Source organism: Ovis aries, chromosome 8 (assembly GCF_016772045.2).
Source record: "Ovis aries strain OAR_USU_Benz2616 breed Rambouillet chromosome 8, ARS-UI_Ramb_v3.0, whole genome shotgun sequence".
NCBI lineage: Eukaryota > Metazoa > Chordata > Mammalia > Artiodactyla > Bovidae > Ovis > Ovis aries.
Window position 1 is genome coordinate 90,112,801 of NC_056061.1, and position 138,736 is coordinate 90,251,536.

At 58.8% G+C, this 138,736-nt stretch overlaps 2 protein-coding genes and 2 long non-coding RNA genes across 10 annotated transcripts; 2 read left to right on the forward strand and 2 right to left on the reverse strand.

Moving 5' to 3' along the window:
• Nucleotides 1-18,389: 18,389 nt before the first annotated feature.
• On the reverse strand, nucleotides 18,390-43,768 carry FRMD1 (FERM domain containing 1). Of its 7 annotated transcripts, none has more exons than XM_042253741.2 (14): nucleotides 43,315-43,768; nucleotides 42,991-43,173; nucleotides 29,951-30,053; nucleotides 29,701-29,816; nucleotides 26,264-26,354; nucleotides 25,742-25,821; nucleotides 25,379-25,461; nucleotides 24,421-24,607; nucleotides 23,811-23,966; nucleotides 23,506-23,571; nucleotides 23,334-23,402; nucleotides 22,559-22,733; nucleotides 21,892-22,191; nucleotides 18,390-20,308 (listed from the first exon to the last, which is right to left on the reverse strand). In XM_042253741.2, the coding sequence occupies exons 4-14, from the start codon at nucleotides 29,767-29,769 to the stop codon at nucleotides 19,923-19,925; spliced, it is 1,662 nt and encodes a 553-aa protein (XP_042109675.1). In that variant the 5' UTR covers nucleotides 29,770-29,816; nucleotides 29,951-30,053; nucleotides 42,991-43,173; nucleotides 43,315-43,768; the 3' UTR covers nucleotides 18,390-19,922. The 7 variants fall into 7 exon arrangements, 6 of the variants coding, with proteins under 6 accessions (XP_042109675.1, XP_042109673.1, XP_042109674.2 ...); XM_042253739.2 differs by having other exon boundaries at nucleotides 25,379-25,482; XM_042253742.2 differs by lacking the exons at nucleotides 26,264-26,354; nucleotides 29,701-29,816; nucleotides 29,951-30,053; nucleotides 42,991-43,173; nucleotides 43,315-43,768 and adding an exon at nucleotides 20,572-20,654 and having other exon boundaries at nucleotides 19,991-20,308; nucleotides 24,425-24,607; nucleotides 25,379-25,482; nucleotides 25,742-26,256.
• On the forward strand, nucleotides 41,162-45,517 carry LOC132660221 (uncharacterized). The gene is made up of 3 exons (XR_009601578.1): nucleotides 41,162-41,887; nucleotides 42,235-42,494; nucleotides 43,983-45,517. It is a non-coding gene; the product is annotated as an uncharacterized LOC132660221 (long non-coding RNA).
• A 19,960-nt stretch (nucleotides 45,518-65,477) lies between these two features.
• LOC121820223 (uncharacterized) lies at nucleotides 65,478-72,557 on the forward strand. Its single transcript, XR_006060708.2, has 2 exons — nucleotides 65,478-65,884; nucleotides 66,171-72,557. It is a non-coding gene; the product is annotated as an uncharacterized LOC121820223 (long non-coding RNA).
• A 43,350-nt stretch (nucleotides 72,558-115,907) lies between these two features.
• DACT2 (dishevelled binding antagonist of beta catenin 2) lies at nucleotides 115,908-126,398 on the reverse strand. The gene is made up of 4 exons (XM_027972680.1): nucleotides 126,162-126,398; nucleotides 120,204-120,336; nucleotides 118,825-119,088; nucleotides 115,908-118,033 (listed from the first exon to the last, which is right to left on the reverse strand). The coding sequence occupies exons 1-4, from the start codon at nucleotides 126,396-126,398 to the stop codon at nucleotides 116,511-116,513; spliced, it is 2,157 nt and encodes a 718-aa protein (XP_027828481.1). The 3' UTR covers nucleotides 115,908-116,510.
• Nucleotides 126,399-138,736: the final 12,338 nt, after the last annotated feature.

Here is a 138,736-nt window from a genome sequence, read left to right on the forward strand (position 1 = left end):
TTGTCATAGCCAGCATTCCAGTCCCATTTTGTGTCCTAACATTTGGCTGAACCAACCTGAGGCCTAGGAAAACATTTTTAAGGGCGTGAACATAAAAATTAAGCATTACATATCAAATATTGCCATAGTATGATTTTTACATCCTTATTGTTGGACCCACTTAAGTGGAACTAATTTAGTTTGGGAATAATTATGTGATACCCTTTGTTTCCTGCTTGCCTTTTCTTTCTGCTTTGCAAGCATTTATAACTTTGTTTATGTTCATTACATTTTTATAACAGAGGAAGCAATTTTCATTCTTTAACCTCTGTTAGCTTGAAAAGTAATATAATTAATCTTTTGTTGCTAAAAAAAAAAAAAAAAGACTGTTGACTGTGTTGGGATTCCTATGAGAAGTATGCAAGGATATTTTTCTCAAGTTTCTGCATTTGGACAATAAAGTAAAGCTCAGGGCTTCCCTAGTGGCTCAGATGGTAAAGAATCCGCCTGCAATGCAGGAGACCCAGGTTCGATCCCTGGGTTGGGAAGATCCCTGGAGAAGGAAATGGCAACTGACTCCAGGATTCTTGCCTGGAGAATCCCACGGACAGAGGAGCCTGGTGGGCTACAGTCCACGGGGTCATAAAGAGTCGGGCGTGACTGACTGACTCACCCTTACTTTTTATATTTTCTCCCAATAATGCATCGTGTTCCCTTTGCCTCTCAGAGTTTACGGCCCAGCAGAATCTCAGAGAGCAGTGTTTGAGGATGTGTGTCCCCTTCTTACAGCCTTCTTGGATGGGTGAGTGCAGACATTTCCGAGGTCGACTATCGCAGTGGGAGGTCAATGGAAGTAGATTTCATCCCTGCTACAGATGAGGCTATGGCGTTAGTGTCCGAGTATTTTGTGCGCATAAAGCAGACCCATGGCCTGGCGACCACGGCCCTTTCCCGGGAGGAGGCTGAGACGTGATTTGAGGAGTGACTGGTAAAGGAACACGGGTGCCTTGGGTCCCGATGATCATCCCGCTATGTCGCGTGCAGAGCGTGCCTGCTCGTTCAGGTCCCGCTCTTTGAGACCCTGTGCCCCGTGGTCCGCCAGGCTCCTCTGCCCACGGGACCCTCCAGGCAGGAACACTGACGATCCTCCCCTCAAGTCACGTGTCGTCTTCAGACTGAGAGGGCAGCTGCCTTCTCTCCGGGATTCGTTGCACATTTCAGCCCTGTAAAGTCTGTTAAGGAGTCTGACGCCAGATCAAGGGGCTTGTCCCGGTGGAAGGAGCCTCTCCCCGTGGGCTCCGCCGCTAGCTCCCAAGGCAGTAGCCATGACCTGGGGACAAAGGTCGCTTTCCAGCAGCGCCATGGGCGGCTCTGCCGGCTTAGCTGAGACGAGCACGTAGAGCGAGACTCCCCACTTCGGGGCATTTTGAAGAATCTGGGCTTGATGTGGAAGTTGACATCAAGCACCCAGAAGAAGGCATATTTGCGCTTGCCCAGCACCAGTGAAAGGGGACTGTAATGGCAGGGTTGGACCCAGCCACAGTGCAGCCGCCTCTGACCTCAGGGGGTGTGGGGAGCCGTGACCCCAAGAGTCAGGTCAGCGCAGAAGCCACGTGTCGCCCACTGCTCACGCCTCCCTGGCCCACCCGCTGGAGCACTGGGATTTTTCTGTCCCTCTAACAAAAAGAGCTCTTCCCTTGAAAACAATAGGAGAATCTTTCTCTCTCTCTTTTTTTCCCCTAAGTAGGCATCTTTCAAGTAAGCAGATTCCAGAAATAATGTCATCGTGGTTAACATGGTCTCTGCCTGTTGTAAATATGAAATAGATGTGCACGTTGAGTCTTGGGCTGTGTCTCCCCTCTCTCTATTCCCCAGTGGCCTGGAAGGTCCCTGCAGATGCCCATTTGTCCCGGCAAAGGCACTCCCCTCCCCACCCCACCCCCAAACACGTGCATCTCTCGGGGAAGGTGTGAGAGGTGGGATGCCAGGGGGTTTGTTACAAATGCCTGGAGTTGTCTCGGTTCTGGGAGAAGAGAAAGGCAGGGTGATGGTGGAGAGGCCCTCGATGGGTTTTCGCCCTTGCATTTGGTTGCCGTCGTCTTTTCGATTGAGGGAACAGTTGCCCTTGGAGGAAGAGGGCTTCCTGGATCACTGTTCAAGGCGTGGACCTGTCAGAACACTCTTCAGCATCCCTTGACCGGAGCCACGGCCCTTGTCTGGCTGGAGGAGGGGAGGGCTCTGAGCAGAGTTGAGCGAGGGATCAGAACCTCTGAGCGTGGGGCCTGCCTTTGGGGTCTCCTCCCCCGGGAGGCAGATGGGAGTCTGGGCTCAGCTTCAGCCAGGCCAGGCCCCCCGCACCTCCGCAGCCACGCGTGTAAAGCTACACCACAGACCTAGTTCAAATATTCCTTCAGATGCTTCCCCTCTTCTCACTGACCTTCTGGGCTGACCACACAGGCGGAAGAAGCTGTTGAGCTCCCTCAGTGGTCCTCGTCTCCTGTGCAGCAAGCCGCATGAAAGTAGCCCGAACCAGGACTGCGGGGCAGGCCGGCTGGGCCCCGAGCGGCTCGGCACAGTCTGGCTAAGAGAACCCCAAGGTGTGAGAACACTTCACGAGCTTGCTCAGCTGGAGGCAGCCTTGTGAGGAGCCCTACGTGACTGGGGGCTGCCCTGCTGGCTCGGTGATAAAGGGTCCGCCTGCCGATGCAGGGGACACAGGTTCAATTCCTGCTCTGAGAAGGTCCCAGGAGCCTCGGAGCAACTAAGCGCAGGGCCACAAGTACTGAAGCCCACGCGCCCTGAGCCCGCGCTCCGCTGCTCAAGAATCTGCCCCAGGAGCAGCCAGGGCTCCGCACCCAGGGGGAGGCCCCTGCTCGCCGCCACCCCCCCCAACAGAGAAGAGCCCGAGCGGCACTGCAGACCCGGCAGGGCCGAAAACAGACAAAATCATCTTTAAAAGCGTAACGGGGAAAACATTTCTAAGACATTAAAGGCAAATATGCAGACTTCCGCGTGCGCTCTAGCTAGGCTGACTCTACGACGATGACCTTGCTTCAGGCGGCTCCGGACGCTGGGGTGGGTGGACTCTGGGAGGAGGGCCCGGCTCAGGAAGGACTCCTCGGGCCGGCTATGGTCTCCTCGTGGTCTCCCGTGAGGGACTGCAGAGCTGCCTACGAGACACAGGTGTCCCGAGACGTATGTGTGTGTGAACTCGGATATGCCCATCCGTGTGCACCCAGACAGCCACGGGGCGGGTCATGCCGAAGACAGGTGTGGTTAGACGCAGGGCGGGCTTTTCGGGGAGCAGGACTCAGAGGGAATCACTCACGCGAACACTCTGCTCAGAGTCCGGTCACGGCGCCAGGCCCTCCGCGTGTCTTTCTGCCCTGAAGTCCGGCTTGCCTTTCAGGTACAATGTCTGCATCATGGCTTACGGGCAGACGGGAAGCGGGAAGAGCTTCACCATGCTGGGCCCGCATTGCCAGGAGGAGCCCGCCCTGCTGTCGGAACCCCGCGGCGACACGGGCATCATCCCCAGGGCGGCTGCAGAGCTCTTCAGGTACCGGGCAGGTGGCGAGGACCAGGGCGGGGTGCGGCAGACCTGGGCCTAAGATGGGAGGCCACGCCCGTCCTCCCTTAGGACACGGTCAGAACCGGGCGTTTCCACCACAGACGCTGCGAATCTATCCATAATGCTGACATGCTGACTATTCCAAGTAAGGCAACGCTTCTCAAAGGGCTCCCCAGTTGGACAGCTTCTTGTGTCAGGGGCTGGGGGCAGAGGTGGGGCTCCCGTTCTGCAGCTGAGGGGGCAGAGGGAGCCCCATGGTCTCGCCTTGCCCCCTGGCCGGGGAGGCAGACACTCCGATCCTCTTCGCGGGCGACTGAAGAGGCTCCCGTCCCACTAGGGCCCAGGGGTCCCGGAGCCGCATCCTCCGCACTGTCACGGGGTTGCCCCGACAGTTGCTGCGAGGAGAAACCAGGAATGCTGGCCCCAGCAGCCCAGGGGGCAGGGCTCCGGAGCTGAGACCGTGCCCCGACGTCTCGTCCTGCACATCGTGACCTCCTGCCCCGGGAGCCCCGTGCGCGCCGCCGGCCTGGCTTCCGTGCGCTCTGTCTGAGCTGCAGGTGCGCTCTGCGCGTGCGCCCTAAGTTTCCGGGGAAGCCGTCAGTCCCGGGAGGAAGGCGTCTCCCGCAGCAGGGAGCCACGTGCCCGGGTGCCCTCTGAGCTCCCGACCCCTGGAACTCAGGTTTTGTCTCCGTATCTGCTTGAGTCATCCTTCAGTGTCTGAAAATCAGGGCGAAACGTGACTCCCACAAAAGCCTGATGTTTTGGTGCCTCTTGGAACCAATATCCTTTCATTATTCGTGCACAGAAGAGACGCATTTGTTAACTCGCTTCTACTAACCCTTTCTGAAAATGAACCTTGGTGAAACATCTCCCAGTTTTTGGTTGTTGTCTTTCTCCACTTGTCCCTTGTGATTTTCAGGATGAGACCATTTCCTAGGAGGTCAGACTGTCAGCACTGGGGAGCCGCAGCCATCACAAGCGTCCTGCAGGTCTCCGTGGGATGTAGCCCTCGAGGGCGGTGCTCAGGCGACCGTCAGAACGCACAGGGAAGCCTGGGGACCCAGGCCAGCTCAGGGGCCCTGAGCTGTTTCATAGGCCCGGGCAGGCAACGGCCAGGCCTGAGCTCCACGGGCGGGACGTCTGTGAACGGCAGAGCTGCTCTCGCAGACACAGGGCTCACTGTTCAAGGGCAAAGGCCTCCTTCTGGGGACGCAGACCACGTGAAGTGTTTCTTTCTAGTTCAAGAGCCGGAGGCCTCGGTGCTGCCCGGGGAGTCTCCTGGTCCCTCCCCAGGGACCCGCAGCGGGCAGCTGGCTGGAAGCCGGGTGTCACCATGTGAGAGCCAGGCAGGACCACGCGGCTCTCCTGGGCGTCCTGGGACAGGGACTCGGAGATGTGGGGAGTGGGTGGGAGGGCGGGCCGACCGGCAGCCTCTAGGGGAGAAGCCCCCGACTCCCCCACCCACATCTGAAGCGGCTGCACCCTTGCTGCTAAGACAACCGTCCAGACCCGTGGAGACAGCGTGGCTGCAGCAGGCCTCAAGCCATCGACCGGCGACGCCTCCCTGCCCAGCCTGCCTTCAAGGCCCAGAAACAGAGGAGGCGATTGAATGAGCTCAGGCCAGAGACGGGGCCGGAAGAGGGGGAGCCTCGCGCCCCCGCTGTCCTCTCGTGCAGGGCCCCAGAGGGCTGGGAAAGCCCTGACCGGCGGGGACACGGGCCAACGGCATTCCCCTGAGTTTTCCTTCACTGAATCCTGGTGTGAGCCACGTGCCTGCTCGCAGGTCCGGTCCAGGCCGAAGCTGGACTTGCAGACACATGATGACCCGCAAGACCAACGTAGGTAGTGCTCCCTTGGCAAGTCGAGGAGCTCGTTCCCGAGGGTGGCAAGCAGAGGCCGAGGCCCAGGGCAGGATGGCAGCCCCCGGAAACGCCGGAGCGAGGCTGTTCAGACAACGCTTGGACAGTCAGTGTCTCCAGAGACAGGACACACGGCTTCGCCTCGTGGTGGCCTCCCGGCGACGAGCATTTAAATCACCTGCTTCTAGAGCGGGATTTTCACGTTTTGAGTCTTGGGAGTGAAATGAGTTAGAGCCTTCCTATTCAGCGCTAACTCTTCTTCCTAGCGGCAGCCGTGGGCGCAGCTCACCACCCCGGCACCCCCCCCCCCGAGGGCTCACTGCCATCGCTCGCAAAAATAGGACTAATGGTCCAGACGTGGAAGGTTTCTACCTCTTCGATTTCTGATCAGAAGTGGGCAAACCCTGGGAAGGAACCCGTGCAGCCGTGTTGGCGGGTGAGTCTGGGCCTGAGGCCAAACCCAGCATAAAACCACCACAACCTCAGGCGTCGGTGTCAGAGGGCGTTTACATGACCTCTTGCCCTAAAATGATTACTCTGGAACTGCAGACCGGACCAAAGGAGGCTGTCCCTGGCATTTTCAATGAAGTCCAGGGTGGATTCTTTCTTCCTTCGATGCCGCCCCCCGACCCCGCTTCTTGGGAACCAGCTGCGGCCCCCACACCCTCCACATTGAGCTCAGCCGCCTTCTCGGCAAAGGCATTTGCAAGGCTTTTCTAGCTGCTGGGCTTCCCTGGGGGCTCAGCTGGCAAGGAATCTGCCTGCAGTGTGGGAGACCTGGGTGCGATCCCTGGGTGGGGAAGATCCCCTGGAGAAGGGAAAGGCTGCCCACTCCAGTGTTCTGGCCTGGAGAATTCCAGGGACTGTATAATCCACGGGGTCGCAAAGAGTCGGACACACGTGAGTGACCTTCACGTCCACCTTTCTACCTGCTGGGCGCCGTGGCGGCTTCCCTCGTGGCTTGGTGGAAAAGAATCTGCCTGCAATGAAGGAGACACAGGTTCCATCCCAGGGTCGGGAAGATCCGCCGGAGGATGGAATGGCAACCCACTGTAGTATTCTTGCCTGGAGAATCCCATGGACAGAAGAGCCTGGCAGGCTACAGTCCATGGGGTCACAAACAGGCAGACACGACTGGGCAGCTAACACCCACAGTCACTGCTGGGGCCACAGGGAATACTAACCGTGCATGTGAGCGCATTCAGCCCGCAACGGAATGGAAGCGGTCAGGACCCGGGGCACACGTGCAGGAACCGCCGCCGGGGATACAGAGCCAGCAGGCCTGGAGGGCCGCTTGTGGGCCGGGTCGCCGCCTCTCTCCACCGCCTCTGGGCCCTGCGACTGCCCCGCGGTGCCATCTCAGGAAGCCTATGTGTATTTTATATAAAGCATATCACGCTCTGTGGTCATTTGCCTACTGAGCACTTTGTTTCTTCAAAGCCAAGACTGAGGACTACCTGTTGACATTGTTTGCAGAAATTTGCCACCAATTGAGCAATTCTTGTGGGACAAGTGAATCAATGGATTAAAGAAATCAAATAATCAAACAGAAGAAAATCGTTTCCGTGAGCTCCCGGGTACTGTAGAGATGAGACGTCTCATTCCGGTTTGGGGCCCCTCGGAGAGATGGAGCCAAGTGCGTTTTTCCTGACGTGTCGGGAGGGACGCACAGTCTCTAGCTTAGCTCCCCTTGGTTTTTCACTTTTCAGACTTTCGCTTAGAGTTTTCTCAGGAAAACCCAGTGCTGAGAGCTATCCAGATATCTAGAACTCCTTGCCAGCGATTACTTTCACGAGACAGCTTACCTCACGTTCTTCTTTTTGATCTCCGTAGCTGTTTGTCTTTAGACGAGGCTATGCCTGGCTAGACGTCTCATGGATGCGGATGCACAGCCCCCCGAACAGTGCTTATGTGGGACTTGCCCAGGCCGGGGCTCAGAGTGTCTTTACAACAAGAGAAGCACGGTCAGAATCAGACTGGCTTTCCCGGGCCAGCGCCAAGGACACGGTCATGCCTCAAGGAGACGGCCTGGTCCTTGGTGACCAGGTGGTGTGGGGCGTGAGGTCAGAGGGACGGAGCAGGGACGCTGTGCGGCAGGGAGGGGGCCGGGCTCAGCGGCCACTGCTTCTGGGGCGGGACCGTGAGGTTTTGCTCTAAGCGTGTGTTGTCTTTGCTTTTAAAGTCATCTGCAGTCTGCATGTAGTACTTTAAAGCTTGAAACAAAATAGGATGTTTGGTGGTTTTCTTTAGCATCTTGGTGGGTTTTAGAAAGGTTGTGGGGAAGGCTTAGTTGAAAGGCACTGTAGGAGGGGGATTCACTCTACACCATGGACTCAAGCTTCCTGAAATGGAACAGATTTTAAAATAAACAAGCCTGGTTGCTGGACCAGAGCTCAAAGCCTGCTTTGGCCTTCTGTGTGGGACTCAGCTTGGGCGTGGTGACTTCTGGGTCAAGACTGTGGGCTCTTCAAGCGTCTTTACAGTGTATTTAGAGTTTGAGGGCAGAAAGCATTGATTTAGATACAACTCAGACAAAATAACTGTGTTCCCAAGACAGTCATTTTCTCTGCAGTTTAAAGAGGATGTTCTCTTCTTCCTGCGTGGCCAGCGAGACGCCGCCCAGGGCTCCTGAATCCTGAGTTTGGCAGCGCGTTGCTCGGCCTCTGGCTGCGGCATGTTGGAAGTCTCTCTGTAACCCCTGTCTCCCCGGCGTTCTCTACGCTCCTCTGACGGCTTCGTATCTTGTGTGCCTCACCCCTCCTCCAGGCTTATTTCAGAAGATGCGTCAAGGAGCCCGGAGCTGGACGTTTCCATAGTGGAAGTTTATAACAATGACATTTTTGACCTTCTGGCTAACGACAGCTGTCGAGTGGCATCTGGGGTGAAGCGACAGGTGCTGCCGACCCAGCAAGGAAGGAAGGTGGTCTGCGGGCTGACCTACCAGTGAGTGACCCGGCGCTGAGCTCTGCGAGCGGCAGCAGCTTCAAGGGGAAGAACCAGGCGGGCCGTTGGACTCGGCGCTCCGCCTGAGAGAGGGCTCACTGTGTTTATTTGCCCAGGGTGCAGTTCTCCGCTTTCAATTTGCTTTAGAAATGATCTTTTAAAGTCATAATGAAGACAAATTAGATGGTGCTTTAAAATATCTTCTTTAAGGACAGGCGTTATCCCCGAGGCTCAGCTGAGGGACAGGCGTGCAGAAGCCCCAGGACCCTCCGGAGGCCCCTCGGTTAGGCACCGGTGTCCTTGGGTCCCTTGGCATATCAGAATTTTACCGAATACACCAAGGAATCAGCTTCTCCTCCAGAGCTCCGTGTTCTTAAACTCACATTCAGGAATCAGGTTTGCTCCGGGCAGGGTTCACCTGACTGACCCACATGGAGGAGAAGGCACGAAGGGTCAAGGTCATGCCACCCATTCTGGGGTCTCAAAGTCAGTGGAGGAAGGGTCTTCAGACTATTTCTTTTTTTAAAAAAAGCTATTTTGTTAACAGTGTTGTGATTGTTTCAAGTGGACAGCAGAGGGACTCGGCCACACACATATATGTGCTGTGAGTCATTTCTAACATTTGAAAAAGCCTAAAGGAAGTCGCGCCTCTGACCATAAGTTTACGCGAGCTAACCCAAACTGCCAGCTTTTAACTGATGTCATGACCAGTTACGACAGGACAACTGAGACGATCAGTTAGATGTCATGAGCAGAACGTTTTCTCCTGCAGACCAGGAGTTCTGCTTATCTCATCAATTAAGAGAAGACAGCAAATTAACTTTGCATTTCATAAATTTGATGAAGTTTGGTTTGATAGAGAAAATATTTTAAAATCTCGGAGTCCTTGAGGGCACCATAAATTCAAGTAGGCTTGACGTTGAGAAGATTGGGAAGCTCCATTTGGTTCAGAACCAGCTGATTACTTCAGGGAAAAGCAATGAGAGGCGCGATAAGTCAACAGACCTCGTAAAGTGAAACGCTGGATTTCTTGTTTACTTCTGTCTAAGACGAGCTGCTCTCCTGAGCTGGGTACACGTGGCTCGTGTCAGAGGCGTCCGTGCAGGCGGGCCCTCCCCGACCACCCCCCGCCCCTCAGAGCCCGCTCGTGCCCCCGCAGGTCGGTCCGCAGTGCCGCGCAGTTCCTGACGCTCGTGGGCGGGGGTCTGCAGCTGCGGGCGAAGCAGCCCACCGCGGTGCATGCCGAGTCCTCGCGATCTCACCTGGTGATAACTGTGACCCTGGCCACAGCCACCTCCCCCCGCGCACGCAGCGGGCGGCCGTCCTCGCCAGGTCAGTGCCCGCGGGAGAAATGCGCGTAGGGTGGGAGGAGCCCGCCTGCTGCAGGCTCTGAGCACGCCCAGAGCCCGGGGAGGGTCTGCAGGAGCCGGACTCCAGGAGCCGGGGGACCCAGGCTGAGAACGAGGGGGCAGGATACAGACTGCGCGTCTTCCCGGGAAACGCGACGTGTGCATCACGAACGACACTCTGACTGTGACTTGGGTTTAAGAAGGCACACACTAGTGTAGAGGCGCGCGCCGGTATAGAGGCACACGCCCCGGTACAGAGGCGCACGCCCGGGTATAGAGGCGCACGCGCCGGTATAGAGGCGCACGCGCCGGTACAGAGGCGCACGCCCGGGTATAGAGGCGCACGCCCCGGTATAGAGGCGAGCGCCGGTATAGAGGCATAGAGGCGCGCGTGCGCCAGTATACAAAGGATTCCAGCCGTGTAAGAAGATAACGCACGTGTTGCCAGGTCCTCGTTGGCCGGAAGGTCCAGGGCACTGCACTGGCATCACTTGCGGGGCTGGTGGGAGCGCGGATCCTCTCCTGCCCCCGCCCCCCCCCCCCCCCCCCCCCCCCCCCCCCCCCGCCTCAGGACCCCGGGGCGGGGCTGCAGCCCTGAATACACGTGTCTTCAAGTTCAGCGAGCCAGCACCCTGTGGAGGACCACCCGTCCAGGGGGAGGGCTGACCATATGCTCAGTAACGAAGACCACGGAGAAGCCCCGGGCCCAGGGGCTAACCCCAAAAGGGCGTTCACACTCCAAACTCAGGCCAGGGAGGCGGAAACCGGCCTGACCTAGCTTGTCCCGAGACCACTCGAAGCTCAGGGCATTACCAAGTCTTTCTAAGAAAGCTTGTTTAGTTTCCTCGGGACTGAGTAGGCATTGCTCCCTGGGTGGCTGAGTGGTAAAGGATCCTTCTGCCAGTGCGGGATTCCCTGGGTCAGGACATGGCAACCCACTCCAGTGCTCTTGCCTGGAGAATCCCGTGGACGGAGGAGCCCGGTGGGCTGCAGTCCACGGGGTCACAAAGAGTCGGACGTGACTTAGCGACTGAGCACGCACACAGTTAGACTTTAATTCGCGTTTTGACCCCTTCAGCGTCTCTGGGCCCTTTTCCCGTCCGTGTTCAAGAGGAAGGGTCTCACTTCTTGTGAGGTGCGGGCCTGCAGGGCGGAGCTGGGGGGCGCTCCCGCCTCGGGGGTAGACCCAGGGAGCTTGGGCACCGTCTCTCATCTCTTCTCACACCCCTGCTGCAGCTCTGCAGTCAGATCGGTCAGTGTCCACAGAGCCCCGCCGGCCTGGATCTCGGTTGCCAGCCACCGGGAGGAGGCAGAGCCCGCCCGTGCCCCCAAGGACCTGTGGGCACAGACTCCGGCGGGCAGCCCCGGACCCCCTGGGGCAAGTGCATGCCACCCTGCAGCTTGTGGACCTGGCGGGCAGCGAGTGTGCGGGTGAGTGCGGGGAGCCTGCCCCTGGGTGGCTGGGCCTCGGGGCTCCCACAGGTGGCATCCCCCAATGCCCTCTGAGTCTCGCCCCTCCCTTCTGGCACTGTCTCAGCACCGAGGCCCAGAGTGTTAGTTCCCACGCTGCCCCGCGGGCTCCCGACAGGGAGGGGAGCCTGGCTCCCCCAGGGCTTTCCCCGCCGGTGCCACAGGTCATCACGAGGGGATGTCCAGTGACAGGGTCTCCTCCACGCAGCTCTGCAGAGTGCAGTCTTCCCACACCACCTGTTTTGCTTTTCTGATGCCTCTTGATGTTAGCAAGGATTCATGCGAATCTTGTATGAGGGGTCTCTGTATCCCCCAGGTGTGTCTGGAGTGACGGGGCCAGCCCTGAGGGAGACTTCCTGCATAAACCGGAGTCTCGCAGCCCTCTCAGATGTCCTGGGGGCGCTGGCGGAGGGCAGAGGCCACATCCCCTACCGGAACAGCCGGCTCACCCATCTGCTGCAGGACGCACTCGGTACTGCTGCGACGTGGCTGCCCGGGGTGGGGGGGCCGCTCTCCCCTGCCCCTGCCCCTGCCCGCTGCCCCTGCCCCGTCCCCTGCCCGCTGCCGCCTGCCCCTGCTGCTGCCCCTGCCCCTGCCGCTGCCCCTGCCCGCTGCCGCCTGCCCCTGCCCGCTGCCCCTGCCCCTGCCACTGCCACTGCCACTGCCCCTGCCCCGTCCCCTGCCCGCTGCCCCTGCCGCTGCCCCTGCCCCGTCCCCTGCCCGCTGCCGCCTGCCCCTGCCACTGCCCCTGCCACTGCCCCTGCCCCGTCCCCTGCCTACTGCCCCCTGCCCCCTGCTCTGCCCCTTGCCATTGCCCCCTTCCGCTGCCCCCTGCCCCTGCCCCTGTCCCTTGACCCCTGCTCTGCCCCCTGCCCCTGTTCCCTGCCCCCGTCCCTGCTCTGCCCCCTGCCCCTGCCTCCTGCTGCTGTCCCCTGCCGCTGCCTCTGTCCCCTGCCCCTGTCCCCAGGCCTGCTCCTCTTGGCCACACTGCCCAGGGGGCTGGCTGGCTCTGGGGTCTCTGCCTCCCTCCCTCAGGATTTGCAGCTCTTGTTATCATGGTGGCTGCCTCAAGGGTTGTCTGACCCGGGTGGCTGTGGAGCGTGGGTACCACCAGCCCCTCCGGCTGGGTCCCACGTTCCCTGGGTGTGGCACCTGCAGGGCTTCTCTGAGCCGAGGGACCTTGCAGCTCCGCCTCTGGTCTCAGCGTCTCCTCTCGCTCCATCCACAGGATGAGGAAGGGGCCACTCCCAGCTCTGCTGCTGCCCCTAATCTATGCTGACCGGGGCCGGGGCTCTGCGGGGCACGTGGGGCGGGGTTGGGGGTGGGCACCCGCACCCCACGCTCGCATTCCCACGGCTGAGCTGCGGTTCCCTCCTTCCTCTGCCTTGCTGCTGTTCTTCCCCGTCTCAGGTCTTTTTCCAAACTGCCTCCCCTACTGCTGGGCCTTCAGGCAACACGAGAGGGGGCTTCCACTTCGGGCAGAAGCCCAGGTGCCCCTTCCCAAGGGCCTGGAGGGGGCCCAGGGCCCGCAGAGCACCAGAGCCCGCCTCCCCGGGAGCACCCAGGCCTCTGTCTCTGCGCCCGTGTGGAGGCCGCTGGGGGCCGGGCCGACTCCTCCGGAGCTGGGCTTCAGAGATGCTCTTCTTTCACTGGGCCTCTTCCCAACTGCACGTTGTCACTTCTTTCTCCAAGGAGGTGACGCAAAATTACAGGTGATCGTGTGCGTGTCCCCAGGCCAGAGGCACGTGGCTGAGACGCTGCAGAGCCTGGGGTTTGGTGCCCGAGCGAGGCAAGTGGAGCGAGGCCGTCCAGCCCCCAGAAAACTCAGGTGAAGGGGAGGTGACGCGCTCAGGGCTTTTGTCCCTTAAATGTGCTCCTGGCTTTTCCTTATAATGTATGTGCTATAAAAATAAATGTGTTGAATGTGCTTGTGAAGCTGAGCCAAGTGTGGACAAAACATCGAGGCAGCTGGAGTCTGGGCAGGGGAGGGAGGAGGGGGAGGGGAAGGAGGGTGTGATGGGAGGAGGGGGAGGGGGAAGGAGGAGGGTGTGGAGGGAAGAGGGTGATGGAGGAGAGAGGGGGGAGAGGGGAGCGTGTGATGGGAGGAGGGGGAGGAGGAGGGAAGAGGGGGGGGGGAGGGGGAGGGGAGCGCAGGTGGGAAGAAACCCCTCCCCACAAGGGCTGCCAGGCTTGGGACAGAGGGATCTGAGAGCCGGATGGAGTCCCATTCTGGTTCAGATCTGCGCCCTTTTCTTTACGGGAAAGTGATGGAGTGAAACACTGACGGCCGGGCAGAGACGCTGCAGCTGCTCGGGGGTGGGTTGATGTGGGCCCAGGTCGGCGCCTGGCACAGCCAGCACCTCTGGAAGGGAGCACATGCTGGCCCAGTCCGAGGGGCTCCTCTCCACAGTGACCCCCAGTGTCTCAGGCTGGACCCCACTGGGGCTCCCATGATGGGAGGGTGGCAGCTGCTGGAGGGGACAGCCAGGGGCTGCTTCCTGCATGTCTCGGCCGCCAGGACACGGCTCCTTGGGGACCGGAGGGGCAGCGCTGGGGGCAGAAGGGGGCTGCCCGGGGGAATCGCAGGCACCACCAGCCTGGGCCTGCAGTGGGTTCTGGCATGGACGTGAGGCCCAAACAGGCTTGGAGCCATCATGGCCGATGGTGGTCCTGGTGGCCCAAATGGCTTCAGTGCGTCCTGGTTCCAGCCTGTCCCCACTGAGCGTCGGGGGAGGCATTTCAGTCTGAGACTGTCTGGGTGCGGGTGTGCCCAGCGGGGCCCTGATGGAAGCTACCAGCCCGAGACAGCCGGGCTCGACGGGCTGGGCCCAGGGCGAGGTCACTGGCCAGTCTCCCAGCCCTCCTGCTGCCGTTCCAAGCTGTGCTTTTGCCCAGCTGGCGGCCAGCAGGCCAGGCCCACTCAGGGCAGCGCACCGGGACAGAGGGAGCCGGGGTGGGGCCCCAGTGGACAGAGGGAGCCGGGGTGGCGGCCCCAGTGGACAGAGGGAGCCGGGGTGGGGCCCCAGTGGACAGAGGGAGCCGGGGTGGCGGCCCCAGTGGACAGAGGGAGCCGGGGTGGGGGCCCAGTGGACAGAGGGAGCCGGGGTGGGGGCCCCAGTGGACAGAGGGAGCCGGGGTGGGGGCCCCAGTGGACAGAGGGAGCCGGGGTGGGGGCCCCAGTGGACAGAGGGAGCCGGGGTGGGGCCCCAGTGGACAGAGGGAGCCGGGGTGGGGCCCCAGTGGACAGAGGGAGCCGGGGTGGGGCCCCAGTGGACAGAGGGAGCCGGGGTGGGGGCACCGGGACAGAGGGAGCCGGGGTGGGGCCCCAGTGGCGGGGCAGGGCTGGAACTGAAGGGACCAGTCTGCACTCGCGGTTTTTAATACAGACAACCAGCTCGATGGGAGGTGGATCAGTGAGACGGACCATTTACACGGAAGGGCCACGGGGACGTGCTTCTGTGTGCGGCATCGCCACAAACGTGGCTGTGAAAGCAGAGCAGCGCAGGAGAGTTTCGTGTCCACAACTCAGGCATCGTGAGCAGTGCAGCCACGGAGACAGTTTCCTACAACGGTGAAAACTCGGCAACGTGGCGAGTAAACTGGCCTCCACTTCCCTCGATTCACATGACAGTGGCCTTCCTGCCCAGAATGGCGTTGAAACGGCGGGCGTGATCCTGCCTGACTTCCTGCAGGGCGGTGACCCGGGCTCAGCGCCTGCATGGTCCACGCCCAGGAGTGTCCGGTGGGGTGCGAGCAGCGGGTGAGAGGCGGGGGGCTTGAGGAACAGGCCTTCCTGGCACTGCAGATCCTAGGACCCCAGCTCCGCCGCGGTACCAGCCTGAGACTCGCCCGCAGCTCTGAGACGTGCCCTGAGGGCTTCAAGGCTCGGCCCTAAGCAGGTGGAAGTGACTCCAGGGAGCCCGGTTCTCACGCAGCTTCCGGCCAAGGCTTGGGATCCCACTAGTGGGCCCGGGCGTTGGAGGCGGATCAGAAGCCTTCCCAGGCAGGACTGCTGCCGGTCCTGCATTTGCTGTGGAGGGGGAGCTGGGGCTGCAGGTGCCCGGAGATGGGGACAGGCCCCCTCAGACCCCGCAGGGCCAAGAAGCTGCCCACGGAACACGCTCGGGGCTGGGCTGCCGAGGAGGTCTGTGCCCCTGGGGGATAGCGTGGCCCTGGGCCAGGCTCTGAGTGACCCTCCCAGTGCACCTCCATGGGGACACAGCACAGAGAACCCCCAGGGCAGGAGTGTCCACCGAACCTCCCGTTAGGCCCAGGTGCCCCCGTCCTGCCGTCCCGGGAGGGTCTGATGCAGGGACAGCTGAGGGAGGAGCTGCCCGCCCTCAGGTTGCTGCTGCCTGCTTCCGGGCCTTTTCATCATCATTCTGGGGAACCTGCCTCCTGGACACGCTCCCCCAGCGCCAGGCAGAGCTGCCCGCCTGGCGCCCAAGTCCTGTGACGCACCCCACCCCACGCCACCTCCCCGAGCCCCTACCTCCAGCGGCGCCCGTGATCTTCCTAAGGCGCCGTGGCCGTTCCCAGTGGCCGAGGTCTATGAATGGTGGGTATGTTGGAGGAAAGTGGGGTTTGTGTTAATGGGAATCCAGTCCCATGGGGGAAGCAGGAAGCAGAGGGTGCTGAGACCCACCCCGTCTGAGAACTGGGGTCCTGGTGGGTCCCGGGGTCTGGGCCTGCCGCCTGACCTCACGTGAGTAAACAGAGGGTGACGGCCTCCTGCGGGAAGAGAACCGGCTACGCAGACACAGAAGACCTCGACACCATCAGGTCACAGTGTCAAAGCTTCTAAAAAGCCTTCGAGTAGCACAAATAAGCACAGCATCCCACCACTTTGTTCGACCACACCTCTACCCTTTCTGGTGTGTCCTTGATGAGTCCTTGACCCAGGAAAACACTCTTTCTCCGAGTCTCCTGATGCTGAGGTTTGGGCCGGCCCCTTTCACCCCCATGGGAGGGCCTGCCTTCCTGCCATTCCAGCCCAGCACTGGAGGTCAAGGTCCTCATGAGACATGACCCAGGTCCCCTGGCCAAGCCTGTGGCCAGGGCGTCCTCTTGGCGGTCACTGTGAACCCTGCGGGTATTTTCTGCCAAACCGTGGCCATGGGGAGGGTCGTGGAATGCAAGCTAGGTGGAGACACAGCCGGCCTAGTCACTTACTGGTTAGAAAAGTCCTGGTTCTGCAAATTTTTCCAAATGGCGTGACCACAGGAACATGCCAGCGGGGCCCAAGGCCCAGCCCTGCCGGCCTGGCAGTCAGCCCGCCTGCCCCGCCTGCTGGCCCTGGGGAGTCTGCCCCGCAGGAGCCCTGGGTGGGTGGTGGCTGCCCCCAGAGCCCCCTGAGCACAGCTGGGGGACGCCTCCCGGTTCTCCCCTGGGGCGGCACCTTGGGGAGCCGAGTCCCCTGGGGAAATGGGCGGGAATCGTCAGCATGCAGGTTCCCCGGCCCCAGCAGCTGGTGGCTGGCCCGGGAGTGAGCCCTGAGCAAGCCCTAGGGTTTCTCGTGATGACCCACTATTGTGCCCTCTGCCTCCATCAGAAGCAAGCTGGCAGTGCTGGGGGAGCTGCGGTCACGTCCAGCCTGTACTTGCTGAGCCATCTGCCCAGGCTTCAGGGTCCAGAGGGAACCTGGGGGCTTCCCTGTCCCTCCTGACAAGTGTGGAGGGAGGCATGTGAGGGAGGGCCCTCGCCACAGCCCTGGGGCCCGCACAGCCCTCGGGTGGCAGTGTCGGCCCACCCGCAGCCCTGATGGCTTTCTGGGAAGACCACAGCCCGTCCACCACTCACAGCTGTCTTCCTGGGTCTCTCCAGTACCTGCTTTGCCTGAAAGGCCTTTGCTCTAATTTAGGCAAAATGAAAGGACGATTTTTCTGATGTCCTAAAGAACCCTCCTCCTCCTGCTCCAGCCCTGGCCTTCTGCTGCCCCCTCGTGGGCAGAGACGGAGGGAGGCCGCCGGGGGAGGGGCTGGCGACCACAGCGAGGCCCCTCCCTGCCTTCAGCCATCCTGTATTTGCCCAACCACCACTCAGCCTGCTGCTGAGTGGACATTGGGCAGTTTTCTGCGTCTCCACAAGGCCCAGAGGGAGCACAGAAATAGGAACGGAGCTCTGGTGGTTTCCGGGTCAGCAGCGGTGCCTCCGTCTGCGAGGGCACAGGGTGCTGGGCCGGCCTCCCTGGGCCCTGGAGCCGGCCACCCTGCGCCAGGCTGGGTTGGGTCAGGGTAACAGAAGGGCAGGCTGGATGCGCTGTCCCCCAACAGGCCCCGCCCCTCCGCCCAGACACGCCCCCTACAAGGCAGCCCCGCCCCCAGGGCCACCGCGCCCTGTGCTGGCCACCCCACTCCACGCGCCAGGGCGGGAGCTCTAAAGGGGCGTCCCTCCTCTGCTCCGTGTCCACTCATCACATGTGCTTGCGTTCGTGTGCACACGCGGGCACACCTAGGGGTGTGTGTGGATCCCGGCCCCAACCTGACGCTCAGCCCTGCCCGAGAGCAAAGCAGTTCATCGGGCTGGCTCTCGCTCCCAGGAGCTCCTTTAAAGGAAATAAGATAATCGTGCCCTGGATCAGGGCAGACGTGGCCTCGTGTCCTACCATAAGGACCGTCCCAGTGTGACCTCGGGAATTCTCAGAGAAGCGGGGCTGTGCCCCCACCTGAGGGCTCTGGGTGCCCCGCCCCATCCTCCAGGCCCTGCCTCACCGGCCTCGTCACCTGCTCGTGTGGCCACAGGCTGGGTGTCCTTGGGAGCCCTGTTTGCAGGAGCCCAGCCAGGCATGTGGGCACCTGCTGCTCCCAGGACTGACGGGCAGCCCCGGAGGTCCAGCTCCACCATAGTGGACCCTGACCGTGCTGCGCGCTGGGAGGGCTGCCCCTGTGTGCCACCTCCCCGGGGTGCACCTGACCTCCTGGGTGACCCTGGCCTAGGGGAGAGGCTGCCCTGACTGGCCCAGCCATCCTGCTGGCCAGCCCCTTCAGCAACCACAGACCACAGGTGAGGGTGGGTTTCTTGTCACACTTCTTCAAAAAAGGAAATAGATCAACGTGAGCTCCAATGTCGAGGGCTGGCCTTCCTGCCAAGCTCCTCCCGCCACACAGAGTCGGTTCCTCACAGGGTGAAGACCAGGAACCTTCACCAGGGCAACTGGGCACTGGTGTGGCCGCGCCTCCCTGCCCACCCAGCACGGGCCGTCCAGGTGCAGACACGGGCCAGCATCCAGCTCTTTATTTGTGCCCGGTGTGTGCGCAAACAAGACCCTTTTCACAGAAAGGACCCAGAGGCCCAGTTAAGACTGGGCTGCACCCTCTGCCCCCTGGGCTCAGGTTCCATCCTGACTTGGGGGGACGGTGCCATCTCGGGCACAGCGCTTGGAACCGCACGGGTCAGTGCAACCAAAGAGGGCGGAGGGTGCAAGGGGGAGGCCGGAGGACCTGCAGTGGGTTAAGCCACACTGCCCGCACCCAGGTGCCTGTCACCTGCCTCAGGCTGGCATTGCCGTGGAGTCCCACCTGTCCACAGCGGCACCCCCAGAGCCTCTGGAAGGGAGGCAGGGGCCCATCTGGGGTCAGGAGGCAGGTAAGACGTGCTCCAGAACGTCTGGGAAGATAGAACGGCAGCGCGAGGCCGGCCCCTGCCCCAGCTGGGCCTTCAGGTGGATGGCTTCACGAAGGGCCCACACACGCAGGGCCCTCGGGGTGGAATGGCGGGGGCCGTGTCTCAGCCCGGGGGCAGCGCCCTGACTCTGACGGGGACAGCACACCTACAGCCTGCCTTCCCGGCGCCCCTCACCCGGTGGGCCCAACCAGGCAGGGCCCTGGGCTTCACCCACCTCTCAGTCACCCACAGTGAGCCTCCAGCGAGGGTCAGGCTCTCAGCGTGCTTTTCCAGAAATCCCTGTGAAACTCTACTCAGCATTCAGCCACCGGTGGATGCCAAGTGAAGAGGTGGTGAAGCTCAGAGAGGTCTCGCTCCATCTCCCCCCACCTCCCGTCCGGCCTCCTGATGCAGGGAGGGGGCGGTGGCCACAAACGGGCCCTGGGGTGGTGGTAACCGGGGCTGACCCGACCAGACACCAGGGCTGCCTGACATCCAGATGGCCTGGGGCTGGACGGACACTGGGGCTGGAGGTGGTGGTGGGGGAGCTCCTTCAGAGCCTGACTTGTGACGCGAAAGGAGAACACTCAAGGCTTCCTTCTGGAACATTCCTTCCACACCCTCAGAGGGGACCGTGGCTGAGCCTGCCCCTCCCACTTCCCGTCACCAGACTCACGAGCTCCCGGGACCAGTGTCCACGCAGCCCCACGGTTCCAGGCCCAGTGACTCCTGTGTACACATGGCGGACAGGGTGCGGTCCGCCGGGGGTCTGGGCCGATGCAGCTGGGCCCACGCCTCCCCCATGGGCCTCTGTCCAGCGGGCCCAGGACTGTGAGTGGCAGGCGCTGCAGACAGGGTGGGCTGGGGAGCCTGTGGCCAGTGGGGCCATGACAGTGACCCTGAGCTCCAGGCTCCTGGGAAGCTTGCTAAGACCCCTTCCCTGCAGGGTGGAGTCAGCGCACACCCCACTGAGCAGGGACCGGACCCCCAAGCTTTGGCTTCTGCCTCCTGGAGGCGCGGATAGCAGGAGCTCAGACTGGCCGTGGTCCCCACGGCAGGGCAGGTGAGGCCTGCTGGGCACCTCCAGGCCTGGCGGTCAGAGCTGGCCCACACCTCTGCAGGTGAAAGGGGCAGCGCCAGAGGCTGCGTTCAGTGCCGCTGGGGAGGTGGGGGCGTTGGGGGAGGGGTGGCTTGGACGGACAAAGGTACTGAGCCAGGGGGTGGGCGGAGCCCTGAGTGGACAGAACCGTGCTGCAGGGACAGAGCCCCAGGCGGATGGAGTGGGTGGCGTGGACCAAGCCCTGCGGTGTTGAAGCAGCCCCCGGAGGTGTCTACACCACAAACTCCTCCAGGAGCTGGTCCTTCTGGAGCTGGCTGGGCAACAGGGACTTCACGGAGCCCCTCAGCCCAGGGTGCAGCGCTCGGCCGAGGGCACGGCTGCGGGGTGCCGGGCGCGGGGCGGGCTCGGGGCGTGTGTGGTCCAGGCTTCGGCTGTGCTGGCCTGTGTGTCCAGCTGCCGCCTCGGCTTCCAGGATCTGCAGGCAGAGACCACGAGGCTGTCCTGTAGCTGCCCCATCGCGGTCCGGCTCCCTTCCCCTTCCCGCCCCCCTTAACTAATGCACACAGCCAGGGAGACCCCCATACTCCAGGCCAAGCTCTCAGTCCCCCACCTGCCTTGTGGCCCAAAGCCTCACCTGCCTTCCACTGCCCACCAAGTCTCCCGTAGGCCCTCGGGGGGCCCTTGGCCTGACTGGAGAGCAGGGAGAGAGCCGGCTGCCCGGCCCACAGGGGGACTGACCTGGTGCAGGGTGGCCTCCGCGCTCGGGGCCCTCATGCTGACCAGCGTGACCTGCACCACAGCCAGTGGCTGCTGCGGGGAGGCTACGGGGGAAGAGGGTGTGAGCAGGGCCTGGGGACACCCCCGTGCTCCCGGCAGAGGGGGGCCCACCCCTGGACCCACCTCGGAGATCAGACTGGGCACGTCTGTGGCTCACACGCCCCCCACCCCCCAGGCCTGGGGTCGCAGAGCGGTGGTATGTGACCTCGGACCCTTGCCTGCAGGTCACCTACAACCCCAAAGACTATCACACGTGTTCCCCATGCGAGGGGTCAGAGCCCCTTTAAGAAACGGTGGTTTCTGCGGGCGACCTGGGCTCCTCCCCTCAGACGGTCCCCCAGGAGACCCCCACCCCTACCTCCGCCTGCCAGTTCCCGCTGCCCATCCTTTCACACTGGCTGCTGAGGTTGTCCAAGCTCTGACATCCAGGAAGACGCCACGCTACTATTACTAACATTACTGCTCACGCTGGATCACCGACCACACGCTCGGACGCCTTGGGGATGGAGGCCAGTCTGTCCTTTACCGGAGGACCAGACACTCAGAAGGTGAAGTGGACAGGGTGGCTTGACCCAAACCCGCTGTGTGACCCTGGTTGGCCCTGGGTAGCACTGGGTGATCCTGAATGATTCTGGGTGACCCTAGATGACCTGAGTGACTCTGGGTGGCGCCGGGTGCCCCTGCCTAACCTTGGGTGACTCTAGGTGGACCTGGGTGGCCGGGCCCTTGCACCTATCACGTCCACTCTCCAAGGTGCTACAGGTGCCCAGGAACTGGCAGAGTCTGTGTAACCTTCCTGGGGTGACCCCTTCAGGGCCCCCACTCCCAGACCTGCTGCGGAAGCATCTGAGGACCAGGACCACACTAAGCTGGGTGGCAGTACAATGGCGGAGCTCCATCAGCAGCCTCCCCTGACGTGGCTTCTGCTAACCCTGGGGGCAGCGAGAGAGAGCTGGCCGAACGCCTTCCCGCGGTGGGGCCTGTAACGAGGGGCGCTGGCCGGGCCGGGGTCCCTAGGAGGGACCGGCTGCAGAAGGGCAGGGGCCGCCCGCCGTGGCTGCAGGGAGCCCGGCCCTCCATGCCCCTCCCTATCTGCCCCCTGGTGCAGGGATCCCATGTAACCGAGTGCCCAGGCACCAGGGTCACGCACGCCCTGGCCTCCAGGAGCGCCCACAGCGGTGGTCCAGCCGGGGTTTAGCCGGGCGGCAGACTCCGCGTCCCCTGGCCCCGGGTGTCCCCGGGTGTCCCCCGTGCGCCCCCGGGTGTCCCCCGTGCGCCCACCTCTGCTGCTACCAACTGTGCCAGGGCTGCTCCGGCTGGTGCTCGGGCTGTAGGGGGGCTCCTCTGTGGGGAGCTCCGCGACCCCCTCGGGCTCGTCCACCGACATCTCCCCGGGCTCCGCGGGCCCTGCCCGCTGGGGGCCGACCTTGAAGGCCGGTGCGTGGGAGCTGCAGCGGCTGCCAGCCCAGAGGAGCGAGCGGAGGCTCGGGGGATGTCGGTCTGCCCCCGTGTGGTCCCCGCTGCCCGCCGCCTCCGGGTCCCGCGCGTCGCTGACGTAGGACTCCCGGTAGCTCTGCTTCTCTGTGCGGGGAGGGGCAGCGGCCGTGAGAACAGCGCGGGAGGCGGAAGGGCCGCACGCTGGAGGGAGGCCCTGCGCGCGGTCCAGCCGGCTGCCAGGCCCTGCGAGCCTAGGCCTCCCCGGAGGTGTGTGGGGCGGGGAGGGAAGTGCCACCCGAGACCAGGGCCCCCCGTGTCCACTGGCACCGCCCAGGACCAGAGACCAGGGGCCCCGTGTCCGCCGTCACCGCCCGGAACCCAGGCGGAAGCTGTCAACAGGCCTTGTCCTCTCTGCCCCAGGGCGCTCGCGTCTCAGCCTGGGCGCACGCACACAGGCGCACCGCGCACGCTCGTGCGCAGGGCCTGCGGGCTGGGCGGGGACGGCACCCACCTTCCGCCTCCTCGAGCTGCTGCAGCTGCTGGCGCGCCTGCTGCAGGCCCAGGTGCAGCTGGTGGCTGGTACGGAGCAGGCGCAGCAGGTGGCGGGAGCGCCAGGCGCAGCCCGTGTGGTACACGAGTCTCCGGGCCGCGGGCTGCCCATGAGGCCAGAGCTCAAACCTCTCGCCCTGAGCAGAGAGGAATCCCAGCTGTGACTTCAGAAGGAAACCAGGCGGGGGATCACCAGGCCTGGGGCTGGGAGGCTCCCTCCCGGGTCTCTGTCTCGCTCCCCGATTTCCCTTGGCGGGAGGGTGCCGGGGGAGGGGGGGGCGCTGAGAGCAGCTGTAACGTGGGGCCCTCTGCATTGGGCTGGGGGAGTCCGGACCCCTGGGCCCACGGCGTGTGGGGCGCCTGAGGCCTGAGAAGGAGCCGATGGCCAGCCTGCCCCCAGCGCCCACCCTCCACCCCAACCGGGTGCCAGGCCCAGCCGTGATGTCTAGAAGTGGAGCCCCTGGTGCGGGGTGTCCATGGGCCCCTCCTGACTGCTTTATTGTCCCCACCCAGGAGGCAGAAGTTCTCCTGGTGACAAGAACTGGGCAGCTGGCCCCTCAGGAGGGTGCTTCCAGGGCAGGGCCGTCTCCAAGACCTCCCTCCCAGACACAGACCTCAGGCTGGGCCTGCACTCGTGGGCAATGGCGTGCCTGGTCAACACCCTTTAGGACAAGCATCTGCCAGCTCCCCTGGGGGTGAAGGTCCACCTCCTAACCTTAACCCCCTCGGACACGCACCAGAAAGGCCAGCTTCTCAACGTGGGGCCAGGGGAAGTCATAGAGCAGTTGTGGGGTGCGGTTCACCTCCTGCAAGACAGCAGGGTCGGCCACGTCCACAGTCAGCCAGGGGACGGGCATGGCCAGCGCTTGGGGCGGGGTGGGGGCAGGGCGAGAGGGCCCCTGCAGTCACCTGGAAGACCTGCACCCCTCTGAGCGTCAGGCCCAGGACGACGGTGGGTCGGTCCTCCTTCTTATCCTAAAGGCACACGGCTGTCAGTGAGGTCCAGGCCCGTGGACCTCCCCACCGACCCTCACTGGTGGATCGGGGAGTCTGCAGGCTGAGGTGGGGCCCTCCCGCTTCCCCCCTGGCCTGAGTCAGGGTCATGGCCCCAGGACGGCTGTGGGGACACTGGCACCCCCTCCTCCACCCTGGTGGGTCCCGGTGGCTCAGCCTGTCCTGGCCCTGGGGAGGCGTGACCCCCATCCTGCAGGGACCTTGTAGAGCCTGAAGAAGTGCACGGGGACGTCCTCCAGCCGGCAGGCCTCCCGGATGAAGCGCAGCTCGGCCTCCCGGGGGCTCAGGCCACGCTGCTCGCGGTGCAGGGCGGGCGTGTGTCTGAGGACGTAGGCACTGCCCCTCTTGGCGATGATCTGTGGGGGGACCGCAGCCTGGTCCAGCCTGCGCCCACCCCTCTCCGATGAACCCCCTCGCCCCTGGTGGACTCCACCCCCTTGGACTCCTCCTGCTCTCCCCCCCCCCCCCCCGCCCCCGCCGCCCCTGTGGATACCCCGCCCCCAGTGGCTACCCTCACCTACGTGGACTCCACCCCCAGCCACCCGGTGGACTCCCCCCATCGCCCCTACCCCTCGTGACCCCCCATCCCCGGTGGACGCCACGCCCCCACCCCCGTGGACTCGCTGACCCCAGTGGACCCCGCCCCCCATGGACTCCGCCCCGCTGTGGATGCCCCCAACCTCCCCGGCCCCCAGTGGACTCTCCCCGCTCCGTGAACTTCCCCCGGCCCCGCCCCCCACCCGCTCCCCTGCCCTTCACCCCCACTACCCCCAGTGGACCCCCGACCCCGGGAGGGAGAGAGACCCTCACCCACTGCGGGACGTAGGCCTGAGGCTGGAAGTAGCGGCCGGTGTGCGCCAGCCGGCGGTGGTTGCCCAGGTCGGCCTGCAGCCCGTAGGCGGCCAGCAGGAAGTAGGCCCCCTCGCGGTGGACGCACCGCGAGCGCAGCACGCGCTCCTTCAGGTGGTGGTAGTACAGATGCCGGGCCGCGCGGTCCCTGCGGGCGGGCGGGCGAGGGGCCGCGCTCAGGGGGCCACCCCCTGCGTCCCTCGGCCTCCTGGACCCCGACCTGTCACCCCCGGGCCCTCGGGGCCTGGCGGCGGGGCAGGCACAGGTGGGCGTGCGGCTCCGGAGACTCCAGGTGAGCAGGGCCCAGGGACCGGCCTGCAGACGGGTTTGCAGCCGCCCACGCCCCAGGGAGGGCCCCTTTCCTCTGCTCACTCCCCGCACCGCGGGGGGCGGGCACCCAGGGCCAAGTCCACTTCTAACACCCCTGGCGCACCTGGCCCCATGGCACAGGGCCACCCTCCCTCCCCCCAACCTGCCTGATCGCCCCCTGAGACTCTTCCAGAACCTTGCACACCTGGGCAGGCTCGTGGGGGCCCAGCTCACACGCTGGGGGGTGGTTCCTGGACCCAGACCCTGCTCACCCCCAGGCCTGGGCTGGGTTCCAGGGCCCCTGTTACCTCACACAGGCTGCAGGGGTTTCTCAGGAAAGCAGCTCAGGAGGAGCCTGCAGTGTGCCCGCCCGGCGGGGCACCGGCAGGAGGGCGGCCCCCCACTTGCACAGGAACCCTCAGACCCTGCCCCACCCGCTGCGGAAAAGCCCCACCCCAGGGCATAAAGACGCCTGCGCTTGAAATGCGCTGGTTCCTACCCGTCCTCCCAGGCAGCTGGTTGGAAACACCAGCTGCCCCCACCCTCCGCTCCAGCCTGGCGGCCGGGCCTGAGCTCGCCACCTTCGGGCGTGAGAACAGCAAGCACCTACCTGATGAGCCTCCCGCTTTCCACGTAGTACTGCACCCCGAGGAAGGCCACGAAGGGGGCGCCTGGCCTGCCGCAGCCCTGGGGCTGGAAGCGTGGGGGCGCAGGCTGCAGAGAGGCCTTGGTGGGGGCTAACCGCCGGCTGGTGCGCCGCCGGAGCCACCACCCTGCTCCCAGCAGACCAGCCCAAGCCCACGTGCGTCCTGCGGGCTGCTCGTGGCTTTATGTTGCGTTGTTAGAAGGGAAAGCAAGCGTCCAGAACAGTCGGGCACTCGCCTCACCCTCAGGGCCGACTCCATGCCACGACCCGGGGGACGGGCCCCTCGAGGGCCAGCAGCCCGGCCTCCCGCCCGGCGTGCTGACTTACTCCGCGTGTCTCTCTCTTCCAGTCCTTGGAGAAGTATTTGCTGAGCTTCTGCTCCAGATCCATGAAGATGTGCTCGTTGTCTACGAAGAGAGGCAGGGCCTGGGCAGAGCGTGCACGAGTGTGTGTGCCTGTGTGCACCACTGCGAGTGTGTAAACACGTGAGTGTGTGCACGTGAGTGTGTGCATGTAAGTATAATGTGAGTGTGTGTGTGGTGCATGGATGTGAGTGTAGAAACATGTAAACGTGTGAGGTGGTGTGCATGAGTGTGATCGTGTGTGTGCACGTGGATACTTGAGTATGTGTGTGACTGTATGAGTGTGCGTGTGACTGTACGAGTGTGCGTGTGACTGCCTATGTGACCACGTGTGTGCTCTGATGCGGTGAGGAGGGATCGCCCCATGCCCCTGGAGCACGGCACGGCGGGGCACCAGGCAGAGGCCTGGGATCGTCTGCCCCGAGCACCTGCCACCCCTGCAGGGAAGGGGTCGGGGTCCCGGGGTCGCTGGGCGGTGCTTGCTTACTTCTGACCACGCTGAGGCCAAAGAAGTGGGCTTCCCTGATGCCGGTCAGGTCGCACACCTGCTGGAAGAGCTCACGCCCGGTGGCCTGCACCTGTGGGCGGGGCAGGAGGCCCTCAGGGCGCAGAGCAGGGCAGCCCCCGGGAGGGGCGGGGGTGCAGAGGAGGGGCTCCACTGAGCAGAGCTGGTGCACAGGGGCCCAGTGCAGGGGGCTTCCCACCCAGCGGGGTCAGCGCTCAGGGCCCCCAGAGGCTCCCGGGCTGACGATGAGGTGTCCCTGCATGCAGTGGGCCTCCTGTGAAAGAGGGTGGGGGTGCCCGACCCCAGAGAGGGCCTGCCCCCTCCAGGGACGGAGGCTGGGTGCCCCCACGCCTCCTGACCCCAGAGAGAGCCCGCCCCCTCCAGGGACGGAGGCTGGGGGCCCCCACGCCTCCTGACCCCAGAGAGAGCCTGCCCCCTCCAGGGACGGAGGCTGGGTGCCCCCCACGCCTCCTGACCCCAGAGAGAGCCCGCCCCCTCCAGGGACAGAGGCTGGGTGCCCCCCACGCCTCCTGACCCCAGAGAGAGCCCGCCCCCTCCAGGGACAGAGGCTGGGTGCCCCCACGCCTCCCCACCCTAGGCCAACGTCACTAGGCCACTCCTGGAAGTGGGGCTGGGGTCTGGGCACCCCTGAAAGGAGCTGCTGGTTGGGGGGGTGGTCTGTGGCTCCCCCGCCGCACTCCTGCTGCAGGCACCTCCTGCTGGGCTCCAGGCCCAGGCCAAGCGCCTAGCCCTGCGCCTTCCTACCCCTCCCAGCCCTGCGCGGCCTGTCCCGGGTGTGCGTCCACCTTGCACCATCAGAAGCCAAGCGGCCCTTTCACCCACGTGTGCCCAGAGGACGGCTTGCACTCGCTCAGTCCAAAAACGCTTCAATCCGCCTAAAAAGTTCATTATACCAAACATCCCACAGGTTTAAATTTCCAGTGGTCTCATGAATGTCAGCATTTTTCTGCTTTGCTGGTTGGACAGAGCTCAAGGCCTTGACTTCGGGGCACCCGGATGCTGTGCCCCGTGGCCGACACGTCTCCCGGGTGCCTCTGGGCCTCCATACTCTGCGTTTCCTGGGCTGGCGGTTCGGCCGGACAGACAGAAGCTCCTGTGCAGCGCCGCCGAGTCCGTGTGTGGGAGGCTGGCTATGGAGGCCGCAAGTCGTGGACCCTTTCACCCCGGAGCGGCCGCGGGGCTGGAGAGCGGTGGCCCCGGGTGCTGGGCGTGGGGCCTGGCCCAGGGTGTCCGAGGACGCTGCTGCAGGCTTCCGGGGAGGCCGTGGCTCCTGGGGAAGCTCTGTCATCAGAGCACCCACACCGCCTTCAGTCAGAGGCGCGTCCCGCTTCTTAGCGGTCAGTTCCCGGGGGCCGGCCTTGCCACTGTCCATCTGACTTGTTGAGGGTCGGTCCCTCAGCCTGCCAGGATGGTGATTCACCATCTGGGTCTTCCCAGCCATTGTCTCCTGACGCTCGGTGTGAAGCCGCGGTGCAGGTAAACAAGGGGTCCGCCCGAGCGCTCAGCCCAGCGTGCACAGGCCTGGAACTAAGCTGGCCCCAGGTTGCAGGGCCCGGCGGGGAGCCTGTAGGGCCCGCCACAGCCGAGCTCCACGTCTGCATCGACAGGCTCACCTTCCTTCTAGACACCTGTCCTTCAGGGAACCTGCCCGCCCCCCCACCCAAGGTCCCTGCGGCTCGCGTGGGCGGAGCCAGGCTCCCGTGGGCGGAGCCAGGCTCCCGTGGGCGGAGCCAGGCTCCCGTGGGCGGGGCCAGGCTCCCGTGGGCGGGGCCAGGCTCCCGAGGGCTCCCTGCCCACTGCCGGTGGCCGCTCTAAGGACACAGTGATCCCCCTGAAGACCCACGGCCAGCTCGGCCAGCTCGCTGGATGCGGACACAGGGCTTGGGGCCTCGGCTCCAAGCCGGAAGTCTGTCCCTGAGCAGAGAAGCCAGGGGGCACTGCGGTCCCTCCTGCCCCGCCCCAAGGGCTGCCCTCAGAGAGCCAGCTCTTCGCCAGGCCCCTCCCACAGTAAGTTCTGCTTTTTCACAAACCACAGCTATCCTTCAGTGCCATCACCTCAGGACAGATAGGTGGGGAAACAGTGGAAACAGTGTCAGCCTTTATTTCTGGGGGCTCCAAAATCACTGTGGATGGTGACTGCAGCCATGAAATTCAAAGACGCTTGCTCCTTGGAAGGAAAGCTATGACAAACCCAGACAGTGTATTAAAAAGCAGAGACATTGTTTTAACGACTAAGGTCCGTCTGGTCAAAGTTATGGGTTTTCCAGTGGTCATGTATGGATGTGAGACTTGGACTATAAAGAAAGCTGAGCACCAAAGAATTGATGCTTTTGAACTGTGGTGTTGGAGAAGACTCTTGAGAGTCCCTTGGACTGCAAGGAGATCCAAGCAGTCCATCCTAAAGGAGATCAGTCCTGGGTGTTCATTGTAAGGACTGATGCTAAAGCTGAAACTCCAATACTTTGGTCACCTCATGTGAAGAGCTGATTCATTTCAAAAGACCCTGATGCTGGGAGGGATTGGGGGCAGGAGGAGAAGGGGACGACAGAGGATGAGATGGCTGGATGGCATCACCGACTCGATGGACACGGGTTTGGCTGGACTCTGGGAGTTGGTGATGGACAGGGAGGCCTGGCGTGCTGCGGTTCCTGGGGTTGCAGAGTCAGCCATGACTGAGCGACTGAACCCCAGCAGCGCCACAGACCCTTCCATGAGGACGCCCCCCAGGAGCAGCGATCGCCCTAGGCATGTCTGCGCCTCTAAACTCAACTGAGACAGGCCGGCGAGGGGAGCAGGGGGAGAGGGCAGGACTCGGGGTGCCGCAGAGGGAGAGGGCAGCCCTAGGCCCCAAGACATGGCCTGACATGGGCTCCAGGCTGTGTTCAGCCTCAGCCACAGCCGGGGGCCACAGAGCAAGAGGGACATGCCCCATGAAGGCAGCCGGAGCCAGAGTCCATTTCTCCAGGGGGTGGGGTGGCCAGAGGTGTAGGTCGAACCCATGCTGTCCCCAGGCAGAACCCTGCCTGCTCCCCTCCACACTCAACCCCGACCCCTGCTGACCCCAGGCCCTGCTCCCCTCCACGCTCACCCCCGGCCCCCCTGTCCCCAGGCCCTGCTCCCCTCCATGCTCACCCCCGGCCCCCCTGTCCCCAGGCCCTGCTCCCCTCCACGCTCGCCCCTGGCACCCGCTGACCCCAGGCCCTGCTCCCTTCCACGCTCACCCCCGGCCCCCCTGTCCCCAAGCCCTGCTCCCCTCCACGCTCACCCCTGGCACCCGCTGACCCCAGGCCCTGCTCTCCTCCACACTCACCCCCACGGCCCCCGTCCCCAAGCCCTGCTCCCCTCCACGCTCACCACCATACCCCCCGCCCCCAGGCCCTGCTCCCCTCCACACTCACCCCCACGGCCAGCCGCAGCCGCTCCCGCGTGGGCAGCAGCACCAGGACGTCCCGGAGCTCCGCTGTCATCCCGCCGGCCGCTCGCAGTTCTCAGGACCAGCGTCCTCTGTCTGCTTCTGTGGGGAGGACTCGTTAGGGCCGGGAAGCGGCGGCAGCCGGTGTGCCCCCAGAGGGACAGGGCCGCATGTCCCCATGCACGGGGCCCTCTTCTGCCGTCTGGCCACAGGCGGGGCGCTGCACCCAGACTCACCTAGCTGCCGGCTTCCGGGGACGGGTGCCCTGTGAGCTTCTGGCTGGGAAAATGCTGGCACTGGGGCCAGGCCAAGGTCCAGGCTCCTAAGTAGCCGCGATGCCTGGAATGCAAATACATGCGGCTGGCTCCACCCTGCTCCTGCTGACCCCTCCCCCCAGCAGACCACTGCCTCCTCCAGGTCTGGGGCTGGGCATAGCCCCATCATGGCCCAAGGGCCCCGACGTGGACCGCAGACCCAGGGCCACCGCAAGGGAGCCTGGAGGAGCTGGAGGGGCGTCCTGAGGAGCAGGTGCCCCAGGTCTGCACGGCTCCCTGCCTGCCTTCACACCTGGAGGGAGGTGAACCCAGAGATGTCCAGGCCAGTCCCCAGACAAGGTCTCCCCGGAGGCTCCTGACCTCTCAGCTGCTGGGAGCGCGGGCCCACAAGTGGGTTCCACCCCTGCCACCGGCCAGCATGCTGGGTGAGCCCTGGGGCCCCTGAGCTGCCCCCTCTGAGAGGGTCTGGGAGAGGCTTCCAGGCCACAGACAGGAGGCCCCTGGAGGGCGGCTGGCCGGCCCGGGAACTCGGTTCCCGCTATCCTTTCGTCCCACCCTGCAGGGCTTGGAAGGCGTGGGCCGTGGGCTGGGAGATGTAAAGCCCTTCTGGGCTCCGTGTGCCCCTCGCTGCCCACCCTGCCCCCGCCCGCTGTGGGGGTCACGGGGAATCTGAACAGGTTGCCGCCCTGCCTTTTGTCTCCAGGGACAGTGCAGCCCTGCTCACCTCCAAGATGTGCGCATCCCTTTAACCTGCGACTTGGTGTTTCAAATGGCTCAAGAGCCGGAAAGCAGATGCTAACCCCTGACCCCTGCACGTGCACCTGGTTGCCCGACTCACCGCCTGTGATGACCTGTGAGCCACAGACGGTCCTGCCATGAGGAAGAATGGACGCGGGCATGGCCCCGTTCCACGAGTGTCCGAGCGGCGGCAGTCACGCACCCGGACACACACACACACACGGGAACCCCGTGGGGGTGCAGGCAGGGACACAGAGTGGGGCTTCTCCCAGGGAAGGCGCCAGGAACGGACGCCAGCCCCCACCGGGCAGCTAATGAGCATGGCACAGGGGCTCTGCCCCGCGTTCTGGATCCTGGTCTTTGTTCTCTGCCACAAGATGGGCCTGCCAAGACTGTTTCAGAAATTAAGCGTCCAAAACATAGGCCCATAAAGTACAGGTTTCACAGAACGACATAGGAAAACCATTCAGCAGTAAGTAGGAGCAAAGTACTGGTTTGTGGACAAATGTCAAAAAATCATGCCAAGCGGAGAACAGGATTTATACGAGTCCACGACACGTGCAGAGAGGCCACACCGGAGGCAGAAAGCAGGTCCGTGCTGCCTGGCTGGAGGCGGCCGCAGGTGGGGGACGCGCTGCGGTCAGACAGCGGGGGCGCGGTCGTGTTTACCACTCACTCTATTGCTCATTTGAATGTATTTTTAACATGTAATCATACTTCAATAACGCCGTTAAAATACGCTATAAAATGGTAGAAGACCACAAGAAGTCATCCACAGACGGCACAGAATACAAAGCAATCGTCTGCCAGGAAAGCTGCTTCTGGCAGGCATGTGTGCCTGGGTGTGCCCTGTGTGCGCAAGTGTGACAGAGTGTGTGCGTGTGTGCCCTGCATGTGCGTGCCCTGTGTGCAGGAGTGTGACAGTGTGTGTGTGTGTGCCCTGACAAGTCAGCGCCGCCTGTGGCCAGCGCCTCACCTGCCCCTCAGGGAGCCGGTTCTGATGGTCGAAACGGCTTGCTTTAGGAACAAGGAACCTGAGTCTGGAGGAGGAGCTGCTGGCTTAGTAGCCGTGACAGCCCCGCCCGCCCCCCCCCCCCACCCCACCCGTCCACTGCACTTTGCCCCCGCCGAGGGTCACCTGCCTGACCCACCCCGTGTCCAGTGAGCAGCCGGGGCCAGCCCCTGCTGCTTCTTAAGGGGCTGCTGTTATTCCCACTTTTCCTGGAGGGGCAGCTGGCCAGAGGCAACGCAGCTTGCTGGCTTTATCCATGGGGAGACTGAGGCAGAGAGGCCCCTGCTCCAGTGCCTCTGAGACCCCTGCTGCAGACCCCGCTGGACTCAGGGACGTATGCTAGCTCTCACTGCACGTCCAGGGCGGCTCTGAATTCCAAGCGGCAGACTCAGCCTGGTGGGAAGTGCAGGGGTCTCATTGCCGCTGGGTGGGGGGCGTGCAGAGTGCTGTGGCCTCCCCGATGTATCCCCGCTGGGAACCCGACCCTGCAGCCCCGACCTGGTGATGAGATGTGGGCGGGATGCCCCGAGAGTGCCTAGGCCTGTCTGCGTTTGCAGCTGAGGAGAGGAGGAGAGCCGGCCAGAGGGAGGGAAGGGCAGGGACGGGGCGCTCTCCCCGCTGCCTGCGTGCCTCCGGACCTCAGTGAGAGCCCAGCGCCTCAGCGGGGGTGAGGGCAGAGCACCCGCTGTCCACAAGCCGCCTCTCGTCCTGCTGACCTGCCCAGACACCACCGCAGGCCCTGCAGGGAGGAACGCGCTGGAGTTCCTCAGTCTCAGCATCAGCGCTGCACACTGGGGGCCGCTCCCTGCTCCTGCAGGTGGAGATGAGCCCTGGGCTCACCCCGCCACCCCGCACAGCATGTCACAGGGCACCTCTGGGTGCAACTCTCAGGCTGAGATCCAGGGTCACCATGGTGACAGGCATGGGCCCGGGGGACCCACGGAGCCAGAGGCACCGCGACAGTGTACACCCTGGGCCGAGGGCCATGTCCATCACAGCGGCAGCGATGGCCCTGGACACGGCAGGGACCGCTGCCCACGACACGGCAGGGGCCGCTGTCCAAGACACCCGACGCTCCGCCACCCCAGTAACCCGCCCGGCCCCCGCAGCTCCTCCCTGGCCCCACCAGCCCCGTCTGGGAGCGGCCGTGAGTGAAGGGACCTGGGCCCGGTTGGACACACTCCTGGACCTTCCCTGGCCGGGCTGGGTGACAGAGCTCCTGGGTTGAGGGCCCGTGATGGGGGCGCATGCCTTTTCCAGTCCACACAGCCCTCAGGAACGGCGGCCCAGAACCGAGGGCAGAACAAACAGGGGCTCGGGCGGTGGGGGCAGAGGTGACCTGAGAGGCAGCGCCTGGGTCAGAGCGTCGCTCTCCTGGCTGAGGGGGCAGGGCCCCTAACAGGCGGGGCCCCTGAGGTCTGGGCGAGCTCACCCCACCAAGGGCCTGGGCCCACGTCCGGGATGGAGCCCCTGGGCGTGATCACTGCCCCCTGCTGCCTCCTCCCCACAGCACCCCCCGCCCCGGCTCAGCCTGGCTGTGCTGCTTCCGGAGGCTCCTGGGAGCCTGTAGGTCCTGGCCCCTCCCACGCCCCGGCCGCTGTCCCCCAAGCAGCCCTTGCACCCCCACCCCCACCTCCCGTCTTACTGCGGGTTTGGCAGGAGCGCGGCCGGGGTGGGTGTGGTGGGGAAACAGGGCGGAGACCCTAAGCCAGACCCCCCGAGGCTGAGAAAGGGGCACAGGGCGCACAGGGGTGGGGGGCCAGGGCTGCAGGGGGGTCCCCGAGGCCCTCAGGTACTCCCCACCCGTGTCAGCCCGACCCCCCGAGGCTGAGAAAGGGGAGCTGGGGGCGCGGGGCATGGGGGATCAGGGCAGCGGTGGGGTCCCCGAGGCCCTCAGTTATTCCCCACCCATGTCAGCCCGACCCCGGAGGCTGAGAAAGGGGCATGGGGGGGGTACGGGGGGTGGGGGGACAGGGTAGTGGGGGGGTCCCCGAGGCCCTCAGGTACTCCCCACCCATGTCAGCCCGACTCCTTGAGGTTGAGAATGGGGGAGCTGGGAGCACCGGGGTCCAGGCAGCGGTGGGGGTTCCCTGAAGCTCTCAGTTACTCCCCACCCGTGTCAGCCCGACCCCCCGAGGCTGAGAAAGGGGAGCTGGGGGCGCGGGGCATGGGGGATCAGGGCAGCAGGGGGGTCCCCGAGGCCCTCAGTTACTCCCTCATGTCAGCCCGACCCCCTGAGGCTGAGAAAGGGGCGCGGAGGGCATGGGGGGGGAGAGGGGGAGAAGGGTGGTCAGGGCAGCGGTGGGGTCCCCGAGGCCCTCAGTTACTCCCTCACGTCAGCACAACCCCCCGAGGCTGAGAAAGGGGAGCTGGGGGCGCGGGGGTGGGGGGCCAGGGTGGCAGGGGTTCCCCAAGGCCCTCAGTTATTCCCCCTTCATGTCAGCCCAACCCCCTGAGGATGAGAAAGGGGAGCTGGGGGCGCTGGGCCAGGGCGGCAGGGCCCCCCACCCCGTGTCGGCTCTCCTGGGGTCACGTCACGAGGGGCGGGAACACTGTGCTTTTCCCCCATCTTTGGGGTCTCCCCTGTGGAAGGGGGCCTGTCGTCCTCTGGGGCAGGGGTTTAAATGATGCACCAGAGCACAGACGTGGGACTCGGGAGCCAGGGCTGGGGGGGTGGTCACAGCACAGGGGGTCGGCAGAGGGCAGGATGTGGGGTCTGCTGGAACTGCCCCCGAAGGATGGCAGGGCTGGGGGCCCTGGGGAGAGCGGGCTGAGCCACCCTGACCGGCTCCTCACTCCACGACAGGTGGGGGGCAAGGACAGCCAGACGGCAGAGGCCGGCGCTTGTCTGAAGCCTGTGGCCGTCACTCGGGGGGCGGGTGGGGGGCAAACCGGGGTGTGCTCAGGCTTGCCACCGCTCCAGTCACCCCCTCATCACCCTCACCAGCCCCGTGAGGATGGCGGAGGACCCTGGGACTGCCCGCCCCCCCGTCAACCCTCAGCCCTCCCCGGGGCAGCGCAGCCTGGGGGCAGGGAGGTGCTGAAAGGACATGAGTCAGCGATCCTCACCAAGCGGTGGCCGGGCCCACCCGCAGCTCCAGCTGCCCTTCAGCTGGGAGAGCAGATTCTTAGAATTCCCTCTGGGAGCCTCCTCTCTGCTGACCCAGCCAGGACCGTGAACTTAGGATTTAGAGGCACGATGACCCCACCCAGAGAAAGAAGCCAGCTGTGCGCAGTGGGCAGTTTGCCCAACCGCACGGAGCTGGAGCTGGGGGCGAGGGACTTCGGGGGCAGGTCAGCCAGGCCCGTGGTCTGCGGGCGTCTGGCACACCCTCCGCTCGGAAGCACCTGCCTTCCCCCGCGTTCAGCTAGGCTTGGCAGCAGTTAGTCGCTCAGTTGTGTCCGACTCTTTGCAACCCCACGGCCTGTAGCCTCCTCTGTCCATGGGACTCTCCAGGCAAGAATACTGGAGTGGGTTGCCATTCCCTTCTCCAGGGCATCTTCCCAACCCAGGGATGGAACCCAGGTCTCTTGCAATAAAAGCAGATTCTTTACCGTCTGAGCTACAGGGAAGGTCAGCGAAGATTAGCGAAGCTTAGAGTTTCCAAGTAGCAAGTTATCCAAATAAATGGGCCGTGAGGCACCTACGTCTGCCGGCTGGGCGCCTCTCTCCAGCTGGAGGTGCCGCCCAGCTCTCCGGAGTAAACCCCTGCCCCCACTGGGGCCCCCTGCCCTCGGCATAGAGTGCCCTGGGTTTTGGCAAAAGGCTGCCAGGTGCCAGGGCCTCACGCTGGGGCCTTGTCTGGTCTCAGAGGCTGCACTGGGCATGGAGCTGGCACTTGGCTGCTGGTTCAGAGCCAGACTGGTCACCAGCAAGAATGGGAGGGGGTCTCTGGGTCCCGGAGGCCCCGCAGGTCCTGGGCTAAGTGACCCCGGTCGGTGTGGGGCAGAGGGGTGAGGCGGGGAGGGGTGTGTGGTTCACTCTGTGCAGGGCGAACGGAAAGCTGATGGGCGTAGCATGGTATTTTGCTGGTTCTGAACCTTCTGGGTGCTGTAGGGCACTTCTCAGCAGTGCCCGGCAGGCGCAGCCCTGCTCTCGGGACCCGTGAAGCCTTGGGGAGTCCCACACAGAAGGACAAGGGCAGAGCCGGCCACAGCAGGCCTGCTCATCTGAAGGCAGGACTCTGCCCCGAAACCGGTGTGAGGGTCTCGGCGAAGAAGTCAAGTCTCGGGACACGCGGTGCCCGCCGGGGAGGAGTTACGAGCCGCCCCACGCCTGGCGGGTCCTTCCTTCATCCTCTCGGGAGGCCTCTGCGAAGCCCAAAGGGCCATCCATCGCTGGGAAACAAGACGAGCCCCTCCGCCTGGGCGCCCTGCCCTCCTCCCAGGACAGCAGCCTCAGGAGGTCACCTGGGCGCCCCGCCCCCCTGCCCTCGGCTCAGGATAGCAGCCTCAGGGGTTGCCTGGGGTCTTTCTCCCACCCCAAGTCCAGAGGGCAGCAAATGCTCAGGGCTTCACCTCAGGCCACACACCCCCACACACCTCCAGTGTGAACTTCCGGGGGGGGGCCTCCCAGATCCCCCTGTCTCAGCTCCCCCACCCCAGGACTCTCGACACCTCAGCCCTGAATTCTTGCAGAAATGGGGCGTATCACACACTCTAGCCGAGAAAGGCTCCCACCTCCCGCCGAGGAGATGCGGGGTCCTTGGCCTTCGAGCCTCTCCGAGGGCCAGCCCTGTCTGTTCTCTGCCCCTGGACCTCTGCGTGTGTGCCCCCCAGGGCTCAAGGTCACGGCCGTCTGGTCATTTTCCGTGTCCCTTTCTCCCGGCTGAAGGGAAGCCCTATCAAAGGCGGGGGACCAACGCGCTCGGCATCACACTCCACCATGCCCCGAGCAGAGTGTCCTGTAGACCCTGACCAGGGTCCTTCTGAGTTTGTGGTTTCTCAACTTCTACGAGGCGCCTTGGATTTCCTGGGCTGACCCACGGTTTCCACTTGCTCGAGGTCACAGCAGGCCACGAGAGACACAAACCACGCAGACTCAGAGCCACTTCGCAGACCCTCCAGGGGGTCTGTGGGTCTCTGGAGCAGGCACAGCAGAGGCCACGAGCTGTCTGGGACCCTGTTGACTGCGTGCGCTGGGAGCAGAGACCACGGAGTCATCTGGGCCCGCCCTCGTGAGGAGCCTTTCAGAACGGCCGCGCGGATGGACGCTCTTCCCGCGCTTTCTGCTTCTCCACCGGAGAAGCCGAGTTCTGGTGTGGGTGGACCCCACAGACGCGCCCCTCTGGTGGGCGGGTGGTGTGAAAGGAGGCTGCAGTCCCCTGTGCCATGTGCAGTGACCCCAGGGCCCCTCGTTCCACGTGGGACCCTCGACACACCAGGTTGCCCCCCACTTGCTGGCAGGGGCCTCCGGCGAGCTAGGTGACTCCTTCCGACTGGCCCATGTGCCCCGAGGACATGCCTGGACCCCATGGGGCAGGCCTGATGCCGTGTGGAGCCCAAGGCAGGGACTAGGAGGGTAGCATCCCTGGGGGAGGGTGAGGGGGCCCCCGGGGGGGGGGGGTCCCCAGGACGGGGACGGGAGTGACTGTTGCCTTCAAGGTTCCCAGGCTTCCTGGAGGAACCCTGCCAGGCCTTCCAAAGGCCTGAACTAGACCCTGTAAAACATCCTTCCTGCCTGCCTTCCTCCATCAGTGATGGTGGTGCCGGGGAAGGGGGGCGCCCTGACGTGCTGAGGGAGTATTCTGCCCCTGAGCCCTCTGCCCGCACGGTGGACACCGGGGCTTCTATCCTGACATGCTGTTACAGAGAGAATCTGAGGGTCAGTGCAGGACACAGAGGTCCCCAGGCAGGGGAGGGCTCAGGGCCCAAGCTGCACAGAACCTCACCCCCGCAGCTTCAGTCGTGCCTAGCTCTTTGTGAGCCTGTGGACTGTAGCCCGCCAGGCGCCTCTGTCCCTGGGATTCTCCAGGCAGGAATCCTGGAGCGGGCTGCTGCGCCCTCTGCCAAAGGGCCTCTGTTACCGTTTATTTGGCATCTATCAGGAGGCCCTGCAAGGTTATGGGAGGGGCCCCTCCCTTGAGTCCCAGCCTGGCCCTGCCTGGCGACCCTCAGGGCTGTGCCAGCCTGTCAGTCATGGCCCTCGGAAGAACACCCTTTATTCCATGATCCAGGTCACGCACATGCGTGTGGGCAGTCAGGGAGTGCGAGGCTTCCAGCGGGCCTCCCGTGGTGGAGGGCGTGACTGCCGGCTGACCACCGGCTGGACCCAGACCATCCATGCCCGTGTCCTCGGAATGCAGCCTCTGCCCACCGTTTGCACAACAGGGACCATGTTAGGGAGGTGGCCTTGCGGCAGCTCTGCGGGACTGAGATGGCCAGGAGGTGACCTCGATGGAGCCCTTTACGGCCTCTGTGTATACCTGAGCCTGCGGGCAGTGGGCTGGTCCTGCCTGGTGCTGCCCATGGTGAGCGCAGCATCTGAGTCCCCCGCTTATCAACTGAGCCTGCCGTCTGGGACTCTCTGAGCCCTCTGTGTACCGAGGTGGTCCAAGTCTCACCCAGCAAACTCCCGAGACTGTGAACCAACCAAGCAAAGCTCCCCTCATCGCTGTTCCCGATCTGTGGGTGTGTGCTGGGGGCGGTGGGAACCTCATCGGGGCCCAATCACAAACGTTAGCTGGCCACTCTGCAACCCCAGGGCTCAGCACCCTGCAGGGGCCGACAGGGCTCAGGACCACACACGGCTGCCTGTGTCCTCCTGGCTGGCCCACGTGCCCGGTGCAGGGTGTTGCTGTGACGGGATTCTCAGTTGTTGCGATCAGTTGGCCTTAGGTAAAGCTGATGACCCTCTACGGCGCGGGTGGGCTGCCCCCTAGGAGGTGAAGGCTGGGAAAGACCCGGCCCCTGGAGGGAGCGGACGCCCCTCCCCAGACGGCCTCCGACTTGGGCCGCAGTGCCTGCCCCGTGGGGTCCAGACCTGCCAGCCCCGCGGCCATGTGGGCCAGCTCAAGAAGCGTCTGTCTGTCTGTTTCTCCGGTTGGTTCTCTCTCCCCAGAGGACCCTGCCTACTGCCCGCCCACTGCACACCTACTGTGTGCGTCTCAGGACACTCCCTGCTCCCTAGTGATGCCAGGAACAGCACGGGGCGGGTGGGTGCCTTGCCCTCCTCCCTTCTGCCTCCTGGGCCCAGAGCCTGCCTGGTGCAGGGGACGGGGTGGGGGGTGCTGCCCTCCTTCCTCCTGGGCCCAGAGCCTGCCTGGTGCAGGGGACGGGGTGGGGGGTGCTGCCCTCCTTCCTCCTGGGCCCAGAGCCTGCCTGGTTCAGGGGACGGGTGGGGGGTGCTGCCCTCCTTCCTCCTGGGCCCAGAGCCCGCCTGGTCCAGGGAGCAGACCCCCCCTCCTCCCCTCAGCCGCTTCCTCCCGCTCTCTCCCCCACCAGCCCGCCCTCCCCACACAGCCCTCGCTGACTCAGCTCCCGCCGCCCTGGCCTGTGCCCCCTACTCGGGTCACCAAAGCGGCGCTCCCCGACACCCCTCCCTCCTCACCGCACCCCGGACGTCTGAGAACAGATGAGGAGTCACTTCCAGGCAAACCCTCCTAACACCCCCTGCCCCCCAGGGCCTCTAACGCTGACCGTGTCTCCGTCACCTCACCTTCCCTCTCTCCTGCCCAGTCCCTCCTCATCCAGAAATCTACCGGGACCCCCACCTCAGGGGCCCCACCTCTGCGCCTTCCCCAGCACCATCCCCTCAGCCTGGGACACGCTACCTCGGGCTCCAGCCCTTCCCACCGTCCACTGGCCTCTACCAGGCTGGCCAGACCCCGTGCCTTGCAGACACTGGGGCTCGACCGTGTCCCAGACCCTGTGTCTCCCGTGTCCCGGGGCGGGTCTCCTGGCTAGCGCCCCACACTCCCTGCGCAGGTCCGTGCCCCATTGCTTCAGTGGCCCTGGGCCCAGCTGCTCAGTGGACATGCATGAGGCCCAAGGGGCCATGTCACTCTCTGGGTGGGGGGGGAGGAACAAACTGTACCGTCACCAACTACCCGTGGCTTCCTTCACCAGAGCTGCGTCCGCTCCCCCCATTCCTGGCACAAGGCGCGCACCCCGGAGATCCCCTCAAAGAAAGCACCGACTGGTAACATCCACTGTGCCCTTCACCTGCCCCGGACCGTTCTGGCCGCTGGGTCTGGAGGGCGGTGCCTCCAGGGGGTCTTGGCGGAGGCCTGGGGGACAAGAAGGAAACAGCCTCAGCGGGGTCCGGAGGTTTGGGGGCGCGCCGCGCAGACGCCGTGGGGGCGGGCCTGGGGGCGCGTCCTTGCAGATGCTCGGCCTCCCTCCCGTGTGTGCCTCGCGGTCTCAGTTACTGTCTCAGTCCTGCTCTCTGTGTCCCGACAGTTGGATCTGGGGGCCCAGTGCCCACGGGCACCCTGCAAACCTCTGCTCCTTTCCCCTCCTTACGTTATCGGGTGAAATAACCCCAAGAACAGCCCCCTTGGTGATGCCAGCTCCCACGAGGCCAGTCCAGAGGGGACGCCGGCCGCGGCCACCGCGTGTCCCTCTAAGGACTCTTGGGAGGGGCAGCTGGGGGGCTGGGGTGCCCCATGGCAGGGCAGTGAGCAGGACCACCTGGCCGCTTCCGGGTCGTGTGGCGACCAGAGCTGCGGTCCCTGCAGTGCTGGACCAGGCCCTGGGCGCCCGGCTCTCCTCCCCGTCGTCCACGCGTCTGTGTTGTGACGGCCACGGTCGCCCTCCCGCTTGCTCACTGAGCTGATTCACGGAGCAACCCTGCCTCCGCCAGCCGAGCGCCCAGGGCCTCCCAGCAGGAGACCAGGAGGGCGTGGGCCGCGGAGCAGCGGGTCCCTGGCCCCGGTGCAGCACAGGGGAGGGGGCGGAGCTCAGGGCGGAGGGGGCGGAGCCGGGGAGGGACTGGGAGAGGGCGGGGCCTAGGGGAGGGACGGGGAGGGGCCCGAGCCCAAGGGGGAGGGGCTAGGGAGAGCCCCGACACAGCCGGGCAGGGAGGTGTGACGCTCCCAGAGTCAGAGACGTGCCCCCCTTGCCGCCCACCGTCTGACCCAGGCTGCCTCCCGGGTTTAAGGATGGGAGGATCAGGCGACGTTGCTCCTCTCCTGAGGGACAGCAGCCCTGGGACGGCAGGTGTCATCTGAGAACGTCCCAGCCCCAGGTCCTCCCTGTGAGAGCAGAGACCCCACCATCCCCTCATGACCCAGCCACGTTGCACACCGGGCACAGGTCCTGTCAAGTACAAAGTGCCTGGTCGGCGTGCCAAGGACCCGCCACACTTGGAGGAAGCCAGCGACTCTGGGGAGGCCAGTTCTTGTACTTTTCCAAGCCAACCACCTTCCTATAAACACCGAGGCCTGAAACAGACGGGGCAGGAGTGCAGGAGCAGGTCTGCCAGGCCCGAGCACAGGGTCAGCCCTCTGCCGGAGGTGGGGGTGGGGGTGGGCAGGCAGCCCCAGCCACGCCCACGACGGTGCACAAAGCAGCCCCGGGGGGTCAGGTGGCTGAGGCCTGGGGGACACAGGCCTGCCCCTTGTCCACACGGCTGGTGCTCAGCCCCTTGTTGAGAGCAGAACGGCGCAGAAAGGTCTGGCTGACTTAGGCTCCTGGGCAGTTACTGCTTCGAGAAGAAAGCCCTGCTGGGAGGAGGGCAGGGTGCCATCAGCAGGCCCTGTGGGGCAGACCAGTCCTGGCTACCCTGGGGAGGGGGTCAGGAGGCGGGTGACCAGGTCCTGCCCTGGGAAGCAGCCGGCAGGCCGCCACCCGCCTCGTCCTGCTGCAAAGCACACTGAGGTCCCAGGGGCCCGTCTTCCGGGTCTTGGGGGCCCAGGGTCTCCTGAAAGTCAGGCTGACCTCTCTCATCCCCTGAAGGGAATGGTGCTGGACCGATGTCCAGGAGGATGAGCACAGATGACAGCTGCTCTTGGAAGAGCCGCATAAGGCTCTGCCAGTGCCTGCTGCCCCCAGCTCCGCCGGCACCGGGCCCAACCTAGGGCCAGCCCCAAGGCCCCTGCTCTGCCTAACCACACCCAGGTCAGGGGCCTCTGCGCCCTGTGTCACCAGGATCCTGGGCGCAGGAAAACCCTTGGAAATCCAGGAGGAAGGAGCTGGTCGCGGCCACGGTAAGCGGGGGCAACTTGGGGAGCCTTCTCTTGTCAACAAGCAGCTGGCCCCCATAGCCACCCCACCCCAGGTGAGACCAAGCCCCCAGCATGGGTGGGGCCTTCCTATGGGCACCCTCCGCCAGCCTATCTCTGGGGGGACAGGCCGGGCACGCCCCTTCCCTCCCGCCTGCCCCTCCCCGACCAGGATTGGGTGAATGAGTACAGGGTACACTTTGTCTCCAGGCACATTGTAATGGAGGAGGGGGTGGGGGGGGGGGGCTAGGTTCCTGGAAACGGGGTTCAGGGCCGCTTCAGGGCCCAGATCCCTGCTGACAGTGTCCTAGAAAAGCCCCCTCTGTTTTCAGGGAGACTGGCAGGTGGAGGCAGGGACAGTGGCCCGCGGACCCCAGGCCACCTCCTGTACCCCCGCGCTCGCCTCAGCCCTCACGCCGCCTGCCTCCGACCTGAAGGAGACAGAGGCTCCCACGGGCAGGCGGCCAGGGGAGCCCTGGAGGGCCCTCGCTTGGCGACTTGCTGCCTGAGTCATTCTGTAGCCTTGCTCACTGCTCACTCCCCCAGCACCCATGGACAAACCTCCAAGACCACCCGACCTCCAGGCCTGCAGGTACCCCGCACCCCGCGTCTCCCTCTAGATGCTTCTGGGGGTAACAAGAGACAGGAAACTGCCTAGAACCTGGGTGCCCCTCCTGCAGGACGGCCTGTGCCCTTTCAGAGTCTAGCCCTCCGGAGCAGGCTCGGGAAAACCCGCATTTCAAGCCACTCTGGATGGAGGGTGGGGACCGGGGTACAGGGGACGGAGCAGAGGCCCGGCTGAGAGGAGACAGAGGGGGAGTGGAGGGCAGGCGGCCCGGGGCGGCGGCCGGGCTCCTCCCGAAGGACCGCAGGGCAGCCGGCGCAAGGGGTGCTGTGCGCGGAGCCGGCCGGACCCGGCCCGACCCACCTCTACCTCAGAGCCGGCCCGACACGTCTCCACAGCAGGCCCGCGGGCGGTCCCGAGGCTTCGGCTCTGGACCCAGCTAGTCGCAGCGGAGGCGACAGCCATCGGCCAGGTCCAGGCCGGGGCGCAGGAAGGGACGCCTCTCGCCCCCTGGCACGCTCACCTGCGGGGATGGGAGTCCAGGTCCAGGCAGGGCTCGCGGGTCCGGGTCGGGGTCCGGTGGGGGTCTGGGTCCGTATCCGGGTCAGGGTTCGGGTTCAGGTCTGGGTCCGGGTCTGGATCTGGGTCCGGGTCGAGGGGCTGAGGGTCGGGTCCTGGCGGCAGCGTGCACTTGGCCGCCGCTGGGCTGCGGTCGGGGTGGAACCCGCGGGGGAGGGCGGTTGGGGGCGACCCTGGGGGAGGGGCCTGGGCTCGGGAGGGGGAGGCGCCGCCCGCCCCGCCCTCCTCCTCCTCCGCCGCCCCGCCCTCGCCCGCCCACTGCGCCCACCTTCCTGAGGCTGCACAGTCCAGGTCGTTGCCCTTTCCCAGGGTTGCAGCTGCACGGGTCGGAGGTCTTTGGTGCCCCTCTCCCGGGATCACACGGGCCCAGGCCCACCGGGGGACCTAGTGGAAGGGTCCCGCCTGACCTCGGCTGGTACTGGAGGCGCAGCGGAGAGCTCGGAGCCGCGCGGAGGTTCGGGGAGCCTGGCTCCGTCGGGGGAGGCTCGAGGCGGGGTGCCCCCCGCCTGGCGATGCAAGCGACTCCGTGCTCTGGGCACCGCTCTGGGGCCCGCAGGAAGGTGGGGGGAGGGGGTCGTGATCCGGAGAGAAGCGGATGAGGGCCCTGTGAGTGCGCACCCCGAACCCCCGTCACCAGACGCGCACCTCGCTTCTCTACAGCTCGAGTGGGCTTCTAGTATTTCAGTTACTCTCATTCTTACCGAGTCCCCCAGTCAGAGTGTAAGCTCCACGGGGCGTGGCGGGGGGCGGGTATTTCTGTTTGCTGTTGAAACAGCTGGGGGAGTGGCTGGCATCTTCCTGTTTGTTCAGCCTCAGGGCCACGTGCGAACCGACCACTGGGGTGAAGGTTTCGCCTTCCCTGGGACTCTTCAGTGCTCACTTCAGACCTGGATTATGTATGCCGCAGATTCATTTGCAGTGCGATTTTTTTTTTAGGTGTTTGTCTAGGCTTCAACAGTATGTGGATGGAGAACTTCAGATGTTCAAGCTGGATTTAGAAAAGGCAGAGGAACCAGAGATCAAATTGCCAACATCTGTTGAATCACAGTAAGAAAATTCAATAAAAACATCCATTTTTGCTTCATGGACTACGCTAAAGCCTCTGACTGTGTGGATCACAACAAACTGGAAAATTCTTAAAGAGATGGGAATACCAGACCACCTGACCTGCCTCCTGAGAAATCTGTGTGCAGGTCAAGAAGCAACAGTTAGAACTGGACATGAAACAACGGACTGGTACCAAATTGGGAAAGGAGTATGTCAAGGCTGTATATTGTCACTTTGCTTATTTAATTTCTATGCAGAGTACATCATGGGAAATGCCTGGCTGGGTGAAGCACAAGCTGGAATCAAGATTGCTGGGAGAAATATCAATACCCTCAGATATGGAGATGACACCACCCTTATGGCAGAAAGCTAAGAGGAACTAAAGAGCCTCTTGAAGAAAGTGAAAGAGGAGAGTGAGAAATCTGGCTTAAAACTCAGCATTCAGAAAACTAAGATCATGGCATCTGGTCCCATCACTTCATGGCAAATAGATGGGAAAACAATGGAAACAGTGACAGACTTATTTTGGGGGGCTCCAAAATCACTGCTGATGGTGACTGCAGCCATGAAATTCAAAGACGCTTGCTCCTTCGAAGAAAAGCTATGACCAACCTAGACAGCATATTAAAAAGCAGAGACATTACTTTGCCAACAAAGTCTGTCTAGTCAAAGCCGTGGTTTTTCCAGTAGTCATGTATGGAGGTGAGAGTTGGATTATAAAGAAAGCTGAGTGCCGAAGAATTGATGCTTTTGAACTGTGGTGCTGGAGAAGACTCTTGAGAGTCCCTTGGATTGCAAGGAGATCCAACCAGTCCATCCTAAAGGAAATCAATCTTGAATATTCATTGGAAGGACTGATGCTGAAGCTGAAACTTCCATACTTTGGCCACCTAATGGGAAGAACCGACTCATTGGAAAAGACCCTAATGCTGGGAAAGATAGAAGGCAGGAGGAGAAGGGGACGACAGAGGATGAGATGGTTGGATGGCATCACCAACTCAATGGACATGAGTTTGAGCAAGCTCCGGGAATTGGTGATGGACAGGGAGGCCTGGCGTGCTGCAGTCCATGTGGTCGCAAAGAGTCGGACACAACTGAGCGACTGAACTGAACTTCCCCTCCCCTACCCCCAACTCTGCCGTGAGAGCCTGCTGGCTGAGGAACTGAACTCTGCTCCCCCCCCCCCCCCCCCGCCCCCTGCCCTGCCGTGAGAGCCGCTGGCCAGGACAAGCTGTTCTGACACTGGTTTTCGACTGTGTGTTCAGTGCTGTGCTTCATTCTGCAAGGCAGGAGCCAGTCTCCCAACTCACTCTGAGGCCAAAGCAGGTCCACACGCTGGGAGGTGGCACTGCTAAGCAAAGAGCAGCCAGGCTTTTCCCCAGCCAGAAACTTGCTGGATAAATTGATTAGCAAATCAGTACAAATTATTCCCTTACATTTATTTAACTTTAATATCTTTCAAAACAGTGCGTGTGTGGTGTGTGTGTGTGTGTGTGTGTGTCCACGCTCAGTTGTGTCCAACTCTGTTACCCCATGGACTGCAGCCTGCCAGGCTCCTCTGTCCATGGAATTTTCTAGGCAAGAGTACTGGAGTGGGTTGCCGTTGCCTTCTCCAGGGGATCTTCCCGACCCAAGGATCGAACCCCCGTCTCCTGCATCTCCTGCATTGGCAGGCAGATTCTTCACCACTGAGCCCCCAGGGAAGCCCCTTCAAAACAGCCTTACCCCTCATGCAGTTGGCCAAAGTGAAAATTGGCAAAGAAGGCATTATGCCATGGCTAAGCATAGAGATCCCGACTTCCGAGGTCCAAACTCTCACTTTCCTGCTGTGTGATCTGAGGCTACTTAATCTCTCTTTGCCTAAAATGGGGGTAATGATAGAATTTAAGGAGGAGTTTGAGGATTAATTGAGTTAATATTTGTAAAACACCCAGAAGTTGCCTGGCATGTAGGGCTCTGCGAGATTTGGTCTCAAGCTTTTTTCTGCCTAACAAAGCAACAGTGCACACCAACGCAGAGACACTGTGTGTGAAATGGAGAGCAGGCGAGAAGCTGCTCGGGTGGGGTCGGGGGAAGGAGGGGGGCTCAAGAGGGAGGGAACATTTGTGTTATTATGGCGGATTCACACTGTTGTATGGCAGAAATGAACACAGCGCTGGAGAAATTAAACAGAACAGCGCTGTAAAGCCTGTGGGAAGCCCCAGGCCTTTGGTCTTACAGGGAGGCGCGCTGGTGGTCTCACCTGCAGCAGTAACAGAGCAAAGACCACCTCAGTGGCCTGGCTGCCTGCCACCTGGCGCCACCAGGAGCCTGGGTGAACGTCCAGCTTAGAAACGGCAGCCGTATCAGCGCCATCAGATACCAGTGGGTGTCAGCGTTCAGGGGGACAGGCTTCAAAGTGAAATCTAAGTCCGGCGTTCGGTGTCTGCGGTCTGGGGTGACGAAGGTGGAGAGACCATTTCACTGTCTCCGTGGTAAACAAAGACCAACCTCACATCGGGACCAGCATCTGGGGTTTCACTGACCTTGGAGAACAAAGGCGATGAAGCCCAGCTGGAAACTCCCCTCTGGGGCTCAGAAGGTCGCTGAAACACATCCCTGGGAACCGCGGTGCTGTGGGGAGCAGACGCCTCGCTGTAGACGCCTGGTCGCTACAGGCCAAAACTGCAGGAAGGTGACCCCTTTAGGAGTGGCGCCAGGGGCGCGTCCTTGTAGATTGCCTGGCGTGTCTCCCTACCCGCCGGAGCTCGTGCCCTCCAGCGGGGAGAGGGCAGGAAACACGCCGCTGAGTGCGTGACAGGGCATTGCAGACTGAGGAGGAGAATGGCCGAGTCTGGGCCGGAAAGTCGCTGGGGAGTCTGCTCCTCCTGGTCTGTAAGGGAATTCACGCCTCGTTTGATGCTTAAATCTGGCAGACTCTTGACTTACAGACTCAGAGCCTCCAGCGGATGGGAAGCCAAGCGAGGAAAGGCCAGAGTGTGAAGAGCCGCCGACCGATCAGAGTCCAGGAGGGCTCAAGGGCGCTGTCCCCCGCTTCAGGGCCACGTGGACGTGGGCTGCCCCGTGCAGCGAGAAGGCAGGCGGGTGATGTGTTGAGGCGGGAGCTAACCGCAGGGCGTGTCGCTCTGAGATGCTTCTTAGAAGCAGGGTCCACCATTCCTTTGGAATTTATTGATATTAGTGAAAACGAAGACTCCATAACACAAGTCAAAATCACACCTTTTCACTCATTTTCCTTAGTACCTGCTCTCTACTGATCCGGCATAAAATATCCTAAATAAAATTAATGCTACAGCAAAGTGGTGCGGGGACCAAACTTCAACGCACTGAAAATCACGGGTGCACAAGAAGTGATTTCAGTGAAGGAAAGTGATCATGCTTCCAAAACAGTACCATCAAGACTGAAGTAAAGAGGATGAGATCTCTTGACATTTCACGCCAAGTGTGCCAACAAATAATAGAAAAAGAAAAAGTGATGCTCTTTCTACCTACATTCAGCCCATCTTTGAAACATAAGAAAATTTAAAAATCTTTTTTTTTTTTTGTATGTTAGAAGCAATGATAATTGAGAAATAAGGTTTTGAGACACTGAAATAATTTTATGGCCTTTTCCGTTTCCCAGATGACTTACGAAATCTGGAAACTGGGTGAACTGACGCTCCACCAGCTCAGGAAGTGCGCCTCTACTGAGTCTGCTGCTGAGTCTGGAGGAAGACACCGAGTGGGGTGGGAGGGGTGGGGGGAGGGAGGGGGCAAGTCGTGTAGGGGAATCTAAAAGTTTCAGGCTATTTTCTAAGATCGGATGACTCCCATTGAAGTACTATGACCTATTTGCAGCAGTGATTTATTGGATATATTTCTCAATGATTTTGAATCTCTTGGGACACATACAGCTATCATTTGCTAGTGGAAAGTATAGCTTCTCAAAATTTACTTAAAATTGCTTGTGATCCACAGTGTCATAAAAACTATCAAATCAAGTGCCATTTTATAAAATGCAATATTGAAGCCAGGAAGTAATAAAATGCGTTTAAAACATTTTCTCAGCCAAAGCAAAGCATATTTCAATAAATATTTTAATATTTATTTTATATTTTTATAAACCTAGTGGCATGGAGTTTCTAAGTATTGTGATTAAAATTTAAATTTTTTTATTGTTTCAGGTTTAACAAGTGTACAATTATACAAATTGGTTTTGTTATAGTAATTGTTGATGAATAAGTAATATACTGATATGACAAGATTTACTTGAAAAAGAGTTTTGCCTTTTAAAATTCACACAAAAGGATGAGCTGGTCAATACCCTGAAACAGACAATAGTATAATTTGAATCGGAATTATCAAAGTGGATGGGCCAAAGATTTAAAATAATTACGTTAAATATATCAAAGCAGATAAAGAAGAGATGTCAATATGATATAAAACCGAGAAACCATAGAAAGGCCTGACCGGAAACTGGGCATGGGACATGCAGCTGCTGTGATAACCGCAGGTGAGGAGCATCGCTGGGGCAGGGAGAGCTGTCCCAGCTCCTGGGGTGGGGACGGTCCTCCACCAGGCCTCCGCAGCACCAGCTGGGGTCCTGCTGTTCCACTCAGTTCTGGCACCATCTGAGCTGCTGAACAGCAGGCTGCCGACGGCGAGGGTAAGAGCTCAATCCTAGGAGACTCCCCCGGCCCCCACATCAGACACCAATTCCTCACCTGTGCTTCTGACCCACAGGATATACATCTGGGGCTCCAAGGACCCCTGTTCTTGGTTTCTGTTGATTTGCTTGAGTAGCGCAAGGTTTCAGGAAACCGGCTAAACCGGTGTGGCCAGTGAACTCGGGAAACTCACGAGATTACCGGGTTTATTAAGAAAGGATGTAACTCGGAAAAGCCAGAGAAGAGATGGGCTGGGCTAGGCTTCGGGAGGGGCTTTGTGCCGCCCAGGTGCCCCAACCCTCCCAGCGCCTGCGTCCAGGGGGTCACCAACCCGGACACTTCAAATCCGTCCTTCTGGGTTCAGGGAGCTTCATTACACAGGCAGGATTCATTCAGTCCTGGGCCATTGATGGCTGGACTGGGTCTCCAGCCACTCCTACCTCCGGAACTGAAAGTTCTAACCCTCCAATCACTCGGTTGGTTTCCTGGCAACCAGCCCACATCCTTAGAAGCTTTGCTAAAGTCAAGTCATTCGCAGAACAAAAGACAGCTTTAAAGTTTATCACTGAGGGATCTTCAAGAGCTTGAGGAGCTCTGTGCCAGGAACTGGAGACCAAATACATGCTTTTCATTACGAATCACAGTATCACAGGCAGACACACACAGGATGGAGGAATAAAGAAGGAGTCAGGCGAAGACAGACCTCAGGAGTCTGCAGGGAAGAGCAAAGAGATACAAGCTGCTCAAGAAAAGCAGAGATACCAAGGGTAGAATTAGAAGTCTCAAATATACGAATGCCGGGTTAGAGGAATAACAACAACAACAAAAAAGCCAGGTGAACTATTTATTGTTGTTATTCAGTTGCTAGGTCACATCTGATGCTTTGCGACCCCCTGGACTGCAGCGTGCCAGGCTTGCCTGTCTTTCACTGTCTCCTGGAGTTTGCTCAAATTTATGTTCGTTGAGAGACGCCATCCAACCGTCTCATCCTCTGTCACCCCCTCTCCTCCTGCCGTTAGTCTTTCCCAGCATCAGGGTCTTTTCCAGTAAGTTGGCTCTTTGCATCAGGTGGCTGAAGCACTGGAGCTTCAGCTTTAGCATCAGTCCTTCCGATGAATATGAGCTGATTTCCTTTAGGATTGACTGGTTTGATCTCCTTGCAGTCCAAGGGACGCAAGAGTCTTCTCTAGCACCACAACAGGAAAGCATCAGTTCTTCAATGCTCAGCCTTCTTTATGGTCCGGCTCTCACATTCGTGCAGGATACTGGAGAAACCAGAGCTTTCGAGCAGAGGGTCTCAGGGTAAAGCCAGAGCAGAGCAGGGCCAGAGCTGCTTCCAGCTCCAGGGAGATGGGAGCGGGAGGCAGGGCCCTCCCCACCTAGAGGATGGCTCAGACATCTCGGGTGGGGGTGTGGTGTCTCCTAAGGGGCTGGGCAGAGCAGCAGGGAGTTCTAAGGACGTGCTGAAAAGGAAGAGGAAGGGGTGAACACTCAGGACAGGCAGGTCCCGGGGGTCGATTCAGCACAGCATCGCTCCTGTCCATCCAGAGGTGCCCAGGCCTGGGCACCTGGCAGGCCTGGCATCTGGCCTCCTGCAGCTGCCTCCTGCAGCTCCTGGTGCCTGAGGGCATCCCTGGGCACCACCCCGGGGGCCTCAGCCAGGGAGGGAGCCCATGGGCCAGTCAGCAGCTCGGCACGTGAAGGCCGCCTCCAGCCCCAAAGGCACAGGTTGAGCCCCACACATGTCTGGGCTGTGTCCTCCCAGGAGGGAGTGCCACTTGGTGACCCACAGAGGCCGCTGGAGCCAGGCCCAGTTGGCTGGAGCAGGTGGTGGGGCACAGGGGCGGCGGGGGCGATGGGCCTGGGGGTGGACCCTGCTACCCTACGCCCCATCATCCTGGAGACAGCTCCCCAGCTGCAGAGACAGGTGAGCCAAGTCGCAGGCCCTGCTGCTGGGTTGGAGTGACACCGAGTTCTGACCCCTCTTTTCAGTGAAGGTGGCTGTTGGCCAGGAGAGGCAGGGCCTGAGTGGAGGCCGAGCGGGGTGGGGTCGGATGAAGCATCCTCTGCGGGCCGGGGCTCCTGCAGGACAGCCTGCAGCCGCGTCTCTTTAGCTTCAAGTTTGCTTTCTGAGCCCTTCACCAGCACGCCCGGCAGTGGCCAGCGCGTGGACACTGCGGCCCTGGTCGCTCCCCAGCGTCTCAGATGGTTCCTCGGGTCTGCAGAGCACTCGGAAAAGACTGACGCTAGTCAGACTCTTCAGGGATCGAGCCTCTGGAACCCGTCTTTTCTGAGGCCCCCCGCTCAGATCCTGTCTCCGCTGAGGCTGGTAGAGGAGTCCTTGAAATGGGGGTCAGGCTGTCATCCTGGGAAGAGACCCGCAGGCACCCGTGAGAAGACAGGAGCGCCGGCCCAACGGACGGACAGACGGACAGACAGATGGCCCAGTCTCCCCGAGGCGCACGTGGACTCAGGTCACGTGGGAGCCCCTGGGACCGGCCTGCAAGGTTGTCTGGCGCCCTTAACTCCAGTCACTGGTCCAGGAAAAGCTCGCCGACCTGGGCCCTGCACTGGGGAGAAAACCGGGCTGGGCGGTGGTCCGGGACTCGGTGGTGGCAGGTGACCGGGACTACTTGTTTCAGTTGACAGTTCAGCTCTGCTGCTCAGTGTGTGTCAACATGGGTTTTCACAAAAATGCCTTCCTTTTCAAATTCTTAGACTCATACCAATGCATTCAAAACAGACACAGAACTCTGCAATCAAGGGAGCTTAGTAGCACTCGCCTTCAAACCTCTGAAAAACCATTTTTTTTTGGTTCATAGGAATGTATACATTTTTCCATTTATACATATTTTTCAGCTTCATTGAGGTATTATTGACAAATAAAATTGTAAGATATTAGAGCATACAGCATGAGTTTTTAAACATAAACAAAGCTGGTTACTTAACACCTCCATCGCCTCACGCCTTCTTCTCCTCTTTGGGGAACAGGAAAGTTCTGCTCTTAGAAAATGGCAGTTTCACGTGGTGTGGCTTCAACAATGGTCCTCATGTTCTGCACAGATCCTCAGGCCTTGAAAATAGTTTTTAACACGATCATCCTCAGGTATGGACACGAATTTGAGCAAACTCCGGGAGATAGTGGAGGACAGGCAAGTCTGCTGCGCTGCAGTCCATGAGGCTGCAAAGAGCGGGACACAACTGAGCGACCGAACACCAACAAATCCACAGGTAATACACAAAGAGAAGACCTTCCGTAAGCGCCTGCAGCACCCACCCCTGAAGTCAGGCACCGGCTTCCCCGGTGCCTCAGTGGTAAAGAAGCTCCTGCAGCGCAGGAGACCCAGCCAGCTCTTTTCTGCTCACCGCTTGGCTCCAAAAGCGGGATGACACTTAGAGCCAGCAGGTAGGTGGGTGCGGGCCCCTCCGGCGGCAGCAGACCGGCTGAGAGAGAGTGAGAGTGTTAGTCGCTCAGTTGTGTTCCTTTGCGACCTCGTGGACTGGTAGCCCGCCAGGCTCCTCTGTCCATGGGATTCTCCAGACAAGAATACTGGAGTGGGTTGCCATGCCCTCCTCCAGGGGATCTTCCTGGCTCTGGGGTGGAACCTGGGTCTCCTGCACTGCAGGCCAACTCTTTACGAACTGCGGGGATTTGTTTCAACTTTCTTCTCCCTTGGGTCCACGTCCACCGTGCCCGCCTCCTTCTCCGCACAGTCCGCACTTGAGTCCCTTTCTTCGGGCCCACCTCCTGGTGGCCCACATCCCCCTCCTCTCTTGTGGAATACCTGGCCTGAGAGAAAGGAGGGCAGCTTTGGAAAGAAGGAGCGACCCCAGGCACCAGCACCGACAATCAAGGCTCTCGGAGACCATGCTCCTTCCAGATGGCCAGCCTCTCAGACCCTGACCCACACCCCTGCCTCCTTTCCGGCCCTGAACAATCAGCAGCCGTGGAAGAACCTGCCTCCCGGGGGGCCTCGCAGCTGGGAGAAGCGCCACCGTGGGCAGACCTGAGGTCCAGGGCTCTGTCTGGGGACTTCCTCACGTCCCCTGTTTGAGGAGTTGGCCCCTGACTGGGGATGTAAAGCCATACTCAGGTCCACAGTATGTCCAGAATCGAGAGGAGAGGTTTAGGGTGAAGAGAAAGGCCAGGGGCCTGGCGCCGAGGAGAGAGAGACCAGGGACAGACAGGCAAGCTGGGGAGAGGGGAGGGAGGGAAAGGGGGAGGGGAGGGGAGAGGAGGGGATGGGGGAGGGCCACCTGGCTCTGAAGGCTGGTCCCCTCCATGTCCCGGACCGTCCTGTCTCCTTCCAGAACTTCCCACCTTCTGAGCCCATGTTTGGTTTGGTAACTGTTGGTCTCACCCCCAGCCAGGAACCAGGGCATTCTGTTCACCTTTGCAACTCTATCCCCGCAGACTGTCAGCCGGCACTGTCTCAATAAAGTGCTCGATAAGGATGCAAAGAACAAGTCAAATGGGCCGCATTCCTGAACTAGAGCCTGGAAGGTGATGACCTGCTCACAGCCTGCATGCTTGTTCCCTGTGTCCCAGAATTTCTCCTTCAAGCACTGGACAGGACCAGGGAGTGAGGCCCACCCACCGCAGGGCTGCGGTCCCTCCAGTCCCAGGATCAGGGTGGGTGCACTGTTGGGGGGGCGAGCTTCCCTTTGAGGATTAGACCACCCCACCTCACTCAGAGCACCAGGCCGCTATCTGCCGGGTCTCCAAACTTCACAGGAACCCGGGGCTCGGGCCTGGGAGGAGCCAGGAAGGTTTGCTGGGCCCGCAGGTCTGAGTGGTAGCAGAGTCAACAGTCAACGGCCACTGGAGCCCAGCCGCTGGAGCCCCCAGGGTGCCGTGCGGCTGGAGGGCTGCTCGCACAGGTGGGCGGGGCCGGGCCTCGGGGGCGGGGCCGGCCTTGGGGGCGGGGCACCGAGCTCGTCCTGTGGCTCCTCCGAGCCCCGGCTCCCTGGACCACCATCCGGTGTCCGGGAGGCCCCAGGACGGCTCCGAGATGAGTGAGGGGCCACTTTCCAAACCGATACTAAGAGGTTAAGGAGAGGAGACCTTAGAGACATTGACGGAAACGTTTAAGTACAGTCATCCTGGAGGAGCTCCTTAAACCCTGCTCAGCTGCTGGGAAGGAGGAATTAGTGAGAGGACAAGAGGGAGCCGCGTGGACGGAGCTGACTACAGAGCCGGGCACATGCCTCCCCCAACACCTGGGCACAGCCTGCGGCCTGCCGCTGACCTCACCCGGGGTGCGGGAAACACGGGCTCTCTGCACATCCAGACCCCTCGGACAGCTCAGAACCTGCCCGTCAGGGAGCAGGGCAGAGCGGGGGCAAAGTGCTGATGTGACCCAGACCCCGGGACACGGGAGGGGGGCAGCTGCAGAATCAAGCCTGAGACGTGACATTCTTCACAGAGGAGTCATTATCCAGCTCAGCCGTGTCTGACTCTCTGCGACCCCGTGGACTGCAGCACGCCAGGCCTCCCTGTCCCTCACCAACTCCCAGAGCTTACTCACACTCATGTCCATTGAGTCGGTGATGCCATCCAACCATCTTATCCTCATTGTCCCCTTCTCTTCCCAACTTCAATCTTTCCCAGCATCAGGGTCTTTTCCAATGAGTCGTTTCTTTGCATCAGGTGGCCAAAGTATTGGAGCTTCAGCTTCAGCATCAGTCCTTCCAATGAATATTCAGGACTGATTTCCTTTAGGATGGACTGGTTGGATCTCCTTGCAGTCCAAGGGATTCTCAGGAGTCTTCTCCAGCACCGTAGTTCAAAAGCATCAATTCTTCAGTGCTCAGCTTTCTTTACGGTCCAACTCTCACACCCATACATGACTACTGGGAAAACCATAGCTTTGACTAGACGGACCTTTTTTGGCAAACTAATGTCTCTGCTTTTTGATATGCTGTCCAGGTTGGTTCTAGCCTTTCTTCCAAGGAGCAAGCAATCAAATTGCCAACATTATCCATCAATAATTTTAGTACACCTCAAATATGTGAAATAGCTTCTGTTTCAAACTCAAATATGTGCTCTCATGGCATAGCCAGTGATGGAGAAAGAAACCTCTAGACTTTCAGGGGACAAGAGCTGGGATACTTGTTCTCACCGTTGGGCCAAGAGCACTGGTGCCGTGGCTGTCCCCCCGTGTTCGTGGGTTGCAGAGCAGCTGTCTGTTGGCTGAAGGGCCCCGGGTATTCCCCCATCCAGAGGCTGCTCCGTGTCTACCCTGGGTGCCTTCCTGCCACCAGCGTGGGTAGCTCCAGGGGTCGCCTCTTCCCTCTGCACAGCCTGGCCTAGGCGCCCTTCTCCCTGGCTCCTGGTGATCTGCTTTGGGCCCCGGTTCGTCTGTCCTGTGAACACTGCCCCTCTGCTGGCTGGTGTCCACTTCCAGCCTCAGGCTGACCACCTGGTCCCGGAAGGTCCACTGCTGCTGGCCTTACAGATGGGGGAGGGAGGCACAGGAGGTGGGGGCCGTGGGCTGCCTCGTTCATTGTGAGCCCACGCCCCAGAGCACACGGCCCTCGAGAGGCCCTGGAGGCACCTGAGCCTGCAGCTCACACGAGCCCTGGTTCGTCCCTCAGGGTCCATCATTCTCTGTCACACGCACGGCCCTTTCCTGTACGTAGGATGCTGTGACGCAGCTCTGTGGGGAGGGCTGGGGGTCCAGAGTGGGGCTGGGAGTTTGCACCACATGAGCCCATCGAGCCCGAGCTGGTCTGAGCTCAGACGTGGGTCTGCTCAGGGTTGGTTTCTCCGTGGTGCCAGGAGAGACGGCGGAGAACACAGAGCTGGGCTGAAATGACCTTTTGATTCTGTACGTTCTGTCCGCCAAGTGGTTGCCAAACATTTTTCTAAGAAGCACAAGAGTTGTCAGCTCCATGGCAGGCTCCTGTCTAATTTCTGATCTGAACAGGATGTGAGGTTCCTGCTTCGGAAATGGGAAGTGAGAAAACATTCCCACGGTGTGGCCTCCGCAGGGCTCACGCATTGCCTCCCATATGAGATGGAATAGCGCGGCTCGTCCAGGCTCCACAAACCCTAAACCCTCAATTAATTAAGTTTCTTGGATTAAATAGAACTGCCAAGCAGTGTCTTAGAAGCTATTGAATAATGCTGTGAGTGCTTTGAAGATTAAGTGAGGATATCAACGGAAGGGAACCTAACCCCTCCCGCCCAGAACGTAAACACTCAGATGTGACGCCCGCTGAGAACTGCTCAGCCGCCTTTCAGGAATCGGGAGCGGGGTGGCCCCAGTGACCGCTTCCTGGGTGATCTTGAGAGCCTTGGGCTCTGGAAGCTGAGAGAAGCGTCACTGAGAATGTTGAGAGTGTGATAGAAACAGACATGCCAACAACCGAGGAATACGGACGGCAGAGGGATACCATGGGTGCTCTTCACCCTCAAGCCATGAGAATCATGTTTCTTCCTGAATCTCAAGGCCACTGGGTGTGGTGAAAACAAGATCTCAGAGGCCTTCGGGCTCCACGGTTTCCTGCTGAAGTTCAGGGCCACGGGGGCTCGGATTGCATGGACCCGAGCTGGTGTGAGTTTCTGCAGCTGCAGTAACAAAGCACCAGCGGGCCAAATGGAGCAGGCGCAGTGCGCCACTCAGAGGGGATATGACCCTGCCAGCCTCCTACGCTGAAAGGGCTGGGAGCTCAGGCCCCAGGGAAGGGGTGGGGGTCAGAGGTGCAGAGCTGGTCTGTGCTGTGAATCTGGGGAGAGCTCTGGAGTGGACTTCAAGCCCCTCCCTGATGAAGAGCAAAGTGCCCCTCACCTAAGCGGCACAGGTAAGCCAACCCTGTACTTGATTCGGAGACGCATTCTGCAAGTTGCCTTCCTTTGGGAAAGGATCTTCCGAAGCGTTGGATCCGATTGGGAACATCCGTGACTCTCAGACTCACACACCTGAAAGTGTAAATTGCTCCAGGATTAAATGTAGCCAAAGAGGAGAGTCCCTTTCTGCCACTTCCAGGAGTGCAGGACCCTCAGTACTCTTCTTAGGTCCTTTATGCCTGTCTCCTCACCTGTAGAGGAGACTCTGGAGAGTCCCTTGGACTGCAAGGAGATCGACCCAGTGAGTCCTAAAGGAGATCAACCCGGATAGTCATTGGAGGGACTGATGCTGAAGCTGAAACTCCAATACTGTGGCCACCTGATGCGAAGAGCTGACTCCCTGGAAAAGACCCTGATGCTGGGAAAGATTGAAGGCAGGAGGAGAAGGGGACGACAGAGGATGAGATGGTTGGATGGCCTCACCGACTCCATGGACATGAGTTTAAACGAGCTCCGGCAGTTGGTGAAGGGCGGGGAAGGCTCGTGTGCTGCAGTCCATGGGGTCTCCGAGTCAGACAGGACTTAGTGACTGACCAATCTCATCTATAGAATGGAGATAACCCCAGGACCAGCCCCTTCATCACGTTAGAGATTCCGAGGAAGTTCTCACAAACGGCTGCCACTGTGGCCAGAATCATCGTCGTACCTTCCCCCCACCCTCCACCAGAGCTCAATCTCAGGGTAAAGGAGGCGCTTGCTGGGAACTTTGTAAAGTGCCATTTGGGTCCTATTTCTAAGGGTACTTGAAACACCTCAGTAGGTTACAAAAGGCCACCACATAATGAGAAACTACTGAGGCTGAAGACACGTGTTCCTAGGTTTTAGGTAGGACGCATGTTTGTGTGACTTGTGATGTTTCCCTATGCGACAAGATCGTTCAGCCATCAGCTTCCTCATGGAGTCTTCATGTTCGGTTGGTCCTTTGACCTGGTGTTTGGGCTAAGTCGTAGGGTGGTGCAGCGTCTCTCTGAGCTCTGAGCCGGGCCCCCTGCCCATCCCACAAGTCCTGATGTGTGCACTTGCCGCCTCGGTGCCAGGCTTCCAAGGACAAAAGGCCTGGAGTGGAAGGTGCTCTGGGCAGAACCTGCTTTCCTTCTGTGTTCTTTCTGCTTGTTTCCAGTAGGTGGCAGTCCAAGCCTGCAAATACTACTGTGGTGGGGCCTCTGGGGGCGCGGGGTTCTCTCCACCGGTCAGGGACCCACTAAGTCCTGCACTTGCTGCGGTCCCTCCCAGGTCGGTCCATGGGGGACTTGCCTTCAGCAGAAGGACAGCACTGTTTCTTGCGCTTTCTGGGTTTAGTTATAAGGGAAAATCTGTAATGATAGACGGGCTTCCCAGGTGGCGCTAGTGGTAAAGGACCCGCCTGCCAGTGTTGGAGACGCAAGAGACACAGGTTCCATCCCCGGGGTTGGGAAGATCCCCTGGAGGAGGGCACAGCAACCCACTCCAGTGTTCTTGCTTGGAGAATCCCCATGCACAGAGGAGCCCGGGGGGCTGCCGTCCATGGGGTCACAGAGTCAGACACGGCTGGAGGGCTTGGCACACATGGTAGAAAGTCTGTAGCTTCAGATCTGTCTCTCGACAGGCTGCAAGCGGCAGTGAGTGCTCCAGGCTCTGAAACGCCTCCGCAGCGTCCACTCCGTCAGCTGAGGCTCAGTGCCGCCGGCTCACCGGTGAACTTTTAACAAAAAAACACGAAATAAAAGAAAGAGAAGGGAAAATGCACGAAGGATGTCGGGAGTGGGAGGAGGTCTCCGCCTGCGCGAACAGACAGCCTGGAGGGCAGAGGAGAAGCAGCAGCCCCACGGGGCTGAGGTCCCGCAGGAAGGGAGGGCTGCTGCCTGGCTCTCAGGTCCGTCGTTTTCCCCCACGGTAGCTGAGGCTGAAGAGGGACATACCTTGCCCTGTAGACTGGGAAAGACTGGGGACTCCAAAGGCATGGGCAGGATGCGGGGTATGGGGAAGGGTGGGAGGCGAGGACCTGGAAAGAGGTGGGTCTGGAAAGATGGTGGAAGTTTCTAGAGCGTAAGGAGGAAGAGGGGCATTCCAGGGGAGAAGCCATGGCTACCTGCACGGGGTGGACATGGAGGCCTCCTGGGCCCCGCAGAGACCACGGGGAAGGGGATGTGGATGAGGTGGCAGGCAGCCTGCAGCCTTGTGGTGACCACAGATGTTTGCTGCGTTTCCTGTCTGATGTCCTAGTCAGGCGCAGGGCGAGTCCTCTGACTGGTGACACGTTCATCACAGTCCTGTATCCTGGAGGCTTCGTCACCTGGTCAGTGCCCACGTCCTGGGTCTGTCTGGACTGCATGAATTCAAGGAAAATGTCCCCCAGGCATCCTGAGATTCACCTCCTAATGTCTCCAGTCTAAACTTTATGACATCACTTCTAGCCTCATTCCTCAGCCTCTCAGGGTGGTTCTTGGGGAAGAATATTACACCACTGGACAAGTCTGGCTTGAGGGACTGAAACCATCTTGAATGAGCAGCAAAAAGTCCTCTTTCAGTGTGGCCACTGGCGGGCGAGTGTCCACAAGAGCTTGCTTTCCGAATCTCCCTCTCGGCCCTGCGGCCCCTGCAGGTCTGGGGTCAGCCTGCAGGTGAGTCACAGGACAGTTTTTGCTCCAGGGCGATCATGACTAAGTGAAAGCGTCCCTTCCGGAAACATGGCCTGGGCCTTACGCAAATGCTCCTCTCTGCAGGGCTTCTCCCTGCTCCTCCCGGATGTCCGGATGTCCGATGTCCTTGCGGCTGTGCGCGCTCGCGAACGTCTCAGGGTGTTCCCAGCCCGGCGCCCCTCCCAGTTCCCCCAACCCCGGAGACTGCCGCCTGCGCTTCTCCGTCAGGAGCTCACCTCTCCTCCGGGTCTTGCTGACTCACCTGCACCAGTCACAGCCTGGGCGCGGCTCCCAGCTTCCCCGGGGGCTGGGGCCCCTCCTGCACTCCGCCCCCGTGTCCCCTCGGCGCCCTCTGGCTCAGGCACGGGGGTCCCTGCACGCTCGCTCCCTGGCGAGCCTCTGCTCACTGCTTGGCCCCCACCCCGGGCTCGGGGCTGCCTCTCCCTCTCAGCCCTTGACAGGTAAGGCAGGGAAGCGCAGAGGTGCCTGGCAGCATCGCCCGCTGTGATTACCAAGAGTAAGAGCTGGCAGGAAAACTCCAGGAGAGAGGTCTCTTTCAGAGGCAGGGGACGGGGGATAGCGGGAGCCTGGGCAGCAGCAGGGCTCCTCCACGCAGGAACGCAAGTGCAGCTGTCCAGTGGGGACCCCAGGGGCCGCAGCCCGACAGGCTCCTCCGTCCATGGAATGTTCCAGGCAAGAATACTGGACTGGGCTGCCATTTTCTCCTCCAGGAAGTCCTCCAGGCACCCTCCAACTTAGTTAAATTTACAAAGCTCATCGCGGTAATGTTAGCCTGTAGGTGGACCAACATCCCCCAACCCAACTCCGCACGAAATAAATTTGCAAACTCGTGAAACACCACCGGCTGGAGGTGTCCCTGCGTTATGTTACATGTCCGGCTGCCCTGCCTGAGGAGCAGCCCTGTGGCTGCAGACAGAGGGAGGAGCTGGTCACAGAGCAGAGACCCCCTCCCCGGCCCCCCAGGAAACTCACCCCACAGGAGACCCTCCAGCCGGCCAGAGCAGCCCCGCCTTCCGCGGCCAAAACCTCTGCTCCTCTCGGTGAGAGCAGGGCTTGCGCCCCGCCTTGGTGCAAAGCAGCGACTGCAGACCCAACCCCGGGGCCTTTCGAAAGGGATGCCAAGGCAGAGATAGACTGGCTTTGCCGTGGGAGTCAGCCGCCCAGAGACGAGAAGCCGGCTAGTAACCAGCTGTCTATTGTGTCTGATGAACCCAACAGCTCTGCACAAAGGCGGTTAACCCTCCGGCACAGCCGTAGCCTCTGCTCAGGAAGGGGCGTAGGTGTGAAGACTCCCGGGCTTCCTCTGGCCCACAGCGAGGCCTGGCCCACGGGGGTCTTGTGCCCCGCAGCCGCCATACGCCTTCTCCCTGTGAATTCACGAGGTCTCAGAATCTGGGATGAGCCAGGCAGGGCCAGGTAAGCCTCTTTCAGGCAATGCTGGCTGAAAACCCAGTGCCTTCTGCTTTGACAACATCCTTCAACTGTAGACGTCCTCATCAGAAAAGAAGCCTCATCTCAGTAACCAGGAAGTTCAAACACTATCAGGCAGGTGCGGACGCACGCTCGGGCCCTCCCCTCGCCCTGTCCCCCCACCCAGCTCTCTGAGGCCCCAGCTGAGGACTCTGATGTGATAGAAAGACCCCGACCTTTGCAGAGACAGACCAACGGCCGAGCTTACACCCCAGGGCGGTGCTCAGCTGGGTATCTCGGCTCCGATCTCAGCCTGTTTCTGCTCAGAGGGAACAATGTATCTCCTCTCAGGGGCCATGGGCCTGTCCAGTGGAGGAAGGTCCTGTCCTGAGGCAGCCAGGGGGAGGATCCACCGAGCCCCAGTCCCAGCCTGGCCCGGAGCCCCCAGAGAGGAGCGTCAAGGGGAGCTCCAGCCTGGCCCCCTACTTGCTCGGTCCTGGCCCCCTCAGCACCATGCTTCTCTCACCCTAATACCCTGGGTCCCCACCTCCCTGGACGGGCCTATCAGTGACCCTTTGCCTGGAGTCAGCTCCGAGTTTTCTTTGGGGCTGAGAGGACAGTGGTGTGAGGTCAGTTTCTGAAAAGTGGCTTCAGGGTGAGACTTGTTCCTTCCCCGTTGTGAACGCTGACAGCTGGAGTGAGGGGGGAGGGATGACCCGGTCACGGTGATGAGCCGTTCTTGTTTACAGCGCGTCTGAGTCCTGTCCTCTCGGGTCTTCCTGGGACTTCACGTCGGGCCTTCCCTCAGTGTGACTGCAGCGTGAGTGAGCTGGCGCTTCGTCTTCCAGGCACTACTGAGCCTCTGACCGCGGTATCCCACGGACACACACACACACACACACACAGACATGTATAGAGACACACACACAGAAAGTTACCTATACACACTCATACACACAGGCACACACACACATACACACACAGACACACACACACACATTCCCGCACACAGACACACACACAGACACACACAGACACACACATTCCCACACAGACACACACACGTGCACAGACACACACATTCCCACACACAGACAGACACACACGCGTGCACAGACACACACATTCCCACACACACACACACACACACGCACAGACACACACATTCCCGCACACAGACACACACACACGCACACACATTCCCACACACAGACACACACACACACAGACACTCACATTCCCACACACAGACACACACACACACAGACACACACATTCCCACACACAGACACACACACACGCACGCACAGACACACACATTCCCGCACACACACACACACACACACACACACACACACACAGACACACACACCCCCACACACAGACACACACACACGTGCACAGACACACACATTCCCGCACACAGACACACACACACATGCACAGACACACACATTCCCACACACAGACACACACACACACACACACATTCCCGCACACAGACACACACACACATGCACAGACACACACATTCCCACACACAGACACACACACACACACACACATTCCCGCACACAGACACACACACAGACACACACAGACACACACATTCCCACATACAGACACACACACGTGCACAGACACACACATTCCCGCACACAGACACACACACACACACGCACACACATTCCCGCACACAGACACACACACACACACACACATTCCCGCACACAGACACACACACACACACACATTCCCACACACACACACACACGCGCGTGCACAGACACACACATTCCCACACACAGATACACAGACACACACATGCACAGACACACACATTCCCACACACACACACACACACACACACACACACACATTCCCGCACACACACACACACACACGTGCACAGACACACACATTCCCGCACACACACACACAGACACACACATTCCCGCACACAGACACACACACACATGCACAGACACACACATTCCCACACACACACACACACACACACACACACACACATTCCCGCACACAGACACACACACACAGAGGCACAGACACACACATTCCCCCCCCACACACACACGCGTGTGTGCTGCTCTTGATCACCACTCTGCCCCTCTTTCTCTGAGGACACGCTCCCTCCCCTCGGGGCGAGGTCAGCCCTGTCACAGGAAAAGCACTGACTTTCCAGGTGGAGGTGGCAGTTTGTGCCGTATCTCCATGGTGTTTCCACCGTTAGAGATTTTCTTTTAACACCTTAAGTCCATCAATCAAGACATAAACTGCACGCCTGTGGGAAGTATGTTAATTGCTCTGTCTAAAAGCTCCCTTCAAATGAGAATAAAAGAAAGCGACTGAGTTACTGAACACAGCAGGCAGGCTTGTTCCTTTTCTCTCCTGCTCTTTTGCACGCAGGAGATATCAAAAATCCCCAGTAATCTCCTTGGCTGCTGCCCCACAGTCTCAGGAGCAAAGCAGCACGCATCACGATACAGCTCACGCAGCCTGAACTGAAAAGCAAAGCTTGCCGGCGGTGAAGCGGCTCCAGCTGGGAGATACGGGACACACACACTCGGCCGGCCACAAGCCATCAGGGCGAGTCCTGCAGTGATGCTGAGTCTCTGGCAGCCACAGACCTGGCGAGGCCGCCCCGGGCTCCGCCTGCTTTGTTTTAACTCTTTTCTAAGTAGAATATGCTGAACGTTTCCAAGCGTGATTCACTGAGGCCCATGGCATCAGAGACATTACTGAGGCGGTGTCGGCTCTCCCTGCAGGCCACACTCTGGCCATAGAGGACACTGGCCTGGAGTTTGCCCAGCGTCCACTCAGTGTCAAGTGCTGGGGTCCTCTCAGGGGCGCTTTAATGTGAGTGTCCTGGGCAGCACCCGTGACAGCATTCATCACTGTCCCCCAGGAGCCCAGCGCCCCCACCCCACCACCCTCCGGGGGCTGAGGAGGAGGTCGGGTGTGCAGCGCGCTGCCTGGGGCTCGGGCTGTAGCCCAGGACCTGGAGCAGACTGTCCAAGAGAGGCAGGCGCATGAGACTCAGCACCAGGAGAGCTGGCCGCTGCTGGGCACCGTCAAGGACCCCAGGGGCGGGGTGTTTGCAACCAGAAGGCGTTTTGGGTAAATTACTTACAGAGATCTCAGAGGAGAAGGCCCGGCATCTCCATGCTTCTCCTGATTTGTAAAATTCCTTTCCTCCTTCCAAATACATTCACTTTGTTTCTATATTTTTATAACTGTGTTATGTTGCTTCAGTCGTGTCCAACTCTTTGCGACCCCACAGACTGTAGCCTGCCAGGCTCCTCTGTCCATGGGATTCTCCAGGCAAGAACACTGGAGTGGGTTGCCATGCCCTCCTCCAGGGAATCTTTCCAACCCAGGGAACAAAATTGTGTCTCTCACGTCGCCTGCATCTGGCCGGTGGGTTTTGTGCCACCAACACCACCTGGGAATCCAACTTTATAACTGGATTCCCCCAAGTTTACAAGATTTGGACTAGGCGATGCCCCTCAGCCTCCAGGGGGACATGGGACAAGAGGGTGTCTCTGGGTTCCTCTCTGAGGCCCTGAAATAGCCTTCGGGCATCTCCTGTGCTCAGACCCAGGGAGGACAGTGAGAGAGGCCACCCCCCACCCCCCACAGGAGTGGGTCCTGCACCGACATCCTGGGCAAGCGGTGGTTCCAGGTCCATCTGCTCAGCAGTCATTGATGTTTGGCGGAGGGAGGAATGTTCGCACAGCCTGTGATGCGGTCCCCTGGGTGATGTGGGCATCCCACTGCTGTCACTGCTCAGGGGACAGAGGACGCTGCCCTAGTCCTCGTGATTTCGCCCACTCTCATTTCAGAATTTGGAAGTGATGAAGCAGTCATACCCTGCGCATTTTTTCCTAGAACAACACCCTCTGTGTTGTGACAGAACACTTTTCCCTACTGTAACTCACGTTTATTTTTTTAAAAAAAGCAAGAGAAAAACCCTCCCAGCACCTTGTGCGAGGCTTCCAGCCCCGTTTCCAGGATCAGCTGGGTGGGTTGAGCGCCTGAGTCTGCTGGATTTCCCCAGGCTGGTGAGAGTCTGTGTCGTCCAACAGAGAGAAAGAACTCCAGCTTATATCCTGGGGCTTGTTTTTCCAACACACAGAGAGAGAAGAGGCTTGACTCGTTTTTCAGTTCAGAGAGAGGATGTGTTTTCGTGGCTTCTCGTTTTCAGAACTCCCAGCTCAGATGCAGAACGTTTATCCATGAGGTTGGTTTCTTCCTGCGCCTCTGCTTTCCAGAAGAATCAAGAGTGAGACCTTGGGGGTCAGAAGTGACATGGGTAGGCCTCAGCTCGGGCTGGCACTGGCCTGGGGCTCCTTTTCATCTTGCAGGTGGAATTCAAGTCCACCGGCAATTGTTGACGCGAGGTCTGGTACTGGACACAGCAAGGGGCAGAGGCAGGTCCAAGCCCATCCCCTGTGCCCGGGGCCCACGGAGGTGGGTGGGAGGTCTGCGCGAGGACCCGGCTCACGGCAGAGTCTCAGGCATCGGGGTCAGGAGGGGCTGGGGGGCGGGGGGCGGGGTGGTGGGTTGCAGTGGGAGAGTGCCTCTTCTCTGGCCCAGAGCACGGAACTCTGATGCTGCTCTTCGCTCCGTGGGCTCACGGAGTGTTCCCAGCGTCCGGGCCAGACCCTGGCAGAGGCGGGTGTCTTGTCTATAGGAGCAGAGCCCCGGAGCAGCTCTGGGTCGGCGGGGGACTGAGGAGCTGGGGAGCGAGGTCAGGGGCAGTGGGGACTGTGGGGAAGCGGGGCTTCTTGCTTCCAACATTGAGAGACGGTGGAAACGCAACTGTTTCTGTAACAGTGTCGTGGGAACCCAGCTGTGTGGGGACTTTCCAGTCACTTTCCCATCACTCCCTGGTAAAGATGAGAGAAGCGAGCAGACAGCGGGTGCTGCAGAAGGGGGTGGGTGCCGCCCGCTTCCCACGGAGGACTTTGGATGGCTTGCGGCTTTCGAGAGCCCAGAGGATGACCTCACGTGACTGGACGACGGTTTTGGGCAGGTGGCTCCGTGACCATGAGCCTGAAATCCTAAGCACAGCTTTGGGCTCAGGAGCCCCTCGTGTTCCTGAGGTTCCAGGTTCCAGGTGTCCTGACTCGGGGTTCGGTCACGGAGCACCCCACCTCCTCCTTCCTCGTCTGCACGAAAACCAGGGGTTGAGCTGGGCCTTTCCTTAGACCTTCAAGGATGGTGAGAAACAGCAAATTTATTTCTTCCTACCTTGAGCATTACTTTCTGGATTATTTGGTTACATTTGGGTTTTTAACTAAACAATTCTAAAGTAGGTTTTGTTAGTCTTATTCTTAGGAAAATAAATGATTAAAATTAAACTGCAAATCATCTGATTAATAAAATCGACCAATTTTACTGAAAGTATTTAGCTTTTTAAAACAAGGTATTTGAATTATGTCTGTTCAGCCGTATCAGTACAACTTTTCTTTCTCTGTTTCCTTTGCTGACTATCATGGCTCAATAGGACATTGTGACCTGGTCACAGAACTGGGAGAAAGCAACTGTGGTGTTGACAAACAGCAGGGACGCCTGTGAGCAGCGGCCAAGTGTCACAGCGAGCATCATTCCAAGCACCAGCTCACATTTCTGCAATAATGCTGGCGTGGGTACTGATGTTAGGCCTACTTTACAGACACGAAGCCTGGGGTCCAGAGGAGGTGAGCAGTGAACCGTCTGTGCCCACTCCCGCCCACTACTTTGAAGATGAGGAGTATTCACCCCCTGCACCTGGGGCAGTGCCCCCTTCTCAGTGTTGGGCTGTGGGGTCTGGTGAGTGCCTGACACGCTGAAGGCACCCAGAACATCAGCTGAGGGAGCAGCGGCTTAGCTGCAGGATGGACGACCAGCTGGCGTGAACCATCCAGGGTCTGCAGCCTGGAATGATGCGTGAGAAAATGTGACCTAGAAAAAATGGATAGGAGAGTGTGTTTCCATAGCTGAGGCTGCAGTTAAGGAGCTTTTTTCTACGGGTGCTGGACAGAGCCTGGCATCTCGAGGATTTGGCCTTACTTCCTGGACCTAAGGGAGGGCGGCTCTGTCTTTGCCTTGCTCTCCCTGTCTGTGGTCGCTTTGCCTTGGCTCCTGACAGTTCGAGAGGTTCTGGGTCCATAGAAGCTCTTATTTGGGTTAATGTGAAAGTTTTGATTTCTGGGGCTTTGTATCTCCAGGTAAACGTTAGAGTCAGTTTGTCAGTTTCTGTAAAGTTGCCTGCTGGGGTTTTGGTTGGGATGATGAAGCTGGAAAGAACAGACAACTGGGCCCTACAGAGTCCCCTTATCCGTGGACGTGTATTTAGATACTGTTTGATTTCGTCACCAGAGCCTTGTGTTCCGCACACGTGGCTCATCCATGCCTTGTCAACAGGCACCAGCACATTCTCTTTTCTGGATGCCAATGTGAGCGGCAACGCGTTTTTATTTCCAAATTCCACTTGCTCATTACTGGAAGCATTGACTTTCTACCCGTTATTTTTCCACTTTAAACCTACCGTCCTAGTTGCTAACAAGGCCGTCACACAGTGATGCTTAATTAAAAATTGGATTTTGAAAGATCCGAGGTTTGGCTAAGGATTCCCCGCGAGTATGGAAGACGGCTTGGAAAGACTTTAATTCCCTGAAGCCGCAGGGCCACATCATCGCGTGACTTCACTTCTATTTCATGGGGGATGTTTTCTCTCTGTCATCATGGGACTCAGCCCTCTTGCCACCCCGGCCAGAAGGGCGTGGCCTTGACCTCATCTTGCCTCTGGCGGGACCTCACTTTGACGTGGCTTCCTCCTCCCTGGGTGGAGGGCGCACTCCTCCCTGACACGTCAGTTTTGGAAGGAAAACCTTGAAGAATGATTCTTAGCAATTACCATGCGGTATTTGAAGGACGCAGGAGTCATGCTCTCAGGGGTTTTGTTTGGTCAGAGGACTGTCAGCTTCTTACGTGCCTCTCCAGGATGGTGGAAGGTCTGGATGCGCTGTGCTGGTTTCTAGAAGGAGAAAACATAGGTGCTAAGAAATATCTGGGGTCCTGAATAACAGTGATTCGAGCTCCGTTAGCATTGCTAAATCACGTGGTGCTGTGATTATGTGGCCTGAGTATGTTCTTTCGCCCTCAAAACTCAGCCGACAACCGGCCGCCTCAGCCGACCTGAGCGGGCAGCAGCAGGGCGTTCGCACCCCTCGCCTTCCTGGGGAGTGGCTGTGCCGGGGTCCCCCTGGTCAGGGTTTCCTCCCGGTTTTGTGAGGGGTGGGGGGAAGGCAGCATGAGGAGGGTCGCCTCAGGCGGGCGCTTTTGCCCGTCCTCCCCCAGGGGCACCTCTGTCAGGTGGCAGGACGCCCTCACGTGAACTGGGCGAGGGGGGCTTCGTCCAGGCGGCACTCCCACCTGCTGGAGGAAAGTGACGAGGAGGCAGGGAGGGTGCTGGGAGGGCAGGCCCCGAGGGCGTGATCACACTCACACCAACGTGTCCACATCACACACCACCCCGCGCCCCTCACCCAACACGACCACACTCACACACAACATGCCCCTCACCCAACACGACCACACTCACACACAACCCTGTGCCCCTCACCCAAGAGGCCAATCCCAGCAGGTCCAGGAGGTCCTGCAGCCTCACTGGCCCCTTTGCTGCATTTCCAGGTTGATCAAAATTGCACTCAGAAGGCCTCTGTCTCGCCAAGGCTAGGCTCAGCAGCCTGACTCCAAACTGCGTCCCTCTCCCAGCTTCCTGCATCGCGGGAGTGGCCCGGAGGCGCTGAGACGTGCTGGCTGTGAATTGGAAGGAAGTGGCTTCTTTCACTGAGACCTTTCTGAACGGGCCAGGACCGCACTCTAGAACGGATGGAAGCCCCTCATGTGAAGGCTGGTCTTTGCGGTATAATTCTCTCTGCAGAAGGCAGAGCACTGGAGCGAGCAGGCAGAGGTCTGGCGACCCCGTGACGTGGTGTAGGAGAGCGTGAGGGCTTTCCTGGCTCACAGTTCAGTTGCCACCACTGGCTCAAGACGGTGTTTTTGTTTTTCAACAAAATGGGTGAGGGATTAGCGAGGTGCTGGGGGCAGCACGTGGGGGCGTCGCTCTGGAAGACTAGCAAAGCGGCCGGCGTGGCTGCGGGTGGGGTTTGCCTGCTTTTCAGGCTGCTTGGCTCCTTCCGTTTTTCAAAGCTTCCTACTAACAGTAAACTGCATGCAGCAGTTTGCCTCTGCGTCAACAGAGTCAGGGTCTCGGATATCATTTACAAATAAAAGACTGATGTTTGTCTCAGAAAACGCAAAGGCAAGAGGCCATTTCTGAGCACCCGAAGTGTGAACATTACTGCAAATTACAGGGCACATCTGGGGCTAAGAGAATGACTTTTTCGGGGTAGCTGTGAAGCTGATGCAGAGAAGGCAATGGCACCCCACTCCAGTACTTTTGCCTGGAGAATCCCATGGACAGAGGAGCCTGGTAGGCTGCAGTCCATGGGGTCGCTGAGAGTCGGATATGACTGAGCGACTTCACTTTCACTTTTCACTCTCATGCATTGGAGAAGGAAATGGCAACCCACTCCAGTGTTCTTGCCTGGAGAATCCCAGGGACCAGGGAGCCCGGTGGGCTCCTGTCTATGGGGTCGCACAGAGTCGGACACGACTGAAGTGACTTAGCAGCAGCAGTGAGGCTGATGGTGCTGGTGTTTCCTTCTGGGGGTCAGGGAAGGGGAAAGCTCATCTATGGAAGGCTTTCTTCATGTCCCCCGGGGTCTCTGACTGCATCTGGCCTGCATCTAGGGACCAAGTGACAGCGTTCATGGGCATACATCTCATTTCAGCTTGCCGTGACTGAAGTTTGACTCGGTTCTTGGTCAGAAGTGTTTTACTGATATTGGTTGAAACTCGTCTGGTTTGTGCGTTTGTCTCCCCAGCGTGGGTGCGTTCATACGGTGGAATAAACACGTATTGAGTAAATGCAGTGACATGTTTGTGCACAACACGGACGAGACGTAAGACAGTCTTGGGACAGACAAGGTCACTTGGAAACAGCTATATCCAGAGCTCTAGCTCCAGGGAGTTTCCAGGAGTAAGAGGGATGGTCCACGTAATCAGACTGGGTGGCGTCGCCTGAGGGGGCCGTGTGGGGAGGTGGTCCCGCCTTAAGTCTTACTGGACTTTTTTTGGCCATGGCACAGTGTGTTGGGCCTTAGTTCCTTGACCAGGAATGAAACTCATGTCCCCTAAAGTGGAAGGCGGTCTTTCCCATTGGACCACAAGGAAAAGCCCTCACCTGGCATCTTAATACCTGGGGGCAGGAAGTGACTCCTTGGGAGTGGGGCGGTGAGATGCTCGTCACGATGCTGTTGACGAGGGTCTCTATTCCAAGGCCCACTGCTTTTCCTCATTTGCAGTAGGTGTAGGGTGGAGCTTGGTGTGCCCCAGGGCAGAACCAGAGACTCCCCTGAGAACAGCCTGGGCCCCCAGTGATCGCGGCTCTAAAATGGATGCTCCAAGGCCTCGGAGAAGAGGGTCTCTGAGAGGCTGGCAGGGAGGGCGCACTGCCACTCGCCCCAAGGCTCGGGGAATGGGAGCAGGGCCCTCCCCACGTCTCCAGGGACGCGCCACCTGCAGAGAGACTCCTGAGGGTCATCAGGGTCTGTCCTAGGACTTTAACTGGGCACTCCTCCTGCCTGGCAAGCGAGGGCTTCCTCTTTTTAATTTTTTTTATTTTTAATTGAAGGATAATGGCTTGACAACATTGGTTTAATTTCTGCCGTACATCAAGATGAATTAGCCATAGGCATACATATGTCCCCTCCCTCTTAAACCTCCCTCCCACCTCCCACCCAGCGAGGGCTTCTTTGAAGAGCGTTGTCTGAATAAGAAGAGTTGGAACATCCTGTCTGTATTTGTGTGCAGAGAGGTAGGGGCGTGGGGTCCCTAGGAGGGGAGGTTGGCACCCTGCCCCCTCACCATCCCCCCGGATGCCCTGCACTGCCTCCCAGGGGAGCACAGACATCAGGGGACCCCAGGCTTGACTTTGAGGACACTGCACTGGAGGCAGCCCTGGGCGGGGTGGGGGTGCTGGGGGCTGGAGGGGTGAGCTGAGGTCAGATGCCCCCTGAAAGTTTACTCAGCTCAAACTAAACCATCCAGGACCTGAGATGAAGCTACGTCCGTACCTGGAAGGGGCAGGAGCAGGGAGCCTGCCCAGGTGTGGTCCCGAGGCAGGGAGGTGCGTGTGGGGACCTCGAGGGAAAGGATGTCGACTCGGACGGCATCCGGCCTTGTCCAGACCCAGCCGGCCAGCACCCGGGCTGCCCGAGGCCACGGCCTGTCACTCCCCTCTTCTCCTGGGTGGGTGACGACACGGCCTGGGGGGGCCCGGAGCAGTGTCACCCCCTCCCCGGTCACAGATGTGCTCTGGACCTGCCTCAGGGGCCTGTGGATCCCGGGGAGGGTCACAGTGCCCGCTCCCCCCAGACCCGTCACATATGGTTCTCAAATAGGCACGGCAATCTTATGGATAGGTTTAGATAATTTATTTGAAGACCTGCAGGACATTTGGTCCTGTCCAATACGTGAACTGTGAACTTTCAGATGTTCAAGCTGGTTTTAGAAAAGGCAGAGGAACCAGAGATCAAATTGCCAACATCTGCTGGATCATCGAAAAAGCAAGAGAGTTCCAGAAAAACATCTATTTCTGCTTTATTGAGTATGCCAAAGCCTTTGACTGTGTGGATCACAATAAACTGTGGAAAATTATTCAAGAGATGGGAATACCAGACCACCTGACCTGCATATAGGTTTCTTAAGAGGACATGGAACAACAGACTGGTCCCAAATAGGAAAAGGAGTACGTCAAGGCTGTATATTGTCACCCTGCTTATCTAACTTATCTGCAGAGTACATCATGAGAAATGTTGGGCTGGAAGAAGCACAAGCTGGAATCAAGATTGCCGGGAGAAATATCAATAACTTCAGATATGCAGATGACACCACCCTTATGGCAGAAAGTGAAGAGGAACTAAACAGCCTCTTGTGAAAGAGGAGAGTGAAAAAGTTTTCTTAAAGCTCAACATTCAGAAAACGAAGATCATGGCATCCGGTCCCATCACTTTATGGGAAATAGATGGGTAAACAGTGGAAACAGTGTCAGACTTTATTTTTGGGGGCTCCAAAATCACTGCAGATGGTGGCTGTAGTCATGAAATTAAAAGACGCTTACTCCTTGGAAGGAAAGTTATGACCAAACTAGACAGCATATTCAAAAGCAGAGATATTACTTTGCCGACTAAGGTCCATCTAGTCAAGGCTATGATTTTTCCAGTCATGTATGGATGTGAGAGTTGGACTGTGAAGAAGGCTTAGCACCAAAGAATTGATGCTTTTGAACTGTGGTGTTGGAAAAGATGCTTGTGACTCCCTTGGACTTCAAGGAGATCCAACCAGTCCATCCTAAAGGAGATCAGCCCTGGGATTTCTTTGGAAGGACTGATGCTGAAGCTGAAACTCCAGTACTTTGGCCATCTCATGCGAAGAGCTGACTCATTGGAAAAGACTCTGATGCTGGGAGGGATTGGGGGCAGGAGGAGAAGGGGATGACCGAGGATGAGATGGTTGGATGGCATCACCGACTCGATGGACATGAGTTTGGGTGGACTCCGGGAGTTGGCGATGGACAGGGAGGCCTGGCGTGCTGTGATTCGTGGGGTTGCAAAGAGTCGGACACGACTGAGCGACTGAACTGAACTGAACTGAACTGAACTGAAAGTGCCCACTCAGATGCTTGGTCCCTGTGAAAAGGTCTTTAAAGTTTCACCACAGTTTTTTGTATGTCCATCACATCCCAATGAAATGCTGTAAAAGAATAAAATGAAATTAAAAAATTCTACGGTCCCTTGGCATATTCCATTTAGTGTTTTCGCCGCAAAGAGCACATCTTCCCAAACTGCACATCTTCCCAAACTGCACTTTACTCTTAAAGCTATGTCTGCCTTATTTGAAAATAAGGCCCACATATCAAAAAAGGGCCAATTATGGAAGATCTCCCCAAAGAGAATCAGGAAAATTCTCCAGTTGCTACTTAGAGGGCCGACTCCTGCGAGAAAGTGTCAGATGCAGAGGTTTCCGAAATCCCACCAAGTTTCCCCTGGTGGCCGAGCAGGATGGGCAGCAGTGGGGAGGCTGCGGCCAGGCCAGCGACCGCCTTGGGGGGTGCGGGCAACCCAGTTCTGAGATGCGAGGCAAATTTCCAAACTCCTCACTCCGTGTCCCTGGGCTCCGCCTGAAGGGGTGCGTGTTACCTGAGGGCAGGGTGCTGGGAGCCCAACAGTTACGTGGTGCGCCTGAGGCCCTGCCACCCAGATCGCTCTCGGTCAGTGTCAAGCGTGGCTGGGGTGGCTGCCCTGGGCTCAGCACGCGTCCCTCAAGAGGCCACACAGGGCTCCACCTACAGCGTGCACCTCAGGGGTGCTCACGACGCGCAGCGCTCGTCAGTTTCAGGACATTTTCGCCCCCGCCCCGCCGGCTGTCACCCTCCACTCCTGGCCCTGCCTTGAGAACCACAAACCTTCCCTCGGCGGGTCTGCCGGTTCTCCAGGTTTCACACAAATGGAATCCTGCTCTCTGTGCTCCTTTGTGACTAATAATACGTTTTTGAGCTCATTTGGTGCCAGTAAAGATCAAATGAGATAAAGTCTGTGTACATAAATTCATGCTCTATTATTAAATTTTGATCATTTGGCCTGGGTTTTGTCCTGCCCCCAATGGCGGCTGTTTATGATAAATATGTCCTTTCATCTGTCCCCATAACAGTAATTAGTCAAAAATAAATCAGCAGCTAAAGGTCTGCTGAAAATTGTCCGGTGGCCCCTCAAACTTGCAATTGATTTCCTCTCATTTTGGTTCAGTTCCAGCTGAAGCAGCGGGGGCAGGGACGCCTGGCAGGACGCGGTCCCAGGCTGGTTTGGATGTGGGCGCTGACCTTGGTGGGTGGCCCTGTGCGCAGAGCAAGGGCATCTTGGAAGCTGCATCACTCTCAGGGCCTCTGTGGGCACGAGCAGGGAGCAGGGGCCACTGACGACGTGGGCAGTGCCGGGCCGGGGCGGGAATCGAGGCTCGGGAAACACTCTGTGTGCTAGACCCCCACGCCCCTCACCTCCTCCGACTTCTGCTGGGCTGTTGTTCGGAGGGAAGAGGCAACAGGGCAGAACCAGGGAAATGTCTCGGGCAGAACCCAAGTCCTTTGGAGACAGGAGGAGCTGGAGGTCCCAGGCTAATCTTCAAGTCATCTGGGGCAGGCGGGACTGTGTCTGTTCCCAAGGTAAAAACTGCAGAAAAGAGACGGAGGCCGGGAGACGCTGGTCGCCAGTGCAGACACCCTGGTGGGCCTGCTGCTGGAACAGTCAGGGGAAGATGCCCGGGAAGCCGCTGGGTATACGGCCTGGGGCTCGGGAATGGGCCGGAAATACTGCGGTTCTGCTGACAAAGGCCTCCCTCAAGCCCCGCTCTGTGCAGGACACGCAGGACGAGACCAGCAGGCCTTGCTCCGTGGGCCACACGGATGGAGACGCCAATGATGACACTTTGTTCTCGGGCGAGATGCCCGGTGCTGTGCGGGCATCATGTGTGATCCTCATGGAGCCGCACGAGGTCAGAGCCGTTCAACCGACGAGGGGACAGACAGCTGCTCAGACCACACAGCTCGTAGGCGGAGGAAGCGGAGGGGACTGTGGGCGTCTGAGCCCCCAGAGTGGCCAGGGGTGCTTGGTCAGCACTTCCAAACACTAGGGAAGGGGAGAAGCTATGCGGAAGCTTCCTGAATGCGGCAGAGGGGCTGCGACCCGGGGGGAGCTGGGCCAGAAAGCTGTGAGCAGAGGCGCTCACCCGCCCTCGGACACAACTGCCCTAGAGCGTCTCCGCCCGTCGCAGCCTGGAATCTGCCCCTGCATCGCTGGCGTGGCCTGTGGCCCCTGGCAAAGTCTTCGTCAGGATCTGGGTTATTGCTTTTGTTCATATCCTGGGTGCGGCTGGACCTGAGAGGCCGACAGGAGAGAGAGCAGGGAACAATGGGTGGGGCGGCCAGGGAGAGCCCGGGTCAGACGGTCAGATGACAGGTGACACCCTCCCACGAAGGAGTCCTGGCCCTCACAGAACCCTCAGGAGGGCTTCACAGGTGTCCCAGCCCACGGCTGGCTCCGCCGCAGAGAGAGGGCTGCCCCAGCGTAAGACGGGGAGCGCCCTGAACCCGAACTCACGTTACTAATCAGCTGTCACTTTAGCGGTCTTTCCTAGCAGACTGTTTTTCTTTAAAATATTTTATTATTGGCCCAAATGTACCAAAGATGTCTATTTTCAATGGAAAACATACTTTGTTGGGCTGATATTCTCTGGGCTTTTGGGCCCGTTCCTGCCCTGCGCCGGGGGAGGGGGCAGACATGAGCTGGAAGGTCTGTCCTTGGACCTCAGCCTGGCTCCTCCCGGAAAGGGGCCAACAGCTCCCATCCTCTGTGTGGCCCCACCTGTTACTTCCTCACGCCCAGAACGCTCGCCGCCATCAACGGTCGCCAGCGGAAGCATCGCCACACTCTTTCGGATATCACCCTGGACAATCTTGGCCCTCGGAAAGGTGGCTCCCTCCTGGGTCACATCTGGTTCTGTCCCAAGCACTGCTCTGACTCCAGAGCCTGGCGACTTTCAGCGTCTGTGACTCAGGGGTAAAGCCCTAGTGTCACAGAGACGGCCGTCCCGCTGGCTTGTTGGATCGTTGCTTTTGGAGGACGTATCTCCCAGGCTCATCACCTGTTTCTCCACCACAGACGCGTTCAAGTGAAGCCACATCCCCGACCTCCGCACTGGATGGTGCCGAACGGGGCTGCCCTGAGACCAGGCCACCACCCGGAGAAGCGCTCGCCTGAACAAGCCCGGGGTCCAGGGGACTCGCTCTCAAAGGCCACCCACCCGTTGGGCATCTGTGGGGAAAGAGCCCCCAGAATTAGCATGAGGGGTCCCACTCTCACCCCACGACAGACCCCTGCTAAGATGTGAGTCCAGCCCCGGTTCCCACGATCCTCAGAGACACGTAAGGAAGCACTGCTTCCCTAGGGGTCACAGACCTCAGGGCACCCTCTCACCCCAACAGCCGCCCTGGCCTCCCACCCGCTACCTGACGGAGGGGAGGGGCCTGAGGGGCCTGGGGAGGGGCCTGGGGGTCCGGGGAGGGGCCTGAGGGGTCCGGGGAGGGGCCTGGGGGTCCGGGGAGGGGCCTGAGGCGTCTGTTTGCAGGGAGGGGCGGGGAGGCCGCGCTCTGCGGGGAGTGCTGGGCTGCTCTCCCCGGGCTTCTTTGCCTTCGGACACCTTCAGGACTGTCGAGGCCGGGGCAGGGTTCTGCTGGGCGCCCGTCCACACGGCGCTGCAGGTGGAGGCAGACGTCCGGGCGTTTTCTCTGAGCGGGGTGTCCAGGAATCGAGGCACACGTGCTCCACACGAGCGCAGAGCTCAGCCTTCAGGAGACCAGGAAGTCAGGGTGGCGGTGTGCTTAAGATGCTTAGTGAAGAAAAGAGCAGGCCCCTCCCCAGGCCCCTCCCCAGACGCCTCAGGCCCCTCCCCAGGCCCCTCCCCAGACCCCTCAGGCCCCTCCCCAGGCCCCTCAGACCTCTCTCCAGACCCCTCAGACCTCTCCAACCCATCTCCAGACCCCTCCCCAGACCCCTCAGGCCCCTCCCCAGACCCCTCAGACCCCTCCTGAGATCCCTCTGACCCCTCCCCGGACCCCTCCCCAGGCCCCTCCGTCACGGTAGCGGGTGGGAGGCCAGGGTGGCTGTTGGGGTGAGAGGGTGCCCTGAGGTCTGTGACCCCCAGGGAAGCAGTGCTTCCTTACGTGTCTCTGAGGATCGTGGGGACCGGGGCTGGACTCACATCGTAGCAGGGGTCCATCGTGGGGTCAGTGTGGGGTCTCTCGTGCTAATTCTGGGGGCTCTTTCCCCACAGATGCCCAGCAAGTGGGTGACCTTTGCGAGCGAATCTCCTGGACCCCGGGAAGTCCATCCCCGGAGTCCAGTCCAGCCAGACACGCAGACGCGGAGCCTGGGCAGCCCGCCGATGCCATGCGGGGGCTCCGTGCGCAGCGGCTGGACTCTGACCGCGCGTCTCCCCACCCTCAGCCCGGGCTCCCTGGCGCACTTCTGGGGCCAGGCAGCCGGACGCTGCACCCAGAGTGCCGATCCCGGGCACGGCGTCTCCGGCCACAGCACGCGTCGTCCGCCAGGAGCAACGCGGCACCCAGGGGCGGGGACGGGCCCGGCTGGGACTGATGGCCTCAGAGTCGGACTCGAGGGTGGACAGAGTCAGGACCTGCTCGGATCACGGCCTCTGCCCCAGGAGGCGGGTGTGCGGTCGGACAGTCAAGAGACGGAGGGACTCAGGGAAGCCAGCTCAAGCGCGTGTCCTGCGGGGTCGGGAAGGTGGGGCCCAGAGGCCGGCCTGGCACCGGGGGCCCAGAGGCAGCTTCTCAGGCGAATCCTGGGCAAGCATGCGCCAAAGCGCCATTTCAGACTTGCTGATAAAGCTTCTTTTCAAATAAGTGAAGATCTTTTGGGGAGAGATTTTGTGGTGTGTGTGTGTCTGGATACTCTGAGGTGACCGTGAGAAAAGGATTTCCGGCAGCGGTCACCAGGGTGGCCGTGGCGACAGCCCTGCCAGGACCTGCCGCTCCCTGGCTCTCCCCCATCCCACGTGCTCCCACCACCGCCTTTTCTTATTCCTGAGCACTCAAGTCACATAACCTTTCACCCCCTCTGAGCAGGGTCCCAGGCTCAGCCTGGTGCCTGCAGCCCCAGCTGTTCCATTCCTTGCCAAGTTCGGGGGGTCATTTGAGGTTGGGGTGTCCCTCCAGCCCTGATAGGCATCTGTCTTTGAGGAAACCCACCCAAACTTATCCCCAGAGGAGGAACTCCGCCCTGGCAGGGGCTTCCCCCAGGCAGGAAACAAGCCCCACAGTGGGGGTTTGCTTCAGCTTCCCGTAGAGGCGTGATGGACTCCCTGGTTCACTTCATCTCTCTCCGCTGAAGTGACGAACGGCCACCAGGCAGCCTGTGCCCAGACTCGTGGATAAAACGTGACTCTTCACAGGGTGCTGCGAGGAGCCCTGCCTCCCCGGCCTGCAAGCGAGGACTCAGCCCCCAGGGCACATGTGTCTGATTTTAATATTAACACTCAGTGACGCGGAGCAGCTCCCCAATTAGCCACACTGCAGGCCTCAGTCCGAGGTGGCAGGATCCTGCAGAGCCAATTAGCGGGCAATTGGGCCCTGGTCTCCGGGGGGCCGCTGAGCCCCTCCGGGTGTGACCACCCTCCTCCTGCCTACTGGGGATGTGCGAGCCCACCCCGTGATGAATTTCATTTCCAGAGGTCGGTCATGTGCTTTCCATTTAGGACCAAATAGGATTTCCCAGTGAGACTGAAAAAGGGTGATTTTCATCTTGTCCACAAGACAAGCAGGGAAATAGGTGATGGATCGTTTCATGGCACAGTATTTGTGTGTGTGTTTGTATCTGGTCCTTTTTTTTGGCAAGAAGATTGCTCCCTTTTCTGTGAGTCCCTCACTAATTCATGCTTTATTCTTGGATTAAAAATCCTTGGAAGGAATCTCTCGTGTTTTGTCCAGCTTCCTGTAATGATCTATGCATCACTACCTTTTCTGCACAAAAAAAGATGAGAACTGTGTAAACGTGGATCACCTGTCATGCGGTTGCTGTTTACTCTCTGAGTCGCGTCCAGCTCTTTGCGACTCTATGACTGTAGCCTGCCAGGCTGCAGGCAGGCCGACTGACTCGTGTCTGACTCTGTGGACTGCAGCCCTCCAGGCTCCTCTGTCCGTGGGATTCTCCAGGTGAGAACACTGGAGTGGGTTGCCACGCCCTTCTCCAGGGGATCTTCCTGGCCCAGGGATTGAACTTGAGTCTCCTGCTTTGGCAGGTAAATTGTTTTTTTTTTTTTTTTTTTAACCATTGTGCCACCTAGGACGCCCCATATATTATATATGTATTTATAAGAATTAAGTTTCTAAAGTAGCCTGCAAAAGTAATAGCATTGTTGACAACATTATTGGTCTCTTTGAAGTATCTGTTTTCCAGGCTTATGATGTGCTCTATTAGACTTACAGGCTTTGCAACTAATTGACTGTCTCAGCAGCTCTCACTCTGTGCTGTGCCAGGAGTGCCACCTGACCGCGGAGCAGCAGAAGGGGCCCTGAGCATGCTCCCCGCACTCGCACCCCAAGAGCAGCCGGGGGCCCTCGGTGGCCCTGGGAGCTCTGAGGCTCCAGCCTGGCCAGGCGCTGGGCTGGGAACACGTTTGGCTGATCTGCAGAATGGGGAGGTTGGTGGCTTAGGCTAGGTTAGGGTTGGGGGCTGGTGGGCTTGGTGTGGGGGAAGGGCTGGGAGGGGAGGTCACTCTGGGTGGAGGGAAGACAAAGTTGTAAACGTGGGAAATGCCCTGAAGAGCCGTCAGGAGACACAGCCTCCTGGAATTTAGGGCCCTTTGCTGCCTCCAGCCTCACCGTGACGCTGCTGTGAGAAGGGCGGAGGGGCGAGGCCATAAAGCCCCCCGGCAGTGACAGGCCAGAGTCGACTGGACAGAGGCACACAGCACACTCCCGAGGCTGCAGCTGCCTCATCTTAATTAAGGACGTGATAGCTTGAGGATGAGGGTCTCAGAAGTAGCATTACTTTCAACAGGGCGGGGGGTTTTGCTGTCTCCATTGGAGACGGGGAGGGGGTCCGGCCAGCTGTTGGACACACGGGGCAGGGACCAGAGCCTGGACCATGAAGTCCTCTGGGTTAGGGGGCCAGGGTGGAGTTGGAACCCCGTTCATGGACGCAGGTGGCCCCCACGGACCTGTGGACGTGTATAGATGATTTGGGGGGTTGTGGCATGGGGGGCTGGCAGCTCCAAGGTTCAGGAAGGCAGGGCTCTCCCCAGACTTCCCTGTGGGGCTGAGCTCATGGGCACAGTCGCCGTCCCGTCTGGGGGCCTCGCTCAGCCTGCCTCCCCCGCCCCTCCTCTGGGCTTCGCCCCGGCCTGTGGCCTCCACAGGGTCTGCTGCTGTGTGTTTCCTGACAGCGGGCTTGATTTGCTTGGTGCCTGTCCACCCGCTTCCAAGGCTTCACCCGTCCTGGTATTCCGCGCCCAGTGTGCTATGAGCAGGGGTGGCTGCTCAGTAAGCGTGAGTTCAGGGGCACGGGAGGAGGGTGGGTGTGGACTCGGAGGCTGGGGCTGGAGCCACGACTGAGGCAGGCGATGGCACCAGCCATCAAGAGGTGGGGCTGTGGGGGTGGGGAGACAGGGCCAGGCTCCCGGTGGTCTGGGAGGTCATGTCATAAAAGGCTTCACTGGGGAGGTGGCATTTGACATGGGGCTTCCCTGGTGGCTCAGCTGGTGAAGAATCTGCCTGTAGTGTGGGAGACCTGGGTTTGATCCCTGGATTTGGAAGATCCCCTGGAGAAGGGAATGGCTACCCACTCCAGGATTCTGGCCTGGAGAGTTCCACGGACATTAGAGTTCATGGGGTCGCAGAGACTCAGGCATGACTGAGCGACTTTCACTTTGAGGCATTCCGCATTTTTTCAGCAGCAGGTGCCCAGTGAGTGCCCAGGAATAAAGCTCCTAACGTGTAGTGAGTGTACTTGACTGTCCTGTGTGCAGTGCTTTCCCTTGCCTGCTCCATGAGACAGTGCTGTGAGCATAACAGCCTTACTGGAGGGGGGCACGTGGCTCAGAGGGTGGTGTCAGCTCCAAGCCCCCTGCTTGCAGCCTTGGAACTGTCCCCGAGCCACACCTGCCTGGGCCCAGGCTCCTGGAGGTTGAACCCTGCAGCCAGGATGAGGGCGAACGCGGACGTGTTAGAGACGTTTGTTTAAGGTGCTGCTTTAAGCCCTGTGATGTCGTGGGAACGCCGCTCTGTGTAGGCTTCTGCGCCCGAACTTGCCCGTGGCCCCAAGGTGGACCCCACGGCTCAAGGAGCCTGCCCGTGGCCCCAAGGTGGACCCCACGGCTCAAGGAGCAGGCACGGAGACAAATCAGGACCCAGAGACTTAGAGGAAACACTCTGAGGCTGAAACCCTGGGGTCTGTGGACAGAGTGAGCGGTGTGGCTCCTCGCCCTGTGTGGGGGTCCCAGGGGTCTCTCCCACAGAAGCCAAAGCTGAAGGAGGGGCGGGAGTCAGGGATGCCGGGATGAACGGAATTAGGCGTCCGTCTAAGGACCTGATTCGTGCTAGAGACACCCCTGGAGAGGCTGTGAGATCCCAGCCCTGACTGTCCTGGAGACGAGGCAGGTGTGTCCCTGAGCTTTGGGTGCCTGGGGCTGTGCTCTGGGCACCCAGCAGGGGGTGGCGAGTTTGGTGCCCAGCACAGCCCCAGAGCCACCCTCCCTGGCGTGGGAACCAGCCTTCTGAAGTCTGCCAGCTGCTGTGCCTCGTCCCTGGAGAGAAAGCTGCCTCTTGGCTTTATGTTTGAGGGTGAGACACGCACGTCTCCTTTCCCACTTGAAGCGCCCCCTCCCCCTCCCCAGGCGAGGTGAAGCTTTGGAGCAGCCTGGATCTCCAGGGTGGGCACTGAGGCTTGCTGAGCCTTTGGCCCCTGGCCCCCCAACATCGTCCCCTGGCCTCCCAGCATCGCCCCCAGATTCTCAGCAGTGCCCTGGACCCCCAGCACCATCCCCCTGCCCCCAGCATTGCTCTGGGCCCCCAGCATCATTCCCCGGCCCCCACCAGTGCTCCCAACCCTCCAGCATTGCCCCAACCCTGCAGCGTTGCCCCAGCCCTCCAGCACTGCCCTGGCCCCCAGCCTCACCCCTGGTCCCCAACACTGCCCTCAGCACGGGGGTTGGTGGCTCCAACACACCTCCCTCCCCCAGGGCGAGCTGCGCCACCCTGGGAGGACTGCTCAGAGCTGCAGTGACGACTCCCCCCACCCCCCGATTCTCGCTCTTCGCAACGTGGAGACGTGGAGACATGTTAGTTTCCTGGAGGCTCTCCGTCCTGCTCTCTCTTCAGCAGAGCCTCCCACAGCAGGAGGGTGCCCCTCGCTGGATTCAGCCTGAGCAGGGTGCAGCGTAATTACCGTCTTCTCGTCCCCACTGGATCCCACTAAGGAGGAGGTGTGTTCACAGACGGTTGCCTCCAGGAAATTTGTTTTTAAGCCCTTAAGCCTGTAAACATCACTTTCCGTCTAACTGCCTGTGATCCCAGGACGTCTTTAATTATAGCATGAAGAAACAGCCAACACCCTCACACCATTCTTTTCCCTTAACAAGATCAAACTTAATTTTTTCTAGCTAAGCCAGAAAAGCAGATTAGCACTTGAAATGTGGGCATGGAAAAGAGCAGGGCTTCTGGTCGCAGTGCCGCAGCACCTGTCCCAGGGCCCCGGGGTGGGGGGCACCCTCTCCTGACCTTTCTTGTCCCCAGAGGAGGGAGCCTGGATGGCAAGCTGACAGTGCACTCAGCTCACTGAGGACGTGGATATTATTTTAAAAAGTTAGGTCTCCTACACATTTGGTTACTCAAAGCTCAATTTATTGTCATGGGAAAATGTTATTAAACAATGAATCTCAGATGATCGAACCCAGGATTCGATCCCTGGGTTGGGAAGATCCCCTGGAGAAGGGAAAGGCTACCCCCTCCAGGATTCTGGCCTGGAGACTCTGGGTCGCAGAGTCGGACACAACTGAGAGACTTTCAAATGGGGACAGGGTCGGTGGGCAGGGAACAGAGATGATCCCGGATTACAGACGTCCTGGGAGCCCGTCCCAGACTCAGGCTTCATCCAGTCAGAGGATGGGAGCCCCTGGAGGTTCACGGGTGAGGATGCCTCACCAGCGGGCTGGGCTGGGGGAACACACTGGGCAGGAGGTAGCCGAGGGAGCCTGGGTGGGGGCGACCAGGAGGGACTGAGGCAGCCCCAGGGACTGTGGGGGGCTGGTGGCCTCAGAGGGGCGCAGCTGGTCTCCTTTTGTGGGGGAGAACCAGGGGCACCCCCAGCAGAGCTGACTCGGAGGTCATGGGTCAAGACCTCCCCTCTGGAAGGGCAGGCGCTGGAACGGCCCTTGGGTGCCGGTGTCCAGATGAGTCAGGACCGGGGAGCTGGTGGTGAGACACATCGCTGCCTGAGTTCTTGTACCTTCTGCGTAAACCCTTTATAACGCAGGCCCTGATGAGCAGCTGCCTTTTAAGACGGCAGTTTTAAGCAGACAGCACTGCTTCCGGGCACACACTGCTGGTTCTCCTCAAGGAGCTTCTGGGCCTGACAAAACGGCGCTTGTTAAGACATGAGCAAGCATCCACACCAGCTCAGCAGGAGAAATCTGCTCAGTTCTCGGTGCCCGCCCGCCCGCCATCAAGCCTACCAGAGCGCCTTGGTAATTGTCCGCGTGTCTGTCTCTGGGATCCACCGGACTGGGACCCGTGCACAGGTTCACGCGGCCTCTCCCCCGCTCCCATTCCTGGGCGTCTCTGCCCCCGCCGGGCCTGACCCCAGGCATGCCTTCAGTCTCAGCTCCTGCCCAGTCAGATCTCCTGGCTGACGCTCGTGGTTCCCTGTCCTTCCCTTTGCTGTCACAAGAGCCGTCCGTTTAGTAAATCACTGAATAAACAGCTGTGGGGTGTGGGTTCACACCCATCTCCGCCACAGAACGTGAGCCCGCGGGTCAGAACCACGTCCAGCTGCCAGGCCAGCACTGCTGAGACCTCAGACACGAGACTTGTGCCAAGGACCTGGATTCTGAGCTGCCTGCATCCCAGGACCACGTCTCTGCCTCCACGGGACTCCGTTACCACCTTGCAGAGGCGGGGAGCCCAGTCCAGACGTGCAGCGGGTGTCAGCCCAGACCCAAATCCGTCTGTATAATCCGTGATTACGCTCACTGTTTTCCCTGTTTTGTCACGAAGGATATGAAAGCTCAGTGACGGACAGGAACACTGTCAAGAAAGGCACTATTACTAATGCTTTTGTTTAAGAAACGTGCTTTTGGGCATCTTTTCATGTGCCTCTTGGCCATCTGTGTCTCTTCTTTGGAAAAACGTCTGTTTAGGTCTTATGTCCATTTTCTGATTTTTTTCTTTTTGGATTGAGTGTCATGAGCTGTTTGTATATTTTGGAGATTAATCCCTTGTCAGCTGCTTCATTTGCAAATATTTTCTCCCATTCCGAGGGTTGTCTTTTCTATGTGTACACATAGCTAATTCACGTTGTTTTAAAGCAACTATACCCGGATTTAAAAAAAGTGTGATTTATTTTCTTAAACTCTTCAACTCCAGTTTGACACGGGTGCCATTCTTGACGCTCCTGCACGGCGCCCGCCTTCCGGGGACTCACGGATGAACAACCACCCCCCGTTTACTTAACACGCGTCTGCGGATTCAGCTTTTCAAAGCTTTTTTTTCCACCTTGACAGAATGCGTTACATGTAGAATTTCAGCTCAAAGGCTCATTCTGCCCAGGAGACCCAGAGGGCTTTGGCTTCCTTGGGAGTTGGGACAGGTGATGTCCCCGGGTGCCAAGGAAAACAGCCCCAAGTTTACCAAGCACGGCTGTCACTCCCTCAGAAGTCGTCCCAAATCAGAGACTGGGGCCAAGGGATCAACTTACAGTTCTACAAAGCAGGTTCTCAGGTTGTTAGGGAAAAAAGCCCGTTGTATCACAATACAAAGAACAATAGGGCACACGCTTTTCCCGCAGAAAGCTTCCGCTTCCTCCAGTCAGCTCCGGTCCATGGCTGAGTCGGTGTAACCTGTCCCCTCCCGGCCCGGTCATCGTCCACGTGCCCGTGGTCCCCATCTCCACTTCGAGGAGGAAACTGCACGTTTGGGGAGGGAAGTCCCTATAACCCAGACACAAACACAGTCACATCGATCACTATGACTTTCCTCCTGGTTCAATACCTGAAATAACTGTGATTTTCTTGTACCTCCTGCGTAAACCCTTTATAACGCAGGCCCTGATGAGCAGCTGCCTTTTAAGACAGCAGCTTCAAGCAGACAGCACTGCTTCTGGGCACACACTGCTGATTCTCCTCAAGGAGCTTCTGAGCCTGACAAAACGGCGCTTGTTAAGACATGAGCAAGCATCCACACCAGCTCAGCAGGAGAAATCTGCTCAGTTCTCGGTGCCAGTTCAGGCTTCATCCCGGGCCGCTGGCATGGTGAGTGGCTGGAACCACACGAGCAAAGAAAGTTGGTTCCTCTCCTTTCCCAAAAGAGCAGCTCACTCACAGCTTGAGGCCGGGGCTCAGGTTTCCAGCGTCTCTCGCTGTGGTCGCTGAGGAAGGCACACACGAGTCCAGAAATGGCAGCTTTTACAAACAGCATCTGGGGGACTTGTTTGTTTTCCAAATGCCTATTTTATCTCTCTCAGCGGCCCCCCCCCGCCCCCCGCCCAATCTATATCAGTTTCCAGTGTCAGAATTGTTGAGAAACAAGTGAGCTTATATAACTGAATATTCTAGAAACTGTCTTCTGTAGACAGGGGTTAAGTCACATTTTCTCCTTGACCTGAGGGTCAGGCCAAGAATTTTTCGTCTTTGGAAGAAAAGTAAATTTCACAGGCATGTTAATTTGACTAAAATTCAGAAAAGCAGAACTTTTGAAATGCTGAGAACAAATCAAAACTTTCGATCCTGTGGTTAATAATAGTCTGACTCACTCTGAATTTACCATCAGTTTGAATGACTTGGCACCCCAATGAGTGCAATTTTTATATGGGAGTTATGCTGAACTTTTACCAGCAGAGAATCATTTATTATTTGAGGGACTGAATCATAAAAACAGTGCCATTTTTGTAAAGTCTTTGGGCTGAATTAGACTTTAAACCCTGAACCACAAAGCTGAAGTTATATTAGGAACACTGGAAGGATCTGAGTGCTGTTAAAACGAAATTGGAAATATTTTTCTTCCAAAGCTAATAATGGATTTCAATCCGGCAAGCTTCTTATCTATAACACTGTTCTTTCTGTAAGACGTGATAGTAGTCTATATACCATGCCTACATCGTCCGGCTCACGAGTCACTAAGTTTGCACCTAAGTTTTTAGTCTTGGCTATTTATGCTTAAAATTCAGCTTGGACCCTGCATGTACATAACACTACTTGGTTCAATAATTTCTTATGTGCTGGAAACCCAAAGTAATAGGGGGAAAGTGAGCCAGAAAACGCTCTTGAAATTTTGACACCTACCCTCTGGTTTTCGGGTTAAAAGCTCCGCTGTATCAGGAGACACCTCACTCCTTGCCCGCTCCCAGACGCCCAGCCCCGCTCCCAGGAGGCTCGTCCACCTCCTCCCCCGGAACCTGCGTTTCAGGGGCGACAGGGACTGGAAACTCCTCCAAGGACCCGGTGGTCCCCACTGAGAGTGAAGGGCAGGGCACGGGGAGGGTGGGTGGCCCCGTCGGTGAAGGAGAGAGACCCTGCCGCGGGTGTGCGGCCCCGGGGGACCTCTGAGGGCGCTCCTCCCTTCAGGCCTGCAGTGAAGACGTGCTGCCCCGGGACCCACCCGGAGGGACATGGGAGGTCACCCGTCTCACTGCTGCCTGGTGTGGGGTGAGGGCAGGGTCAGACCGTGGCGGCCGGCCCCGCTGCACCTCCGGGCCCTGATTGCAGATGTCAACGGAAGCCCCTCTGCCGGGGCCTGCTCCGTTTCACCGCTCGCCCAGAAAAGGGGCGTTTCAGCGCCGCTGGCGCAGGGTCGGCTGCTGCCCTTCTAAGCCGGGCAGACGGGGTGGGCGGGCGCCCTGGAGGGGAAGGGGTCGCCGAGGGGCAGGGTCACTAGAAGCCGGCTGCGCGGCGGGGAGGCGCACGTTTGGGTGTCTCTGCCGGGTGGCGGGAGCGGGTCACCGATCAGGAGGTGACTGCTCGGGCGCCTGCCGTGTGACCTGCTGGCCACAGGGGTGCGGTTTGTTTGACGCTCGGTCCGGCCGGTCTGCGTGTGTGTCCGTCCCGGCACTGGGGTCCTGAATGCGCCTCGGGGGGAGACCCCCATCCTCACCTCTAGCACCTAAGCCCTGCTCCCTTGGCAGCCTTGAACTCGGGGTGCCCGCCCAGCAGCGGGGCCTGGGCGGTCTGGTGGGGGGCGGGTCGGGGCCCGGCATCCGGGGCGCTGGGGGCCGGGATTCCCAGTTCCCGGGTGTGGGGGTCCAGGCTGGGGTCTGTCCCTGGCGCCGAGGGAAGGAGAGTCGGAGGAGGCCTGGGAGAGGCCCCGGAGCAGCGCCTGGGGCAGGGCCTCGGCCGGGCTGGCTCCGTGAGCCCTCCCGCCCCCCGCCACGAGGCGCTGGTCTTGCAGCTGGTGACCGGTGAGGGCTGGGAGGGGCTTCCGCCAGAGCACCGTCTGCGGAGCCTCAGGGGTAAACTGTCTCCCTGGGGACGCTTGGCTGAAGCCTGAGTAGCCTCCACGGGGGGCTGCGTATTTCTGAGACGGTCCTGGAGAAACGGCCGAGGCTTTGGGGGAGGCGCAGGGTCAGCCCCTCGAGAGGGCTGCTCTTCTCCTCCCTGGGCGCCCCCTGCCCCCCAGGCCCGCCCCCGTCCTCCTCACCTGACCACCTCCCCTCTCAGCCCTGCGTGCCCACGCCCTGCCCCAGGCGCCCCCACCACAGGTTACCGCGGGGGCCACGCCGCCCTCTGCCGGTTTCCCTGGTAACCAAGGAGCCAACCCGGGATTGGTGCCCCCATCGCTCGGAGCGCCTCCCCGAGCCCTGCCCGCTGCCCGCAGCACGCGGGGGTGGGTGCCGCTCCAGGACCCTCTTCAGACGTGCGCGCTCCCCGCATCCACCGCACCGGGTTGTCTCCATGGCGGGGTCTGGGCTCTTGAAGCTGAGCGAGTCCAGGGCCTGCAGGGGGGCAGCCCAACAGACAAAGGCGACCAGCCAACAAAAACCCGCAGCCGGGGGACCCGAAGGCCAGCTTTAAATTTCTCTGGTTCCACGTTTATTCAACAAGGTCATCCAAAATATTTTCCCTCAAGAATGTTGGCCTTACGGTAAAATTTCACAGACGTGCTTTGAAAACGTCTCCGGCCCAGCTCCCCTCGTCCGCCCACGGAGGAGCCACCCTGACGCTGCTGGCCGACTCCCCTGTGGCCCACACTGCCGGCAGGCCGGCCTCCCGCGGGGGATTGTTCTCCCAGACCCGGCCCGGTCTTCCCGCCGCAGAGCCGCAGCCGCGCCCGTGCGCCGGGAGCAGGTGGCGTCGGAGGAGAGGCTGCCGCGGTGACCTTGGTCTGGGACGGCTGAGGACGAAGGCCAGGAGCTGAGGCCGCGGGGCCTGCAAGGACCCCCGGAGCGGTGACTGGGGACGAAGACTCTGCTCTGCCCCCGCGGTTCTTCTATTTAAAGTGCACCGTGCCAGGGTGGGTAGCGGCCCTCTTTCCCCCGGGTCCACTGACCGGCTGCTGGACTCCCCGCCCCTGAGGGCAGTTCATGGACACTTCCGGGGGAGTGCGGAGGCGGCGATGTCCTGTCCGGGGACCCCCGGGGGCACCTCCGCTGTAGTTCCCCCAGATCAGCCCCTCGTAAAGACACCGCGGAAAACTGTCACTGAGCCGAGACTCACCAGAAACAGGCATATAATAAACACGGAAAGAGCAAGACGAGAGAGGGGAGAAGAAGGGAAAGCCCTTCGCTTGCAGCTGACCGCCGGCCCCTGCCCTGACCCTGCCCGACTCACCCTCCACCCAGTGAACAACTGAGAGGCACGCGCAGAAAGCAGGGACACCAATAAAGGATAAACCCTGCAGGATGCCGCGCTCGCCTCCCCACCCCCAAGGTCAGATGCAAAGAGGCGTCTGCTAGATATTTAACCTGAACCCAGGAGGGAGCTGCTACTGGACCTTTAACAGCTGCATCTCCAAGAGAAAGCCCGCTCCCTGCTGCTGAGAGCCAGGCCCCTGTGCCCCTCGGCTGGGAGGGAGACACCTGCCCCAGACCCCGCCGAGGCACCCGCCTGCTCCCTCGCTCGGGGTCTGCACCACCTCCTTTGCGTGCTTGCCGACGGCCCGTTTCCACCACAAACGCCCACGGCCTCTTTCATGCGATCGTCTTTCTGTCTCTGCAGAGGTTGTTTTGGGCAAAAGCTCTTGTTCCTTGCTGCCGTGTTTCTGATTTTGGAGGAAACATTTATTCTAAAGGAATAGGCTATATTTTTCAGGCGGGAAGGTTGACCTGCTATATCACTTGGCACACACGGCCCTCCAGCCACCCAGCGTAGACCTGCTTGCCCCTTTACCACCTGACTGAGCCCCTGGAGAGGGCAGCGTCCAGCTCAGAGACCGGAGCGCCTGGTCTCTGGCCCTGAGGGCTCCCGGTGTGGGTTTCTGCTACGTCAGAACCACACCGGGCCTGGAGAACCGTGCCAGCCTGCTGATGTGTCTGGGGTGGCTTCTCAGGGGGGAAGGCCCGTCCTGTTCACCCGTCCACCCCGCACCCAGGAGGCGGGGGATCACAGGCTCTTTCTTGCCACCAGTGACCCGGCCTGTCTGGAGCCAGCTGCCTGCGCACAGGGTGGGATGTCCTATGGAACCGGGTCTGGTGGTGTGGCCCTTTCCAAAATAGAGATCGCAGCTCATGGACAGAAAGTGATCTTCACCACAGGGAACACCCAGGCCAGCTGGGAGCAGAGGCAGGCCTGCCCCAGTGGCTCAGACAGCCGTCTCCGGGACGAGCGAGCTTGGGACACCCAGAGCCGTGGGGCTCGGTACAAACGCTGGCCCCTCAGGGGCCATTTCGCTCAGAAAGCTACAGCCCAGAGGCCAAGGCGTCAGCCTCAGTGGCTTCAGACCCCCAGGACGGACCCCCAGGACAGGCTTTCCTTGGGGTTGAAAGTCATGATCGGGGGTTTGCGGTCATCAGAAATAAGCCCAGATTGGCAGGGTTCTGACACACTGTGGTTCTAACATGCAGTGGGTGAGGGGAGCTGTGGTTTATTAGCCATCCATGGGTCCAATCTGCTGGCTGCGCACGGCTCTTCTATGAAATTGCGCTGTGTGTTTGAGAGGCAGGAGAAACAGCTCACGGATGAAGCGCTCGCTGCACGCTGAGCGCCGGCCGTGGCCTTGAGTGGCTGGTGAGTGCTGGTTTTCCTACAGGCAGGGCACAAGCCGAGAGCCCGGGAAGCTGAGAGAGCCCAGGATCCTGAACCTCCGCTCTGGGCACACGGAACCCTGGGGGCACTTTCCGTGGCACCCTCAGAAGCCAGCCCCACCCCAGCAGCCCCATCGCGCCTCTGTGGTCATGTGTGGACCTCAGGAGCGCAGGCGCAGCCGTACGAGGGCCAAGGACTAGCCGGCCTCACGGAGGAGAAGACAGAGGCTCAGAGAGACCCCGCCCACAGCTGGGCCTCCCCAAAGCCTGTGTCCTTTCACTGTAGAAACTGTTCCCTGCAGGAGTCGCTCCCTCCCCTGGAGACAGCAAGTCTCCCGCCCCTGCCCTCTGTCTGCAGGGCTGGCAGCCTCTGCTGGGGGCTGGACTAGACGCCACACTGTGTCTATGCAGGTGGGGGTTTACCGCAACGGTATCAGGATTCCTGAGCAGGGTGTCGGGGGTAAGGAGTCCTGGGGAGCGTCCTGAGATGGGAGTATGGAGCGTCAGGCAGTCCATATAGTTAGGTCTGCTGATAGACGTTAAAGTTTTAAAATTCACTCATGGGAAAAAAAATGTCACCCAAGAGGCCAAATGGTCTATTGAGTTTGGAAGATTTCCTGGGAAAGTCATTTGTCTGTGGGACACAGTGCTGGAGATGCCAGGCTCCAGTTACATATAGAAGCAGTGTCAGCTTTCAAAAAAAAAATTCTTTTAAGCGTCACCTTTCTACGTCTTCATTTATTAAGGCAGCAGAAATGAGTGGAACAAGAATAACTTTTACCAGGTAAGCACTTCGTCCAGAGTTCAGGACTCAGGCCCGAAAGCCCATTCTCTGGGCCCTGTCCTCCCTGGCCCCGGGGGCGCTCAGGGTCTCATCTGCTGAGTGGAGGGCTTTCTGGCATTGGGTCCGTTGTGTGCTGGGTTCCTGACGAGCTCGGAGCTGGTTTTCATCCTCCGTTGTGGCTGTCACAGGAAGGCGGAGCACCTATCCCCGTGGCCCTGGGGTTAAGCGGCTCCCTGGTGGCAACCTTCTTGGCAAGATGGGGAGATTAATTCTGAGCCCGGGTCTATCAGTGACCCACATCATCACCAGGTTACTGCCCGCCCACGGGACTTAGATTTCAAAGAGAAGTCTCAGCATCTTTGATAAACCAAGGATGAGCTGCTGCTGCTGCTGCTGCTAAGTCACCTCAGTCTGTCCGACTCGGTGCGACCCCATAGATGGCAGCCCACCAGGCTCCCCCGTCCCTGGGATTCTCCAGGCAAGAACACTGGAGTGGGTTGCCCTTGCCTTCTCCAGAGGATGAGCTGGGACGGTTATTATCATAACCGCTGGGAACAAGATCACTGCTGCCGGCTGGCGCGGTAGGGAACCCTGGCATCCGAGAACGCATGTCGGGCTTAGCCTGTGCACATGCTCGGAGGCTCCAGACGGTCGGAGCTGAGCGATGCCACGCCCTCCGCAGGCCAGCCCTGGACCTGCCCTCGGGGTCGGCTGCACTTAGCCCTCCCACTGCCGCATAAATGAATATCACAACTGCAGTTCCTTGAGCATCTTTTGTTAAAAAGGTAAACTTTGAAACAATGTGCTGTTTGGGAAATAACCGCAGCAAACAGAAATTTATGTGCAGGACACAGGTCATGAGTCTCTAAGTAGCAATTTACGGGCAGAACTTCAAATAGCTTTTTGTTATAAGGAAACCTTGCATGGTCTAGGATTTGAGGCTAGAAAGAATCATTACCTTTTTTTTTTTTTTTTAAGGAACAACAAAGCTACGTAGAAGTCGGCCAGCCCGGAACTAAGTGCACCCTTGAGACAGGCTGGGACCTCTGGCCCAGGGGCTGCCTCTCTGCCTGGGGCCTGACGCTTGAGGTTCCAGGGCCACGACCTGCTGCCTGGGGTCTGTCCTGGGGACTCCAGATTTGCTGTCAGTGTCTCCCGATTAGTGGCTGAGAGACCCTGTCCCTCCCTTCAGAACTGCTGATTTCTCCACAGGTTCTTTGATAAGAGGCAGCTTTGCCTGAGGCTTGGCGGTGACTTTCAGAGGGCTGTTTACTGACTCCTTGGAGAAGGATTTTAAATGATCGCTCTCCTGAGGCAAACTGTGCATCAAAAAAAGAAGGCACAGGCATCACTTTGCAGAAGGAAGCTGGCTCGTTGCCACTCCGGGCCTCAACCTACCAGTCTGACTATTTGTTGGATGAGTGCAGATGTCTGGACAGTGTTCACTCTTTTATTAATGCACCTGGTCCATAGCTGGAGAAAGAAATGGCAACCGACTCCAGTACTCTTGCCTGGAGGATTCCATGGACGGAATCCTGGTAAGAGGAGGACTCTGGAGGAGCCTGGAGGCCACAGTCCATGGGATCGCAAAGAGTGGGACATGACTGAGCGACTTTGCTTTCTTTCTGGTCCGCAAACATCACCTGAGCGTCTGCACAGGCCAGGTGTGTGCAGCGCAGGGCAGGCTGGCTCAGGAGAGGTGGTTGTGCCCGCCAGGCTTTGCATTCTCCAGAAGCTGATGCCGAGGATGGGAGTGGGGTCCCTACCATCCGGGTCCCGTAGTGGGGGTCTCCCTTCACAGGGGTTATCCCCTCACAAACTCGGCTCTCCTCCCTGGAGGTGTGTGTGCCATGCTCCCCGGCGACCCGGCTTGGCTGTGTGTTGGGCCGGAGAGGCATGTGCTCGCGGCTGGAAAATCAGCGCAGAAACTGAGCGGCCTACAGGTGCAAGGATGCATCTGCACACAGGCAAACTTTTGTGGACCAAAGAGGAGTCCAAAGAAGAGCGGCCTCACGTTTTCCCGCAGGCAGGTTAGGGAGCTGGCTCCCATGATCACCGCGGGGCATTGCTACAGAGATGGCGACGATGAAGCCAGCGCTTTTAACCTAAGTCCCGCTCATGACGCTCACCCTCGGGGGAGAAGCGGGACTCTAGGAGGAGAAAGCCTCTGCATTTCCCATCTCTCCCCGACCCCAGAGGGGCACGGCCCAGGGCAGCAGGCGGGACCCCGGGGGGCAGTACCTGCCATCCCTGCCTGAAATTCTGCGATGCGCTGTGAGGCTAGGACTGTCCTCGGGAAGAGGACCGCACGGGGCAGAGATGAGGGGCCCCTGGGCTCACGGTCCTGGCGGCTGAGGCGAAATGGAGTTGGCTGCCTTGAAACCTCATTTCATGGAGTTTAGCTTCATTCAACAAACACTCCGAGTTCCCTCTGGCCCCCAGCTGGGGGAGGCAGACACTCAACTGCTGGCGGGCAGGGTGATAAGACCGCAAACTCAGACAAGATCAGGAGAGTCCCCTTGGGCCCTTTGACTCCACATCTAGGAGCAAACGCCTCTAGTATTCATGGGTAGAACACGTGACCCGGTGGTCCCTGGGGAGTTTCACCTTCAGAGAGGAAGGGGCGGTGAAGGGGCAGAGGGGTGGTGAGGATGAAAGGCAAGGGGGCTCTCCCCATCCACACCCTGAATCCCACTGGCTCAGAGGCAGAACCCCCCTGCTTCAGGCACGGCAGCCTTCATCCCACCTGGATCCGGCTTCGCGGGGCCAGCCTCCTGCTGACCTCTGAACTCTGACCCCAGCTCCTGCCAGGACACAGGATTCCACTGAGGAGGGCCTGAACTGAGCAGCTGGAAAACCCATCCTCCTAGAGAACGCATCCACAGGAGCAGAGCCCACCCTTAGGGGGAGAAACCTGCCGCTTTCAGCTTCCGGACACAGGATCGCACCAGACCATCGCAGAGGGCCTCAGGGGCTGCCGGTGAATACTTTCAACGTCGGTCCTCAGACTGGCAGTGTTGTTTGAGAAGTTTGCCAAAAAAACTTTACTTTTTTCTGACATTTTTCTTTTCTTATTCCCTTAAAACGGGTTATGGTTCAGGCGCTCAGTGGTGTCTGACTCTTTGTGACCGCTTGGACTGCAGCGCAGCAGGCCTCCCTGTCCATCACCAGCTCCCGGAGCTTGCTCCAGCTCGTGTCCATCAAGTTGGTGATGCCATCGAACCGTCTGGTCCTCTGTTGCCCCTCCTGCTCTCCATCCAGCACACCGATAGTTCTATTTTAACATTTTTGGATTAAAAAGTCAAAGTTCTATGGGAAGAAGTTCTTGATACACTTATCAGGTGAAAAGCTTATTTAAAGCAGTTTCATCATCCAGTGCTCATCTGTAAATGTACAGACGCTTCACTCTTTGAGAATTAGCCACACGGAAATGGCTGCTGCCTGTTGTCTCTGGATTGTGGACTATAGACTGCCCCTGCCCCGCTTTCCTTCCTTGTCTTCATTTAACTGTACTTTCTAAACTTGCCACAATGATTTCGACTGTTTCAACTGTTTTGTAATAAAAATACGAAAGCAAAAAATGCTTATTCTAAATTGAAAGAAAATAAATGACAGTCACAATATACATCAAAGTCTGCCTTTGAATAAGAGACACTTTAAAAAATCATGTATTTCTGTCATTATTTCTGTTGATCATCTCAACGTTTTATATTTACAACTACTTAATTTTTCAATCTCAAGCCAAGTTTACCCGACAAAACTCCAAGTCACCCTAATCCCTTCAGAGCAAAGCATGACCTGAGCTGCATGAACTGGCTTCCCGCTCGTGGTCGATAAAATTGAGAGAGGAAGTTGAAACAGACAGCAGGTGTTCACTTTCACTGCCTTTTATCAATCACTTTACCACAGACGGTCCTCAGTACGATTGGAAACTGCTAAGGGTGCACCCTGATGACACAAGGAGGTGCTTCCCACACGTTCAGTGGGCACCTGGTTAAAAGGCAGGTCTGGGGCGGCTGCTGGGGCTGCCGGCTGGTGGGCCACGTGATCTGAAGACAAGTTGCCATCTTAACATGAATGTTGCTTCCCCGAGGACCCAGAGCTTCCTTGTCGTAGTGAAAAGCCTGAAATTTTAAAAAGGAAGCAAATGGCATCTCACGGCATTGACTGACTCTGTCCTTCAGAGGCTGTCCCAGGCAGTGATTGTTACAGTTTTGAGGTTTGAAATTTGAAGGAACTGGGTTTGCACGGAAGCGCGACACTCACCTGTGCAGAGGTCTGGGCAGCTGCCAAGCTCCCTGAGTCTGGCTTTGATGAGAGCTACTCTTGTTTACGCCGGGGTGTACCACCCAGAGCTGGGCACCCGGATCAGCGTCTCCAGGCACGCGCCTGCACGCTCGACCTTGGATGGTGCGTGACGCTGCAGGCTGCGGGAGTGCCCCTGGGGACAGAGAGGCGGGCCCTTCCCTTGCTCCCTCGCTCACACCCCAGTGACACCCGAGTCACTCTTAGGAGGCTGCGGGTGCCGAGTGTGGCCTTTGCAGAAGTGGGTGATGAAACCTACAGCGGCTTTTCTGTCGGGAACAATGCCTACACGGCTGCAGGCCCAGAGATGAAAACAGGGACAGAAGCACTGCGTCAAGCACACTGTCTACAGTTTCATATAATCATTTCCTTACGATATACTCTCTCCCAGCCCGCTCTGAACGCCCTGACACGCTATTACTTATGGGTTTGTATTTTATGAGGAGCGTGGAGCTCTCTGGAGTTGCGGGGGGGGGGGTGGTGAGGATGTCCACAGAGGGGCTGCTGAAAGGAAAGCTTGGCCTTTTCCCTTCTTGGAGCCCAGGAGGATCAGATGGGTCGAGCTGATGTAGCTGAGGGCTTCTTAGGTGGCGTAGTGGTGACGGATCCTCCAGCCAGTGCAGGGGGTGCAAGAGATATGGGTTCAGTCCCTGGATCGGGACGATCCCTTGGAGGAGGAACTGGCAACCCATGCCAGTATGCTTACTGGAGAATCCCGTGGACAGAGGAGACTGGCAGGCTACAGCCTATGGGGCCACAAAGAGCTGGGCACGACGACCTTCACTTATGATGCCGCTCAATCACAGAGCACCTCCGGGAAGAGGGGGAGGAGCCAGAGAATGAGTAAGCTGCGACCTTTTGAAAAACTACTTGCTCTCAAGACACAAAGGAGTTTCAAACGAGAGGTTAGTTTACTGTAATCTGAAAAGGAAAGGCTGAATTTAAACAAACTAGCCTACAATTGGAAGTCTTTTCTGGAGCTCCAAAATATCCCAGTTTTAAAAACATCTGACTTTCCTTTTAAATCCCCCTTTTCTGGGTTCTTCAAAGAACCCCACTCTGGAGGAAGCATTGCCTTCCCGCCGCACTGGGCTGGGGGCTGAGGGTAGATTCAAGACAGGGCTTGAGCGGCTGTCTGGGGCCTCTACAGGCCGGGCACAATGTCCGGCTGAACAAACTCACGTGAAAAAGACTAACTGGTCCCCAGATGGAGGCATGTGGATCTCGACTTTTAAAATATTTATTTAACACAAACACTGGCTGGGCCATGAAAAGCCTGCCCCTCATTCCTCTCGACCCTCTGTGACCCCTTCCTAGGGGCACGGTGCTTTCTCCCTTGGGGACGATTAAAGCTGAAAGGGCTTTTCATTTATTCTCCAGCAGTCCCAGAAGTGCTCACAGATGTTTTAAAAATTAACCAGGACCCCGGCCAGCAGCGTACGGCCGCCAAGCCTCTCTGCCTCCGGGGTCCTCGCACAGTCAGAGCAGCTGGAATCACCGCGTCAGGCAAGCCCGCCTTCAAAGCCCCCTTCTGAGACTCACTAACAAACACCTCACAGCCCTCTGCATCGGCAAACATAAGCTTATCATTTTCTACTGAGGGCCTTCTTACAAGAAATAAAGCGCAAAGCACGGCTGGTATTGTAAGAGGCCCGAGTCACTGGCTTGGACGTGAACTGTACGCTTTGGTGTTTGGACAGCAAGGCTGCCTGTCCTTAGAGTCTGGTTGAGGCACGGTGCTACCCTGAGGGATTATGGTAGCTGAAAACCAAAATAATCCCTGCTGTTGTGAAAACGAAAGCCCGACACATAGACTGAGTTTGCGCCTCCCATCCCAAGCTTGTTTCTATTCAGCGTCAGGCCCTCAGTGCCCTCCCTTCTGCTTTCTCCCTTTAGGAGCAGCGCTGTCTCCTTTAGGGGCAGAACCTGCAGGTCTGAACCTGCTCACGTGACCTGGGACCAAGGAGGGTGCATGTGCTGAGCCACGCTTTGAGAACTGCGGCATGATTTAAAGGCACAGCTTCTCTCCGAATGACAAAATGAACCTTAAAACCCGTTTCCTGGGTTTTAAGTGCTCATCACTTTAGCAGCTGTTTGTCTCTCTCCCTGTCCCTGGCGAAGGCGTCTCCTCAGATATGGTCAGAGTTAACTGTAAATCCGCCATCTGTCTGACACTTGCTGTCCAGGTGTCTGCGTATTTCTTCGAGATCCTTAGATTTGCAAATACTCCGGTAAGTTGATGAACATATTTCCTTGACTATTTATCCAGTGTTGGATATTAAGTTATACTATAGAGAAGCCAAAATCACTTTGATAAGAAAAGACACAGGGTTCTTTAAAACTGCCAAAGTGGGGAAACGAGAATGTATTATTTTGGAAACTCTGTTTCTTTATCTGGCTGCCCTGGGTCTTAGGCGTCCTTTGGGCTCTAGCTCTTCACCAGGGATTGAATCTGGGCCCCTGGCACTGGAAGCGTAGAGTTAGCCCCTGCACCGCCAGGGAAGTTCTGAGAATTTTAAATAAAAAGCATGTCCTTCAACATTCTCAAGTTCAATCACCCAGAGTCTGTGGGTCAGTGTGGTCACGGTTCTCCTGAAGCTCCGTCAGGGATGGGGACCTCGGACCTGTGACGACCCCACCCTTCGCCCCACCCCTCTCCCATGCTCCGGTGTGTTACATAAACATTTTCTGTTGGGAAGCTGGGGGACCACATATCCACGGCCCAGAAAGCGCATGGCCTCAAAGAGCCTGGAAGATAGCACTCAAGTAAAGAGGGCCCTGGTGTTGATGCCCCTGGGTCCCTCTGTGGGGACCAGTGCAGGGTCCAGAAGGCACAGCGCTCGACTGTGTGCAGAAGGGGGGGGACCATGGGGACCCACCAACGTGGAACGTGGCGGTTCAACCAGCACCATCATTTCTGCTGCAGAGAGAAAACCGTCCTACAGCCCAGACCGGTGATAGACCTAGAGCATGCTTCCCATCAGGACGCTCCCGTCCCGAACACACCCTGCCCCAGGCATCCTCGGAAAATGCAGATGCCTCTAGACTGAGAGCAGACCAGCCACCGTAAAGCCCCAGCGAGAAGCTGAGTGAGGCTTCCTGTGGGCCAGGGGCCTGGTCCCTGCTGGTGGGGGGAGGGGGACGGTCCCTGATGCAGAGACAGTGCCAGAACACAGGATGGGATCTGTAAGCCTCAGTCGCCATACAAAGGCACTATTCTAAAAGCCGAAACTGTCCTCTACTCCCTTTCAGAAGCTGGAAAGCCCCTTTCCCTGCAAGTTCAGCCAATTACTGTCGACAGCCATACTTGGCCATTCTGGAGAATTTTCACAGTCGTCTCAGCTTAAAAGCCACAGAAACCAGCTAGTTCATCTCTCTTCCGCCCGAGGGCAGCTGATAAGAGATCAAACCACAAAGCACCTGTGCACTTAGGCTGGAAGCGTCTCCTCCTCACAGAGCCTGCTAACTGCTCAGCTGCTGGAGCAGAGCCAGGACTCAGCCTGGGGACGCGCGAGGCACAGGGCCTTCTGCTTTCTTTTTAGCACCAAACTTTCATATTTTATTAGACATATTTTTTAAGAGGAAAGACATGTGTGAAACCCTCCCTACACACAGAGCTTAACTTATCCTGATTTATCTTAAAATCATGAGATGTAAGTGGCATTGCACGCCAAATGGAGCGTGGTGTTGAGCACTTTTGTGCCGGGACTCCGTGAAAGCTGTGACCCGTTCACCGGCATCCGGCCAGTCTCCTCTCTAGGCTCTACTGCCACGTCAGCAAGTCTGAGCAGAGGCTCAAGAGAAGGAAGCAATTTCTGCCAAATCCCTTATTTATAAAATAGCAGTTTAGACATTGCTGCGGTCGTGTCTTTTCTCTTCGGGGACTTGAGTGTAATTAATCAGCAGGCTGCATGCAACCCGCACGTTTTCTGCGTTTGTTTGCATTTCCACCCAGACTCACGAACCTCCTCCCCTTGCTTTGCGTGAGCTGCTGTTGGCCGGTGGATGGGCTGGCGCTGGGGGCCTGTGAGGGCCTTGGGGTCCCGTCTCCGGTTTCTGGAAAAGGGAAGTCCCACTGCTGCTTCTCCGAGCGGCCGAGTCCAGGTTGATTTTCATAATTTAAGTTGCTTTTCTGCTCCAGAAAAATACCAACAGGAGCTTTCTTTTTGATGCCCTGAGTAGGGGCAGGGGACTGCGGGCAGGGGTCCCAACAGGCTGCTCCTCTAGGCTGGCCATGTCTCCAGGCCTCGGTCCTGGCTGGTGGGGCTCCTCTAGGCTGGCCGTGTCCCCAGGCCTCGGCCCTGGCTGGTGGGGGCTCCTCTAGGCTGGCCGTGTCTCCAGGCCTCGGCCCTGGCTGGTGGGGGCTCCTCTAGGCTGGCCGTGTCCCCAGGCCTCGGCCCTGGCTGGTGGGGGCTCCTCTAGGCTGGCCGTGTCCCCAGGCCTCGGCCCTGGCTGGTGGGGCTCCTCTAGGCTGGCCGTGTCCCCAGGCCTCGGCCCTGGCTGGTGGGGGCTCCTCTAGGCTGGCCGTGTCTCCAGGCCTCGGCCCTGGCTGGTGGGGGCTCCTCAGGGCAGCCGTGTCCCCAGGCCTCGGCCCTGGCTGGTGGGGGCTCCTCAGGGCAGCCGTGTCCCCAGGCCTTGGCCCTGGCTGGGTGGGGGGCAGGTGCTGTGGGGCCCCGCGTCCCCTCCCCCGGGTCCTTTAGCACGTATGTGCTCTTGAAACTTTTCTTTCACTCCAGCTGTCTGTGCGAATCCAGAGAAGACACAGTTCTGGGGCCCCCAGGATGTGCCCCCGCCCAGGCCACTGTCTATGTTGGCGGAGCCCCCTGGCCCCAGCACTGGGAGGAACGCCCTTGGGCAGAGCCAGCACTTGTGGGGGCCGGCCCTTTCCAGCCACAGGGCCCCCGAGACCCTCCCCTCTCCTGTGGGTGCCGGCCCGGGGTGCCCCCGAGAGCCCCGGTCCAGGAGCAGGGGCCGCATTCACCCTGTGCCCCCAGCTCTGGTCACTGGTGCCTCACTGGGCAGGAGCAGTTCTCAGCCCAACAAGGGGGCTCCTGCCACCTCCTCCCTGGAGTCCTCGTGGGGGTGGGCGGACGGCCGCCCTGGCCCGGGCTCCGCTGTGGATGGTTCTCCTCCTGGGAATGGTTTAATCTTTAACGTGTGAGACGGTGCACCCGAACCCTGTGCAATCGACTGTTTAATGTAGAAGTCCTGATCTCTGCGAGCAGGCAGCGGAACGCCGAGCCCGGGGGCCTGGGCCGAGGCCACCCTGCCCGAGGCCTTCCGGACGGACACGTCACAGCGTCCTGCTCAGGGGGCTTCCAGCCGCTGAGCCCCAGACCTGCCCAGGCTGGGTTGTACCAGCGCTGACGTTCAGGAGAGGGTCCATCTCAGTGACCCCGACGCCCCCAGTGACGATGCCAGAAAGCGGTGAGACGGGACGGCCGTCTGCAGTCCAGGCGGGCAGCCTGCGGCGGGTGGCAGCTGGCTGGGTGCCGAAGCCTGCTTTTCTGTGCAGTGGTCAGGCTGCTTGCACTCCTCCCGGCGAGGAAGCCCCAAGCCCCCAGGCTGTCGTAGACGCACGCTGAGCCAGGCTGCGGGGCTGGGCTCCCGGCTGGCGGCCGGGTGGAGCCTCGCCTGTTGGTGCAGAGACGGGACCAGGAGATGAGGATGCCGTCGGCCGAATGGCCACAGTCGGGGGTGGGCCCGTCTCCCACTTGGCGTCACAGCCCCCACGCCCAAGGGCGTCCCTGGGCAGGACAGAGCGGCGGGGCCTCCTGTCGGTCAAGCTCCCCAGCCCTGAGCAGGAGGACATGAGGTGGGAGGAGCGACAGGCAGGGCCCCGTCCTGCCCTCCCAGACTCAACCCCGTGTGCCATCTCACAGCAGCGGAGACTGAGGCTGAGAGACAGTCTTCTCCGGGGACACCAGGGGTGCGGGGCAGGGAGGGGCACCCATGTGGCTGGCAGCTCCTGTGTCCCCCCAGCCCAGGGGGGGCAGCAGTGTTGTCCCTGCAGGCCACTTTCTGCCCACGGCAGCTACCCCATCCCCCAGCCCAGGGGGGCAGCAGCGTCATCCCTGCAGGCTGCTTTCTGCCCACGGCAGCTCCTGTGTCCCCCCAGCCCAGGGGGGCGGCAGCGTCGTCCCTGCAGGCTGCTTTCTGCCCACAGCAGCTCCTGTGTCCGCCCAGCCCAGGGGGGCGGCAGCGTCGTCCCTGCAGGCCACTTTCTGCCCACGGCAGCTACCCCATCCCCCAGCCCAGGGGGGCGGCAGCATCGTCCCTGCAGGCTGCTTTCTGCCCATGGCATCCGGGCTCACCTCCGCGGAAAGCGGCCCCGTGGATCCAGAGTGGCCCTCCCTTCCTGGCAGAGGCCCAGGGCTGCGGCACCCCGTAGGCTGGGGACCCGCCTGGCTGTCCCGGACGCCTGGGTCGGGGTTCCAAGGGCAGTCGTGGGGCCTCCAAGGTCAAGCGGCTTGCCCTGCTGACCCTGTCCTGGGGCCCCTACGTTCTAAACTCCATCCTGGGGTGCCCAGTCCCCTCTTGTTCTCTGTGACTGTGATCGGACCAGAGAGGTGATCCCGGGGAGGAGCAACTGGACCTGCTCCTTCATCTCCCAGAGCCGCCGAGGGGCGGGGATGGATAGGGGGCGTGACGGGACGTAAGGGGGTCATGGTCAAGGACACTGGCCGTCCTGTGTCCACATGGCAGAGATTTAGAGACTTGTCAAAGCCCTCGTCTGCCACGATATCATGGAACCCCAATTTTGAAGGTTATGCCATTGGGGTTCATCTATATCTGATGGATTACAAGAAAATAGATCCAGTGGTGACCTGAGTTTCTAAAGAAATTCAATTATACACTCCGGTTTTCCTCTATTTTTGAGTGCCAGAACTATCTCCAGAGCTTTGTTTCATGTGACGTCTTACAAAAGCTTAGAAAATGACCATTGACTTTGCTGTCAGAGTGGGAGGAGGACCCAGGTTGGCAGTACCTGGAGGCTCGTAAAGAGAAGGCGTTTACAGAACAGAGGTGTGGTGTGACCCGGCTTTTCAGTGCGGTGTGAGCAGGGGAGCCTCCGCTCTGCGCGTTCACGCCGTGTCTTCTCGGGCTTCCTCTCCATCCCGCAGAGTCCTCCACCCGGCACCTGCCCGCCTTTCACTGGCTTCCGTCTTATCGATTTATGCGTCTAGTATCTCATACCTTTGGCTAAAATGCTTACTGATTTTCATTTTGATAAGTTCTTTTTTCTTTCATCAGGCCCCACTACTCAAAGGCAACCCAGCAGAACACCTCTGTCCGGGCCTGCCTGGCATTGGGCCACTTGCTCAGGCCTCCGTCTCACTAGCCACGCCCGGCCAGACGTCCAGCCCCTTGTCCTCCTGGTGGTGGATGGACCAGCACGTCAAGACCCCTCCAAGTGGGGTCCTTGGGGAAGGTGGAAGAGGGTGGACACCCAGAAAAGGGAAGGTGGGCTCCCCCTGAGCCCACTGTCCACCCAGATCTGGCAAGAGGGGGACCCCCAGGGGCAGGGAGTGAGCATCTCGACCTGCCCGTGGATGAAGTTCCCAGACCTCCGGACCTCATGGGTCTCCTGCAGAGACGCTCAGCATGGACTCAATTCTCATGGATGTGAGCCAACTGTCCTTGGAGGGAGGCCATCATGGGCTGGACGTGCGTGTGTGTGGAGCAGTGGTGTCCACCCCTGGAGCAGAGGCTACTGTGGAAGAGAAACGGGCTTCCCCTCCAGAAGGTTCTCCAGGTGTGGGAGGGGCTGGCCCTGGTCCTGAGGGTCTCTGAGGTCCAGTTGACCATGCAGAGGACCAGCAGTGCCCACCCGCCCCCCCACCACCAGAGGGCATACCCAGGCAGAGGCAGCCACTCGCTGGAGAGGGTGAGCCTGGGGACCATGTGGGGTGAGGGTTGGGGTTGAGACGGACTCTGCCCCTGCCCAGCCGAGGGGCTGCCACTCTCCGATGGCGCTGTGATGGGGGAGCTCCCCGGGGGCTCGGGCGGGGTCCTTCATTCTCACCCAGCAGGCCACTTTGGCCCCTGTTTCTACTCTGCGGAGAAAGAAGGCTGGGAACCAGACTACAGCTGTCCTCAGATGGAGCCAGAGCAAACCCCCAGGGGAGGGGCAGCCGGGCCCCTGGTGGGGGAAGGGTCAGTGGACCACTGAGCAGGGTCCGGAGACCCATTCCGGCTGGCCCAGGGTGCACACCACCCCGAGCAGGGTCCGGAGACCCGCTCCGACCGGCCCAGGGCGCTCACCACCCCGCCCCCACTTCAGAGTCCTGGGTCCCCGGCAGGGGCTGTCCTGCTCGCGGCCCCTCCATCCCCACATGGACTAGTGTGGACCCCCGCCCACTGGCACCCAGCAGCAGTGGGGCTGAGGGGACGTGCAGGTCTGCGGCAGACTGGGGCTGGTGTGAGAAGTCTGAAGTCCTTTCTCTCGGTGATCTCCCCGGGGAGGAGAGCTGTGCTCCTGACCATCTGGGATCCATCAGAAAGCCGGAGCCGTGGGTGCAGCCTGATTCCGAGTGCTGTATCTGGAAAGATCGCTTTCCAGCCAGCTCTGAAAACAACCAGATGGGACCCAGCTGGGCCCCAGAGATAAACCCTCAGAGGCATCTCTGCCCCTTCAAAAGCTTCCTGCCCTGATTGTAAAAGCGGGACAGACGCCTCCCGGGCCCCTGGGCTGCCTGCGGACAATCGACACCCCGCCTGGGAGAAGCCACGCACAGAACAGGGCTTTCCACTTCAAAAGAAGCCTGTTTGGGTTATCTGATGTAGACGGCCAACATGGATTTTTTTCAAACTTCGTCAGTACCTTTGACTCGATACTGGAAATGCTATTTCTTTTGGAGGGTGAACCAACTTGCGAGTATTTTGTTGTTTTAGTAAACATTAGGCAAACAAATTCAGACCAGGAAACTTACAGGCGGTTCCGAGAAGACCAGGCTTGGCGACGGTGCCCTACCCTCTGCTGTGGAACAGGTGCAGTGGGGGGCTCAAAACCGCTTCTGAAAGTTGTACCAAGACGACCAGCATCGTCATTCCCTGGGCTAGAAATCGAGCCTCTGAGAGGTTAAGCGACTTCCCCAAAGCCACACAGTGCCAGGCAACGTCCCCTCCCTATGTCCAGCTTCCTTTCGTCCCTGTGTGGGGTTGACTGCCCTCTCTTTCCATTTCTGCTTCTAGAAAACTGCTTTTCAACCATACAAAGGGGTCAGTGATGACTCAGAGCTCTCTCAGCAGCTAGACCCCCGCCATCCCCAGCGGGTAGGGCTACACATGTGCCCTGCGTTCTGGCCCCTTCCTCCCGAGACTTCTGGAAGTGAGGGGTCACGTTTCCTTCTTAACAGAGCCTGACTCTCAATCCCATGGTCCCGCGGTAAGTGCAGGGCCTGCTTCAGGAGCTGCAAGCAAGGCCTCTGGGCGGGGGCGGCGCTGGGATTAGAGGATGTTTGGGGGAGAAGAGCACATTGACGTGTTACCATTTAAAAAGAAGGAACCATGGAAACAGGAAGCTTCCTACAGGAATAGTGGTCCTGCCGCACAGATGGCGTGGCCAGCAGCGAGCACTGAGCTCAGCAGAGCTCCCTTCTGCAGCTGCGTGGGTCGGTCTGTGGGCCGGTCCATGGGGCGGCCCGTGGGGCAGGTTGAGGACCAGCGGGGGCTGGTGGCTCAGGGCTGTCACCGGCCAGGCCACATGCAGTCCCCACCAGGACCTGGCTGCCCTGTCCATCCCCTGCCCCCAGCCAGCATCACCCTGCCTCCACAGGGTCGGCTGTGCCTGAAGATGGAGACACTCGCTGCTTCCCCTCTGGCCCCGTGTCAGCCCCCGACAGTGGAGGGACACCCCTTCCTACAGCCTGAGGCCCAGGGAGGCCGCTCCGCCTGAGCACAGACGCGGCCAGAGGTCCCCCCGCCCCACAGCCCAGCCCTGAGGTTCGGCACAAATGGCGCCAAGACTTGGTGTAGGTGGCGGCGGGCAGGAGGGGTCACTGAGGGAGGGGCCTTGTGAAATCACTTTCTCAGCTGTGACCTCCACCCAGCAGGGCGGGAAGGCGTCTGCACACACACACATACACACACACACACTCATGAGTATACACCTGTACACACACACCCGTGCACACACCCACCCCACATGTGTGCATACACCTGTACACATTCCCCCACACACCCATGCACACACACTCACCCGTGCACACACACCCACCCCACATGTGTGCACACACCTGTACACACTCACCTGTGTACACACACTTGTGAGCACACACCTGTACACATTCCCCCGTGCACACACACCTACCCCCACATAAACATGTGAGCACACACCTGTACACACTCACCCGTGCACACACACTTGTGAGCACACACCTGTACACACTCACCCGTGCACACACACCCGTGCACACACACACCCCACATGTGAGCACACACCTGTACACACTCACCTGTGCACACACACCTGTCACCCACCTGCCTGCTGGGGCTCCCATCAGCACCTCAGACTCTCAGCTCCCACCTTCCTTGTCGCCCCAAATGCCACCTCCCTGGGAACAGCGTGGCGGCAGCGTGGGCGGCTCCTGACGCCGAGCTGTGAGCCAGGGGCTTGGGCTGTCTGACCGCAGGGGGCCCTCGAGTCAAGGGCACCAGGCTTCCCTTTCTAACCAAGGCAGATGGACGCACGGGTGCGGGCACTGGTGGGTGTCTGGGTGGACGCCTAGGTGGTCACACGGGGGGGACCCACAGGCGGGCATATAGGGAGGTGCACAGGTCACACAGGCTCCCAGGCAGCGGTAACAGTTCGCTCCAGAGGTTTTGTTTCTCTTAGTGCATTTCCTTCTTGCGTGCTCAGTTGCTCAGCCGTGTCTGACTCTTTGTGACCCCGTGGACTGCAGCCCCCCACGGCCCTCTGTCCATGGGAGTCTCCAGGCAAGAGTACTGGAGTGGGTCACCATGTCCTCCTCCAGGGGGTCTTCCCGACCCAGGGATGGAACCCACATCTCGTATATCTCCTGCACTGGCAGGGGGGTTCTTTCCCACTAGTGACAAGGAAAACGGATGAGCCACAGAGTGTCCATCAGTGACGCTGTGTCACGAACTCTAAGGCAGCCTCATTCAGAAGGAGCATTTTCCCTTCATGCAGTTAGAAGATGCTCTGCTATGAGGTGCAGCCACGCCCATCTCAAAGTGAAGAAACTGTGACCGTGGGGACCAGGAGGCCGTGAAGTGACGGCGTGAACGTGGAAGGGGACCAGGAGGCCGTGAAGTGACCGCGTGAACGCGGAAGGGACCAGCACGGCCCGTCAGCAAGTCTACGTCGGGCGAGTCATCGTTTGAGGCTGAGAGTGAACCGAAGATAATTTCAGCCAAACCAAGAGTGAGGTCGTGGCCCCTCCCTGGAAAGGACTTCCGAAAGGTGTTCACTGGGATGAAGAGAGATGAAACCAGAAGGAAAGAGTGAGCGCAAGAAGCAACATTGGTCAAATATGTTGTAAATGCAGGGAGGCTGAACCACAGAAAGCAACGGCACCTTCTGATGGGGGAGGCTAAAACACGATGGAGCGGAAACGCGGTGAGCAAGCGCAGTGAGGGTCAGAAGAGGCGTGAGCGGGCTCAGAGCAGTCTGTGGTGCTTGCATCATGAGAGGAAAGAAATAGCTGTTAAATTTAAACTTTCCTAAACAAGAGTGTACACCAGAATATAAACGGCAACCCACTCCAGTACTCTTGCCTGGATAATCCCAAGGGCAGAGGCGCCTGGTGGGCTCCAGTCCCCGGGGTCGCCATGAGCCGGACACGACTGAGCGGCTGAGCATGGCATGCGGGCAGGTCAGAAAGTGAACGCTAGCCCACCGACACAGGAGAGGTCACATCTTAACAAGCACACCTTTCCCAACTCGTAGAATGAAAAAAAGTATCATAATCAAGCCATCATAAAGCAAAGAAAAAACATGGCGATTAGAAAACATAAAATATTCAAAACAAATTCAAATAAACTCAATAATCATCAATGGGCTTAATCAGCCATTAAAATACGAGGGACGGAACCTGCGTTAAACAGCATCACAGACGGGTTGAAGGCAAACGTGTAAATAGGTCTGTCAGGGAGCACAGAGCTCAGAGGAAGGGGCTGCGACAGGCGGCGGGCTGGACAGGCTTCCGAGAGAGAAGCATTGTCAGCGGCATCAGCCTCCAGCGCAGCGATGAAAGCGGCCGTTCACCAGGACAATACAGCGCTCCGGGGCAGAGGCCTCGCAGGGCAGGCTTCCGTGAGCCCAGCAGACGGGGAGCCCGCCAGTCCACAGTCCCGGGGCTCGTCATCACACCTTCCTCAGGGACTCACTGTTAGCAGGCGCAGGTGAACTCTGCCCCAGACAACTCCTGGAGGGTCTCCAAAAACTGGCCAAGGAGGCCACAGAGACGCCTCCACAAAGGGGAACCAGAAGCAACGAAGCAGAAGGCTCCCTGAAGGCAAGGCTGGCTCTCAGACCTCACAACACCCGAGAAACGAATAGCTCCCAGGCAACTGGCAAGACCACTGCTGTTTGTGAGCTTTTAAAGGCCATCTGAGTAACTCACAGGTTAGAGAAGAAGGAACATGGAAACTAAAACCATTTCCCACTGGCATCGGGAACGCATGGCTTCTCAGAGCTGCAGGATTCAGCTAATGCAGTGTGAGGCTGAGCCTTAGCTGAGCACAGACTCAACCCTAAGAAAAACAGAGAGGAGGGGTGATGAAACGGGAGGAGGAGCTAACGGGACAGGACAGGACAGGAAGCGGTGTCCAGAGCACTGCACACGTGAGGCGGGGCCTTTGGAGACCTGGGTTCCATGGGCCCACTTCTGGCAACGTCCACCAGACAAGAAACCTTTAAAAGACCAAAACAATTTCTTTTTGATAAACAGAATAACATTGCTAGGCCTCTGGCAAGACCACACAAGGACAAAAACCAGGGAAAACAGAAATGCGCGATGATGCAAATGAAAAGTGGAGCCACGCGTGCAGTCTCCATGTTTAAATCTTACGGGAAAACTGTGAGCAAGTCTGTGGCTAAGCCTAAAAACTTGGATGAAATGGAGAATTTCCTAGTATACGTTTACAAGCTGACGCTAGAGGCAGTAGAAAACGACACAGCTGACAAGCTAAAGAAATCGAAGCAGCTCTGAAACGCGCCCCCTCCCCACCGCACGCAGGTGATTAAACACGGCGGGTCCACCTGCATGATCCGCGAACAAGGGGCTCCTGCTTTTCAAAGGCTGCTCTCTGACATCCAAGGGGTGGAACCCTCCAGGGAGCAGCGCAGGGCCTGGCAGAGCTTTGCTGTGATAATCAGGCCGGCGGAGCACAGAAGGGGATTTTATAGGCCGGTCTCATCTGTGAGCAGAAGATGCAGGATCCTAGCAGGCTGGTTGCAGCAATGCACGCAAAGAGCCCATATAAGAATTTCATGTCTGGACTTGGCAAAAATATGAGTGGTGGGAGTAAGGTGGGCTAAGATGCAAACAGGGGCTTCCCTGGTGGCTCAGATGGTAGAGAATCCTCCTGACAGTATAGGAGACCCGGGTTCGATCCCTGGGTCGGGAAGATCCCCTGGAGCAGGAAAAGGCAGCCCACCCCAGTATTCTTGCCTGGGAAATCCCATGGACAGAGGAGCCTGGCGGGCTACAGCCCACGGGGTCACAAAAGAGTTGGACACGCCTGAGTGACTAACAGCAACAAGGTGAGAAGCCTCGTGTTGAAACCACGTGGTAGGCATTCGGAAAGTCCTCCTTTCTACTTCTGTGTATGTTTAAAACTTTCCACAATACAGTGATTTACGAGTGTGAACAAAACCTTCACAGTCAGTATTGTTCATTCCACGCACAGTTGGGTTAACACTTCCTTAATGCAATTCATTTTATTAACAGATTAAAGGAGAAAAGAACATGATTGTCTCAAAAGTATTCAAATTTCACACTATTTTCAGTATCATTTGTGTATACAAGTCAGAAGAGAAATTTTCCTTTATCCAAAAATAATATATTTACCAAAAATCACTCAAAAATTGTGAGGTATTAGAAAGGCTTACTTTAAAGTGAAAAAGGAATGCACACTAACTTTATATGGTTAGTGAAAGCCTGGTGGGCCTGCAGACCTCTCCTGGGGGCCATGGCCTGACCTTGGGCAAGACGCCCCCGATAGATGGGGTGACTCCACTATCCAGCCGTGCGTTTGCTTTAGGTCCCCCAGCTTTCACGTGTGGTTTCGGGGCAAGAATCCACCTTGTCTGCCTCACACCTCTGTCTTGAGCGACACAGAGAGACCCTGGGGAGATGACATGTGAAAGGTGCTAAGTGAGCATTAATCATTAACCGCAGGTACTTGTTAAAGATAAATAGCGAATAATACACCCCAGTCATTGCCAAGTACACTGTGAGTCTGAGTTAATTAATACCTCTCTCAACCCAGAGAGCTGACTTCCTCTCAGCTATAGGCGCCTAATAATCCTCTGATAAACTATTTTTCCTAAATTATATGTAAAAGCACAATCTTAACCCTAAGCGGGCTTCTGACATCATCCACTTCCCAGCTAATCCAGGGGCTGCTTTGGGTTTCCACAGCCTCCGCGTGATTCCTGACGGAGGTGAGTGCACAGAGAAGCTAACTCAATTTCCTGTTGTCTTCCCTGACCGCCTCCGGTCTTTCTTGAGTGAACTTACAAGAGCTCCTGAGTAGCCGTTTTAAACACAGCAGACTCTGTGGACCCGCCCATCTCTGCATCCTAACAACTCCACTGCTTCCAACAGTTTGACGAAATGAAAAGATATTTGACAGCAAATAAGATAAATAGAAAAACAATCAAATGAAATTCAACTCCAGGAACTATTATTCTCTCTCCCTGGATGGCATCACCGACTCGATGGATGTGAGTCTGAGTGAACTCCAGGAGTTGGTGATGGACAGGGAGGCCTGGCGTGCTGCAGTCCACAGGGTCGCAAAGAGTCGGACACGCCTGGGCGACTGAACTGAAAGTCACAACTTGGAGTGAGTTTCAGGATCCGTGACGGAGTCGGATGAAACAAGTGTTGGTTTAGAATTGAGCAAATCACCACGGCTGGTCATCTCAAGCACAGAGGTTTGCACGGTGCCCTTAGGCAGCTGCGTCTGGAACCCGTCAGCCCCAGGACGTACATGGCAGCCCAGGGGGCGTTCGCTGTCTGCGGGCTCTGAGGCCGTCCTTGTAAACGCCCCAAAGTGAGACTCTGTGTTTGACGATTTCTCAGCAGCTTGTCTGGTCATCAAACACCAACCTGCTCTGGAGGAAGCTCCCGCGGTGCTGGGCTGCTCCGAGGCTTGATCTCGGAGACCCAGGGAGACAGTCTCAGACATGTGAACTCCAGGTGTTGTCGAGGAGGGGAAGGTGTGCTCTTCAGGACTGTTAGGACCATACAGGTGCCGAGCAAATGGCAGGGAGCAAGCGCTTTCCAGCTGATGACAAGCTGTTCTCTAGATGTGGCTCAGAGAGCCACCGTCCTAAGTGCTTGCCAAGATGAACGCAGTGGGAGCGCCCGAGTTGTCTGTAGGTACCAGACCTGCTCAAGCTGCGGCGGAAATCCTCGCTAGGCCTCTGCGCATCCCTGAGCACTTAGTGCTTCAACAAGCCCCCTGATGCAGTCTGTTCAGCGTCCCTGGGGATTAGAAATGACTTTATCCGTCGCAGACAGCCTGCGGACTTTCCTTGGTTGGGGGGTGGCCGAGGAAGAGGCTTCCTCCCTGTGGCCCAGCAGCCCTGCCGAGCCAGCCTCCAGGCTCCTCTTCCCTCTCCATAGGAGACGCAAACCAGCGCGTGCAGCGGGGACAAGCCTGCTGGAGGGGAGGCCGCAGGGAGGGCCCCGACCGACACCACGGCTGTCCCCCCCACGCCGGCCACCCAGGAGGTGGTGAGTGTCACAGAGACCGATCTGAGACTCCAGGCTGTGTGCGTCATCCGGCCAGTGGTGTGCAAACCCGTCCAGCGGTGTCTGATGGGACTATGGCATGGAGATGGAGGGACGATTAAGGAAAACAAAGCCAAAGTGCACGGGGGCTAATGACTTGCTGCTTCGTGTGCTGGGGGCTTTATCCTTGGTTAGGAGATCACGGCTGCTGCTGCTGCTGCTAAGTCGCTTCAGTCGTGTCCGACTCTGTGCGACCCCAGAGACGGCAGCCCACCAGGCTCCCCCGTCCCTAGGATTCTCCAGGCAAGAGCACTGCAGTGGGTTGCCATTTCCTTCTCCAAATGCACGGGGGCTAATGACTTGCTGCTTCATTTGCTGGGGGCTTTATCCTTGGATGGGAGATCACGGCTGAGAGAAACATAAAAAGGGAAATAAAAGGTAATGAAATAATAAAAGGGAAATGAAATGTAAACATGGTAATAAAAATATTGGTCAGGAGTTCTTGTTTCTATAGGGATGTTCTTCTTAGAGATAAGAACATATCCTTGTTTCAGTGAAAATTCTCGCTTCTTGCTGGGGTAAGGGAATGACATTGGGAAAGTGCTTCAGTCTCCTTTGGAGCCTGAGTCGCTACTGCTCGGGGGTGTCTTCTGCAGGGGACCGCGCCCCCAAACCACAGAATGGCCGTGAGCTGCATGTCTGGCCTCAAGCACACCCCTCCTCAGCACCTCCCGCCTGGACAGGGACAGACCTCCTGACACTTCTCAGACCCACCTCCGCACAGGTGGTCACAGGCCTCTCCAGACACAAGCCTAGCAAGTCCTCTGGGCATCTGAGAGCCTGAATACACACTGGTCAGTGGCCAGACCTCCCGTGAACACGGGGTTGGAGGCTCAGCCAGCACCCACCTGCCAGGCAGAAACCCTCCTGCTCATCTGCAGCAAACATCCCAGGAAGCAGCGCGAGGCAGGCGTGCAGGACGTCGGGTCGCTGTCTGCGGTGACCGTCCACAACGGGGCTGCCGGGGGCGGCTGTGAGGAGCCGCCCCGATCTGGCAGGACTGACCTGCAGCAGACAGCTGCCCACTTCCTGTCCTGCTCCGAGCTCAGGGCCAACTGGAGGACCCTGAGTGCGCCCTCCCAGGCTCACAGGACCCCCACTTCTGCTGACCCCTGCAGCGCCCCCTCGGCCTCCAGCACTCCTGCCCTCTTCCCACAGGAAGCTCCCCCACCCGTCTGCCCAGCCTCTGCTGGACACTGTTGACGCTGGTTCTGTTGGTGGCTGACCCGTGGCTGCAGCAGCCCTGCGTGGACAGGCCCCGCCTGGGACAGTCTTCTCTTACTCCCACGCCTCGAGGATTCCCACGTCCAGGACGAGATCTGAACTCTCTGGGAGCACCCCGCTGCCTCCCTCCCACCCCAGCTCTGCATGCCTGCTCGGCTGTGGGCTCCCTCCCCACCGCCCCCATCTCCCCTCAGCCCAGCACAGCTTCCACTCCTCCCAGCTAAAGCTCTAACTGCTGCCCACGTGGGGTCCAAACACTGTTCCTTTGGGCCCCAGTGCCTGGCACTGACCTCTTCAGGGGCTGCTAGGTCATCCTTAAGAAGACTCTTGAGAGTCCCTTGGACTGCAAGGAGATCCAACCAGTCAGTCCTAAAGGAAATCAGTCCTGACTACTCATTGCAAAGACGAATGCTGAAGCTGAAGCTCCAATACTTTGGCCACCTGATGCTAAGAGCTGACTCAGTGGAAAAGAGCCTGATGCTGGGAAAGATTGAGGGCAGGAGGAGAAGGGGACAGCAGAGGATGAGATGGTTGGATGGCATCACTGACTCGATGGACACGAGTTTGAACAAGCTCTGGGAGAGAGTTCGGGACAGGGAAGCTGGCGTGCTGCAGCCCGTGGGGTCGCAGTCGGACACGGCTGAGCTGCTGAGCTGCTGAACAGCAAGGCCGTCCTTGCTGGCTGCATACTTCCTCCAAGTGGATAAAGCTTCCCCAAAACGGGCGCCCTGGGTTTCCGTACCCTACCCCTGGCAGCTGGTGCGGTTCCTGTAAACAGCAGGGGCTTGGTGAACGGGCCTGAGTGCAGGGAGCGGTGAAGACAGGCTCTGGGGTGGTTGCCCAGCCGCCCCCTGGTTGTACGAGAAGTATGCAGGGGCGAGTCTCTCCCCCCTGCAGCCCTCTGTGCTCTCTAGCTCAGCTCTTCCCCCTCCCGCTCTGTGAGTGCTGACGGGCTGTGGGTGTGGAGCCACCCCCTCTTGGGGTTTGAGCTACAGGGATTCTGAGATGGCACTGCTCGTGGGCGCAGGTTTATTCTGGATCTGTACGGCACCGCCCGCGTGAGCTCTTCCCACGTGGGCAGTCCCCGCAGGGAACCCCCCCCCAGGACTCGTCTCTTCCAGTCCATCCCCAGGAGCCCCTCTAACGCCATCCCATGGGAGGTCAGGGCATCAGTGCAGGAACCCAGGGACAAGCACATTCAGGCGGTAATAGGAGAAAAACCTTCTGCTTCCTTAAATCAAACGAGGCGGTTTGATAAAATGGCTGAGGCATCTTCTCTGATACGATTACACATTTTTTCTAATTTTTATGAACTAGCTGTTATCTAATTTCTATCTTGGTTTGACTTTGATACTTAGACCTAGTTTATCCTCTATAGATTCACTTTCTTGATAAAATATTTGTACTTCACTCATGCTGGAAATTACAAATGCTTCCTAATGATCTCAAAAGTCAGAGAGTAAATCTCTTTCTCTCTTTTCTCTTTGGGTTCAGGGATGGGGAAATAGCTCACCCACCTTCAAATGCACTGGAAGGACCCCCATCGTCGAGTAATCCTCCGCCCTCCCCGTCACAGGCCACCTTCAGCCCAGAGCAGCTGCCTGCTTTGTCTTCCCTTTGTCCTGAGCAGTTACGACCATACCTGTTCAGAGGAAAAACATGCTAAAAACACAAATTATTCAGGCAAATAAATGGAATGTCTCAGTTAATCTCTGTTTCTGCACACTCTGCCCTCGGCCTTCTGCCTTCCCTGAGTTTCTTTCTTCTCTGAGTTTCTGGCGCCTCTGGGCTGGAGGCAGGCTCTGCCTTCTGCCGCTGATGTTCTCAACTTTGATTCTGTGCCTTTAGAGATTTCCCACAGAGCCCTCCCCACGGCACTTGCCAGCCTGCCTGTGCTGCTCCCGGGGGCCAGAGACCCTTGCTGTCTGTCTGTCTGATCTGCTGTCTGTCTGGCCCTCCATCTGCTCTTTACCCGGCCATAGCCTCCTCTGCGACCGTGACCTCCTGGGCTGTCCAGGAGACAGGCTGTTGGCACGGTTGGATCACCGGTTGGTTGGTCAGCATGGTGACTTTGCCGGTTAATTGGCATGGTTGGATCACCGGTTGGTTGGGTGGCATGGTTACTTTGCTTGTTAATTGGCATGGTTGATGGCTGGTTGGTTGGGTGGCATGGTGACTTTGCTGGTTAACTGGCATGGTTGATGGCTGGTTGGTGGGTTGGCATGGTTACTTTGCCAGTTAATTGGCATGGTTGATGGCTGGTTGGTTGGGCGGCATGGTGACTTTGCCGGTTAACTGGCATGGTTGGACCACCGGTTGGTCCGTCGGCAGGGTTACTTTGCTGGGTTTTGGCACAGTTGATTGCTGGTTGCTCAGACAGGCCCAGCATCATCTGGGTGGGGACGCATTCCTGTCTGGCTGACTTCAGAGGCTGAATCATGAGGAAACAGCCCGGCTTCCAAGAAAGAGAAACGCTGTCAGGACACCCACTGCACCCCTCCTGCACTGACCCTGCAAGACCTTGGCCAGAGACAGAGCCCGGGGGCTCTCTGTGGAGCAAGGACAGAGTTCCTGATGACAACAAAGGGCGTCTGCAAGTCGCAGACGCGGCGCTGCAGCCCCTGAACTGGGAGCAGCTCTGCCTGACGCGAGCGAGGACGTCACACAGCAGGACACGCTCTGCGAAGCGGGCTTCACGGCCGCTTCTCCAGGGTGCTCAGCGAGGGGCGCAGGCTGTGGACACTGTGAGGACCGGGGCAGGGCTGGCCTCTCAGCGCCTGGGTCCTCTCACAGGACCCCCACCTTCTCAGGCCACATGGATGAGAATTAGACCATTGAAGAGAATGTCCTGTGAGCTGTGCTGTGGCCACTCGGACCTGTCCGACCCTTCGTGACCCCATGGACTGTAGCCCGCCAGGCTCCTCTGTCCACGGGACTCTCCAGGCAAGAGTACGCTCTCCTCCAGGGGGGATCTTCCCAACCCAGGGATCGAACCCAGGTCTCCTGCATTGCGGGTGGATTCTTTACCATCTGAGCCACCAGGCAAGTCCATGAATACTGAAGAGGGTAGCCTGTCCCTTCTCCAGGGGATCTTCCTGACTCAGGGGTCAAACCCGGGTCTGCTGCACAGCAGGCAGACTCTTCATCAGCTGAGCCCCCAGGGAAGTGCCTGTCCCATGTACAACCTTTTACCAAAAACCCGTAACTGGTAGGTTTGGCTTCTTCCTCCAAATATCAACACAGTTTTAGAAAAAGCTTAGGAAGACCCCTTCAAGTGGATTCCAGGAGGCCCACGTGGGAATTCTATCCAGACCCAGTGGAGGCCTGGGTGTCGACACCTGTGCGTGGCCCTTGGAAACAGCGGTGTTTCAGAGGCTGTGCAGAAAGCAGTCTCTCTGTTTTGCCCTCACCTCTGGAAGCCGCCCAGTCTGAACAGGTGAACTTCTTTATTCTAAAATGTCAATCTCCAAAGAGCGCCTCTCGAGACTGTTTGTTCATGGCTATCTAGTGTCTAGTATAAAATCTACTATTTCAGCTTGCTTTCTCGTTGTCTGCCTTCAAAAGTTTCCGCCAATCTGTGCATTTAGCCCAGGAGGGGCTGACAGAGCCCAGACCCTCTGAGGCTTCCCGGGGGTGGGGGACGCCCCTTCCCCCCAGGCCTTCTCTCTGCCTCCCAGCCACAGAAGCAGCCTGGAAAAATTCAGGGCAAAGTGCTCTACGAACTGAAGATGCTCTCAGCAAGCAGATTCCCTGAAAATCCCACCTTCTGGAAAAGCTGAGGGAAATTTCCTTTGAAAAATAAACACCACATACAAGGGTTTCTTTTCAAAAGCACTTTTATGCTCAACACACGAGTGTTGGAAAGACTGTGGCGTGGACTCACATGAAGCGCATTCTCCTCCCAGGGTGAGAGGGCGTCCTCACGGTGGGAGGGACGAGGGTTTGCTGACCACCAGCTACGTCCCTGGCAGGGGAGGCTACGGGGACAGACTTGACTTGCAAAGACAACGGCATTTCGGGTGTTTATTCACCTGGAGCATTTGACAAGGACTCATACTCCAACCCCGTTTCTTGAGCCCAGTGCCGCAGCCGTCGGGGACACCGCCTGCCCCCGAAGCGCACAGGACCCAGGGCACCCACCCCGGGCTCGGGGCACAGGGCCCGGGACGCAGGACGTCAGGCCTGCAACCCTGGAGTCCTGGAGACGCCCACTGGGCCCCATGGGCGACGCGCCAGAGTCACAGCCTAACCCAGGGGCGGCGCGCCAGAGACACCCTGGCAGCTCCTCTGAGGGGACCCCTGTCAAGGGGCGGCTTCTGGGTGGGACCAAGCAGAGGCGTCAGATGGCGGCCCAAACACCAAGCCCCGAGCGAGGCTGGGCTTGTCCTCGGCTGAGGCCCCTCTGCTGGCGGGCCCACCCCTCACACCATGGTCATGACCTTCAGGGCGGCCGGCTGGAACCTGCGGATCTTCCTCTTGAGGGCCTTGGAGGCCTTGACGCGGCACAGCCTGGGCACCGGGGGCAGGGCCAGCCTGGAGCTGGCGCGGGCCCGCTGGCCCAGCCGCCCGCCGCCCCCAGAGTCGCTGCCGCTGGACTCGGCGTCCCCGAAGCGGCTGGCGGTGTGGTCGCTGGCCTCGTCCCCGCTGCTTTCGGCCGCGGTGGAAAGGAGCAGCGAGGCGCACTCAGCTGAGCGTTCCGAGCCATCTGACGCGCTGCGGGCGCGGGCAACCTGCCGGGCCGGCGGGGGCCTGGGCCTGGCGAACACAGGCCGTGGGCCGCCCCCTCTCCGGCCTGCAGGTCTGTGGGGCCCCAGGCTGGGGTCCGGGCGTGCCCGGGCTGAGATCTCCACCGAGGACTGCCACCGGCGCTGCCTCTTCCGTGCTGCCCCCCCGGGCGCCCCTAGCGGCACGGCTTCCCAGGGGAACAAGGCCTGGGCTGATGCCCGGTGGCCCTCCCGCCGCGCCACCAGCAGGGGCACGAAGAAGGACACGGGGTACAGGCTGGACTCAGAGCACGACCGGCCGGGCGCCTCTGTGGCCAGCGTGGGCCTCTGGGGAGCGCCTCCCAACTCTGGGGGCGGCCGGGGGACCCCGAGGGCGCCCCACTGCAGCTGTGGCCTCTCAGGCCCCGGCGTCTTGTCACTGGGCCCCCTCCTGACCATCACAGGCTTGGTCTTGGGGGGCCCCGTGGGGTAAGCTCCACTGGGGACCAGGCGGGGGTGGGCACAGTGTCCGTCCACACGCCCGCTTGGCCACCTGCCTCCGCCCGGCCAGCCAGCGAGCACCGACGGCCGAGTGGGGCAGCGGGGAGCGGGGGCCCGGCCACAGGCCAACTGGGGGGCGTCTGGACGGGCCTCCCCATGTGTATGGCCGTGACATGGGCCACGTCCCCCCTCGGGATGGCTGCTGGGGCGTGGGGTGCCCACAGAGGGCGTGGGTGCTGGCTGGGCGAGGCCGACCCCGCTGGCGGCCCCGCTCACCACTGCCCTCCTGGGGGTGCAGGCCGGCTTCTCCAGGCCACCTTCACCGTCCACCTTCCGGGCACCGAGCTGTGGCGGGGCTGGGGACACCTCCCCTCTGGGGGCCCCCCGTGCACCCCCACGGGCCCGCAGCTGCAGCAGCCGCTCAATGTAGGCCGCGGGCGGGCCAGCCTCGAAGGCCAGGCCGGAACGCACGGGGCTGGGGCCTGCGGGGCTGGCGGGGGGCGGGTGGGGGGGTGCGCAGCCCTCGCTCTGCGGCGTCTCCCTGGCCAGAGCGAACAGCGGGCTCTGCAGGGCCACGGCGTGCAGCGGGCTGGGGTAGGGATACACCTCCCGGCCACCCCGGGACACCAGGTCGCACTGGTACTTGGGGTCCACCCCGTGGCAGAGGAAGGGAGCGGCCATGGGGTGTGCCCCGGCTTTCTGCGGCCCCACATCGGCCGGCAGGATCCTTTCAAGGTCACCTGGGAAGGAGAAAAAGAGGGAGGTGTCAACGAGGGGAGATGCAGGCGCCGCCCTGGGACAGGAAGCGTCCCCCGCCCAGCTGAGGCAGGACGACCCCAGCCCCGCACATGCGGCGTCTGGACACGTGGGCAGCCGCCATGCGTCCACCACCTGGGCCACTCCAGCCACAGCCGGGGCGGGGCGAGGCCGAGACCCTGATGCCCAGTTTCTGCCCTCATGCGGCAAAGGTGCCGAGGACACAGAGAGAAGGGGGGTCGGGGACAAGGTCACAGGGCAGACCGTCCCTGAGACGTCTGCAGACGCGCCCACCATCCGCTGGCTCAGGTCCAGCACCGGGAGTGAGGTGCTGCTCCTTTGGGACTGCCTGAGGGATGGGGAGTGTGGGGACCATCTGTGGGCCGGGGCGGGGGAGCCGCGCGGGAGCTGAGCTCTCTCCATGTCCGTCCGTGCCCAGCTCTGCTCCATCCTGGTCCCAGTGGGGGCCATGGAAGGCTATGGAAGGATGGTCATTTTAAATAAGACGTGCTTTTCATCACCACAGCCCTGCTACGATGAACAGAAGCGGGCCTTTGGGTCCTCTGTCCATCCAAAAGCCCATGGAAACCCTGGAGCAGCCCCTGTTGGGGCGGAACCCCCCCCCCCCCCCACCACCACAAGCACAGGGCTTCCTGTTCTGTGCTTGGCAGGTCGGGGCTGGGCCCACCGGGATGTGAGCTTGGGGCTGACCTCACCTCCTCGGGGGGCGGGGCTCGAGGGCCCGGCGGGTCCCCCACTGCCCGGCTCTCCTCACCTGTGGACACCGGCCGGGGCCGGGGTTCCTCCTGCAGGAGCTGGCCTGGCCCCTCCTCGCTGGCCAGGGGCCCCCACGCGGGCAGGGGGACCCCACACACGGCGGTCTCGTCGGCTGACCGGGGCCGGCAGTCCCCCGAGCCAGGCCTGGCCTTGGGGGCGGCGGGCAGCAAGGTGCCCAGGGAGCAGGACACGTGATCGCTGCACACAGACGTGCAGGAGGTGGACAGGGAGCAGGAGCCGCCGTCGCTCAGCTCGTAGAAGCCTGGCGGGGGGTACAGGTGCTCAGTGCGGCCCAGGGAGCCCCGTGCGAGGGGCCCGTGGGACTTGGCGGGGGGGGTGCCCGGGGCGAGGATGCCCAGGACCCCCGCTGCCTCCTCCCCCTCCCGGGGGGTCAGCGGGCCCTCCGCCCTCACCCACACCCCCGCTCACCACCTGCTCACCCCTCTCTGGGGCGACCGGCTCACTCCCCCACGTGACCACTGGCGTCTGGCCCCGGGAGTGGGACCCTCCTTTCCCCTCCCTCCTTGAGCCCCTCAAGCTCCATCTGAGGCATCAACCAGAAAAGGGGCCGCGTTCAGGGATGCCCCTGCCCGGCCCTGCTACAGGCGTGACAGGATCTTGCAAACAGAAAGACAGACGCGGCAGAGAGCACTGTCCTCGGGGAGACGCTAGTCTCCCGGGTTTGCTGTCTGAGCTGCTGCCTGAGCCTGGAACCGCGAGAGGAAGCCGGGTGCCCAGGACTGTGTCGGTCAGAACGATGCCAACCATCGCTGTGTGGCCCTGAACGAGCTCGACACAGGGCACACAGGCCGCGGGGAGGATGCAGTTCTGCCCTTAGGCTGCATAAACCCACGGCCTCAAAACTCGTCCTGATGTCACACCAAAGCCTCCACACCGGCTCCACCCAGACACAGCCCAGAACGTGCCTTGGCCCAGAGAGAGGAGAGAAACTCACGCGGCTTCTTCCCCCCAAAGCAGCATTTTCCCAACGAAACAGTGCACAGAGAACACTCTCTCTTTTTCCCTGTGAACGCTGAGTCACTCAGTCCTGCCCGACTCTGTGCGACCCCAGGGACTGTGGTGCACCAGGCTCCTCTGTCCATGGGATTCTCCAGGCAAGAATACTGGAGGGGGTTGCCGTGCCCTCCTCCAGGGGATCTTCCCGGCCCAGGGATCGAACCCGCCTCTCTTGTGTCTCCTGCATGGGCAGGCAGGTTCCTTACCACCAGCGCCCCTTGGGAAGCCCCCCTTTCTTCCCAATCGCACTTAAACACAAGCATTGAAAGTGATCGGATCCTTCCGTGACGCGCACTGTCGGGCAGCGGTGGCTGCTGACCCAGGGGCCCGAGCAGCGGTGGGCTCCCCGGCCGGCCGTACCCGAGCTGGGTCTGCTGTCGCTGTCCGCGGCTTCGCCAGGGCCCCTGCGCACGTCCAGCTGCAGCGCACTGATCTGACGGTCCAGCTGGTCCAGGTGCGTCTGCAGGCCGACGTCCTGGCGTCTCAAGCGGTCCTAGGAAGGGGCAGAGGGGGGCACAGGGCCGTTCTGAGTACAGACCAGGAGGCTGGGGCACTCCGTGCAGCCACCTCACATGCGGCAACCTCCCCAATCCCCCGGCAAACCCCAGCCTGCAGCCCCGAGCTCCACCCCACACATGGCCTCCTGGCCCTCCTGCCGGCTCCTCTTCCCAGGTACAGACGCTGGAATCAGCGATGGTCACTTAGACATCTTCCTTTATAAGGAGACAGGGTATGAGAGCGGGACTGGGATCCAAACCAGCCCGAGGTCCCCGCCTCCAGCAGGAGCCACTGAGGGTCTTCAAGGTCCTTCCATCTCTGCAAGAGCCCGCTGCCCCGGGCTCGCGCCCTGTGGACCCTGTGTCTGGCGCCTGTGCCACCACGTCCCTTCACGGCGGCCCGTCTGTGGCACCGGGGGGACTGGGCTTTCAGCTCTGCGGGGGGACAGGACCGTCCCCAGGAGAGAAAAAGGGCCCCACCTTCTGCAGAGCTTTAGCCTACAGGGCGCAGGTGTGTCTCCCAGGTGGCTCAGACGGTAAAAAATCGCCTGCAACGCAGGAGACCTGAGTTCAATCCCTGGGTCGGGAGGATCCCCTGGAGAAGGGAACGGCGACCACTCCAGTATTCTTGCCTGGAGAATCCCATGGACAGACAAGCCTGGCGGGCAACAGCCCCTGGGACCACAAAGAGCTGGACACGACTGAGCTGTGGTGTCCCAAGAGTCAAAGAGCAGAGTGAACAAGCAGGCTCTTGGAATGGAGGCGGAGAACAAACCAGGCCCTTATCGTCCTTCCCTCGCCCGTGCCGTGACCTGTAACAAACCTCAGGTCCTCCAGAGCAGCATGACCTGTCTCCCCTCCCACCCCACAGGGAGGCCTTTGCCTCCCCCCCCCCCACCCAGTGCACCTGCCTGATCCGATCAGCACACAACCTGCAAGGCCCCGTCCCACGCCTGGCCCCGTCCCGCGCCTGGCACCCTGGGCATAAAGATGCACCAGGGACCCTGTTCAGGGTCGGCCCTCCCTTGAGCCGCCCCGCTGTTCTAACAGCTTCTCCCACACTAATAAACTCCATTCTCCTCTCATTCTGCCTCACGTCTGGAAATTCTTTTCCAGCCCGCACGTGGACCATGACGTGAGTGACTCACACACACACACGGCTTGCACAGGAGACCCTGAGGATGGTCCTGCAGGGCTCTGGGGAGCAGGACAGGCCTGCAGGAGGGGATGTCTGGCACCGGGGCGGGCGCAGCCTGCACTGCCCAGCCTCCTCTGGTCTCAGGGCCCACCTCCCGGCTCTGCCCCGCTCCAGGCCTCGGCTGCCCCGGCTGTAACACGCGTGACTGTGTTAACTACACGCGTGTGCGTATCATGTAACACACATGCATGCGGTTAATGCTCACCATGCACACCCACACACGTGCACACGCGTGAGTCGCATGCGTGTGAAACAGCACCCGTGCTTCACAGACGCTGACGCCCCTCCTTTAGTGATAAGACTTCGCCCTGCTGCCGAGGCTCACTGCCTGAATCTCTTGTTTAGATTAGCAATGAAGTTCAAGGCCAATAATTAGTGACTGTAATTATATGGGTCTTCCTGTTTAAGAAGGTGATTAATTGTATTTCTGTTTATTATATAGGAAATGAGTAATTACTTCAGCAATTTCAATAATACAAGAAGCCAGTCCCAGAGGGGGCAGGTGGCAGCAGCTTCTGATCCTCACGGGACAACGCCGTCGGCACACTGCTCTGGGTTAGGGGCTGAGAGCCCGGCGCCCGGTGGGTGGACCCACCCGGTCCAAATCCACTTTCCTCAGGACCCGATGCAGGGGTCTCAGAACAACCCCCACGTTTCACAGCACGACAGTCTCCAGCCTCGTGGAACAGTGTCTGTAAATGTAACGCCGTGAAAGGCAGTCCCGAGTTTATTCACGTCTTACACACCCACAACCACCGAGACTGCCTGGCCACCTTCGTCCCTGAACGTTCTCACAGAGGGAAACCCTCCCCAGGTGGACGCCTGACCCGAGAGCTGGGGGCGGGCTCTAGGACAGGCTCCAGCCAAGGAGAATCACTTAGATTCAAACAAAGGGAGTTTCTACTGCAGGAGTTTAAACGCATCGATGAGATCGCCTCCCTCCCCAGCCACGAGCCCCCTCCTTCTGAAAGAGGCCCCCTCTGGCTATTTCCTCCCTGTCCAGCCCCATCCCCCTACCAAAACTGACCCTGGCCTGTCTGTGCCGGAATAAATGCTCTGCGATTCCCATGTGCCTGGCCTGGCCCGTGGCTGGCGGTTCCTGTTTAATGTCGAAAGGCCCTAGTACCTTCCAGGGAATGACCGTGTCCCCAGGACCCCGCTGCAGGGCGATAGGGCGTGTCTCACCCCGACGCACACCGTCCTCCATGGGGAGCTGTGTCTCTGCTTTTCGTCAGCCCCTCCGTGGGCTCTAAGGCTGTGCTAAGTCAGAGGTTCCTGGGGGAGCCGCATAGAGCATGGTCTGCTGCGGAGCCGGGCGCCCAGCATTCCTGCGCTCGCCTGCATTTCTGCAGAGGCAGGCCCGTGGCAGAAATGTCACCATGGAGTAAACGCGACGGCCATGCCGCACGGGCTCCCTCCAGAGCAACGAGCCGCGCTGTCCCTGCGCCTCCGACGCACCGCAGGCCTTCTGGCTCACAGTCGGGAAGCACGTCCTGTCTGAGTCCCCTAAACCTCGTGAGGGGCTAGGGTCTGCTGTGAAGGAGAGACAGCAGGGTTCCCAGGGGCGGGAGCCCCCAGGGGCCTCTGTTTAGACCCCCAAGCTCCCTGCCACACCAATTAACTGAGACTAGGGCGCACCTGGGAGCCTGCACTTTGACAAGCTCCCCAGGGACCAACTTTCTGTGACCACGAACGCTTGAGAACTTCTCCCCAGGGCATGCTGTTACAACCAGACGTCGGGCTTAGCCCCCTCTTCGAACTGTTGACTTCACAGGCTGCAGAGGTGGATCCCATTTCCTCTAGTTTGGCCCGTCTGCTCCCATCTGCAACCCGGCTTTCTGGACCTCTCATAGCTCTGCGGCAGATTCGGAGGGCGAACGTCCCCACATTCGGGGTACAGAGACGGCATCTAGAACACTGCCACCCTCTCCCCGAAACCCAGACATACGCACAGGAAGCAGCTCGGGCATCAGTCCCGCGGCACCGCGAGAGCCCCATCCGGCTGGGGGAGAGGCCCTCGGGAGGCCAGGGTCCCAGGTGAGCCTCGGGGACCACGGGCACCGGCGCTGCGCAAGGGAGCCCTGCCTGGCCTGTGGATGCCCCTGTGCCTTCCCGTGACCTTGAGCCAGTCCATATCCCCTGAGAGGTCAGGGGGCAAGCGCTAGCGGCCCAAGGACAGCACCAGACGCTGCGGCTCCAACGGCAGTCAGGCCTCTAGCCCCTGCTAAAGGCCAGCGCCTGCCAGAGAGGAGGAGCCGCTGCTGCTCGGGCCGGGCAGCGTGACCAGCGGGAAACTCCCCACGGGGTCCCGGCAGGTGCCCAGGGCCTGCCTTCTCGTGCCCCTGGGCCCCTCTCGTGCTGGCGGCTCCTGGCGGGACGTGGAGCTTGCAGGCTCTCTGGGGCATCCAAGGCTTCTCATCAGGGCCTCTGGGAACCTGACCCTGACAGAGATGGGAAAGGCAGCCTCGTCTCGGGGAAGGACAACCCCGGAAGACGGACAGCTGACCACAGTGCCGGCCACAGAGGCAGGGTCGGAGGTCACGGGGCTTTCAAGAGCTCGGAAGTCTAGGACGCAGAGACTGAACCCTTCTTCCCCTTTGCTATCAGCAGTAATGGTAGCTCAGCTTGTCTATTTATCCAACAAAGACTCACTAAGCACCTACTTCGCGCCTCCTGCTGTGACTTCAGCTGTAGCAATTAACAGGGCACAGCTCCCTGTGGTAAGTGTTGGCGTGGGGACTGTTCCTAAAGGCAGCGTAAATCCCCCAGGTGCTCGAGCTCATTTGCACTTGGGACATCTGCGGACACAGCTGCTGCGGGCCCCATGAAAGTTCTTCCTGTCCTCACACCTGACTGGCGGCCCTGCCCAGGCCAACCCCGCGTGGGTGGCAGGGGCCCTGCCTGAGCCGCGAGCTACCCAAGTGTGAGACAGAGATGGGTGCGAAGGCCCTGCGATCGCCCCTTCACTGCAGAACGGGGATCACTCCCGACGCTTTCCCTGTAGGAGAGACGTGAGCCTGCTAATCGCTGGGCTGATGTCACACAAACTCAACTCTTCTCCTCTCCTGAGCACACAGTCTGTGCCAAGAACAAAGTTTCAAGACAAAGCGTGCGTGTTCCTTCTGGTCCCCACATTAAAAAAACAACAAAAAAACCGGTTTGATCTTCTCTCCCAAAAGGCTACTTGTAATTAGAGGCTGAGAACCCACAAGTCTGATCTGTATGTGACTTAAGCTCAGTTAATCATCAACTGTGCTCCTGCTCCCCCACAGAGCAATGCACAGCAGCACCCCGGAGCTCCTTCCCGTCACACGCGTGTCAGGCACCTCTGCAGGCTTTTGTGTGCCTCCTCCAGGGAGGCTGTGTCTGGGCGCGCACACACACACACAGAACCTACACCTGCTGCTCTGACTGGATTGGATATGGGGGGGGGGCGGTGAAAAGCCTATAAAGTCCCACTTGGGAACTGGCTCCTTCCTTCCATGGAGGAGCCGGGGAATCCCAGGAGGAGAGGCTGCACCAGCAGGAGTCCTGGGAAGCATCGCAAGACCCTGGGCTTCCGGATGCTCTAACCCAGAAGCAGCTCACAAATCACTGGCACGACACGACTGCGCTAAGCTGACAGCAACGTGGCAGCTTCATCCAGCCTGCTTTGTACAGACGGCAACTTTAAACAGGGCTGATTTAACTTCTCAGTCAAAAGACTTTCCACTTGGTGTAATAGAGTCAGTTCTCAAATAGGCGTCTTTCTGTGGACTGTAGCCCATTCAGTCATGTCTGACTACTCCTGACCCCATGGACTGTAGCCCGCCAGGCTCCTCTGTCCATGGAATTCTCCAGGCAAGATTACTGGAGTGGGTAGCCATTCCCTTCTCCAGGGGACCTTTCTGAACCAGGGATCGATCCTGTCTCCTGCCTTGCAGGCAGATTCTTTACCGCCTGAGCCACCAGGGAAGCCTTCTAATTTTTCATTAAAAAAGTACTGCAACCCTGCAAAAACTCTCTTCAGCTGACGCCAGTACATGAAGTGAAATCACACAGATCAATAACGGGGCAGTGAGCTGAGTGTCCTCAGTGGCCCAAAAGGAACCCGCGTGTGGAGGAGTCCGCTGCTGGCCCAGGAGGCTTGGTCCCACCGCCTCTCCGTCCAGAGGACACACCTCTTTTCGCAGGTCAGGTTACATTTTAAAGTTGGAGAGGCCTCATCAGACCCCCACTTCCCCCAACAATGACAGCACCCCAGAGCTCAGCCTGGGCGCAGGCCAGCTGAGGGGCGCACGGCACTCTGTCCCCCGACCCACTCCGCAGGGAGACACTGGCGCCCGGAATGGGCATTCCAAGGAGCACCCCCGCAGGGCAAACCGATTTGATGCGTTCTTGTCAGCGCAAGAGGGAAACTCCACACAGGAATTCATCCTCAAAGTCTGTATGCGCCGGGCGACACGCAGAGCCCGGCGCAGCCCCAGGGCGCAGGCGGGCTGGGCAGCTCTCAGCACCCGCATCTGCGGAGCCTCTGCGTCCGTCTGCGTTGGGACCGAGCTGCGTCCTCCAAGGCCGCCGAGGGTGCCCTTCGCTCGGCCGCCTCCCGCCCCCCGCGCCCCCGCGCCCCCGCGCGCTCCTTACCAGCTGCTCCTGCAGCGCCGCCAGCGCCGCCTCCAGCCGCAGCTCGTGGGCGCGGGGGCCGCGCGGGGCGGCGGGCCCGGGCGGGGGCGGCCCGGCCAGCGCGCCCCACACGCGCGCCTGCTGCCTGGCGCGCAGCCCCCGCAGCTCGTGCAGCCCCGCGAGCGCCGCGCGCAGCCTGGCGCCCACCCGGCGGCGGTCCCAGCCCGCGGGCCCCGGCGGCCCGCCCGGCGCCCACATCCCGCGCTCGGCCCCGCGAGCCGCCCCGGCCTCGCTCCCGGGCTCCGGAGCGCCCGGCCGTGCGCGCCGCCTCCGCGCCGCCGCCGCTCCCCGCCCCCGGCCCGCGGGCCGCCGAGGCGGGCTGGGACCTATCGGCGGCCGCGGAGGCGGCGTCTGCACCCGCCCCGGGGTCACGGCGGCCGCCCCCGGGCCCGCCCCGTCGGCGGGGGCCCGCGCCCTGGGCGCCGGGGCCGCGCGCTCCCGGGCGCTCCGGAGGACGCGCGGGGCCCCCGGAGGGAGTCTGGGGGAAGAGCCGCCGCGCGGGCGGTGGGCAAGTGTGAAAATAGACTGAAGGCGGTGGGACGTTTTGTTCAGATTAAAAGCAAGTTTCTATAAAACAAATTGCTGTATAGTTTCGCATTGTAGGATTGTTACCATTATAAATTTATTAGAGCTTTGGAAAAAACTCCCCTTTTCCTAGAAGCCTCAGCTTGTCTTTTTTTTAAACTTTATAATGAAAGCTTTATTGAGATATAATTCCCTTTGTTAGAATGTTCAGTTCAATGGCCCCTTAGTATGCTCACCAAGAACTATTACCCCAATCACCTTCAGGTAACGTTTTTACGTTCCTTCCCCAAAGAAGCCCTGCCTAGCTAGCAGTCCAGTCCTCCCGAGGCACCCCCAACTTGAAGCTGCCTGTTTGGGACATTTTATAGAAATAGAATCAAACAAGAGATGGTCTTTTAGGACTGACTTCTGTTACTGATCATGCTTTCAGGGTTCATCCACATTGTGGCAAGTATTACTTCATTCCTTTTCATTGGTAAATAATGTTCCACCGTATGGCAGGACCCACTTTTATTTATCTGTTTAGTCCTTAACAGGCTGTTTTCCACTTTGTGGTAACTATTATGATTAGTGCTGCTATGGAATTCATGTACAAGGTTTTCTTTTGTGTGTGTGTGTGTGTGTGTGTGTGTGTGTGTGTGTGTGTGTAGATATGTTTTCATTTCTCTTTGAGTGTTTGTCTAAGAGTGGAGTTCCTGGGTCCTTGGTAACTTCTGTGTCCAGTCTTCTGAGGAACTGCACCCGCCCCATGTCCCGTCAGCACTGTCTGAGGGTTCCAAGTGCTCCACACCCTCACCAACATTAATTTTCTCAGAGTCAGCTGTTCCAGGATGAATGAAGTGGTCTCTCTTTGTGACTTTGATTTCCATTTTCCTCAAGGCGAGTGATGCTGGTATCTTTTCACGTGCTTATTGGCTGTTTGTTTGTCTTTAGCAAAATGTCTGTTCAGATCCTTTGCCAATTTTTTAAAACCTGGGTTGTCTTCTGTTTGAAATGTAAATATTCTTTGTGTGTTCTAGAAACACTTCCGCTTGAAATGATTTGCAGGCATTTCATTCACTCTGTGGGGTGACCTCTCACTCCCTTGACAGTGTACTTTGCAGCAAAAAGTTTTAAATTCTGACCAAGACCAAATTACCTCTTTGTTGTTGCCTGTTCTTTCAGCGTCCTGTCTAAGAAACCACTGTTTAATCCAAGGTCAAAGATTGTATCTGTGCTTTTCCCCTAAGATTTAAAAATAGCTTTGGTGCTTATGTTGAAGTCTTTGGTCCGGTTTTAGTTAATTTTTGTGCATGTAATGAGGCAGGAGTCCAGCTTCATTTTTAAACATGTGAATATTCAGTGTTCCCAGCACCATTTGTTAGAAAGACCTTTTTTTCCCCCATTAAATTGCCCTGGGACATTTGTTGACAATCAGTTGATTCGGAAAAATCAGTTCCTGGATTCTCAATTCTATCTCACTAGAGTGTCTGTCTATCCTTAAGCCAGTTCTGCATGGTTTGATTACTATTGCTTTGTAGAAAGTTTTCCAGTTAGGAAGTGTGAGTCATCCACTTCTGTTCTTTTTCAAGACTGTTTCGGCTATTCAGGGTTTGTTGCACTTCCACCTGAGTTTTAAGCATAGCTTGTCAATTTCTGCAAAGCAGGCAGCTGGGATTTTGAGGGCGACTGCTTGGAATCTGTCGATTGATTGAAGAAGCATTGCTGCCTTAAGGGTGAGTCTTGTGAACCATAAACGTGGTGGTTTTCCCTGATTTAGGCTTTTAATGAACAGTGTTCTGTAGTTTTCAGTGTTCAAATCTTGCACTTCTTTTGTTAAATTTATTTCTACAAATTTTATTCCTTTTTAAATTATTATAAATGGAAACGTCTTCTAACTTCATTTTCAGAATGTTCATTGCTAGTGTATAGAAATAAGCAATTAATTTTTGTATACTGATCCAAGCAAGATTTCTGAAATTTTTTAATTAGTTTAATGAATTTTTAGTGGATTTCTTTGCATTTTTAAAAATTTACAAAATTGTGTCATCTGGACACATTTCTTGCTTTCTTAGTTAGTTGGTTTTAATTTGCTTTTCTTGCCTTATCACTCTGCCTGGAACTTCTTGCGCAGGTTGAATGGAGGTGGTGAGAACAGGCGTCCTTGTCTTGATCCTGCTCTTGGAGGGGGGGGGACATTCAGTCTTGAACTCTTGAGTAAAATGTTAGCTGTAGGTTTTCCTTAGGTGCCTGTTATCTGAGTGAAGAAGTTCTCATGGACTCCACGTTTCTTGAGTGTTTGTATCGTTGAGTTTTTCGGGTTAGGCTTCTTTTGTTTTTTCCCTTGGTTATCTATATTTATCTAATATTGAGAAAAAACGTTAGGCTGGGACTAAAGAGACCTCAACTCCAAGCTCTTTTGCCTTCGGTTTTCTAAACTATAAAATGAGTTTATTAACGATTCCTAATGCTGCTTTCTTTGTAATCAACAACAACAAAAAAAAGTATGATTCCTCTTTACATTTTATTCCAAGGGAGATTTAGAGAGGAAGACTGGCCAGGAGCCTTTTTGGTTATCTGTTGACGCCCCATCTGTGACTCACTCAATGGTGTCTTTTGAGGAACAGAAGTTCTTAATTTTTATGTAGTCTTACTTATCATTGATCCTGTTTGGGTCATTTTAAAGAAATTTTTGCTTGAAGAAAGTCAAAGACGTTATTTAGAGCTTGAAGATATTATGTAAAGCCGCTTCTAGAAACGTCATTATTGTACCTTTTTTATTTAAATCTACAATGCACCTAAAATGGCCTTTTGTTTATTGTACGAGACGGGGAGGCCACAACTGGCTTTTCCTCACAGGCGCGTCTCAGTGCAATACTTACTGCCCCAGATGTCTTAGTGTCTGCTTCCTGCACAGACTTGTTATCTTAAATAACCAAATTCAGTCCTTAAAATCAGGAAATTGTCATTGGTTCGTAATCATCATCTAATTTTCAGACCCAGTGCGGGTTTTATCCTACTTAATGTCCTTTGACTCAGAGCAGCCCCCTCCAGAGCAGCGCGCTTACCTGGCCTTCCGTGCTGGAGGCCTCTCAGCCTGGAGTAGAGCCTGCTTTGTCCTTGGCCGTGACTCAGCACTTTCCTTGGCCCGTGACTCAGTACTTTGGAGATGCTGTGCTTCCAGAACCAGCCGTTTTGTAGGCTGCTCCTGGGGTTCGTCTCGCTGAGGCTGCTCCTGGGGTTCGTCTTGCTGAGGTGCCTCCTGGGTTGGGCTGTCTTTCTGAGTGGGGAGCATCCTTGCGTCTTACCGACGGGGACGCTCCGCCCGCGCACAACCACCTCATCTGTAGCTCTGGGTGTCGTCTGTCTGTCCGTCCCTTCACCTGTCTACCATCGAGCCGTCATCCGTTTTTGTGAATGTTGATTTGTCCGCTTTGGGCTGTGTTGGGGTTTCGTGGCCGCTCAGGCTTTCTCTGGTTGCAGTGAGTGGGAGCTGCCCCAGCTGCTGAGCGCGGTGGGTTTCTTGCCACAGCGGCCTCTCTGCTGGTGCAGAGCGCAGGCCCTAGGGCACGCGGGCCTCAGCAGTGCTGACGCATGACTCGGTGGTTGAGGCGCACGGGCTTAGCTGCTTTGGGGCATGTGGGGTCTTCCCGATCAGGGATTAAACCCAAGTCTCCTGCCTCAGCAGGTGGATTCTCCACCACTGAGCCCATGGAAGCTCCTGTTAATCTGTTTACCGATCCATCGACCCATCGACCCATCTTTCTATCTGTAGCCCATCAACTGTCCAGAATGGAGAAGGAGGGCAAGTGGGGGAAGAAGGAATCGAGAGCCCCGAAGAGCTGCGGGTTTTGTCCTCCATGTGGGGCAGGCAGAAAAGGGCTCTAAAGTCCCAGTGCTGGCCTGGGGCTGCAGCGGTCAGAGAGGCTCGGCGGTCCTCCCTGAGCTTTGGGCCTCAGTGCTTCTCCCCTGGAGGTGGGCCTGCCTGGGGTGGCGTGAGGCAGTTGGAGTGCCCAGTTACCCCAGCCAGCCTCCGCTGTTCTGGGACTTAGGGATGCGATGAGAGGACCCGAGGGCTCCTCACGCTCTGACTGTCCTGGGAGCCCTGGGGAGGCGCTCGCGTCCTTAGTGCTCTTGGGAGTGTCTCCCGCTTTCCTGGCCTGGGAAGGACGTGGGGCCCGAGGCCGCAGACTCTGGACTCCACCTCCCGCCCTGAGTTTCCTGGGGCTCAGGTGCCAGCCGTCACCTCCTCCCTTACCCCCTGCCTTCCCCTGGGGTGACAGTGAGCGCAGAGGGCGGGCCACTCCTTTGTGAGTGTTGGAGGGTCTGAAAGTATGTGTCGTATTCAGTGATCATACGTTTATGTAGCTCTTAAAGATTACCATGTAACTGAAACGAAACAGGGGTGAAGGAAATGTGTGTAAGATGCCAAGAAAAAACAAACTGAACTAAAACTTGTGTCTAAAAAGTGCAGCTGCAGCCCAGCAGGCTCGCTGTGGAGCAGAAGGAAGTTAGGAGCCGTCAGTTTGCTGTGGTTCTGAGAGCCTCTCTCCCCTGGGTAATGTGTTCTCTTGTTTGTTAAATTTGTTCTCTTGTGCTGCTGCCGCTGCTGCTGAGTCGCTTCAGTCGTGTCCCACTCTGCGACCCCAGAGACGGCAGCCCACCAGGCTCCCCCGTCCCTGGGATTCTCCAGGCAAGGACACTGGAGTGGGTTGCCATTTCCTTCTCCAGTGCATGGAAGTGAAAAGTGAAAGTGAAGTCGCTCGGTCGTGTCTGACCCTTAGTGACCCCATGGACTGCAGCCCACCAGGCTCCTCCGTCCATGGGAGTTTCCAGGCCACAGTGCTGGAGTGTGTGCTGTCGCCTTCTCCGTGCAATAAGCCAGTGCTCACATGCACACGCCCGGCCCTACATGCTGTGCGAGACTGAAGGGAGCAGGGGGCTGCGGGAAGGCCCTCCCCCGAAGGCCCGCCCCCACACACCCTCCTCCTTCTGACCCCTCCTGGCCCCCGCCTTCCTCACCGGCGCCCCAGCCCCTCCAGCTGGGCCTCCTATGGCCCCTCGGCTCCCCAGGGCCTTTGCACGCGCCATGCCCTCCCCTGAAGTCTCGGCCTCCAGGTCCGCGTGGCCTCCTCTGCCCTCCTCGCGCCTTTTCCCCGTCAGGCTCCCGTCAGGCCGGCCTGGGCCTGGCCCCAGGGCTCACCGCCCGCTTTGCCTTTCCGCAGCACGCCGTCCGCTCCCGTTCTTGAGTTTGCTTGTCTGCTCTGATCCTTCCTCCTTGTTTGTTTCCCCCACTAGACTATAAGCCGGGTGAGAACAGAGACCTTCGTTTAAAAACGGAAGTATTTTAGGTGATAGCCTGGCTCCAAGTAGCTGCCTAGTAAAAGCTGCTGAATAAACTCTTGGTAATTTGTTCCTCATTGAGCTGAAAGGAAACTTCAGAGCTATATCCGGGGAATTCCCTGATGGTCCAGCGATTTTGACTCTGCACTTTCACGGCCAGGACCTGGGTTTGATTCCCTGGTCTGGGAACTGAGGTCCCACAAGCTGGAGTGGTTTGGCCAAAAAATAAAAGAGAAAAAACTATACCATGGTTTTCTTAGGTCATCCCCCAGATGATACATTTTTACATTGTTGAGTTTTGTTACAAAAGTAATATGCAAGGTTCTAGAGATATGTAAAGAAAAATTAATATTTTCTGACGTCCAACTCAGTGGACATGAATTTGAGCAAACTCTGGGAGACCATGAAGGACAGGGAAGCCTGGCATGCTGCAGTCCACGGGGTCACAGAGAGTCAGATACGACTTAGCAACTGAACGACGGCAACTCAGTCCCTCTTGGATTAAGCCTTATTTATGTGTTCTAAGCGGAGAAGGCGATGGCACCCCACTCCAGTGTTCTTGCCTGGAGAATCCCAGGGACGGGGGAGCCTAGTAGGCTGCAGTCTATGGGGTCGCGATGAGTCGGACACGACTGAAGTGACTTAGCAGCATGTATTCTAAGGCATGGCCATTCACAAACCTATCGTCTGTCTATCTATCTGTGTATCCATCCATCTTCGTATGTGTCTGTCTGTCTTTCCATCTATGCGTGAGTCTTTCCATCCACCCATCTTCCAATGAACATTCAGGGTTGATTTCCTTTGGGACTGACTGGTTTGATCTCTTTGCCGTCCAAGGGTCTCTCAAGAGTCTTCTCCAGTAATTAAATTTATAAGTTAAAAACGTAGTGAGTCTTCTTGACCAATAAAGGAAAAGCTGCCAACGCTGCTGTGTCTTCAGACCTCTCTAGCTATCACCACATTCATATAGCAGTCAGGAAAAATATTAGAAACGAAGCGAGCTGTATAGGTATTCCTTGCCTAGAGCTCGATAAAGGCTATCGTGGCTCGCTTATTCTGCTTAAATAGAAGGATGCGAATAGAGTTGTAGCCGATACACACTGGCCTCTATGCTTGTTAAACTAACCATATGGAATCGATAATTATATTGTTGCCAAAGGCAGTTGGGGATTAAGCAGTTAGGTTCTGTGTCAGCATGTCCATCAGCAGATAGGGTTCCCTTTATCTATAAGACCATCTCACAGAGAAGAGTGGGACCTGTGGCCTCCCACCAGCAGACTGCTTGGTCAGCTTCCCCGTGTATCTGGGGCTCAGAGGGCGGAGGCTCCTCCCTGGCTCCAGGTCCCTGGTGCCTGGGCTGGACCACTGCGTGCAGTGCTGCCCTGAACAGCCCTGGGGGTTGCCCCCGACAGGGTCAGGAGAAGATGCCAGACGTTGTGTAACTGATGTCTGATTGCAGCCACCCAGCCACCTGCTTGGAAAGGTGAAAGCAGTCCAGCCTCAGGCCGCAGCGGGTCATGGGGAGGCTGTTGGAACATTCCCAGTGGGGCCAGCGCTCAGTCCTGGGACGAGAGGGGGCCGGGGAGCTCTGCCCGTGACCCTGGCTCACAGCTGGGGATGCAGCGTGTCTGCTGAGACCCGCTTCTGTCTTGGGGGAGGTTTCTTGATGATGTTTGGTTTGGGTTTGAAAAACCAGAAGGATGGCTGATGCGGTCTGAATTAAGATTTGTGCAAGTTTTCAGTACCTCTGGGTGTTCGTGAAGGGCCTTGAGCATTGTCTCTTGTTTGAGACACGTAAAAATCCCCGTAAATCCACCTGAAACGTGGATTTGAGTATTGAGCAGCGGTTCCTGCCGTTCCTGTGTCTGGATGGAGCAGCGAGCAGGCAGCCCGTGGCTTGAAGCTCCCGTAAGTGTCCCGAGAGAGGGCTGCCCAGGGTGTGGACGCGGGGAGGTGGCTCCGTGCCGGTGTGCACGGCCTGAGAACACTTGTGATCAGCAACCAAGAGACGGCAGGGCTGAGATTCCATGTGGCTTTCGCCTGAAGCCACCGTAAACCTCGCAAGATGACATCACTCATCCAGACTCGGGCGTTTTGGCTTGATGTGGTGTGACTTGTCTGCGCAGTCTTGGTGAATTTCCACAGCATGAAAGTCGCATGTCAAGGAGCCAGATTATTGGACTGCGTTCTTCTCATTTCAAAACTGAAGTCACGTCTTAATTCCTCCTCCCCCCCTTCTTTTTTTTGCCCGCCGCCCCCCCTTTCCCCTTTTTTTAAATTCGCAAGATTTGAGAGCATTAGCTCAGCAATGTTTCACTCCTAGCTCCTTCCGTGATGATCGCCTGGGTGGGTGTCTGTTTCATCAGAGCTCTGAGATGACAGATGCACGGTGAGAAAGCCTCCGAGTGCTGTTGACAGCGTGTTGGCACACGGGGGGCAGGGAGGGGAGCGTCGCAAGGAGAACCCATCTGTGTGTCTGTGTGTGCGTTGCTCTGTTAAAACACCGAAGGGTGCTGAGTCCTATGGTCAGTTAGCAAGGCAGTCATTTTTGTTCCAAGATTAAATCTGTAACTCGTAGCCGTCTGTAAGGTGGAATTGAGTTGGAGAAGATGAAGCTGCCTTGTAACTTCAGTTTTATTGAGCTTTATTTTTCCACTGTAAGTTCAGTTCAGTTCAGTTCAGTCGCTCAGTCGTGTCTGACTCTGCGACCCCATGAATCACAGCACGCCAGGCCTCCCTGTCCATCACCAACTCCCGGAGTTCACTCAGACTCACGTCCATCGAGTCAGTGATGCCATCCAGCCATCTCATCCTCTGTCATCCCCTTCTCCTCCTGCCCCCAATCCCTCCCAGCATCAGAGTCTTTTCCAATGAGTCAACTCTTCGAATGAGGTGGCCAAAGTACTGGAGCCTCAGCTTCAGCATCATTCCTTCCAAAGAAATCCCAGGGCTGATCTCCTTCAGAATGGACTGGTTGGATCTCCTTGCAGTCCAAGGGACTCTCAAGAGTCTTCTCCAACACCACAGTTCAAAAGCATCCATTCTTCGGCGTTCAGCCTTCTTCACAGTCCAACTCTCACATCCATACATGACCACAGGGAAAACCATAGCCTTGACTAGACGGACCTTCGTTGGCAAAGTAATGTTTCTGCTTTTCAATATGCTCTCTAGGTTACACTTTTTTCTCCTTTTTCTATGTTCATGCCTAATATCTCATTTTGTGACAATATAATAATGTATTTTACAACCCCTCTGTTCATGGACGTGATATAATCAATTATTTTTCTCTAGTCTAAGTCATCCTGAAGTAAAGTGCTTAATTCTGCCCCACCCTCTGAAAAAGTCTCACCAATACAAGGTGTTATTGAAACTTTCCCCTAATTTTATATGATTCTTAGATTAACATCGAGATTGAACATTTTTTTGATTTTTTTTATGTATCTCTAGGTCTTCTTTGGTATTTTCCTGTTCAAATATTTTGTCAAAACTTTAATTGGGATACTTATCATGGGTGTGTAAGAACCCTATAGTAAAGATATGGGCAGGGAAGTCAACAGTCATAAAGCAAATTTGGGAGCCCTCAGTGTGAGGGTCAGAGTGCGGTAACATTGCTCAGAGTGAAAACCCTAAGTGAATGAGGTGCTCCGTTACAGGCACATCTACTTTGAATGGGGATTTCCGCGTGTGGGAGGAGCCCACTGAGATTCACAAAGGTGATGGTGTGTGTAGGCTGAGGCTGGTCCATGGTGTCCATGGATCGTCCACTCTCGAGCGAGAGTCAAACACTCCCCCGACTGATGCCCACGGCCGGCAGAGTCTAGAGAGGACCACACACGCGCTCCTGCGCCTTTTATTTGAGAGGAGCACAGCATCACTCACAACCAGGCTCTCCGTCATGACTGGAAAGCAAGGGAGCACTTTAATCTTCGAGAAACAGGAAACTTGGGGGCAAGTTGATGTAGTTGTCCACATCTAGCTGTTAAACAGTTTTGTGTGAGATTCAATGAAACGATGTTTAATTGTTGGATAGACACACTTTGCTGGTTATCCTCATGTGCTTTCAGCTCCTGTAAGTACAGGAAGCAGGGACAACCCTCCAACCAGGAGCAAAGAGAGTGAGGGGTGGCTCTGGTTAACAGTCACCTGCGTCTGAATTCTCACCACCACCTCCTCCAGGCCTGATAGTCACAACCTGAGGTTCCCGCTGGGACGGAGGAGCTGCCCAGGACTTCTGTCCCTGCACCAGGCCGCTCACCTTCTGTCCCTGCACCAAGCGCTCACCTTCTGTCCCTGCCTGGGATGGGGTATGGCTCCAGGTAACCCTGCTGATCTAGGAATTCAGACCGTGAGGGTTAAGAGACCTATCTCCGTTTACACAAGGAAATTAATGATAACTGCTGTGGAACCGCTCAGACAGCGCTCGTCTCTCAGCCCAAGGCTAAGCAGCAATCAAGCCACCTTCTCCTGGGACTGAGTATCGAGTGCGTCCCCGCCTGTGTGGAGCCAGCCTTGGTACCAGAAAGCGTCCAGCTTGGGAAGGTGAGACTGCTGTGCATTTACCTGGGAGGAAAGTCGGAAAAGGACGAAAAGGGCGACTTTGGGGGACACTTGCAAATCTTCTTTAGAGAAATGCAGATGTTTTTTTCAAAAATGAAATTTTATTGGAAGTCTTGGTTATTGTTGGAGAAATATGAATTCTTTCCTTCCTTATTATATTGTATACATGTAAGGTGGCATTTTTATAATAAACGTTTAAATATTTTAAAGTTTTGATGTATTTTGTAATAACTCCATGATAGTTTCAGCGTATAAATAGAGTGTAACTAAATAGGCAGGTATAAAATGCTTTCAGATGAGAAGAAAGGGTGTCAGAATCCTGTACAGAGGCTCTTTAGGGGGTAGGGAGGGAGAAAAAACAAGCATTGAGAAGAAAGGCGTAACTTTTGCAGGCAGCCATGACCTCAACGCTTTCGATGTAAAACATTAATCAGGCTCAGTGTTAGATTAGATCAGAATCTGCCCCATATACAATAGAATTCCACCCAGGAGGAAGCCGAACAGGAGTAAAATCAAACAGATTTCAAGATCCTCTTACAGTATCACACAAGACTCTTCCGCTGGGTTGAACCACGGGAAGTCGTTGAGGTTTTCATCTTAAAAAGATGGAGCACTGACTTTATCACGTAATTTGATCACACACTGGTGTACACGGTGAGTTTTAAATAGGCAGAAGAGTGCTTGTATAGTACGTGGGGAAAAAGATTGCAGACGTTTTAAAAAAGGGAATGAAAGGAAGGGGGGAATTTAAACAAATTCAGTAAGACGACAAAGAATCGTTGAAAAGAGAGACAGAAACCATAGCTGGTCAGATTTAAAAAAACCTCCAGAGTGAGAAACCTCGCATGTACTGATGTCACTGCTGCCAGAAAGCTCTGTGTCCACCAGCCCCGAGGTTGGGCAGGGTTTGCTGAGATGCACGGGCCTGGAATTAAATAAACCAACGGCAGAAATGGTGCTGGTTATGCTCCTGAGACGTGAAGAGACAGGGCTCCCGGGTGATGCTGAACAAGAGCCAGACCTGCTTGTTTTCCGCACATCCCTAATTTAGTTTATTTGGGGAATAAAACCCTCCTATGTTCCCTTGCTGGTACAAAAGTAGTACGTGCTTATTTAGACAGTTTGGAAAATATTGATAAGCAAAGGAAAGAGAAAGAAGTCCAAAACCTCAGCCCCCAGAGCTTAATGCAGCTACCTTTTTTTCTTTTGGTCTGATTTGTGTGCTCTTTTCCAGGGGCTGATACTTTATGTTAAAGAGGAGGTCACACCGTGCTGCTGCCGACCTGGTCTTTGCTCTGGGACTCCGTGGCACCCGCTCTGGGACTCCGTGGCGCCCGCCGGCGGCGTCCACCACCCGCGTGGGCGTCGGGTGTGCGTGCTCGGTCACTGCCGGCGTGTCCGACTCTGTGTGACCCTGTGGACTTCGGCCCCCAGGCTCGTCCATGGGCCTCTCCAGGCAAGAACACTGGAGTGGGCTGTCATTTCCACCTCCAGGAGATCTTCCCCACCCAGGGATCGAGCCTGTGTCTCTTCTGTGCCTTGCAGGAGATCTTCCCCACCCAGGGATCGAGCCTGTGTCTCTTGTGTGCCTTGCAGGAGATCTTCCCCACCCAGGGATCGAGCCTGTGTCTCTTGTGTGCCTTGCAGGAGATCTTCCCCACCCAGGGATCGAGCCTGTGTCTCTTGTGTGCCTTGCAGGAGATCTTCCCCACCCAGGGATCGAGCCTGTGTCTCTTGTGTGCCTTGCAGGAGATCTTCCCCACCCAGGGATCGAGCCTGTGTCTCTTGTGTGCCTTGCAGGAGATCTTCCCCACCCAGGGATCGAGCCTGTGTCTCTTGTGTGCCTTGCAGGAGATCTTCCCCACCCAGGGATCGAGCCTGTGTCTCTTGTGTGCCTTGCAGGAGATCTTCCCCACCCAGGGATCGAGCCTGTGTCTCTTGTGTGCCTTGCAGGAGATCTTCCCCACCCAGGGATCGAGCCTGTGTCTCTTGTGTGCCTTGCAGGAGATCTTCCCACCCAGGGATCGAGCCTGTGTCTCTTGTGTGCCTTGCAGGAGATCTTCCCCACCCAGGGATCGAGCCTGTGTCTCTTGTGTGCCTTGCAGGAGATCTTCCCCACCCAGGGATCGAGC

Coding starts and splice junctions, on each gene's coding strand:
- FRMD1 (XM_060419331.1), bottom strand. CDS start 26,003: ATGCACACCACCTCACACGTTTACATGTTTCTACACTCACATCCATGC. Junction 23,403..23,505: donor GAGGGGTGCAGGTCTTCCAG/GTGACTGCAGGG, acceptor GCTGTCTTGCAG/GAGGTGAACCGCACCCCACA. Junction 20,309..21,891: donor CACAGTTGGTAGCAGCAGAG/GTGGGCGCACGG, acceptor CTCTGCCTGCAG/ATCCTGGAAGCCGAGGCGGC.
- DACT2 (XM_027972680.1), bottom strand. CDS start 126,398: ATGTGGGCGCCGGGCGGGCCGCCGGGGCCCGCGGGCTGGGACCGCCGC. Junction 120,337..126,161: donor CGGCGCTGCAGGAGCAGCTG/GTAAGGAGCGCG, acceptor GCCCCTTCCTAG/GACCGCTTGAGACGCCAGGA. Junction 118,034..118,824: donor GCCCCGGCCGGTGTCCACAG/GTGAGGAGAGCC, acceptor TCTCCTTCCCAG/GTGACCTTGAAAGGATCCTG.